This window comes from Falco punctatus, assembly GCF_963210335.1.
Source record: "Falco punctatus genome assembly, chromosome: 9".
NCBI classification, from domain to species: Eukaryota; Metazoa; Chordata; class Aves; order Falconiformes; family Falconidae; genus Falco; species Falco punctatus.
This window is the reverse complement of record NC_137589.1, coordinates 5,407,754-5,541,299: the sequence shown is the minus strand read 5'-3', so window position 1 is coordinate 5,541,299 and position 133,546 is coordinate 5,407,754. Positions and strand designations below refer to the sequence as shown.

General features: G+C 41.6%; 2 protein-coding genes across 8 annotated transcripts; both read left to right on the top strand.

Moving 5' to 3' along the window:
- The first annotated feature begins 16,249 nt into the window (after positions 1-16,249).
- On the top strand, positions 16,250-54,003 carry PLEKHA1 (pleckstrin homology domain containing A1). Of its 7 annotated transcripts, none has more exons than XM_080401502.1 (13): positions 16,250-16,503; positions 31,049-31,209; positions 33,782-33,838; positions 35,299-35,344; positions 37,373-37,470; positions 40,050-40,181; positions 41,747-41,890; positions 42,869-42,937; positions 45,924-45,988; positions 46,838-46,901; positions 48,086-48,203; positions 49,290-49,330; positions 51,458-54,003. In XM_080401502.1, the coding sequence occupies exons 2-13, from the start codon at positions 31,069-31,071 to the stop codon at positions 51,785-51,787; spliced, it is 1,305 nt and encodes a 434-aa protein (XP_080257628.1). In that variant the 5' UTR covers positions 16,250-16,503; positions 31,049-31,068; the 3' UTR covers positions 51,788-54,003. The 7 variants fall into 7 exon arrangements, with proteins under 7 accessions (XP_080257628.1, XP_080257632.1, XP_080257634.1 ...); XM_080401506.1 differs by having other exon boundaries at positions 16,253-16,503; positions 48,086-48,175; positions 49,290-49,360; XM_080401508.1 differs by having other exon boundaries at positions 16,255-16,503; positions 49,290-49,360; positions 51,458-51,681.
- Positions 54,004-61,502: 7,499 nt separating this feature from the next.
- On the top strand, positions 61,503-95,363 carry HTRA1 (HtrA serine peptidase 1). Its single transcript, XM_080401484.1, has 9 exons — positions 61,503-62,016; positions 78,191-78,290; positions 78,623-78,827; positions 88,725-88,919; positions 89,606-89,638; positions 90,898-91,012; positions 91,134-91,191; positions 92,028-92,123; positions 94,642-95,363. Exons 1-9 carry the CDS (start codon positions 61,563-61,565, stop codon positions 94,808-94,810), a joined length of 1,425 nt encoding a protein of 474 aa, XP_080257610.1. The 5' UTR covers positions 61,503-61,562; the 3' UTR covers positions 94,811-95,363.
- Positions 95,364-133,546: the final 38,183 nt, after the last annotated feature.

The window sequence follows — 133,546 nt, the reverse complement described above, 5'->3', positions numbered from 1 at the left end:
CACATGTAACCAGGGGCTACAGTCTCCCAACCTAAATTGCAATTACCAGTTGACACAAACAATATTTAGCAGTTGGTCTTCCCACATGCATTACAGATTTTTGCCTGAATTTTATTCATTGCCTCTTCCGAGAGTCAGACACACAGATGGATACTGATCAGCTCACCCAAAATCTAGCGTGACACAATCCTCTTGCAAACGGCATTTGGAAAACGATGAAATCTACTGCAGCTATTCTTGCTATGTCTAAACACTGATGTGGTATTTGTGGCAAGCAAGTGCTTACTGCATGTAAAAGAGCTTGGACTCTGACATGACACAGAAGAAAAAAAAAAAAAATAAGGCATAGTCTGTAGATTTTAAAACGTGGTGGCAGACACGGAGTACCAGAGAAATGTCAGGCTTGTTGCAACACCTATTGAGTCTGTGACAAAAATGCTGTCTCCAATTATTGCTGTTCAGTTGATGACAAATACAATGCCTTTGCCATTAGTAGGCAAACACAAGGGCCTGTCAGCACCTAAGACTTCGAAACCCTACATTGACATCCAGTAGTTTGTTTAAAGAGCTGATTCAACAGGCTGCTGACGTGTTTTTTTGCTAGACTTACTTCTTCAGCCTTTGCCCATTGATCCTCAAGTCTACATATGACCATTAGCTAATTTGGCCTTTTCTAGAAGCTGCAGGGTGTTTCAAGGGTCATGGTTAGCTAGAGGGTTGACACAGATTCTGCAAATAATATACTTTGTACATCAATACTAGTGCCTTCTGCAAGGGATGCCTGAGCATGTACAGCCTCCACAAGAATCGTTCCACCCAAGGTTCAGTTCTGGAGTGCTTGAGTTCCCTTAATTTTTACTGACATTGGTGTCAAAAGGAGATGCTTAGCACTTCAAAGAAACTGTTGGTGGCACACGGACTCAAGCCTTCATGGAAAATGCTAGTTGGTTATCTCAGGAACGTAACTCACCGAAAGCAAGGTTTTCAGCTTAGAAAAAGGAAAATTACTTCTGTGAAAGGAAAAACATATGCTAAGTAGATATATCTAAAAAACTTCAAAAAGAAGCATACTTCTTTCCTTAATCATACTTCCTAATGCAGATAACACCAAGCCTGTGCACAGAAAGGAAGTCAGAGAAATGACGCTGTTCCACATGAACAAGCAGGTTGCGTGGGTGTAACTGAAATCAGAAATTACACTAATAAATAATGTCTCTCCTCTGACAACCCAAAGTGCTCTGCAAATGTTGTTTCAGTTGAGCAATAGAGATGGGCAAATATTTTATAGTTTTAGAGCTAAAGGTTCAGAGAAATGTAACAATGCGTCTTGCTTGAGGTGAGACAGAAGGCTAACGAAGGGCAGGAACAGCACGCCTGTGTTACGACTTGTAGACCTGTGGTCTAACCACCAGACAAGAAAGGGCTTATTAAAATTAACAGTATTAGAAAAGATTATGCTCCCCAGCAAAATACCAAGTTCCTGTGAAGACCTGTGAATCGCTTGCGTAGCTTTTGCGAAGTTATTTGAGACATCGTCTGTGGTTCCTCTGTGTGCATCTGTGTCAGGACTTTTGAGTAGTTACTCAGAAGTTAAACATGTTTCTTTTCACCTTGTCTGCAAAACTAAGATTTCAGGTATAGATTACATGCTGTCTGCTTCACAGCGGGAAAACAAAGTGCCTAGAGCTACCCCTTCCTCATTTAAAAAGAAACTTGTCTTTTTGCTAGAAGTTCAAAGCAATGAGATTGCAGTTATTTTGCCAAAGCAAACGCTTAGCCAGAAGTCATCTGAGAATTTTAAATTACTAATAAATTGGACCAATTCCTCCAATATGGATCCTGGTTTGGGTTTGGGCGTAGGTGGTGAAGCATGGTTCCAAGCCATGTGACACATACTCATCTTCTTCCACCTCCTTGAGTCAGTCATGCCCCAGTGTTTCCTCACTTGAAGAACGGATTTTAGCACCTGATGGGGGTGGTGAAGCAGGAGTGATCAGTTTAGCCCACTAATCACGTTTGTCACAGAATGAAAATAAGCAACTGCAGCCTTTCCTCCTGTCATACTCATTTGAAGGATAAATTCAATCAACAGCCCATTTCTATTACCCTAGGTTCTTGCTGAAAATGGGTGATTTCCTCTGTATTGAGGCATGGGCTCAGGTGACAAAACCTGGCTCTAGTCTATAGGAAGAGAAAGTTTGGGGCTATTAATGCCTCAGCTTTCCTGCAGTTCTACACATATTTTCTAATATTTTTTTTTTTTTGATTGAACAATATTTTCCAAATGGGCTTTTTACAAAGTGGGCTTTACTTTACAAAAAAATGTGAATGAGCCTAATCTAGATCACTTGTGCAACTGTTTCTGCAAATCCTCATGAGTTTACACGCTACTCTGTGCCCTTTCTGACCCTCTAGCCCATGTCCCTTCCCCCTACCCCACTTCTACACTTTGAATTTTAGTGCACAGCTTTGGCAGCCTCTGGTCCCTGCAGGTCTGCCACATGTGCGACCCTGCTGACCCCAGAGGGGACAAAATACAGCCTGATTCAGAGCAAGGGATCTTGTTTAATGCCATTAGAACCACACCTTGGGTATAAATTGTTCTTTCCAGCATGACTCTATTCCAAAATTTCTGTGTTACAGCTGAAATATTGTGCAACATGGTGATATACGGAGAGGCAGGCTCAGGCCAGAACTGATGCAGCAGTGCCATCCTGTACCCAGGTTATGATTAATTCTGCCTTTCAGCACATGAAACATCAGCTATCAATCTCTTTCCCTTCTTCTTCTGCTTTAATAACAGCAGAAACACTTCCCAAGATATATTATGGTGCCATAAAGGATGCCGATTATTTATTTAGAATAAATGAAATGTGGTTTAACGGAGCATGTGTTGGGCTTGGAGCCAGTGAACCAGGTTCTGGTGTTCTGGGCTTCAGTGCAGATGCTCTATAATCAGGGGTTTCAAATGAAAATCAGTGTTAACTCATGAGCACTTGAAAAGCTTTCCTTGGCTCTACCCCAGCCCCAGTGCTGATTGAATTGCAGCCCTGTGCCTGACTCTCCCATCACTTGAGATGGGAGAAAAATGGGGTCCAGCTCTCGATGAGCTCTTTACACCTTGCTGGACTCCAGACAGAGGGTTCTCAAGATTTCACGTCCAGGCAAGGGAAGCCTTGCCCTTGGGAGCCAGAGCTGCCCTCTGAGCAAGCATTTGGAGCGGGCACCATGGGGGCACGACAGATACATCAGAATAATGTTTGCCCTTGCCTAAACTCTGGGGGGTGCAGCAATCGCCCCCGTGCTGGCCATCGTGCAGATTCCTGGGGTAGGTTTTGCTCAGCACTGGGCATCCCTCCCGTAAATATGGATTGGGATGTCATAAGGGATTTAAGCCGAAACTTCAGTTTCCCATGTCTCTCCGAGTTCTCACTGTGCTCTCCAGCAATCTCACCACCAAGGGGATGGTGCAATGGTCAGAGATGAAAAGCAGCATGTATCAAAATGAAACCATGCCGCTGGGGAATAAAGTCACGTAGCTATGGGAAAAACATGTGTCTGTGAAGACCTCCCTTGACTTTAACACACACATTTTGCTCATTATAAACTGTCTTTTTATATAACTTGGCCTAACAACATCTGCAAAATTCCTGCCTTTTTGAAAGAGCTATGAATAGGTCACTGTTTATTTCTGATTAAGCCTGATTCATTTATCATTCTGGTCAGGCTTTCATTCCTGTAAATACATTTACTCTCAAGATTCTCTGTATTTAAAATACATGTTTCATAGTAATTCTGAGGTCACGAAAATCATCTGCCAAAGACCATGTGCACATTTCTACAGCATGAAGTTTATTTTTTGCTTGCTAAAGAAATGGCAGTGTGCTTGCACTAAATCATGATTTTGAAAGGAAATTTAAGGCAATAATTTCTGTAAAAGCTTTAGCAGTTAACAGTTGGCTGAGTGTTTAAGTGTAAGCTGTTCCTAGAGACAGTTCAATAAACCCCCTGTTCAATTAGTTGTACAATTATAACATTGACATACTGTAGGAAATGTAAGGCATTTAGGGATAGCCGTTGGTAGATGAATTCTATAGGTAGAAAGCTCCCGAGCTCACACACGTCATTTTTCATGTTCTTATACAGAAGCTGATTTTAAAGTAGAATTAAGGCTAAAATACATTTTGTCAAAATTCAGAACCTGCTGGCTAATTAAAATCAAATTTGCAAGAACCTAAGAAATCCTGAAGATAATGCCGTCCTTGCCCATATGATAAAAATTGGCAGGGAGGAGGGAGAAGAGATGTGTGTCGGGATGCTGGTGGAGAGGACACATGGTCCTTGGCTTCAGTCCTGCCCATGGGCAGCTGCCCACAGCCCAAGCCCCCCCCAGAGGATGGCCAGAAGGACATGGGAAGGAGTCAGGAGCCCTGCAGTGGGTGGGAATAAGTGTCAGGCACAAACCCATAACCTTGATTATTTGGCCATGCAGAGAACAACTTGTTTCTTTGCGAAATTTCCACTTGAGGCTTTGACCTTGTGGTTTCCGTGTATTTCCCAAGTTAATTTTGTTTCTTGCAGTGGTACCAGGTAACCCCAAGGGATGCCCAGGAGGTGAGCTGCAGGTTGACCCTGCTGTGGGATGCAAAGGGGGACAAGCTAGGAGCTGCTCCAAGGACTCAAGGGACTTGTTAACACCCAACCCCCAGCCTCAGCTTGTGGCCATTTCACAGGTTTCTGCTCTAGCTGCTATAAAGCCAAGCGACCACATCACTTCTTCAGCTGGTGCTGGACCAATTTTGTCCTGATGATGGAGGTAAAAAAGGGTTGCCTCTTCTCTGCACAGCTGCACTCTGATCTCGTTATGATTTCATCTGTATTTCTAGAAATCTAGACGTTTCCAGAAACATTTGGCTATGTAATCTCTTCGTGGCTCTTCAGCATCCCCACCGGTTCCTACCACTCAACCTGTTTGTTAAATTTAGCAAAACATTACATCAAGTCTAAGACAGTTTCCATCCATTGCGATTTTGTCATTTTGGTGTTAAGTGAGTTCAGCTAAGGGGTTTTTTAATGAACACAAACTAAACTAACCTTCCAAGGAAGGTCCGTGGGCAAGGGTGGGAAGTTGCAAGAAACATGAGGTAGCTGCTAGGAGAATGCAGACAGATGTCAGAGACGTTTCTCTATTTGTAAACAAACAAACAGCCCAACACCCAAATTGGGCCAGTCTTGTGGAAAATATCAAAGTCATGACCTCCTTCAAATGAAAGAAAACAGATTACACAACAGCAGTACCCGCCGTTTTTCATATCTTTGGGTACGTTGTGCTGGTTTTACGAGGCTCTGGATCCAGGGGAGATGAACTGCAGTCACTGCCTTAGGTTCCAGTGAGGTTTTTTCATTTCACCGTCGCCATCTGAAAGGGTACAACCCAGTCTCCATTTGGTTTTGTTTTCTTCCTGGTAACCTCCTCTGGTTTTAGATTTGCTCCATAATTTCCTTTCTTTTTTTATTTTTACTTCTTCCTGTTCTCTTCCCTTCCTCACCTATCTTACCATTTCCATTTACTTTTCCTCTGTTCAGCTCTAACTCCCTTAGAGCTCTACATTTTTACTCCTTAAAATTAAGCCCTTAATCCACCACTGCTATTTGCACACACATTTGTTCAAGCAGTTGAACTTAATACACCACTTCTCATTCACTGAATCATATTCCCCAGCTGCAAACAGGCCCATAGCCTCTTGCAAACATTAAAAAAATAGGTATTTTAAGCTAGCCTTTCATGTGGCTGAATTAACTTGTTAGACATGGTAATGCAATCAGTTGTGATTGCCTAGCCTTATTTGCCTTTCAGTTCTACTGAGGACTAGTCCCATTACACTCCAGCCCCATTTATATCAGCCAGCCATAGACTGTAGGTGCCACATGGGTTTGGCCACAGCACTGAAGAAATAAACACTTACGATAACATACTTCTAATTTTGATTTCATAGAACAGAATCATAGGCTGGTTCCCTTCCAAGTGACGGCATTCAGAGGTGAGCTTCAGGAGTGGGATATTTTTAGGTTTTGCAAAGAGAAGTCCTTTTTGCACAGCTGACCTTTTGTGCATCTGGATTTATCAAGGTGATTTTTTAAAAACAGTTGGTGTATTTGTGAACAAGCGTGCAGCCAAGGCAGCTCTGTTGACCTGTTCTACATGCCTAAAAGTGGTAACTTGGAATCATATTGTAGGTCTGTCGCAGAGTGTCACCATGGTCCCAGACCTTCCTGGGTACCTGCCTGCTCCACCACTGCTCAGACAGTGGTGGAGATGCTCCAGTGGGAAAGCCTTCATTGTCAGCAACTGGGGACATTCAATCCCCTTTCTCCAGCTGCTCCCAGACACCTGCCTCTGGGAAAACACCATCTCAGAGCCTTCCCTGCCAGCACGCCATCCCCTAGCCTCCTTGCAGTGACTCACTGCTGTCCATAGGAAAAAACTGAATCACAATCTCAGCAGCTTCTGCTGACCCCATTTACAGCCTGCAACACAAACACAGGCGGCAGACCAAAGCAGAGGTGGAAAGCCGAGCTTTTCATTAAGCAAGCACGTTGTGGGACCCTGCAAAGGAAGATTCGTTTGCGTGCTGCTCGCTCCAGCATGCCTATGCATGTTTGCGCTGCATTCCCCAGGGAAGCTGGGTTTCTGCGGGGACAGGAGCCGGGACAGGAGCCTCGTGGGAAACCGGCTGCTCTGCTCCTTTCTTTGATAAAGTGGTGGTTGAGTCCACCTATGAGAGAACCACTTTTGAGGTCTTTGTTTTGGCAAAGCTGCTGTTGTAGAAGTAAATGCAGTTCCTTGCCTTGTAATCTGGGATGATTTAAAATCTCTTTCTTCTTTTTGAAGTCAGTCAGAATAATTAAGTTGTGCTGGCAAACTAGGGAGGCGATAAGTAGCAAAAGCCAAATTGCAGGCTACAGGCAATTTGTATGTGCCTGGGATCCGCCTGACAAATAAAGTGAAGCTAAAGGAGCCCAAGCTAGTAGGGTTGCAACAGCTAAGGAAAGGTAAACCCAAATTGTTCCTTTGTAGGAAAAAAAAAAAGAGGTACCACTTTGCCTTTTTGGGCTAGAACCCGTGCAGATAAGGGGGAGGCCCTTCCTCTGCAAAGGGACAGAGCTTCTGACACCCTGCTGCACCTATAGAGATGGTATGGGAGCTATATGCACAGCATGCTCAGCACCCCAAGCTGAGGCTAGCCCGGACAGAGGCACCCCCGTTACAGACACCCTCCAGGGTGGAGGGGAGCTCGGCGGAGGATGCAGCTGCACTCGTCCCTCAAGTTCAGACCTTGCTATGAAGACAAAGCCCTGGGGGAATTCAGAGGGTATTTTTTTGTTGTTTACTTAGCTTGTGGGAGTTTAATGTTTAATCGTGGCAGAGGAGTGAGTGGGTTAGTCATGTAATTGTTAGCCATGATTTCTGCCTTTTTTCCTTTTGTTCTTTGTTCTTCCTTATCACAGCTCTTGCATTTTGTGAACTAAATGGGCTTCCTATCAAAGCCCACTGGTCCTTGGTTTCTCAGTAAACTGCAGATTTATGGCATTCACAGGTGTCTCTTCATCTAAATAAATTAAGGGCACAGGAGTCAGGGGCTGTTGGCACTTAGGTGGCTGCCTAAGCTCAAAGGAGAAGGATGCTTCCCCGGCAGACAGGCACCAGTCCAGGCTGGCGCCCATCACTGTGAGCACCACCACTTCTGCAGCTCAAGGAGCCAGGTCCATACTGTGCTCCCAGCCTTCACCCAGAAGAAGCAGCGCTGAAATTCCCCAGTCTCTGGTGGTGATGGTTGCCTCTTTCTCACATGGAAGAGGTGCAAAAGGAATAAATGACAGTAGAACTCCAAACAAGGGAAGCATTTGCTGTTAAGCAAATAGGACATGGTTTTATCGGCTAGCCTCAAACTGTAAAACAATTTATGGACTCGAAGGTTGGTAGATAAGCATGCCATTAATTGCATGCAACTACATAAGGCAACCCCATGGGGCCATTCCCTAAGGGGCAGCTTTGTGCCCCAGTGCAGCTGAGGCTGCCCCCCAGCACAGGTTCACCTCTTCTCTCTCCCAGCATGTGCCACAACAACCAGCTTCTCTATTTTGCACACCCTTTTTGCCCTTAAAAATGTCAGATCTGGCCATAGTCTGCCACTGCGAACCACGCTGCTACATTCTTAACGGAGAGAGCCAATTTTCTATAATGATTTTGATTACTCTTGCTGGTTAATAATTAATTCAAAACAGGACCATAAGATACTTCTGTTGGGTTCTTATTGCTTTTAACAAAACTGAAAAATGCTTTTAACAAAACTGTAACTCAATTAATCTCTGTAAAGAGAAAGATATGCATCTTAATTGCCATCAAATATTTATTTTCTCTTTTTCCCCTTGCATCAGCTCTACCTTGCTCCTTTCTAATATTAACTCAGCCTTGCATTAGTGGTTCATAAGACATTATTTAACATCTGCAGAGGTGTTTTCATAGTAGTGAAGTCATCCCCAGTCAGCCATGTGGCCCATGACATTACAGTTGCTTTTAAATGTTTCTAAGGTACAATAAGCCTACCAACTGATCCAAAGGATAAGTCATTTCTGTTTTCTTTTCCCCAAGACAAAACAGGACTGACAGAACCAGTCATCTTTTCATCATTAATATCGGAATTGCACTCAATTCTGATATTAGAAATCAGGTATCACCTGGCACTCTGCAGAAAAAAAGAAAAAAAATATTGATGCATTTCATAGCCCAGCTGTCTAGGAATAATAATAAAAAAATCCTAAAATGTCACAGTACACCTTCTGGAAATGTTGCCATTCCAGATATCAGGAGAAATAAAAATACAATCCACTTACCACGGAAAAAAGGTCTCTAAATTTGAAATATAAAGCCACCTGGGAAACTTAGATATATTATGGCTGGACGAGCACAGTAGCTTGATGGCAAAGGTAGTATTCAGCATGAGAACAGCTGTCAACATCTGTCTGCTTTAGGATGATGGATGGCAGGGAGCAGAGACTCCAGTGTTGCCACCGGCTGAGCAGAGGTGCAGATGACCTGGCAATGCTGCTGTTTACATAACCCCTTGAAGCTATTGCCACAACCTGTGGAGCTGGTTTTAGCAAGAGTGGAAAATCTGTGGAGATAAAGGAAATGCTGAAAAGCCAGACAAGCTAGAGTAATATCTGGAGTGGTGCTGGGCGCATTGTCAGTTAAATAATTTTCAGCACCAGTTCAATTTCATCCATGTTCAGCCCAGGGTGTACTTGATGATGGCAACAGGGCTTACAAGAAGGACTCCAGAGAAAAACTGTAATCTCCTAAAGCATCCTTGGGGGCCAAGAAGGAGAGACCAATTGCCTCTGTGCCCTGTGGCATTTGCTGTGCCCCAGGCACAGGGGCTGCTAGCTCGGTGCAACACCCCATTCCCCACCACCCAGCCCCGGGGCTGGGGCTGGCTCTGGCTCCAGGTCTCTCCCCCATCAGCAGTTATCAGTTCAGGGTGACTTCTGGATAGGTACCTCTGGCAACAGGAGATTTTACAGACAATGGCATAACTGCATCCATTACCATAAGAACATACTGGAAAAGCCTTATTCTTGCACTGACTTCAATAAAAGTGTAAATCCTACAGAGGATGGAATAAAGACACAAGTATTGTAAATTGGTAAGACTCAAGTTGGGCAGCTTTTGATGACAAAATATTCAGTTTACATTAGTAACCCAGTGAATAATGTGCACATTGTACAAAGACTTTGGCTTCCTATATTAAAAATTAGAGCAGCTGGGAGTTACAACCACTGAAATTTGGTCGACTTTGGGACAGATTTCTAACTGCAACTGCTTTAACCCCAATAGTCAATTTTAATCCTACAATGTAAATAAAAAGTGACATTACTGAAGGCAGCAGCTTGCAGGATGATATAAAGGGAAGTATAAAAAGCAAATCACGCTTTGATCTGTGTGGAGACACCGGGAGCTCCTCGGATGCAATGAGGTAGGGAAAATGGGGATTGTCCTAGAAGGATGACAGGCATTTCACCCAGGTAAGTTACAGGAGTGATTAGGGCTGAAGTGGGCTCGGTTCCTCTGCTCAGAAATCAATCTAAGACATGACAAAATATTTTTTCTGAAGGACGTGTAAAACAGCACTCAAGGAACAACCTGGGAAGGGGATACCAATGGGCTAAAAACCTGGGATCTGGAAATGTCACCGGAACCTCATGTTTGCACACATTTTCTGAATCTGAACATCCCAAGATTTTTGCATGCCTTCTAGATACTCTGAAATGGTAACCAATGTTTCTTTTCCTTTTTAAGTGTAGGCACAGAGCTGTTATTTTTGTTATCTATTTGAAGATGTGTAACGTAATATGGTAGATTTTATACAGATATCTTTATCTTTTAATAAATATTTAATAATTACTTCTTTCATTTTATTTTATGAGCTGTAAAGTTGCAATGTTAATTGTTAGCCAGGATCCCCACACACTTCAGTTCTTGTGGATTTTTTAATGGTCACTAATATCGGTTGCTTCCCAGCCCTGAAAAATGTTCCCTGCCTATACAGAAAACAAGAAAGCTCTTTGCTTTTACAAAGTTAAATATGTTTTGAGCACATATCCTTAAGGCTTATGAAACTGGCACATCAGCCTAGAACCAGAAAGAGCTGTCCTCCACACGGAAAGCAACACTGGATTTTTTGCTCCCAAAGGAGAATGGCTCCTGCAGTGCCTTAACCTGCCCCAGTGTGAGAAGCCAGAGCAGCCTTTCTCTTGACACTTACTGCTCCCTGAGCAAGGCTAACGTTCATTTGGGTGCATGCAGAGATGACCCACGTGTGCAGCCCAGCCCCAGGGATGTCAAAGGGTGGCTCCTCTCCAGCTGCCCCGAGAGCAGGACCGAGCCCTGCTGGGGAGGTGCTCCTCAGGCTGAGCTCCACGTCTCCCGCCAGCACAGACTGGGTCAGGATTAGGCTGTGTGGGCACACAATCACATGGCAGCCACATGAGCCACGGCGTGTGCTCTGGAGCTCGCGTCAGCTATCGGCTTTGACACGGCCTCCGTGCCAGCTGCAGAGTGCCGGGTGACACCTGATCTGGCACGGCGCCTGCCAGGGCTAGAGTAAGCTGGGAAAAACGCAGACCATATCTGAAATTACCAAATGAGCTTAGGCTGGTGCTCTGCTGTATGTTACAGGGCTGAGGCATTTTTGACCCTGTACTGGGATCCCCTGTAGTTACTCCTCTAACGTTAAACAGTACATTTTTAGATACTGCTGCTTGGAACCCCACCTGCAGAGCTGTTCTTCCTATTAAAAACCTTGGTTGAAGGCTCTGCCACTTATGTGGGCGTTCAAGTGTGGGCTGCTCCGTCCTGGAGGAGCACATCCATAAGTGGGTACCAGCACTGGGACACTCGCTGCCTGGCATGGCCAGATGTTGAAACCCAGAGTGCCATCACCCAGGGATTCCTCAGCATGGGAAATACTAGCCAACGCTGTCAGAAGGGTGTGCCGAGGGCAGGGCATTGCAATGTACTTTGGGATCTTGCTATAACTGAATGAAAACCTTCTTACTTCCACCCATCGTGGACTGCAATTTAAACTGTCACTCTGAGACTCTGAGTGGTTACGGCAAAGTATGTTATGGCTCCAGGTAAAAGTACAAATGAGAGCAGCTTCAAGTATCTGTTCTGCTCCGCACTAGACTATCAAATATAAATGTAAATTTTCTCTGCAATATAGTGCATAGTGAAAAGTTAAATAAATAAAATAGCGTATCTCATTGCCTCTGTCTCTGATTCTGTGTGCTCCGATAGAGTATCACTTTTTCTAGTAATAAATCAAGTTTACATTGTTGTAGACTTTCATATGGAGACCTCAAACCCTTCACTAGAGGAGGTGTACATTGCTGACCAGCATCTGGTGAAGGATATCTGCTGAAGGCACAGCATCATATCTGTGACACTGCCCAGAAGCAAAGTCAGGCGTCCTGACCTTCCATCGTCATCCCAAGACCATTAATTAAAGCATTGCATGCTGGCTTTTCTCTAGGGAATGCCGCTGCTGGGCCCAGCAACAGACAGAAGCAAAGCACAGTCCTGAGCTGGGTAAGTGACTGCAACAACCCTGCAAGTCGAAAGCCCTCCAGGCAGTTTGCATATATTTCAGTGCAGAATAGGCCCCTTTTTAAAGATTTTAAAGAAGATTAAGCTCTCTCAGCTTTGGAATGAAAGAGATAGTCCCCAGCTGAAGAAAACATTTCAAACTTCTTGTTGCAGAGACACTATTAAAGACAATTCACATATTTTTTTTGTGGAATGGCTTCAGGCTAAAGTAGAATAAGAGGGGGGAAAGGGTGTTTTGTTTTCCATTAATAAACTTTATCTCTAAAAATGTCAGAAGAAAAATAAAAATGCACTGTTTGATAGAAAATGCAGAATCTTCATATGCATTTTGGTATAATGCTATGCACATAGGAATGAGGAAAGCAACTGCAGCATGAAGATATTACAGTCCTCGTGCTAACGAACTCATAGTGCTTAAATATGACTTTCTGGGAAATGGAGTATTTAAAAGGCTGAGAAATTACTTTATCACAGTGTATCTGTACTTACACACAGCAGTTACATTGGGGCGCTTTCCTACCTCAGTATCAAATTAATAACAAGATCCAACAACTGGCAGCTAAAGCTGAATGAATTCTGCCTCCATGTGAGATTAAATTTCCAAGCTCTGTCAACATAATTTCATCAGAATAAGTTTTGGCTCTCACTTAGAGCCTTTAAAATGCATATTGTAAGTACGCTTTAAAGAAGCTTTTGAATTAAACTGTCTGCTTATATGTGCAGGGATTTTAATGTTTCTGCTCCTTTGCTCACCCTGGGAGGCATGGAGGGAAGAGGTTTGTCTGCGTTGGTTGCCCCCAAGGTGCCCATCACTCACGCAGTTTTGCTGTAAGGAAATGACTGTAGGGAAACCTCCTTCTTCAGCGCTTCAGCTAATTCCCTGCAGGGATGGAAAGGATGTTTTTTCCTTCACTACCTGTTAGCTAGTGATAGCTTGGGGAACAGTGGTGTTCTCTTCTCAAGCTCCAGAAACTGTCCATAACTGAAGGCAGAGGGAGTACACCTGAGGTGGAGAAGACAACCTTGCTTCTTAGAGTCCATCATGCTCATGTGTTTGAAGTCACAGCAGCCGGCAACCCTGACAGGAACCTTGGAGAATTTTTGTCTATATGTCATGGCAAATAATTTAATTAGGTAATAGATATTACCTACTCAATCCCATGCCACTGCAGAAAACTCAGACATTCATCCTCTGGAATTAAGTTTAATGACTGAAAAGCTTTCCCTGGTTGCCAGCACTGAAGGTGTCAGCAGAGTAATGACCTCGCCTGATCATAGCCTCTAAGAAAAGCAGTCCCATTGAGCTCAGTAATGCCTCTCTTAAAATAGTGCACAGGAGGCATACTGCATGTGGATGGAATTTGCAATGTTGAACCCATAAAAAAAAGAATATAGTGAGAGCATTTTGCTCTACACTTAGTAATTCACTGGCCAGGCTTTTTCCTGTTTTCCACTGTAACATAACTGTTAGTTTTAACAAAACCGTTTTGTCGAAGACAGAATTAATTTCTTTAGAGCAATGAAGCGAGGTTTTGTTCACAGTTCTTTATTTCTGTGTATGTATAAGTTGCTGAACTTTCTCTGCTGGACAAAATTATGCATCATGAAAATACAATTAGAAAAGTTAAGAACTGGGATATTTTGGAATTGTTGAATATTTCTGCTTCATTGCTGAGACATGCAAGATATGTATTTGTATATGCAGGGCATACATGTGATGTGCATGTGTGATATATTTGTATATTTGCATATAGATACGTATAAATAGATACATATTACTCCTTTGGGTATTACTGTTATACACGTACGCTCTACTGACAGCTTCCATAGCTTGTGAAATAAACACTTGTTCTTAAAGGTGCATATTGCCACAGGCCACCCACCAAATGTTATTTATTATCGACCGTGTTTTGAGTAACTGGAATCCCAGCAGGAATTGATGCCCAAACCCTCTTACTCGTTTCAGTGATGAGAATCACAAGCAGCTCCTAAGTAAAGGATCAGTACAGAAGTGGCCTGCCAATATTTTTTGCCAGGCATGAAGACTGTTGTGAGAATACCTGCCAGCTTTTGAAAACTATGAATAGAGACAACTGGAAAGGAAGTAAGTGCCTGTCTCATAATTCTGCTGGAATATACTGGGCTCCAAGCCAATTCCTAAATTGAAGCCAGTGGCACTGCATGGAGCAGAAGCCAGTGCAGACTTTACTCTTGAAAATTTTTAGACATTGCAGGGTATATAAAAAATACATGTTGTCCTTCACGATCTTTGCACACTTACTTTGTATTTCAGAAGAATGGGAAAGTATTTGCATGATCTAATCACTTCAGATCTGAAGTCTACCTGCTTGTGACCACAATTTCTTTCAATTGTTACATTTGCACACTTCACAGAACAGAATACTGAAAATACTGAATCACTTCCAAGTCAGTAAGCTCAGCTGAGCTTTAAGTAGCCTGTGTACTGGCACAGTATCATAACACTAAAACTATGAGCAGCCTCCTGCTGAAAGTAAGTTTTGCTTTAAATCAAGACATTAGAGATTACTACATTTATGTTTCTATACACATAAGGTTGCCTTGGATGTCAAAGATTGATACCTAAATGGTTTAGGGTGAAGATGTACCCTGCTGAGCTCACCTGCACTGTAAGTGCAATTCACAGAGGAAACGCTGCATTGGTGGCATCCATCTCACACTCGTCAGTGGCTGAGCTCTTTGCCTTTTGGTTTCCCACTTGTATATTTAATGAATATACTTTTGTGAATAGTGCAACTTGCAGAATTTGGCAGTTTTAAAAGGTTTGTATCTCAGCTTCAGCAAAGACAGTTCTTCATGTACCTGATTGTCTCCTCACTAAATTGCAAACATGGGAAGAATTAGGCTATCTCAAAAGGAAGGTTGCAGCAGTCCTCCACGATGGAAATGACGGTAAACTACAATACGAGGTTTGCACCTTCATTCCAGTCAAATATATTTCCTCTTTTAAATGTAGTTATCTTTTTTTCCTTTCCTGAGTCCTATTATCACAACGCATGGTTATCCAAACCACGTTTGGGAGGCTGGAGAAAGTAGTTGAAAGTTAAGATCTATCAGACTGCAGACTGCCCTAGTTTTCATTACGGCACCTTCTGCACGTGTCTTATGAAACTGCTTTTGATCACAAGGCCTTCTGGTGGCAAAAAGTGCAAACCGATTGTGCGAAGGGCCCTTCCGCGTGCAGGGCAGTGGCAGGCCGCATCCTGCAGCCACCATAGTCCTGTCAGCACCAGAAACGTCAGCGGGCGAGGGACACGGTGCTGGCTACTGTTAATTGTCTGACATTAACTCCAGTAGAGCACTGTTAAGTGAAAATCCTGAAAGAAAATGTATGAATAATTGTGAATGAAGTCCATATTGGAAAGCTTCTGGCTGGTGCAGCTGCAAGGCGCGTGACCCAGCCAGGGATGGATAGGGAAAAGTTGCCATGGGAATGGCGGGGCATTGTTTGCGGCTGACTTCAGCTTTTATTGTTGTGCCCTGATTACAGCTTTTGTTTCGCTGTGAAGTATGGCTGTTAAATGCCAGCCCGAAACAAAAGATGTATTTACAGGCAATGGCTGAGTTCAAATGATTTCTATTTTTAGAGATATCACTGCGTTAAGCTAGGGGGAAAAAAATACATTATTATTTCAGAAAACACTTAAGTGTTTCAGTATAAATTTAGTATGCGCCCAGAAGAGAGTTAACTGCTTATTAAAACTGGTTAAATACTACTGGAAATCGTTATTTGCCCCCAGGGCCACGGTGACTGACACCAAAAGCTCTGAGGTAGCACCTGAGGTGACAAGCCGCCTGTGAGAAGCCTAGGGGGAAAACCTCCACGGGTCCAAACCCTTAATGCTGCTCCCTCTCCACTGAATTTAATTAATATTAAAATCAAACCAGCGGCACGTTCAGAGGTGCAGGGGCCGGGGGCCGGGGCTGCCCTGCCTGAGGCGCCGCGCTCCGCCCGCCCCCGCCCCCGCCGCAGCCGGGCCGCCCGCCGGGCCCCGCCCGCACTACAACTCCCGTCAGGCCTTGCGCCGCCCCGCCGCACTACATATCCCAGAAGGCTCCGTACCCCGCGCCGCCCAGGAGGTGGGGCTGCGGCGCGTGCGCGGCGGGGGGCTCGGCGGTGTCGCCGCGGTCGGTGGCGGCGGCGGCCGGCGGCGAAGTTTCTTCGGAGGGAGCGGGAGGCGGGAGGAGACAGCGCTGCCCGCCGCGCCGCCTCGGGCCGGGAGCGCGGCAGGAGGTGGCGGGGCCCCGCGCGGCCCGGCTCCCCTCAGGGGGCTCCCGGACTGCCCTGGACTCCAGTAAGTGCCTCGGCCCGGGGCGGGGGCGCTGAGGCGGGGCCGGGGGCTGAGGCGGCGGGGCGGCCCGGCCCGGCCCCATGGGGAAGGCGTCCGGTTGATGCTCTTCCTTCCGCGCTCGCCTGCTGTTCGGCCGGGCAGGGGACTGTCCTGAGCCCTCGGCGCCTCTGCAGTTGTGTAGCTCCTCGGCCCTAACCGCTTCGTGCCTTCCCCTTCCCTCGTCCCGCTCCCGTTTCTCCCCTTCGGTTTTCCCTCGAAGCCGCCGCCTTAGCGGGGGGGTGGGGTGGGGTGGGGGGTGGCTCTCTCCGTGTTTCACCTCGGGGGCAGCGCATAGGAGGCCGTGCCATAATTGCGCTGCTAACGCCGTCAAGGCTCTGTTACATCCCCAGAGGTAAGATGATGATCTCATTACCCGTAATATTTCTGGCCCCCCCCACCTCTCCTTCCAACTTCGGTCCGTGGGCATGCTGGGAAGGAGCGATCTTATCTGGGCCGAGCCTGCAGTGATGGTGCCTGGGCGGGTGTGGGCTCCCCGGCACCCGCCCGCTCGGCCGGGCCCGGGCCTCGCTGCTGCTCGCCTTCGGTGTTGAAATCCCAGGCTACAGCTTCAAGGAGAGCTGAGTGTGCTCGGGACAGCCAGCATTTAGTGGCTACTTTGTTTTCGGCTTCCGAAGGCGCTAGTTCTGAGGAGGGCTGTTTTGGAAAGCTGTTGCCTGTGCTAGTAATGCAAGCCTGCGCCTCCGCGTTGTGTTGTAGCCGAGTTGTAACCTGGGCTGGCTATTTACTGAAGCAGAGTGTCTTTAAATGGGTAACTTGGCTATAAATGAATGTTAAACTGTAACCAATATTGTCATATTGGGCAGTTTTAACACATGTAAAATTCCAGATAGGCATTTGACTTGCTACTGACTTAACACAGACTTAATTACTGTATGTATTGTGCAGTTCCCTTGGCTGTAACTAATGTGTAACCTTCATAAAAGGCATTATATTATTGCTTAAAATGTTTGCAAAGTAACCTCAAGAGGACTGCAGTTACTTTTTGGGGAGCAGGCTCCTGTTTTGGGGCCTTCGGGGGAAAAAAAAGTCTAACTTTTACCAACCAGTGTACTAAGTTAACAAAGAAGGAAAAAGAACAGTTTATCATCAAGTGGGGAAGCGGGAAGTGGTTATTAATTTGTTAAGGCTAAACATTGTGAATTATACTTGAGCAAAATTCTGTTGCTTATCTGAGTAAAGCTGAGAGAAAGAATGACTGGTTTTTTAGATGCTTAAGAGCTAGATCTCTCCATGCTTCACATTCTTACAAAAGCGTAATACTTTTAAAGAGGCTACTAGGCATTCCTGCATATAGTAAGCTGAATGGCATCAGCTTTTTGTTGCCTTCTGACAAATTGCTTACTTTACTAAAAGAGGCCATAATGTCTAAAGGTACATTTTTCTGTTCTCTTCCCGTTCTATAATCCCACACATGACACTGGAAGACAGAGCCATATTTGATCATACAGTTTGGGCCTATAAGGTTCTAGGAATAGCTTCCTACTGTTGAATCCAGCAGAGTTTGTTTTTTGTTGTTTTTTTTTCTTTATTTGTCCACTTCCTTTTTTTTGCTTGGGCTGTGTTCATTATGATGCAGCACAAACACAATCTTTACTGAGATGGAGTTGTGCCTGGCAACTTTGGCAGATTGCACTATGATGAGTTGCTCTGTGTTAATGAATTTACTAAACTGCACTTTTAAGGATGGGGATTTTTAGTACTTCTGATTTGAAAGTAGTTAGGAAGTATGATAGTCTTGTATCAATTTATTTCACAGCTGACTTACAGGTGCAACTTTAAAGCAATTTCAGTAGTCCTTGAGAAGGTCTTATGCATCCAGTTATGTAGATTTCTTTAGTTCTCATGAGGCTCCATGCTGGATAAATTCACAGGACGCTCACTGCATTCTAGTAAGTTTTAACAGGGAGTTTGGAAGAGTCCCTTCAGTCTTGTCTCCAATTTCTGGTTGTTATTTTCACTTGAGTCACACAGGTGACAATACATAAACTTGTCGGGTAGGTAAAGCAGAGAAGTGTAGAAGTGCTGTTTTCCTGTTTGTCACATGAGTAAGTGTTAAAAGTGGGCTGAAATCTCTCATAGTAGAGAATCTTAGCCTGGTTGATATTTGGAGGAGAGCCTTTTAATTTAGGCATAAATAAGCACTGATGTTGGAAAAAGTGATAATTCAAGAGGTAATACATAGGGGTTTTGTATATCACAGATATCACCAAATAACTAGACTGCTGGAGAGAGCTTCACATAAAAAAATAGAACTGTGTGACTCTTCTGTTCTTTTTGCAGTTATTAAAAATGCAATTTTTATTTGGTTAGTGTAGAAAAATTATTTTCTAGTTAGTAAATTGTGAAGATGGAATCTATTTTCTTAAGCTCTTTCTGTGTTTTATATCTATGATTGGCCTTATGTTGCATTGTATAGCTATGCATTTCAAGGGCAGAAATAAAAAGATGCACAGTAGGTCACTGCCAGGCATATTGCAGTGTTTAAGTGTTTTCAGAGGAGCAGATGCTTTCATGTAAATTAGAGAATAGACAAAGAAGAACCAGTGTACAAAGAAAATAGGAAGCATCTTAGTGAGTTTCCTTTTTGTCCTCTCCCCCTGTATTTATTCTTCCTCGGGACTAGTAACTGAGTGACAGAAGACAAGCACGCACCTGGGGAATATGGAAGTTGCGTATGTAAGGAAAAGACATGAATGCAGGAAAAGGCCTTTGTTTTTTTCAGGTAGCTGTGGCTTATTTCAGAAGACAAGGGAGCTATATTGGCAGAAATAATAAAGGCTGACTTGTATGTTAGAGAGTTAGTGTAGAAGAGGGGAAGTGCAAAAGTCAGTTTTTATTGACTGTAACAGATTAGAAAGAACTTGAGGGCATTACTGAAATGTGAACAGATCTCTACTTGTAATACAGTCTCCAGTGTAGTGTTGGACATAGCCCAAACTGCCAGGCCTGCAAAATTCTTATCTATTTTAGTAGATTTAGAATTCCATCCATGTCTTTATTACTAAGTGTTCCTGGTTATTTAAGCTGACAGTTATCGTAGTAAACGTAGTTCCTTCAAAATGCAGCAAACCAGCACCACTGGTGAGTGCATGTTAGGAGAGGTTTCCTCGCATGCTGTGCTGTGCACTTTCTTGTATCCTGCTGTACGTCGGTGTTTGTCTAAACAATGGCTTGTGATACAAGAGCAAGATGGTTCTTGCAAGATGGTTTATTGCTTTTGTTCTTCTTTTCCTGATAATTATGAACAGTAGAAACATTCTTAGAAAATAGTTACTGGGATTTGGAGCCAAATAAACCTTTGTGCAGTGGTATAATTGCATGAAAATACAGGATAGTAAATTCAGTGCCAAACCGTGGGAATTTAGGTAACTGGCTTTAGCCTAAAACACAAAGCGGGGAGAGTTTTGTAGATGTCACCAGGAAACAAATGATCCAAGAAATACAACAGTCAGTACACATATTCCTTTGTTTTTGAGTCTAAATGAAATAAAACATGGCTGGAAGCGTTGCTTTCAATGCTCTATAAAATTATATAAGAAACATAAATATCAAAATTCCAGTGAGCTTATCTGACATGTAGAAATAACGTAGGTGCTTTAAAAAAATTGCCCGCTGAAGAGGTCAGAGTACAAGTATGGTTCAAGTTCAGGTTTTGAAGTTACACTTTAATGCACGGAATGACTGTAATGGATTGGAATGGGAGATACAACTGACCTGTTTCAAAATTTTTTCTGCTCTTACACTCATGTCTCAAATTAGGACTTTGAAAATTTCTGAGTCTAAGGTAATCTTGATACATATTGTAGTCTATCTTTTAGAAACACGTAGATATGTATTCGTATATGGCTCAATTCTATAAATAACACTTTCCTCTTAGTGCTAGGTAAAGTAGCAGGGGCTTGTTGCTGTTGAGGAAGGAAGCTTGGTTCATTGTCTCAGCACTAAGCAGCATTTTCTCCCTCCAGGGACTTGCAGAAGCATCTAGAATGTGTAGGTGTTTCTTTAATCTTGGAGAAGGAACTTATTAAGCTTTCTGGTGCAGAACTCTGAGCCACTTACTTCTAACAGATGTTATCTGCACGAGTAAGGGAGTTGCAGGTCTGGTAGACATTTGTGGCATTCAACAGTTTATAAACAGTTTTCAGGTTTAAACATACGCCTTTGCATTGAAAATCTGAATAGTTTCAGGTATTTTATGTAGAAGAAAGGTGGTTCAATGGTGAGGTTGCTGCTGTGGAACTTGGGAAACTGGTTCAGCTCACTGTGTTGCCAAAAGCTTCCTGTGTGGCCTGGGACAAGCTGCTTCTCTGTCCCTCCGCTCTTCTACTGAAACTGCTCCTGCATCTGGTGGCTCTCTGCATCGCAGAAGTGTTGCAAGGGTATGTCAGTCAGGTTTTGATGTGTTCAGGTGCAGTACTAATGTGCCACATAGAGCTCCATTGTGCTGGGTGGGAGAGGTTGAGGAGACTGCCAAAGTTAAAAGCTGGGGATGAGCTCCAGGCTGAAGGAGTAAAATCAAAAAAATAAGGGGGTGGGGGTGGAAGTTTTCACTGGAGATGTCTTGGACCAGTTAAAAAAAGAAAGCAAGTCCTTAAAACTTTAAGGAGCACTGCATTGCTTCCTTTGTTTAACAAAGCATAAAAAACCAACGCTTAGGATACCTGAATGAACCAGGCAGATCTTTTTCTATTATGATACTGCCACACAGGGAACAGTGGCAAAGCTGTCTCTGTTCTTCTGTCGACTGTTCTTTGGAAAACGCTTTTAATTCTAGGTAACCATTACCTCTCAATGTTTTAGCTGTGAGTTTTGTTAATTCTTTCTGTTGGCATGATATTCAGAATCTCTTAAAATTCACTCTGATTTATTGACTTTTCATGTGAAAGAGGTTTAGAGAAGATAGCTTCTCTACCTTCCCACTTCCCCAATGGGGAAAAGAATTTGCATGCACCTTTAAAGAGCAGGCTCTTTATAACTTTATAGAGCTAAAAGTACTTTGGATCTTTCTGGTGGAAATATGAGATGGTATTGTCACTGCTGTAAACTGAAAACATAGACTAGACAACAATTCTAAAGCTTTGCAAATGTGTTTTTATTGCTAAGCGTCAGCACTCCCAGGAACAGTCTCTGTATACTGACAAGTGATAAATTCATTAGCTTAATATGTAATTGTTTTGATGTGTATGCTCTCCATGGGTGCTTTGGTACCCACCACATTTACATCCCATGTCCAAGAAAATGTGTTTGAACTTGTTCAGACTAGTGATTTAATTAAGTGTTCTTCTGTTAAGCACTAAAACAGTTACATGTCAGGTTTGTTGCAAGAGCAAACAGTCCTCTTAAAACTGCACTTCAAAAGATGTCGTTAAATAAATTGGTTAACTCTTTAGGGAGGCTTATAATAACAAGGGGAAGCTTAGGCTGTACTAATAATTCATCTGGCAAGTTATTTCTGTAGCTAGTAGACTCAGTGCCTGTATGTGCACTAGGGCTGCAAAGTTAGGTAGCAGTGCTTCAAGGATGTTCTGGCTTCAGATACGTTCCTGCTTATTCAGGACTTCAGGCTTGGGTTATTTATTTTCTAATTAACTTTTTTCCTTAATCAAGTTCACTGTAGGTGCTGTCAGTTTTTTATACTGTTTTGCTATTTTATGCTGTTGCCTTGATTTTTTTTTTTGGGTGGAGAAGCAGGATTTCTTAGGGAGGTCCATTTGTTCCCTTGTTGGGGGAAGGCTGTAGTACAATAGGTTGAAAACCAGTCTGTTGCATACTCCGGATAAGTTCAGGATTTCCAGGCATGTTGTTGCACATACACAAGACTTGTGATTTGATTCCCCACCCCCCCCCAGTTTTGCTGTGTATAGGTCAGGCACTAATCTTCCAAAGTGCCATGAGCCTGAAGACTTCCTGGTAGTCCTGGGATTACTCCTGGGTCCTGGATGGAGCATGGTTATTCTCCATATGCATTGTAATTTGTGTTTTGGGAAGCACCAGTGTCAGTGCAGAACAGCTATGCAGTAAACTGGTGTTAGTGGTATTGTTCTGAGCTTACTGTAGACAAAATTATTAAATGTTGTTTCAAACTTGTGTGCAGATGGCCTGTAATATGCTGTGCTACTGGTAGACGTAAGTAATGTGAAATCACAATTCACAGGTATTCAGCTGTTTAGAGCTGGCTTTAGAGTGTCTTAAATATGTACAGTTTAATGGAATTAGTCTGAGTATGATATTCTTGCATTTAAATTTGGAACTTGTCTTTGGATCTATATGTGAAAAGTAATCTTTTACTCCTGCAATACTCTCTGAAGTTGCCCTCTGGCTTCTCCCCAGTGTTTTCAGCACAATGTTTTGGTGCTACTGAGGCAGATAATATTTAAGCAGTAATTTCAAAATTAATTTAACACTCTGGTATGTACATGCTGGTATTTCTTTAACAATGTAACAATACTCTGCGAAAACTGAAGAAGATATTTTCAACTTGTTAATTTCCTAAGCACCTGGCCTTTTGATTTTTGTTTTTGCGTACTTCACAGGAGGAGGGTCTGTGTTTGTGCTGGTGAGTTTGTACCAAGGGTTTACAGTGAAAATCAGCAACACTGGCTCAAAAATGGCAAGCTGTTTTTTTTTTTTTTTTTTTTTTTTTAAATAGCCTCACCTTTTTGTATTGAACTTCATGAGGTCAAATAAGCTTCACCAGAATTTGTGGTTTGATGGGGATAATCTTTGTGCTCCAAAGTCATTGGGATGCTTTTGAGACTCTTGCCCTTTCATATTTGAAGACTAATTTGGGTTGAGTTTGAAACAGCTGGCAGTGTATGGAATTGGAGTTCTTGGAGTGGCTGCCCTAGATGGAACAGTTACTAGGAATTGAAATTAAACAGCTTTTTTAGTAATGAGTAACTAGTAATGATAAGTAATCCTAATAAGTAATGTGCTTATTTCTTAATTTTTAATTTGGTTTAGGTGTCATTAATGGGGAAAAATCTATAGACCAATGCATGTAGGCATTTTCAAGAACAAGAACCTAATATGCCATATTTGGAGTTTTACATAGAGCACTTAAAATTGAGAAGGCCCATAGTAACCTGAAAAATAATTGTAAAAAATCAACTCTGAATCTGCATTATTAAGCATTTTAACTAGTCTAACTGACATAAATAAGCTTTTAAAAAATTGTTTTGAGGATTGTATGAGATAAAATATAGTTATACTAATTCACTTTAACTTGTTTTCCTCTGTTGTACTAGTCTCTGGTTACGTCTCATTTTGAGTAACTTTGTATTACCTAGACTTCATGTGAAGTGATGAAAACTGTACTTCTGACTGTTGTAAAAACTTAGTGTTATTTAACATATTCTTTCACTGTCTTTTAACTTTGTGATTTTGCTATATTTCTTTCTAGGCGAGTCATCACTCATAAGTTATTAATAGGTGAATTTCAAGAGTATCTTGGCCTCATTGCACAGAATGCTTCCTTTTATTTTTATTAGCTCAATGTATTTAGAGGAACAATTCAAATACTTGTTTTAGCTAGGAAAAAATGATTAATGGGTGCAGCTTTTTGTTTTGGCTGTCTTAAGAGATCAGTAACAGAGAGGAATTTTGTATCCTGTACAATGCATTTCCTCATTTCATCATATCCCAAAGCCTTTGGCTGCTATTGTAAATACCTTAAAATGGAGGAAAACACTATATTAAGATCATGAAACATCACTTACAGAAATCCCTGCAAAAGTTTTTGTGGAGGTACCAATCTGTTCCATCATGGAACAGATTGATCGCTATTTGAAGTAGGCAAGCGGATGATGGATTCAGGTAACTTCCAAACATTTTCCTTAGAACTCCAGTCTTCACCCTAAAACATACTGAAATTCTTACCCAGACAAAAGTAACATTACTGCAGTTTAGCCTAGAAGAGCTTATGCGTGGATTGGTGGTGTTGTCCGTGGTGAATGATTGTGCTTTTCTGGTGAGCAGTGTGTCTGGAGTTGGGAGGAAGACCAGAATGGCTGTGGAAAACCTTAATTGCCAGTGTAGCAGGGAAGGAGGCAGGCAGGTGGTGGTCTGTGTTCTTTAATTGCATGCATCTTTTGTGGTTAACTTCATCTCAGTTGTTTCACATGTCAGTTTGTGGAAGAGCAACAGTTTGCTCATACTATTATACCAAGGGTCTTGAGGTGTAGCAGGTTTTGCCTGATTCAGTCTGTACTGAGAGAGGGTGCATGCTTTGCATTTTGGTTGTAAAATGTATATTTTAATAAGTGTTGATTATATATGGATGTTGAAAACACCTGGGATTAATGCTGTAGTACTTTAGTAGATAGTATGGAATAAAATTATAGTCATTTGACTTGCTGAGGTACACTGGAAAGGAAGGGAATAGTCTAGTTACCCTGATTTAACAAGTCTTCCTGGAAAACAGCAGATCAGATGCATTTTGAAGACAGAATGTTGACTGAGTAAGACTTAAATGCAAGATAAGACTGCTGTGTTGTTGGATGATTCATCAATGCAAATGATGATTCTTGTCTATTGTGGCCTGGTTGGAAGTTGGATTAAGTGCTGGGGGAGGGATGTGTTGTTTGAGATGCCTTGTAGCTTGTTCAGGCATAGGAGAGGTCGATGCTACTGCTGCTATTTTCAGATTTTTTTTCATTTCAAAGATTAACTGCTTATGCTTAGGAATTCTCTTCCAGGTGAATAGTGGCCTTTTGGATCTGCTTTTTTCCTTTTGCTTGACTGCTTTAGAGGAGGAATCTAAATTTAGGGAGCAGCATATTCTGGAGACTTCCTGTTCTTATTTGTACATGTAGTTAAAATATTACTAATAGCTTCGTACCCTTCTAGCAAATTGTAGTCGTGTCTTCTCTGTTCAACAGAAGCATGCATGTGCCCTCCAGAACAAAAATGAATTAGTGAAGGTTCTTTGGGAAACAGAAAAGCTCAACATGCAATTTTAAAACAGCCAATCCTAAATTATCTTACTGGTTGTCATCAGAATCATACCCAAGTAATCTGTCTAGCTCCTGGATTAGGGTTTTTCTGTCACGTTTTGGGTACTTAGGAAATTGTGGCTTTTAAGGGGTTTATGAAAGATGAGCAGAGTTTAATCTGCTCGGTTTAAATTATCTATATGGTGTTCTGCCTCTACTGGAAGGTTTTCAAAGTGTTGAAAATAAGGAAGTTTGAACAACTTTCCTAAAAGATTTATGTGACTTATTTTCAGACACTGTTCTGAACTTGTTGTGTCAGAGTAGGGGTTCCCCCCACCCCACCACCTTTGCTTGCTGTCTTGCACGTATGCAAGAAGGAAGGTTTTCATTGCTGGGTCCTCTACGGTATAAGCAGGACAGTCTGAACTCTGAACTCATCCCTTACCCTTGGGAATCAGTAAATGGAGTAAATGGCCAGCAAAAGAGACAACCAACTGGAGAGGAGCTGATTTACAACAGGAAGCTGATAGTAATTGCCTCGGCAAAAGCCAAGAGCACTCAGTAATGAAGTTGTCCCTGGAACTGTGGAAAAGACTGGAGCTCGCTGGGGATGCTGCTTACGCTCCCTTTGTGGCAATGGAGCTAGTGTTATTAGTAGAGCTTAAAAACGGGGGTGGGAAGGAGGTATGGGCATGACTCATAGCATCATTTTATATTTATCAAGTGTAGCTTTATGAATGTTGTTCACTGTTTCATCGAGATGAGTAAGTAGGTAATGTATGTTTCTTAATCTTCTTACTAATAGGAAAAGAACCCCAAAGTAATCTCCTGTGGTAAGTTAAATTCAAGGTTTAAACTGTCCATACACTAATAGAGCAGGAAGTAGAAGTGTTAGTTTAATCTATTATTATTCTTATTTCTTTAATTTATACACAAAACTTGGGGAAAACACATGTAAAATAAAGCTAAAAGGTATTAAGGAGAAGTGCTTATCTTGCTGGATTTCTTAATCAGGCTTTCACATGGACAGTGCAAAGCCTATTGCATAGTCCTTTTATTCATAAGAAATTCTTTCTCTAGTAAGGCGGCAGTCTGTGGTTTATGCCTACTTGTGGAAATCAAACATTCTGTCAAAGGAGAGGTTGGGCTGTAGAGATATAACACCACACATATACATTGCCTTGCATACCACTCTAGTAGTGTTGTATAGACTTTGAACTTGAAGTCATGAAGGCTGCAACCAAACTGTAGAAGAGGTAAACTCAAGAGCAGGTGCTGCTGTGAAACCAAAAATAGAAATTAATGTCGGAGAGTTTAAGCAATCTGTTACAGATGGTGAAAACAAGATGCTTGTGTGCTTCTGCAGGTTCTAGTTGTGCAGTCATGCATTTACAGTTATAGACTGGGAGACTGATCTGTGATTTTTTTGTTGTTGTTGTTATTATTTATAGTGGTGTCCGGGAGGCCAGGCAGCTTTCAGTTTGTGATATAAATGTTGAGGAATGTTGGTATATGGTATACCTCAGAGGAAAAGAGTGGTGAGAGGGGAAATACGAGAGAAGCTGGGCTGATGAGGTATGTACCTACTTAAATTAGTACGCTGCCACTGGAAAGAGGGATGCAAGACTTCAAAAATAAGTGAGACCTCGTTTGGATTGTAACACAGCCCTCCAAGAGGAAATTTTAAGGAGCTGAGAGTTTTCTGAATTCTTACATATGAGTATCAATATTGCCACAAAACAGGTTTTCAAAAATAATTTAGCTTCTGGGGGATTATGGCGAGAACCAAAAGGAAATGGGCCATGGGGGTAAATTTTCCTGAAGTAGCGCTATGTCATTGACCTGTCTCCTCCCTCTCCGGCCCCGCGCCGCCCCCCCCCCTTCCCCGGGGAAGGAAGGCAAAATAAAATGCAGTTGTATGTGATCTGTTACAGGTTTGATGCCTTCAGCTTTTCTCTCTTAAGAGCTTGTAATCTTTTTATAATATTTGATTCTAAAAGTGGGAAGAAAAGTTATTAGATTGTGCTGCAGATTCTGCTGTAGAAAATCACCAAGTCTGCATGTAATAGAGTTATAAAATGTACAGAGTTAGAGATTTTTTATAATAATCTGAAATAATAATGAAAAGTAAATCATATTTCTGTAAGGCAAGATCCATATTCTGAAGACAATTTTAAGTTGAGGTTCTAGTGAATTGTTAGGCTGGTGGCCTTTCAGCCACATCTCCTACATTGTGGAATTGATGTTGGAATTCTGCAGTTCTTTTTATGAATCTTTAGAAGTAATGTGGTAATTCTGTCATGGTTGCTGTTCTGGTCTGTCTGGAGTTACCAGGAAGGGTATCGTGGTGGTGGTTTTGTTATGTGCGTTCAGTTGCTTTAGTAACTGGAAGAAAGGCACAAATTGATATTTTTTTTAATGTGCACTACAAATTGTGGTTCATTAATCAATGATGAATAGAATTGGTATTAATTTATGGTGGGATCTTGCCACGGTGTAATATGGTGGAAGCAGACTTTTAAAACGGGAAAAACCAGTTGGATGATTTTGTTTGATTTCAATTTTATAATAAAGAATTTTTTATCTGTTATTCTAAGAGCATCGCTCTGGTGGAGGTCAGTAAGCCCATGAGAAATTTTGAACTAATGTGAAGAAAACAGTAGTCACACAACGTAAGTTTTAAATTAGTGATAGTTTATCCTGTGTTTTCATCAGAGGACAAAAGAACTGTAAATAATATCATTTTGTAGGCTAGAAATTAACTAGTAGTACTTGGAAATAGAAAATCTGTATGAATTGAGGGATTTTTCTTTTCCTATGAAAGTTGATTTATTGACAAATAAGAGAAAGCTGCTGAGTTTTGTCTTTTGCCCTGGGAGAAAAAAATTAAAAGTATTGGAGTAGTTCAGCTTTAGCTAATTGTATGGTCATAATGGAGCATTATGAGTATTCTCCATTTTTCTTAAAAGGTTTTTTGAAACAGATTCTTCTATAGGGGGAAAAGTGTGTTTTGAGAAGTCAGTTGGTTTTTTTCAAGGATTCTTAATCAATTTGTATCTTGTTTCAAAAACAAGTTTTCCTTGTTTCATTTTCTTCACATCTGCAGAGAACACAGCTTAAGCCTGCTCAGACAGGAAACCAGCCACCAGTATTTGCTTTTTTTAAGGCACAAAGCTTTTCTGGGCTTCATAAACTGTTGATATTAAAATAAAGTGGAGTCCCAGAAGGGCTGTATATTTTATTGAGGGACCACCTGGCACAATTTAAGACAATACTGGTAAATGACAGCTTATATGTTCATTTAAATGAAAACAAGGTGTGGGTGATGCAGAGTTCTGTGAACTTAGAGGTATAATTTAGAGAACAACTACTCTTAAGCTTGCCCCTAGCTGCAGATGTGTTTATAGTGAGATGTTGTTTCAGTGTAAAGTGATCCCAAGAGTCAGCATGTGAACTACTGATGAATGTTTGTTATGATTATGACATTGTCTTAAGAGTACTCAAGTGTTTGGTTTTGCTCTGTAACTTCGTTACAGAACTTGTCTTAGATCTGTGATATTTAAAATTTTGAGGAACATAATAATAAAATTTAGGTTGCCTTAGTAAATTTTGTTACTTTATTGAGGAACAAATGTATGTTTTTGAAGATTTAAACCATTGTTGTATAACTTAAATATGGAGACTTACCTTTGGAGGCAGAAAGAAAACCAAATTGGTCAAGGACTTAATGGAAGGCTTATTTACATTAAAGTCCTTGTAGCTATATAGAAAATATCTTGCACCCCAAACAAAAGTGTGTTAATGTTGTTATACACACAAATGCATTTAACTTTATAACTTACTCTTATATTTAAAAAAAAATAACATTTTAAATAGTCTGTCATCATTACGATATTGCAATCTCTTCATTTTTTTGCAAATGCTGCTGAATTGAGATTGTTAGATCTGGTCTTTCATGCCAGACTTAATGAATCAGACTTAGGTTTGCACCAGAGAATTAGTTTGGCGTTGGGCACAAAAACGGTTAGTTATCTTACAGATTGAGCTAAATGGCTTAAAACTGTTTACTAGAAATTCTTCTAGTATGGTATCAAAATAAGGATAATTTAAAAAAAAAAATGTTTCTCAAAGTGATTGAAACAAAATTTGACTAATATTCTAATCATGTAAAATTACAGCTGTAAATACAAGCTTATATATACATGTTTGAATACGTGACCCCCCAAAATAAATGTAGGCTTACCTGTATATCTGCTTCCCCAAAATAAACACTTTAAAATGTAACCATATATCAGGTTTTACTGTGACTTATCAACAGCTAGCTACAGATGGTTGTCAGGGGTCTGCCTCATTTTGTGTGTGTATATAACTATATTTAAATCAAATAACTTTAAGGAAATAGTAAAGGTAAGCAACTTCAAGAAATATTAAAAAGAAGCTTCCATATTACACAGTGAAAGCTGGAAGATGTTACGGAAAGAGCAAGTATGAAGTGCTTAAACCTTCTATGTCTCATGTTAATATTTCTGGATATGTACTATTTCTGAGTTTTGTAACAAAGCATAAAGAAGACTGAATTGTTTCTTTCCTGCTCTGGAAAGATCAGCATCGACCTGATTTTGTTCATACTTAAAATCATGTTTATTGCCATTTTTAGATGAGCATGCAGATTTGTCTTTGGTCTTACAAGGCTGGCTCTTAAGGTAAAATGAATGTCCCATAAAATAAAGGGAAGCAAAAAAAATAATAATGATGCAATAGCCTGCACTAAGACAGAACCATAAAAGGTGAAGCAGGCAAAGTGGGTATAGGTGGTCAGCAGTACAGTTCTTCATTTATTAAAGCAAAACAAAAGAAGGCAAAAAAAAAAAATATCCCTAAACCCAAGATTTAAAAAAGCCTGCCAGCCTCAAACTTAGTACCACATGGATATTTAGGATTTCAGTTTTGGACTAGCAAGTTTGTTCACATCTCTGCTGCGCATACAACTTCAATTTGGCTATTTAATGTATAAAGATGAAAAGGTGTCTGCTCTTAGATATTGTTGGACATGAAGTGCTTTTTTGTAGGAGAAAAGAAAAATGTGAACAATGTTTCTAAAAGCCTTTTTGTTGAATTTACTTAAGCAAAATGTGAAAAATCACGTTGGACAGTAGAGTTGCTGACAAAGATCCTTTTTTGACCATGAAAGGCAATGTCAAAGAAGGAAGTATAAACCTAGCATTATTTTAACTTTGCGCAAGTTGTGAGGGAGATTCTTTGATTATTCTTTAGTGATCTTGTACAAGCTAGTCTTGGTGCTCATCTACTATTTACCACTTGTATCTTTGCACTTAGGGTATCAGGTATCATAAGTATATGCTTCAAAGTAGTAAGAAAGACCTAGCTAAAAGTTCAGTGGTGGTAGTGGGGGGAAACAGCTATGCCTCAGTCTTCTGTAGAAACTTATTTAAGCTACTGGTTGAAACTGCTCAAAATGTTGTGGGTAGGCACGGAGCAGTCTTAAAATTAGTAACAAGGAACTTTGCTTAACTTCTGTGCTTCTTGTTCTGCAGTGTGATGTTCAGGGTCAGAAATGCCTTATGTGGATCGTCAGAATCGCATTTGTGGTTTCTTAGATATTGAAGAAAATGAGAATAGTGGCAAGTTTCTGCGGCGGTACTTCATTCTGGACACACGAGAAGACAGTCTGGTGTGGTACATGGATAACCCACAGGTGAGATGTTCTTGGCAATAGTTCCCTGGCTCCTGTCAGTTTCCACTTTCAGATGTTTTTTTAACAAATTTACTTAAGAAAAATGGGATTTAGTATTAGTTTATGGACCTGGAAGCTAGGGGAAAAAATTATTTATATAAGTGAGATAACTGTAAATCAGTGTTTCTTCTTTGCTGATATGAGCAGTCTTCTAAAGGAAAAAATAGAGTTCGTATTCTATTTAAAACATTATCCATTGCACTTAATAGTTAAAACATTAAAAGCAACCTGAACGTCAGTGAATTGCCAATATATAGAATCTAAGTATTGAGAGGAGGTTTAGGGATCAGATGGGAATCTGAATTTGATCCCACTTATAAATCGGTCATTAGTTTTTGAATCATGATGTGCTATATTTTCTATTAAGTGTTGTGAGTGTGCATTACAAGTTCTTGCAGGTACTAGGTAGTGCTATATAATATAACCAGGTGAGCCAGATCAAATGCTAGTTTCACTACACAGGTCTTCTAATTCACCTTTAACCTTACATGGAAGGATTTTGTTTCTGTGGCATTGCGTGGGTCAGTAAGCTGTTTCATATTATTTTGCCTCAACAGAATCAGTCACTGAAAAGCAATTTCTAACGATGCTTGCCATTTCAATACAGCATGAGTGGTATAGGAATAAAGAGTGTGCTTTGTATAAAAGCTGCTTTCACATTGTGCACGCATCAGTGTGTTTTCTAGCAAAGGGGAGAACAGATAACTGCTTACGGTTTGGGTACAAAGACAGTGAAAGCATAGGATCTAGGTCAGCTGACAATTGTCTGCCAGAAGAATTTTCATGTACTGCTCTGCTGGGGAGCCCAGAGTTAAAATGCCGTACAAGTCTAGTGTTCAAAGGAACCAATGAAAAAAATTGAACTATGTGCAGCTTGATGAAAGTGACTTGTGACTGAAGCATTTAGCAGTTTTTGAAGAGGAGAAAAAAGACCATTTCTGGAAGTAAGAGAGACTTCAAACGTTTGATCTCGATGAGTGATACAAAGCAATTCTGTTTTTCAGTTTCTCCTGTGATATAACCAGGGCATGTGGGCAAAACTTGAAATGCTGTAGAAATTGCAATTATTCAGAAGTTTTAAGACTAATGACATTTGGAGTGCATATCTCTTAGAGTCTTTAGTTTAGACTTCCTTATTTTTTTCTGATGTTAGCATTCATGCACAAATGAAAGCATGCCTTGCAAGAGGCAAGTTGAAAGTTCTTGATTTTCGTGGTCTGCTGCTTTAGTTTTGAAGAACAACAGGGTTTTTGTAAAGCCACTATGTGGAGACCGTTCTTAATCCTTGAAGTGATGAAACTTCCTATAGGATGAGTCTACAGTATGTACAAAACTTCACTGGGCCCTTTGTTGCTGATAAAGTGCTCTATTTGTATTTGTGAACATCAGTTCATCTGTTCAAAGAAATAGTTTAAGTCCATCATTAACAACACATTATTATCCTAATATAAAGATTATAAAACTGATGTATGCTGGGATCAAAATTGTGCTGATAAAGTAAAATTTATTTATTTGGGCAGGATGGGCAGACTTTAATTTCAGTGTTACCAGTCTCTAGTAAAGCTAACCTATTACCTTTGAAATATGAATGCAATATAAAGCAATTCTTTGCCTGTCTGATCTTGTGGGTAGCATTAGGCTTTTCTTTGTGATGTAGAAGTTCATAAGGCACTATGGTGTAATGGAGAGCGCTTTAGCTGGGGAAAGGATCAGCAAGCAGATGCAGTATGGTCTCCAGGGAGGCCTGTAGTGGGAAGAATGATACTGTAACATAAGGGGTCATTCTGAAAGTAAAAATTGTAATGGAAAAAAGCATATGGGAAACGATGCTCTATTCAAAGGCATAAAATTAGGAAGACTGTTTCATTAGAAACAGTTAATAAAAGTTAACAGTGTTTTATGAGGCTCAGTTCTTTAACTTGTATTTCTAGGCTGCTAATTAATTGTGGACAGTAATATAAATGTTAAGACTAGTATGTTAAGCAAGATATAAAAACAATGGACAGCTCCTTTTTGGACTGTAAATATATTTTAGGGAACTTTGTAATAGAGATTGTAAATTGTCATGGCCTTTCCCTGCAGTAACTTTAATATGAAAAGACTATGATTTTTCCATCCATTTTGGAAATACGTGACATGGCCTTTGAAGTCTCTGACGTAATACATGAATGTCACTTCTTGTTCCTTCAGTCTGCCCTGGTCAAAATACATAAAACACCAACATCTGTTAAGGAAAAAGTATTCTTTCCGGATTTCCTGGATGCAGACCTGCAAAAATCCTTTTTCCTCTAGTATAAACCTCTGAAACAATCACTATTTGTATTGTTTCTAGCAGTCTTTCTGGTTTTAGTTGATTAACAGATGTGTGTATAATAAACAAGTAGTTTAGATCCGGTTTCAAACATACATTGTGTATTGTCTATAAAAACAAGTAGAACTTTCTTGTTGTTTGTGGAATTATTTGCTTTTTATGCATAAACACTGTGATATAAGAATAAACTAGTTTCACTTTGTAACATACAATTTGTTTCAGAATCTTCCTTCTGGATCTCCACCTGTTGGAGTCATTAAACTTACCTATATTTCAAAGGTAAGATAATAATGTAAGACACTTGTTAATTTTTCGGTGGTAACTGCCAAGGGCCTTTTCTGAGGGCCTCAACTTTAGACAGTCTTAAATGCCCACTATGTAGGGCATGGGAATGTGCTGCTTGTGAGTTTTAGAGAAGTGATACGAATGCTTCTATAGTATCAAGTTAAAATAAGAACAGACTAATTATCGTGTTGTCTAGGTTTGTTTTGTGATTTCAAATGGCAGGTCTTCATGCTGCATAGAATTAATATTTCTGAACTGTATCTTTCAGTTCTTTGCAAGTCTTTGAATTCCAAATAGTCTTGAGGAAAAGACACATCATTTATAAAGTGGAAGATAAGTCTCTGGGTGTGCTAGTTTGCAAGTAGTTATGGTTTTAAATAGAATAGAACAATTTCTACAAAACGCCCTGTTTGTTATACTCTATACACTCACTTCCAAATATGTCTGACAGAAAACTGAAGTAAGAAAGTCCTCATGGTTAAATTTGTAGCATATACCACATTAACAAAGAAATGGAGAAAAATAATTGACCTCCCTGTCTTTCTGCTCATTTCTCATCCTTCCTTTGCTTTTCTTGTCATACTGCATCTTCCCACCGTTTTTGGTGTTTTTGGTATTTTTGTATTCTTGTAAAATACACCATTGATGCCAGTTATATCATGAGTACGAAAATGCCTACGGAGACCTGCTTATGTCCTTTCTGGTTTCCTCCTCCTGTGCTTACTTTGCTCCAAACCTCACAGTTGTCACCTTAAGAAATCTGAAATCTTGCATCTGACTTTTAATGGGAACAGGGGTGGTCCCCATTGCCTTTGCACCTGTGTGCACCTTTGAAGGCAGCTCACGTGGGCCTCCTGTGCAGATGTTCTGCCTAACTTTCCATATTTCTAGTTGCGCAGTACCTGTGGGGTTTTTCTGGCCAAAAAAAGGGTTTTAATGCAAGATGTTGCCTGCCTTCTACCCTGCCCTTGATAGAAGTGCTCTATAATGTAAAAATGTCAGCACCTCTCACAACAGAACATCTACTACTTTCCTGCCCCAGCACTGCAACATTTTAGAGACTGCTGAAGAAAAGTGGCTATTACTCTTTTTATGTTAGTGAACAAAATACAACCAATGTCCTTGTCACTACAAAATGAGCTTGAATTTTTAGTTCAGTTGAGATGTAGAACTTCAAAATGCAAGTAGAATTGTTATGCTTTCAGTTTTCAACATCTGTCTGGTAATGAATCCTTAAACTTAAGGAAGAGGAACATACGGCTTAAGCAACCATAGGTTGCACATCTTGAATTGAATTTTATATAGTATTTTTTGTTCTATCTGTATATTTTTATACCTAACAGGCTTTACTATGCTGCTGATCTTTGGATTTAGCTACATGAAAGAAAAAAATGTGATAGCTGATATATATTTTGTATGCACAGTGATATTTACAGTCTTAATTTCCCTACTAGGTTAGCGATGCAACTAAGCTAAGGCCAAAGGCAGAATTCTGTTTTGGTAAGTTCTTGTGTGCAGCATGTGCATAAAGTATATTCTTCAGAAATTTGTAACAAAGATGATGTTCTGCAATTCTGTTACAAAGCTTGTATTACTTTTTTTTAGTATGCTGGTTTCTTCATAAGGATATTTTGTGACTTTTCATATTGCAGCTTAATGAGGAGTAAGTGAGAACAGTTTTTCAGACGTGAAATTTGAGGCATTAGTAAGTTGATGAAAAATGATGGGTGTTTTCAGAAACATGGCATGCCTGTCAGCTATGAAGACAAGTAATTTAACTATTTTAATCTGCATTACTGATAAAAGAATTGATCTAGTTGATCTAAAAATACTGTCAGCCAATGCTCTGATGTTAAATTTCAGCCTCTGTTGCTGTACCAAAGAGAAAGAATTTGCTTGGGATACCTTCTAGGGTTATTGATACTTAAACTTGAATAAACTTTAGGTAATCATAAAAGCCCCTTATGGTCAGTCTCTTTTTATATTTTTCTTGTAAGTAACTTGTCCAGAATTTACCATAATTCCAGATATTTTTTCAAATAATTGGCATACACAAAATGTGTTAGAGACAGGAATCAGCCTCTGCTCTGTTTATGAATAAACATTACTTATGGCTGCATTCATGTAAGAGTTTTAGCTCAGATGAAGGTACTGAAAATGCCTGAAGGTTTTCTGACAGTTAGTTAAGGTGTCCTTTGCCATGTGCAGTGCTGTACAGGCCTGGAGAAGGCAGCTCCAGCAGATTTGTGCAGTTTCTGTGTTGGAGCTTGTGAAACACTTGGTAAATCACCCCTGTGTGTAAGGCCTCAAGGATTCTAGACTAGTGCCTAGTGTGTCAGTTCGGTGCCATCTACAGATTCTTCTGCACATGCATGTGTAGAGGTGTTTGTCTTTACCAGTTGTAAAGTTGCTCTTGACGTTGGGCCAGCTCTAAAAAGCCTTAGATGATAAAAAGATAGATAGATAAAAAGATCAAAGATGCTGGCTGAAAGCTTTTAGTATTTCTGATTTATTTAAAATGGTTTTGATACTTCTTAGAAGAAACATTTACATTTTTGTTTTTTAAATACCAGCAGTTGTTGTTTCAGTCACCCTATTATACAGTTCTGTATTTTGAATTTATATTTGCTTCTAATAGTGTTTGCTTCAAACCATTCACTTTGGGGTGAAAGATTGAAGAGTACAAAGTTATCTGTTTTTAGTATGTGTTTGCTGTTAGCAAGGACCTGAAGAACTGTAATGTTAGAGGTAGAGCAGCAAAATCTGTTCGGACTTTAGCAGCAGTGCTTCGAACTTCTAGGAAGGGTTTAGTCACTGTTCACCTTAAAACTAATTTCAAGATAAATTCTTAGAATTTGAGAAAACTAGCTGTGATTATTTTGACTGTTACATAGAAATAATATTTTTGTCTTTTTTGGGTAAAGGTATGCTAGGTGTTGTGGGGTAGATATATGAACTTACTGAAAATATGCTTTCTCTGCCAAGTCACTGAAGTAAAATAAAGTTTTATGGTCTGGCTATTTTAAAGTTCTTTGGTCCTGAGCATTCTATACTTAGTATACTGATTTTTTTCCACAAATCTGTTTTGCTAAAAAATCATTGATCATAATCATGTTAATGAATTGGTTGCAAAGGATGGCAGATACTGCTCAGAAGATTAAAAGGAGAAATTGTAGAAATCCCCAGGTATAAAACTCTGTTGCTTGGGGAAATTGAGAAAAGGGGAAATTGAGCTGTAGAAAATTCTGATAAAATTCAAGGCTTTATTTTTATGTCATAAAATTCATTTAACAATTTCTGTAAGGTGCTGTTTTAAGTGGAAAGCTTAAAAAAATAAGCTTTTTTAAAGAATTAAATAAGCCTGTCAAGTGTGTGTATGTGTCTTAAGATGATTTTCTAAAAAGAAATGTAGCAGACAGCTTAAATACTTAAACTGGATTTTCCATCTGAAATCAAATCTTTCTATGATGGTGTTAAGTTTGCTCTTAAATGTCAATGTTGTTAACTTTTCATAATGGTTTTTAACAGTTATGAATGCAGGGATGAGAAAATACTTTCTACAAGCCAATGATCAGCAGGACCTAGTTGAATGGGTAAATGTTCTGAACAAAGCTACCAAAATCACAGTAAGTGGTTTAGTTGATACTTAGCAATGCTTTCAAATGGTGACTGTCTCAAGATGCTTAAACTTTGCCTCCAGTTTTTTTACTAGAGTAGTCCTGGTATCTCTACAAACTAGTCTTGGTTTGGCTTTCCAAGACATGGAGAAACCCTACAGAGCTTGCCCTAAACTTGAGTTTATTTTACTTTTTGCTTTGGAAATTGGCCAAAAATGTGATGCTTTCATTAAAGCATATGATTGTTTCTAGTAATTTAAAATTAACCATACGCATTTAATATTAATTGAGATACCAAGAAGACACTTGCAAGCAATGAAGAGATACACATACATTTGGCTGGTGTCAAAAGTTTGTATTTTGTAAAGTATTGCTAAAATAATGAGCAAAGACAACATGCCGTGTTCCAAAGGTGCTCTCCTGATTTTAGGTGACATCCATTGAAAGAGCCATTAATGCATTCTTCTGATGAGTGTTAAATTACTTCTGTGGTTTGTACCAGGACAGCTTTTTATCACATACTGGAAAACCCCACGTATTACCTCAGTCTTTTCAGGAGGCAGAAGTTAAGGGTTTGTTTTCTCTCCAATATTGGGGAAGCGATGATATCAACTGTTTTGAGAGGCATTACCCTTTGGGGTTCTGAGCATGGGTGTGCACATTAATATTTATCGTCGATAACTTTCTCGTTTTTAGGTTATCTAAGGATGCTTTCGTGAGTTGTTTGCGTTGTTTTAATGTAGCCTTTTCTTTGGAGTTATAAAACCATTACAACTACTAATAAATAAAAAAATTCCAGAAATGCAAAGCCTTCTTACTTGGGTTTTTCACAAGGAGGATGCACCACAGCCAGGCTTGAATTGTTTCCAGGTCAAGAAATAGAATGAATAAAAAATTTAATTGCATCAAATTAGAATCTAGTCTGGAAGCTTAGTCACATGTTTAACTTGCATTCTAAATGGCTGGTGAAGTCATTAGTATTTTTTTGTCTTTGAAGGAACAAGGCTTTGAACTGTTAATCTGTTCAGAGGTTATTTAGTATGGCTAATTATTTAATCAATGAAGATAATTCGGTTATTAATTTTCATATAAGCATTACTCACTGTAATGCTCCAAGATTCATTGCATTTTTTTAGTACTGAGTGCTGATAATTTCAAAATAACTCCGAACCTTTGCAGACCAGCACATTGTGTACCTGTTTGAGTACTGTTTGTACATTTGTATCAGGTGGTGGTTGTAGGTTTGGTCTGTAACATTTTAAGTAGGAGTTCTTGGCTCAAGCACTTACCCATAAAGCTTGTAGCGACAGGCCCCTTCTCTTGAAAGTCTGAGGCCCATGATCCGCATGCACTAGGCGAATGTCTTACCCTTCAGTGCCAGGCCTGTCTGTGACGGGGGTCACCTTTCACCTGTGCTAGCAAAGCTGGGCCTTGTGCAAGGCTGAGGGGAGGATGGAAGTGGGAGAATGAGCTTGACGCCGCAGCTGAGCAAGCTGCTGAGTGCCACCTTCGCTGGCCCAGGAGGAATTTGTGCTCTCGGGACTGTTTGCACTACTTTGCAAGCTGGTGTGGTTGTTTGTGTGTTGGTTTTTTTTAAAGTAAGCAGTCCTGGGCATAGGAACTAGGATCACAGCAAACTAGACAAAAACAAAACTACTTTATGGATGAGTTCAATTTCAAGTTTTGAATGTGCCATGGTCTTGGGTGGTAATTCAGTGTGTGAAGACAAATTTGCATGCCCCTTCTTTCTGAAGTAATTTGAATGTCCTATGTAAATATCCGATAGGTTGCTGATTAGGATATTTTTGGTGTGAGACCCTTGATCTCTTCTTGTTGAAGTCACTTCAAATTTACTGTATTAATATTAGAGGTAAAAGGAGATTATAAATGAAAATGTTTTAGGTAGCCAGTTAGTGCTGCTTTTTTTGTTTACTACTTGCACAAACTCAGAAATTTGAGTAAACATTTATTGAGGAAATTAAATTCCTGTGATGTTTTGATTGCTTCAGTTGCACATTTGAGAGAATTATCTAACAGTTAATGATGGTTAGAAATAGGTAGTTAGGGTCATTTTGGACAGAATTTAGCAATGTATGTAGGATTAATGGAGGCAGTAGGGAGTCTTCATGTCAAATATTGGAGTGTAAGTGCAAATTTCTGGTAAGGCATCCTATTTGACAGAAGTCTCAGTGTAGCCCTGTGTTTATGCTCTGCCTGTGCTAGCTCTACAGGTGCTGGGATGTCTCCAGTCTAAAGCGCTTACTACTAAAACTGAATCAAGTGAAAAGTAAAGAACCAGTTCTACACACTAGCAGTGTTTCTTGAAGACAAAGTATAGTGCTTATGGCAAAGCTGGGAATTGGCTTTTAGATTTCAAGACGCCTGGTGAAATGTCTTCATCGGCACCGGTTTTCTTTTGAGAACTGAAGCGTAGCCATTGCAACAAATGTGCGTGTAAGCTATGTCTAGCCTTTTACAATTAGAGATTATTGGTTAAATCCTGCTGAGGACAGAAATTCTGGAGTGATGATTAGGGCTTTTTTGGGGTCTTCATAAAACGTACATTAATTATCATATTCCACTTTCAGGTACCAAAGCAGTCTGATCCTCTCTGTCAAATGGATAATGCAAATCGTCAAGCTGAAAGCCCAGGTGGAAAGAAACAAGTCTCTTACAGGACAGAAATAGTTGGTGGTGTTCCTATCATTACACCTACCCAGGTAATACCCTTAAAACAAGTGGGCTGCTATTTGATAGAGGAAGCTTTGTTGTTTGACAGATGAGAAAACATGTATCACAATATAGCTGTCAGCCTCACGCCTTGCTCAGAGGACTTTACTTTGATATGTGCCTTTTATTAATACTGACTCGGGGTTTTTTTAGGATTTTATTCCCTTTATACAAGATTATAGAGAATTATAGTAGACTAAAGAATTACTTGAGTATCGATTGTTTGCTCACAGATGCTGGTTAGTATGCTGATAACATTTTTGTGTGTGTGTGAAATTGGTGTTAACAAAGCAAAGTTTGTGGTTCTTCAACTGCCTGAAAAACAGCTGTTTATATTTACACTGTGTTACTAGAGGTAGTGGGGGTGATAGCAGATTAAATTATTGCAGAAGGGACTTACGAAATGGTGTGTGTGGACAAATAAAATTCAGAGTGAAATTCGGTGTGTGGTGTAAGGGATTCTGGGAAAAACAATCCTGGTTTTTATAGAAAACACTAGATTGTGAAATAACCACTTCCTTCTGAGTGAGGAGTAAGAGTTACAGTCATACTATGAAAACATCATCTTACTGTTCAGTAACAGTAAAGGAAAAAACCCACAAATATTACGGGTTACTAGAAAAAGAATAAGGAGCAAAACAGAAAACATCTTTGTTGCTGTTTAAATCCTGTCAGACCTGTGTCCAGTTTTGTTCTCATCTTAAAAACTAGGACCAGAAAAGTTCAGAGAAAGGTTTCAGGGATGATTGGTCTATGTGGAATGATCTCCATGTGGGGAACAAAGGAACGCTCTTCCACGTACAAACGTAGTAACTAAAGGGGGATGTAGGGGCTCTACAGAATCACGATCCAGTATGAGACCTATGGGCTTTTAAACAAAGCTAATGGTGTAACTAGGGTGAAACAAAGGGGAAGGAGGAGCTCTTTCAGCGAGTAATAAAACATAAGGTACTTCTTGCCAAAAGATGGTATAGATGCAAGAAACTCCTGAATTTGAAAGACTGAACAAGCTTGTGGAAGAAGTACCTATGTAATGTTAAAGATATACACCTGTATCTGTTTCTGGCAGTTCCTTGAGCTGAAAAGAGTTACAGATTGGGTTAATATCCTGTAAATGTATGTATACAGCTGAACTGCATTTAAAAAGTTGGTGAATTCTAATGTATCTTACCATCCTAGAAATAGCTTTTTCTTTGCAGTAGCCACCTCTAGTGTTTTGCCCTTTAAAGTCACGAGTTGGCACTGAATGCGTGCACGTACCTTGGGTTTAGGTCTGCAGCATTCTTAATTGAGTGTCTGTCAATACTGTTTGAGAATACTCGGCACTTTCTTAGCTCAGTTTATAGACAGAGCTTGCAAGTACTCAACCAGAGCCCTGGGAGAGTCTCATTCTTTTTCTCTAGAAATCAGTTGAAGTATTTTCTCTTTTCAAACAAATTGGAAATGGATTTGTGAGCATGGGATGATACAATTGTTTCCTATTATAACTAGTATAGTTACTCTTTGACCTTTAAAAAAACCTGAGATTATTCTGAACTTTTCTACTTTTTTCTAGAAAGAAGAAATCAGTGAGTGCAGTGAAGGGGGTGACAGGAATTACTTGAAACGGTCACAAAGTCACCTTCCTTATTTTACTGCTAAGCATCCCCCAGATAATGCTATTATCAAAGCTGGCTACTGTGTAAAACAAGGAGCAGTGGTAAGTATTTGAGATCAGTGTGTTTCATAATCGACAACAAAGGTCCTAAGGTGGTAGTTCTACTTATCAAGTAGATGATTAAAAAAAAAAAAGACATAATTACCAGTAAATTTACCACTGCTGACAATATTAAGGCTGGCTAAAGATAAAACTTGTCTGCCAGTAGCATGTAAAATGTCTGTATTATACTACTTTTCATTACTTTCTTCAGTGTTACAGTGTTGGAGGTGTTTTGGAGAAGAAAAGTGTGTGCACAGAGACTTTCACATTATGGTTAGTGGACGCAGCTAGGAATTCTGTTGCACGATTACGTAGAGATACTCATTTTGCTTGCTAGAAGCATCTAAATTAAGACAGAAGTTCATGCATGCTTTTAAAATCACTGAAATGTGTAAAAAAGTTAGTTTTTCAGTTCAGAGGAAGAATGGTACAATTGTCAGACTAACACAAGTGCAACTATTCACATGACACCTTGCTAAAAAAGGAACAGATCTTTCAGATTAAGCAAGATGCACTTTGTGGGTTCTCAGACTCATTTTATCTTGGATTACGAAGGTTTTTTGTAACATTCTTTTTTTTTTTGTTAAAAATAAGCTAGAAACCTTTAATGTTGTGTCTTTTACCATTTCTTGCGGTGTGCTGATGAGTTGTTGCAGTTTCAGTAGAAATTGTTGAGGAAAAAAAATCTTATAATACAAAATAGTAGCTTCCAGAATTTTTAGGTTTTGCAGTTTTCAAAACCATAATTGGGCAGTGTCTTGTAGAATTATTTTGGAGGCGCTATATATATACACAACAGACCTATATATAAATGTATGTAATACATAAAATTTCTAAATATATAAACAAATGAATTATACAATATCACATATTAGAAACTAGACTTAAATATATGAATAATATAACATGTATGAGTACATGTAACAAGTGTTTTTTTAATATAAAATATATAAATACTGATTTCTTTTCCTTCAACAGATGAAGAACTGGAAGAGAAGATACTTTCAGTTAGATGAAAACACAATAGGCTATTTCAAGTCTGAACTGGTAAGTTTCCATTGTGTGTTATTTTCTAGTGCTAATTGCAAGAAAATCTGGAGAAATATGCCTGTATTTGAAAAATGTGCTGTGCTGCTCCTGCAGCTCTCAACTCTGTACTGTAATAACTTTTCATGATTAAGAAGAACAAAAAGATGAGCAGGGTGGCTGTTAACTCGGACTTCAGTCTTCTGTTCGGGAGCCTGTCTGTAGGGCACTGAAGAACAGCAATAGGCTATATTCTGCAATCGCTCTGATTTTTGTATTAGTATCCCACTTTGTACTTGCAAATGATCAGTTGTCTTGAAATAGCTGAACATTATGTGGAGAGACAAAGCTGTAACCTTGCAATTCTAACGTTAAAAATTATGGAGCATTTTATCACACAAATGATGGGTACTTCTTTCAACAGGGCAGCCAAGAGAGGCAAAGAGCTCTGCTGTTCAGAAGCAATGCTTACAGAATTTCGGTTTCATGATGTTTCTTCCTCACTCATCACTTTTCAACATTTTGAGCAAATGTTGAGCGCCTTCAGGCTTCATTTAAAAATGAAGTGGCTGGTACAGGAGACAGTCTGTTTTTCCTGAAAGGGAGTCCCACACTTACTAAACATGAGAAAATCTCTACCTAAGGAATGAAGCCTGTGTGTAGAGCTTTATAAATCATGGAAAATTGAGTTTACAGGCCAACTCTAAGAAGTGAAATGTCAGGAACCTGAATTTCAGGGTGTTTCTGAAGAGTACTTTTAATGAGGGAGTATACAGCATCAGCAGGAGTTTGATCTTGCATAATTATCTTTGTTAAACTGTCAGCATAACACAATTCTGACTCATTGTCTATAATAAGCCCTCTATTTTTATTTTAAAGTCTTGAGTGCAGATTGCTCACAAGTAAATTCTAACTCAGTGAAGAATTGTACTGTGTGAGAGTATACTAGGAAGATGGTAGAAATGCACAGACTTCTAGAGTTTCATCATGCTCCTTTCCAACTATTTTGAGCCTAGAACAGTGTCCTCTGTTCTTTAGGCTAATATCCCCTTGCTGCAGTGTGAGGAAGGTACTGGTTTGACCAGCAGCCAGACAACGGGGAAGTAGATCCTGCTTCACAATTTTTACTGAAATTAGGGGGGTTTTTTTCCGCTATGAGAGTCATCCTTCAGGGAGGTATGAATAGACATCAGGAAGCACTGAATAGACAGAGAATATAGTGTCTTCTCTTTGGACTACAGTGGTTAATCAAAGGATTCTATTGTTAGGAGACCTAATCAAGATAAGAATGTTTCATACAGTTTTTTAAACAATAAGGACCTGCCTTGTCTGAAACATGTTGGAGAGACATTTAATCTATAATGGAAAGAGTGAAGCTTTCATGGAGCGCAGCCCACCAAGAAGAAAACACCTGCAATGACTTAACCATACATCCTACAAACACAGAAAGGGCAGTGCTCTCTTCTGAGGATCTCAGGTGCTGAATTTCTTTCAGCAGCGTGTGTGATCTCAGTTTCCCTGATAATCTGTTCCTAATGAGAGTAATACAAAGACAGGAAAAGTTCAGTAGTGATTGTTTTTCATGCCTTTGTGGTTAAGAAGGCTGTGGGATGGAGGTCGTGTAGCATCAGGCTTCTGCTTCTGGAGCACTTCTTTCAATTGGACTTCAGTTCCCAATAGCTGCAATCTTCAGGCAGCTATGGCTTTTGCTTGAAGCTAGTTTGCCTTGACAGCCAGCCTGCTCACCAGTACTTCAGATGACTTACTGGATATTGAGGTGGAATTGTTTTGCATCTGTAGAAATAGATCTAAGTTCTCTGTTCTCAAAAATGTAAAAAAAAAAAAATGTTCGGGGGTGGTTTTAATTGAAAAAAATGTAGATCCTGGAGATTTTTTTTGTTGTGGTGATTTGGTACCGTGTGTCTTCCCCCCACAGTGATCTCCTTTTCAGTTTGAGGAAGAGCCCGTGTCAGCCTTCAGGTGAAGCATAGTGAAACCGAGGCAATATCAGATTAGGAAAATTACAGTTTCTGAGCTGAGATCTTCCCTGCAGCAGGTGTTACAGGAGGGGCAAAATAACTGAAAACACTGAGTTTTAAACTCCCTATGTTTGATCTCGTATAGAGACAAGTGATCTGATAACCATTCTCAGATGTCAGATTTTATATTTGGGTGGCATGTACTGTTTGTTATAACAACACTTGAGTATATGTATATAGTATATAGAGAGTGTAGGCAAAGTAGTCATTCCACAGCTGACAGTTTTTGTTTTGTCTATAAGCTGAAGCCAACTGAAGTCCATTGTAACATTGCTTAAAGAAAACACATTAGGAAGTAAAATAACTTGTATGTTTGTGTTTTACTGCAACAACCACAGGAAAAAATAGTATCTATGATGCTACATTGTTGGCAAAAGTGAAAGTATTTCTGTATGAATGTTCTCGCTTTTTCCTGTTGTGTAAAATTTTTACAGAATTGACGCTTATTTTGTTACAGTAACAGAATTTTTGTGTGCTTTAGGAATACTTTTTTACAGGTTGTGGTATGATTGATTTCTTTGGATTATTTTTGGTTGTAGTGAGTATAGGGTACAATTTTATTTAAAATCATTTCATGCAATACGATTAACGAGGCATCCTACAGCATTTCATAGCAAATGAATATAATCATAATTTTACTGAAATAAGCTGCTTGAGGCCAGATTCAGTTTTCTGATCAGGTTAGAAGAAGGGGACAAGGGGTGGTTATCTCCATTATGGTAAGATGAGTGAATGTTTTGGGGTGTTGTTCTTCTTGATTTGGCCTCCTTTTCATTGCAAGTTTCATGATTGGTTTAATTACTTACAAAAGCAAATTAAATTCTGGTTGACGCCACCTTTTGCATAAGCAACTGCCTTGAAAGTCTCATTTATGTACATCTGCTGCTGTCAACTGTCCTGACCCCTGACTTTCTGACTGTAATCTAGTTTAGATAGATTCTACTGAAATATTTTTGCCTTTTTTTCAGGAAAAGGAACCTCTCAGGGTTATACCACTTAAGGAGGTCCACAAAGTTCAGGAATGCAAACAAAGGTGAGGAGAGAAGCACTGATGTTGTTACATGGGCTGTAGTACACTGCTTTGTCATGGCTGGACTGCTGGCTGGAAACAGTGGAGAACTTTCTAATAACTCTGGTTTATGTATGTGATGTGATATCCTTTCTTTAAAGGACAGCAGGTAGCTTTGTGTGTAAAACTAGTTTTGAGGGTTCTGTATTGGTGTGTTTCAAACTTGTAACATTCAGTAGAATGTAAATGCATTGGACAAGGGTGGTTCAGGAATATCATGTAATCATGAGTTAGAGATGCATGGGTGCTGGCTGATTTGAGGCAGCGATTTTAGGAGTCTGTATTCTGCTCATACAATCTCTAAACCTTTAGAGAACATTACCTTATGTTACATGTCTGAACGTAGATGAGAATACTCTTCCTCCTGCTGCTTCCCTCCCACCAAATGGCAATCTACTAAGGAAATAATTGCTTTTTTAGTAGTTATGATGGATATTCAATTTCCTTTTTAGCAGGCTACTGTTTAGGACTACTACTTTGCAAAGACCTAACAAAATATAAATGTAAAATTTTACAGAAATTTGACTAGAACAGTTTTTAAACTTAACATATGCTTTAGAATGTTCCAACTAAAAATATATGTAGTAGCACACATACCACAAACTAAAGTGTCTTAGCAATAAAATGAGTAACAGATGCTGATTTTCTTTTCCTACTTTATTGGAGTTTTTTTTGTAAATATAGAGTGATAAAGAAATGCAAAGGTCTTCAGACAACAAATGCTCTGATTCTCTGCACATCCTAGAGTCTTTTTCAAATAGAGTAAGTGGGAAGGTTGTACTTGCTGTTGAAATATTTTTGTTTCATTTACAGTGATATAATGATGAGAGACAATCTCTTTGAAATTGTAACAACTTCTCGAACCTTTTATGTACAGGTAATTTCTCTTTTTAAACTTTGGGCAAAACCAAGAAACTACCATAGGCAAAGCAAAGAAGCACTGCTGGTTTGCTTTTAAAGTTGTATTTAACTATGCCATGATTTTCAGAGGGAATGTGGTCTTTGTATTTCAGAAATGTGCATATAAGAAATATTCCACGCAACAGCAAGTGTGATGTTGGTAGCATATGAAAATAATAAACCCTAATGTGCTTTTTATTGGGATGAACTCAATATAATAAATCTTTCATTTTGAAGTACTGAATTTTTATGTGTATTAATTGAATTCTCGGGTTCAACTTAGTTGCCACATTAAAATACCCACTAACAGCAACATTCAGATTTCGGTACAGATTTGGTAATGTGTATCCACATGCACTTACTCACTGCATCCTTACCATGTCACCTTCTAAATGTTTGGAACTAATAAAAATCAAAGACATGCTTTTCCTAGCTGTGTAGGAATGTGATGCTTATGGTACTGGAAGTAATCTTTGAGTTTCACATGTCAGATCAGAAAGGCCTATATAGTCTAATACAGGCAGTGATGCCAGATGTAGAGTTATGAGCTGTCCTGTAGCTGAACATAATTGACATGTTGGAGGTGTTTCTTGCTGGGTCGAAGTGCTGGCTTAAAGCTGCAACCTAATTAGGAGATGGCTTTAGCTTTTTATCTGTATTTATCCTGGGTATGTACACCCTTGGTATTCACTGTTAATCTTTTGCATCTTTGTTGGATTATTGTTCTAAGTAGATGTACAGCTGACCCCCGACAGTGACTTATTTTTGACTGCAACTCTTCAGTAAATACATCATAGAAGTGCAACAGTGACTGAAAAGTATAGAAGTTGTGTCATTGGCCAGAGTCTGCTAAGAGGGGTCAGCATATCTCCTGTAAGAATTTCTGTGGGTGCTTTAATTTTTTTGCTTGCTGGTAGTAAATATTTGAGTCTAGAGTATTCAAATAGTATAAAAATACTTCTTGCCTACTACTTTAAATAATGTACATGTAATAGTAAATTTGGAGTAAGATATTAAGAAATGCCTGAGTTAAGAAATGGAAGTCTCTGTGGCTTTAAATAACTAAAGCAGGTTAAGGCTCTCGTTTTAATGCAGGTGGTGAGGAGAACAGGAAAGTTGAGAGTTCATTATGTTAAATTTAATGCATATCATTTGATCCAGGCGGACAGTCCAGAAGACATGCACAGTTGGATAAAAGCAATTTCTGGGGCCATTGTAGCACAACGAGGACCTGGAAGATCAGCAGCTTCCGTATGTTATTCTGAACTTCAGAGAAAATGTGATTAGCTGACGTTCACTTGTGCACATGAAGTTCTAGTTGTTTTTTCCTTTTGCCTGTCCTCTATCCTGTCCTGTAGTAATGTGGCATCTTTGCATGAATTTTCATACAGACTGGCATTTTTAATGGAGCACTTGCCTTAGTCTTGCCTGTATGTAACTTTGTGCATTGTATTGTCTTGAACATGTAGATAATGCAAGTGCTAACTTAAAAAAAATTCTTCTAAGTTCAGTGTGATCTTTGTCACTACCACTAGTTTGGAAGTAAAATTGAAACTAATTCCTGTGAGGTGTTCCTGCTAATCGCTGAATGTTGCAATCAAATGGCAATATTCTAATTGGTTTTTAACAACTCACTGCTAAGTTGTCATTCTCCATTGTTCATAGTTTATTGTATATGCAGATAGAGATTCAAATTTAAAGTAACTTGTTTTAAGAGATCTCTGCTCGCATGAATTAGTTTTTGCTGTTGGAATTTTAGTGTGAACACCATCTAGCATTACTGAACTGAGGCACTGTGACAAATCTTAACATTTGTGGGGCCCTGTGGATACCAACATTTCATACATACTTGCATTTAAACTGTACTTGATGTTCAGTACAAAGTACAGTAACTTGTGAAAAGTAGTGAAGATTACTGCAGTGTCACAGTGTCTCCAAGTATGTACCTCCAGATTTAACAATTGGACTACTTCACAGTTCAGATGTTGCAAGCTGTGGTTTTAACTTTCTGGCTGTGGGATGTTTTGTAATAAGCTGAATATATCATTACCCCCATAATCTGAAATAATGTAAATCTGGCTTTTGACTACACGTTTGCATTGATACTGTATTTCTATTAACTCAATTAAGTTCTCAATTATTTTTTGCAGCTGGGAGCTGCTTCATGCTTTTAAATAGAACTTCTGTCATAAATTTTGTTTCTTTTGGGGGGAATGAAAATATACAGATATGCTTTTTTTTGTGTGTGTGGGGCTAATGGAGCGATCTAGCTATTAGTGTCTGCATCACTTCTTTCTTTTTCCCTCTCTTCTCTTCTTTCCCCAAGTATAGGTTACTCTAATCTTAGCTTTGCACTGTGTTCCAGATGCGGCAGGCCAGAAGGCTGTCGAATCCTTGTATACAGAGGTATACATCAAGAACTGGTGAATGCAGCACGTATGTGGGCTCTCATGTAAACTTGCCTTCTTAACAGAGGGCTAGGACTAAAGACTAATTTGCACTATAAAACCCTAAAAATAATGCTACCTGTTGTCATTACTATTACTGAAAACTAACTCATAAATTATGTCATTCACTTACAGGTTTTCACTATTTTTTCTTACTTTTAAAATAATTGGAAATTGGCAAAAACATGTATTTATACTTCAAAGCATAGTATATATTTAAACATAAGTTATGTGATGTAATTTAAATAGGAAAGTATTAAAACTAATTTGCATGAGAGTTCATATTTCCATTTACTTTACATTTTTTTGAAACTGCGCAAAAGCAAAATGAAATTTAAGCTACCCACAAACTAATACAGATGCGTGCACACAAAAAAATGCACGTTGTAACTCTAGTAATTGGAAGGATAATATTGTAGCCTGATTTGCATGGCTTGTAAGTCTCTGCATGAAATTATTAGTTCAAATGTAGAAGCATTGTAATGTATAATCAGTACACTGTTCAAAGCAGTACACCTTAGGAGTAATACAGCAGCATAGTCTCTTAACTGTGAAATTACAGTCAGTGTGGGTAGTAAAACCTGAGCATCCTTCAGTTCAATTTAGCAAAAAGATCTTGTTCTAATATCCCTTGCTTCTGTCCTATTTGTTGAACTAAAATTCTTAATGAGAAGAACAGTAGATAAATCACTGAATCATATGTTCTCCTAAAGCAGATGTTTTTCTTAAAGTGGAGTATCAAGTCAAGTATGAAATAAGCCAATGTAAATAAGGTGAAGTACTTCACTGAAAATGAATGCAAAACTGAATTCTGAAAAAGTTGCACAGCTCCCTCACACAATAATATTTATTGGTAAAAAATACAGTAGTGCGTGGCAGAATCCATTATAATACGCATTTATGAAGTCATGTCGTAGCATTCTAAAAGAAACTTGGAAAACTGCCGTGAAAAAAGTTTTTCATTGAGGTTCTATATTTGCATCTTGGACACACATCTGTGATGGTTTTTTGGCTAACAAACGTGCTTGAAAAGTGACTTGATTTGTGTACACGCACGGGTTTGCAGATTCCTGTAGTCCATGTACTAACCCTGGTGATGGCAGAAGTGGCAGCAGCTGCAGCTCCTAATGCATGCAGAGTGCAGTAGTCACTGCATCATCGCACGTCATTTTGACCATACCATTTAACACTGTATCCAGCGCTGTTACGGGTATCCCTAGGTATTTGAGACATCCTTACAGAACTGATAGCAACAGTCTAGAGCCTGAGGAATTTTTTATTCTGGAGCTATAGCTGTAGGTTAAGCAGAATACCCTAGGACACCTAAAATGGCACTCTGTGCTTATGCTTTAGACATCTAAATCATTCCTAGGTAGTTAGGGAACTTATTTCTATCAGAAAGTAAATACTGGAAGATTATTTTTCACTGTATCGGTCTGATAGTTATGTAAAGGTCAGAAGAATGGCAGTTAATAATAAACACAAAAAAAAGCTTGTCAATTTAAAGGAGCAGCTTGAAGATCAGCTTCTGTTCTAGGTCCATTAACTTTGGAAACTGTTACAGAGACTTGATAGCATAGAATAGTTATTATTTTTTGTTTGATCCCCATAATAAATAGGAGAGATTAGTAGTCTAAGAAAAGGGAACAGTAAAATGTGCATTACTTCAGGTACTCATAGCCTAAATCCTAATGTATATGAACATGTTTGAATACATTTCTCTTGGAAAGATGTCACTTTCAATGGCCTTTAAAGTGTGTATCTTCAAAGGGTTACTTATTAGTAAAATGAGAAGCTTCAATTTTCTGGACTATATTATAAAGTCTAAAGAGCTGCTGAGCTTGATTTGTGAAATTCAGTTTCTTCAAATAAAGAAACTGATGTTGCTGTCACATACTGCTGTAAGCTCACATTTAATAATACACCGCCTTGAGAAAACACCTGCCTTCTGCTGCTGTGGCTGATGCTTCACTTTGTGTATTTTCTGTCTTGATATTTTTTTTTTTCTGGAGAGTGAAATCTGAAACATGAAATCTTTCCAACAAGATGTCAATGACTTCATCTCACACATGCTCTTCTTTTCCAGGAGCATACAGAGTCTTCTTCCGAACCCAACCATGCTGTCCGTTCTGCCATCCCAGCCCCAGCCACCTCACATTCCACAGCCGCTCACGGCAGCCCTCTGGTCCCAAACCCTCACACCAAATACCCTGCCTTGGAGAAGCGAGGATTTCACGAATCTTTTACCAAGGCCAAGCCAGGGAGCTACAAGATCCAGGTTGTCGCTCCAAGAGAATCAGCTTCCAAAGTGACTGAATGGGGCCTCTCAGAACCCCAAAGTAAAAATGGCACTCAGGAACAGGATCCTGGTCTTGTGGATCTGGATGATGCAAGCCTTCCAGTTAGTGATGTGTAGCGATGGAAGTGTTTGGAGAATGATCCATTTGTTCGGTCCTCTAATTTCCTTGCTTGGACTTCTAACCAAAGAAAATTATAGGAAATGAGAACAAAAAACCGGAACACTGATTTTTTTTTTATATATATGTATGTGTGTGTTTCTGTGCACACATGTGTATATATAATGTCTTTGTATATTGCCTTTCAGCTGAGGGTCAGAAATAGGCCTTAGGCATTTTCTCAAAGCCTGATAGTAATTCACTTACTTGGGAAGGGCCAAACTGCACAATTTAAAAGAAAAAACCCCCACAAAAAAAACAAAAGACAAAAGCAAAGAAGTACTTGCTGCAAGTAAGCAAGGTACCAGCAACTTTTCATTCCTAATCTGGCAAATTTACTACTAAATTTACAACTGATGCTATATTGCGGAGAACTTACTGCCAACAGATGCGATTATTTGCAAATGTGATTATTTAATTTCATTTTGAACTACAGTAAGATTTTAGGCATAGCTGAGAATTGTTTCTCTCCATGACTCTCAGATACCAGGAAATGCACAAAATGTTTCTTCTGTTCTTTAGGATCAACAGTGTCAACTGATTTGTTAGCAGAACATGAATTCTGAACTCCCTTGGTATTCTAATTATGGTGCTGTAAAATTTCCACTAAAATAGTCCTTTGAATAGTCAGCCTATTTTTGATGCACTCCTAAAGGTGGGTTATAACTTTTTGCACATTTGGATTTTAATGGACTGCATGTAATGGTGTTTTGGAGGGGGGAGAAGAGAAATTTGGCTTCTGAATTTGGACGCTTTAGATCTTCTGAACTGAGTGTAGAGTTTTTATTGTGTTACATTAGGCTTTGCAGCAATTATTTTTCTTAGATGTCCAAATGTATTGTTAAATTACTGTTTTGAGAATGGTTTCCTTACCAGTGCTTTGTGAACAGTTCTTGTTTCTGTATGAATTAGTGGAAAACCTCCTCATTTTGTCATTATTGGTACTGAACTGTTCATAGTCATGCAGTTGTGGCCTATAACTTTGGTGCACTAATAATCTTAAGTGCCTGTGTTTTTTCTCACATTGTTGAAACACTTCTGGGTTAGTTGTGTACACAAACCATTCTTAATGGTTTTGACCGTTGGCTTGGAGTTGCTCTGAATTAGCATAGTTTGAAACAGCTATGTAAAATAGAAAACTTATGCTAGGGATACCAGTGTTCTGGTAGCGCACCCACTAGCTGTGCAATATATGTGTTTTTTTAAAAAAAAGAGTATTTGTTGTTTGTGTACACTGTTATGGGGCTTCAGTGATGCAAATGAAAAGAACCTGTACATTTCAAGTATTGGATTAGATTGTGTAATTTTCATCATTTTTGAGAAATACTTGCTTTAATCAAACCCCCACAAATATCTCGTGCTGCTGCTTATTGTGATTCAGATTGTCCAGTTTCGTGATACTTTCGTCTACTAGAACCTAAGATACATATCGTAGAAGTCCATCTTCTCTCCAACTTCCAAACTGACTTCCTGCTTGAGAGATACGGATGGCTTTACCACAATAATTTGTTGATCCAAGGATAGAATGATTGGTGTCATGTAAGAGTGAAATACAATTTCAAAACCTTAAATTGTATCAGCACCTTCATGTTTTTTATCCATAAGCTAACTAACCACAGTCTTAAGGCAGTGGTGTCTGTAAATTACTGGTTTTGTTTGACTCTTTAGATATATGTGAAAACTAGCACAGAATTGGAAGTTACTGTAAATGTCTGTACTAGTATTGTAGGTTTTAACTTCTATAAAGATAAAACAATAGCTCTTCAAAGGCTTATTTTTTCACAAGTACATTCTGTGTGGAAGGCACTTCGCATTGAAATATTTTTACTGTAGTCTAACATCTGAAATCACTTGCTCTGGTACAGCTTTCACACTGCATGTTCATTTTATTATATTTTGGTATTGGCAATTTTACACATTGGGTGGAGGTAAAGCAGCTCCATTATGGGACTTGTAAAAAGGCGGGGCGGGGGGGTGGGGGAGGAGAAAAAAGAAAAAAGTAAAGAACTACTGTTGTAGTTCAGTAGCATAGGGAAATATTTGTGGTTGGTAATTGTCAGGGTCTCCTATTTATCAGTACTTTTATAAATCTATGAAAAATGTTAAATTATTTTAGAAACAGTGCTGTAAATATGTCACATTTAAATTGTCAATAAATCAGTTTGGATAACTTAAAGTAACATCTGACTGAGTTTCCTTGCACTGTATTAAATATTTTTTCAGAACAATATGTTCCTTTTTAGCATGTAAGAGCTCAGATTCTTTTATCTAGCTAGAAAATCTTTTTAATTCTTCAAATCTGGTCAGGCTGTGTAGTTAAAGAAATTGAACAGAATGAGATGTTTTTCTTTTGCTGTTCCAAGTTTTTTGTGGAATTTTTACATGTTACGCAAAGGGAATTGATCAGGTTTCTTTTCCATCCATGGAAGGGAAGAAATGATATGTAGTAATGTCAAGTTAACCATTTGGAAACAGTCAGGCACAATCTGAAAGAGGGGAAAAAAAGAACCCCAGGAGAACAAAATGTAACATGCGAGGTTTTTTGGGTTTGTCATTGCATTAAGGATTGCAAAATCAAAAATGCTTTTCTGAAATAACAGCATGTATATGACATCTGGAAGCACCTCGCTGTCTGTACAGTAGACAGTCTGACCCAGTCATACTTGGGCGACTGCATTTCTCAAGTCTGTTTTTCCCTTTTAAGTGCCACACTTCATAGGTCTTGTCTCAACAGCATGCTAGCTTCAGATAAAGAATGGTAATTGAATAAAAGATTTTATCTAGGCTGTATACAGTTACCCAAATTCCAGTTTGACTGTGACATCTTCTGTGACTTAATTGTTTCAGGTATGTACACATCTGCAGTTACACTAGTTGGGGGCAACGGCACACACATTTTGATACATTTTACTCTAACATATGATTTCTAGAGGAGTCACTGCACTGAGCGCCTTGAAGCTTCCATTTTAACCGGTTACGTCACTACCAGAGTTGGCATGAAACGTGTATGTAATTGTACCGCTGGTAGCCCGTCTCAGTTCACAGTAGGCGTTTTCAGCCTTGTCGTAGCATCACGAAGTTCCAAAAGCAGCTTGACTGCAGCAGTATGGAGTTACGCTTCGGTAAGGTCCTTAGTACACCATGTTAGATACTGACCCATGATCAGCTATAGAGTTTATTCTTCCTAGCAATAACTGCCAGAATGAAATGAAATTACTGGTTGCAACTCAAACTCCTTTAAAGGAGCCGACAATACGATTTCTAGTTCACCTGGCTTATCACGTGCATCTCTGCTGTTTAGCTTTCAACTTTTTTATCCTCTTATTTTTGTAAAAAATCTTAGTTATCTTTCACAGCCTGTTGTGACCTGAACCATGGTCACTGAAATGACTTGGCTATCCTTATTACGTGCTGTCTTGCGTGTTTCAGTTTGCTGTGTCCTTGCTGTTGCCCCTTACTGAAGAAGGAACTGATTTTTTTTCTTTATGGTTATAGATGTAAACCCACTGTGTTACAATAAGAAGTTTGCAGAAATGGTAACAGCTAAATCTGCAATCCATGTGCCTGCAGGTAACTGCCAAAGGGTAATGGTCTGACATGCAGCTTATGAACTGGCATATCCTTTAACCTCATGGGATGATGGGCTGTCAGCACCATCTAGAGGTCGCACTCTAACTTTAAAAATTACTCCAATTCAGGCATTTACTTTTAAAGTATATTTGAGTCTTAAGAAATCAATCTTGAAACTCCATTTAAGTCAAGTCACTGGAGTACTCGGAAGTTGGTTGTGTGTTTTGGTTTGTTTTTTAAAAAAACCCTCTTGCTCCGTGTAAGCTTTGAATAGCAATGACAGCAAATTGATGGAAGAGAAAACATCCCTTTCTCCCGGTTGCTTTTGCTTACAATACAGCTTTACTCTCAAGGAAGCTATGATGCTATAGGAAAAGAGTGAATAATTTGTTAACTTGTCCAGTGAATAATGAAAGTGTGAGGTTTCTTGTGATACTGCTGACTGTGGAAAGCAATTACAGGCAATTGGAGGATAGTAAAAAATAGTTGAAACAGAAGAAATTGAAGAACTGGCACTCTGTAGTATGAAAAAGCAGATTCTCCAAAGTAGCAAAACCCAAGCTGCAACACTACTGAAATATATCGATGTTAAAGAACTGTGATAAGCCAACACAAGAGAAACATTGCTAAGAGCTAGGTAGTAATTCAGTCCCCTAAGAGTAGCCTTTTAAAAAAAAACAAAAACACATACATATGTATCGTAGGTGTTTGTATAAAATGTGCAGGCTCAAAACAATTATTGCTTGAATGACATGCATATATCTAGCACCATAAAGCAGTAACTTTCTGTACGAAGAGGTCTTGAGCTGGGCTAGTTGACTGTCAATTACTGCAGTTTAAAATTTCAGGATGGTACCTGGGAAACTGGCTGTCTACAGCAATGCTGCTGGTCAGAAGGGCCTTTAAAATATCTCATCTGAGTACAGTCTCGGCAGCCATGGGACTGGAAAGGAAGCATCTCTGCTGCACCTGGTAGGCAAAGTAATGTGACAAAAGACACAGTTTGGAGGTAGACCAGAGTTAATCACAGCTGCAGACTGAAGGAGGGGACCTAACCAGTTTGCACCTTCATTCTTTAGTAACTGAGCTGCTACTTTAATAACTTTGCTTTTTGACTCCAAGGCTTTGCAATTACATATTCAGAAGTCAAAACACTATACAGAAATGAGTTAAAAGTGCATGTGGCATCATAGAGTATCTCCTATCCTAAAAATGTCTGTATTAGTAGAAAATGTTGATATTCAAAGGCAGACCGTTTAGGCTTTGTAAGAAGTTTATATTTTCAATGGATGGAGAAATTAAGGAGCACACCAAAAAGGTGCACCCTGAAGATGTGGGACAAATATCACTGTTCTTATGAAGACTCCGTGTTAATTTGAGGTGGGAGAGAGGGAAGAAATGAAAGGAGGGGAAATTAGGACAGGGCACTTTTAGTCTAATGGTTAAAATAATTAAAAAAAAAAAAGCCCTCTGTACTATATGTAGTTGTACCTTTTATCAGTTTTATTTAATGTCTTAATGTTGCAGCACAACCCATGTAACTATTTGATGCTCCAAGCCGGTAAGTTGCTAAAGTACTTCTGAGATCTTCCACTGAAGTAATGAAGGCAACTCTATGAAAGTTAAGCATGCGTCCTCTGTAACTGCATCACGTCCACATGTCTGCCTTGGGTTTTCACTTCGGTTTTTCTGTGCAGCCTCTCTGAGAAAAAAGAAACTAATACTCATTTGTAAAGGTACTATGGAATGGTGTACTTGAACATAGCTCTTCAAAGTGGTACCTTTGACACTGTAATTAGGGATTTGCATTTAAAATTACTGTTGGCACTGTGATTTTGCATATCAATATGCATAGTGAATGCATCTCGGAAGAATTTAAACCACTCTGTCACACTGCATTCCTATTGCCCCCATTTTCCTAATGATAACTGAGAGCATCACAACACCTCATAACTCTGTTCCCAGTAGGTGAGTGTCAGCTGCATGTTTGCATAGCAGCACGTTTGTTTTCTGCAAGTTTAACTGGGAAATTCCAACGCTTGTTTTACAGACCCTGCCTGTAGTGTAATACTTGCACTCCTGGTTGTAGGATTGCCCTCTGACATCAAGGAAAAACCAGGTGTACACCAATACATACTTAATTTGTTCAGATTAGCAATTGTTTCTTGGGGTAGGTGGCCTCTTTTCTCGTGAGGCTTTACAAAAGACACCCTGATCGTTTATCTTGTAAATTATGCCAGCAGCTATGCTTGTCAAGCACTGGGGCTGAATTCACATCTGGAAAAAGAGTATGTAGTTTTAAATTCCCTGGCTTTGATTCTCTTTTGAATTATCGGCATTTTTTCCTGTATGTAGCTATGATTCCAGTGTATGTTTTTTAAAAGTTGTTGGGGTTTGTTGGATATTTTTTCTTTAAGTAAATCTTTGTTTAACAAAATAGAGAAGCCCTACAAAGTAGAGAAGTCCTAGGTTTTTGCGGAATGGGGTAGGGATGCTACATCCTGGCTCAAAGTATGCAGGACAAATTTTTTTTCCTACAGAAAATGTGGGAGAAAGCAATTAATGAATGAAACAAAATGATAAACACAGTCATAATAAACCTAGAGCTTTCTGTAAAGTCCAAGCTGTTTAAGTTGGTTCAGAATATAGGTGTTCTGGCCATCTCAAACTTTCCCCATCCTCCTTTCTGGCCAGGATACTTGCAGCCCCAGACTGTCCTGTTAATGCCTTTCTCTCCTGCCAACCCTTTTTTTTTTTTTTTTTTTTTTTTTTTTCATCCTTTACGTGCTCCTTGCTTCCCACCCTTTCCACATGCAGTAGTAATGCAAGAGCCCTGCAGCAAGCGCTGCTGGCTTCTCTCGCTCCCGCCTTTGCCCTGGAAGCAGCTCTTTCCAAAGCGGTGATTCCAAAGGCAGTAAATGATACATCTTGGGTAACACTGCGACATCTTCATGGGCATCTGGGAAAACTCACTTGAAAACTCAGGTGTAACATAGAGCGTGCTGTCAGACTGCAGGGGAGGCCCATCTCCTCCGTCCCGACCCCTCCCGCCACCAGGGCTGAGGCTGAATGTCCGCAAATTCTGGAATCCCCACAGTGGCATCCAAACTTTCCTACCTTTAGAAGAATTTGTAGCATGTGATCTCTGGATGGAGCCTGCTATCATCGAGTTCGTTTGAGGAGGAGATGAATATTTTGCTAGTAAGTCTCTGACGTGTAAGTATTTTTCAGACCACGTTTTTGGCCTCCCTGAGGATAAACGTCTGCTGGCTTGGGTGGCTGTCCCGTGTGAAAAACGTTATGATGGGGGAGAAACAATAATTCCTGGGTTTATGATGCCTTTCAGGTGTAAAGCACTTCTGCACAGATTAACAAATACATTTTTCAGTAAACAAAGCTATTAAATCACTCCCAAAGACTTATCGCAGTTATTCTGGAAAGCGAGATGTTTGTTTTCAGTTGTGTGCAACCTAACAAATTCATATAGTAGAATATTATTTTTAATACTCAATAGAAAATTCCCATTCTTTCCAGGTTTAAGAAACAAAAAACATAACAGGAGAAGGTCTCAATACTAGTCCACTTCTTTGGAAGTGAACTGCTAATTCATGGTCTTCACATAAGACCTTGGGATGTGTTTTATTTCCTTTGCAGGGTTTGACTATCAGCAAATGTACATCCCATTTCTGTGCGATTTATTGAAGAAAAAATACTAGCTGGTGTATTATACGTTCTCAGTAGTCTGTAAAAGAGCTTGAAGCTGATAGTGCTGGCTTAATTGTACAAAAAAAGAATCACACATCATGGAAAAGATAAATATACACAACCGATGTTTCGAAGTTTTTTGTGCGAGAACACTAAACTTGCAGCAGTTCTTGAAGTAGTTAAATATTTAGCTTAAGATTTGCAAACTTTATAAGCTCAAGAGTTAAGCAAACACTAAATTTTCATTAATTACTCCTTTTTTGAGGCAAGGATTCATTCACCTCACTTGGGCTTTGAATGACGGCACTGACTGAATTATAACGGTGGGCTTATAACAAGTATTGTAACTTGTGGGAATTATAACAAGTGGGTTTCTGTCAACAGGGCTTTTGTTCATGGATTTTGAGCCTCCGTTCGTGCCTTGCCTTTTCTCCCTGGAACGACTGATATCAAAGGACACCAAGCTAGGCGACACCCATGGAGAGAGGAAAGACTGAACGAGGAACTTTCCCACCGCATGTGTGTGTTTTCCTACCTACAGAGATAAGGCTCCAGTGGCTTCAGACCCTAAGTTCTCTGATCAAGGCAACGTGATAGAAAAGCAGATAGCCCTTCTGGGTGGCCCGACTGAACCCCACGGTAATTCACTGGTCTCTGAATATTTTGCTCCTGCTTCCAAATCGGAGCTTGCAAGTTCTTTTCTGAACTTGTATATTTTTGTTGGTTTGGGGGTTTTTTGTTTTGTTTACTTACTTAAAACTGCTCATCTTAAAGACTTGTCTTTATTTAAGAGTAAAGGGAAAAAAACCAAACCAAACCCCAAAACACACCCTGAAGCTTATCGGCTACTTTTAATAAGTAATGGATAAACAATAATTTGATAACACTTTACCATGATCTCTATCCTTATTCTTTATATATATAAATGTGTATATATATGCATATATTTAAATGTTTTTAAACTTGTAAACATTTTCAAACTTTTTCCTAGTCTTTTTAATACCATAATGATTTTTTAATACTAAGGACATTTTGCTGTGAATTGTTCCAGATTACTACTTTGGTCACTTCTGAAATCAAGTAGTTCTCCTGAAACCTCTCTTCCTGCACAGCATAGGAGTTACTGGAAAACAACAGATCTAAGGGGTTCATACTGGAGCTTTTATTGGGAACGCTGGAGTCTGCGCGATTTTCCATCTGCAGCTGCTAATCAAGCAGTTCAGTAAGTTTTGCCCATCTGTGGTTCTGTGGTCATGGTTTGATAAGATTTTTATAATGTTCCCTGGAACAATCAGGTTTGAATTCCAGCACTTGGGGATGCTGCTTCCACCTGCTCAGATGGCATATTGTTAAAGCCTATTCCACTTTTTGTAGGAGAAAAGACTTTGTATTCTCTGTATTAATGTGGTTGCTGGCATCCTCGATTTCTCAGTTGCAGCTTGCCTAACAGTTTACAAACCATTAGGCAAGACAAAATGCTGTCAAGTTCATTAGGTCCTTGGTTATCCGATGTCTGATAGATACACTTAAATAATTAAGTGTTGGTAGTCTGTTCAAAAGTTTAATCGGCTGGTAATTAAATATTGGCTGTGCTCAATTTCCAGCTATGAGTTCTCATTATACCTTTCCCTACTAGCTTTGGAAATGATGTCTTTTCCATCGGAAGGTGCTTGGGTGTGATTTAAACTGCCCTTCACACCACCCTGGCCGTGGCACAGAGGCCATACGGGTCCGTGGGTCCGGCAGTCGCACAGCTGCCAGATAAATTGGATCAGCTTGCTCCTGCGGTGGCGGAAGAGGTTGGGGTTTGGGTAGGGTTTTTTTCTTTCTTGTTCTTTCGGTTAACTTAACCTTCTGCTAATTGCAAGTATCCACCTCGCCCTGAGGCCCTCGGGGGCAAGGGCGGGAGATGGGGGCGAGCCTGTCCCGGAGCCGCGCTGCTCCGAGCGCCCGGCTGGAGCCGTTTGCAGGGATCGCTTCTCCCCTTGCTCCTCGGGGACCCGCTGGCGGCCCTGCCCCCCCTTATCTGCCCAGCACGTTACCGACTTCAGACCGCCCTTCCCGTAATCCCCCCGGGGGGAGGGTGCTCAGCACCCACCCACCCCCCCCCCCCCCCCCCGCGCTGGCAGCAGCACGTTGTCAGCCCTCGCGTCCCCCGTCGGGTTTTCGGTGCCGCATCGCGGCCGCGACACCCAGCGCCGAGTGCCGCAGGTCGCGGCAGCGGCGGAGCCTGTGTCCGACCCCGAACGACGGGGCGTTACGGCCCCGGGGGAGGGGGGTGCTGCGGGGAGGGGGGTGTTACGGCCCCGGGGGAGGAGGGGGGGGCTGTGGCCGCTGCCCCGCCCCGCAGCCCTCCCCGCCCCCCCCCCTCCCCCCCCCCCCCCCCGTGCAGCCGCTTAAAGCCGCCCGCCCGGCGGGCCGCGCTCACCGCCCCGCGCCTGCCCTCGCCCCGCCGCCGCGATGCCGCTGTGGGGCTGGAGCCTGCTGCTGGCAGCCCTGCTCCCCGCCGCCGCCGCCGCGCCGCCGCCGCCCGCCTGCCCCGAGCGCTGCGAGCGGTCGCGCTGCCCGCCGCTGCCCGCCTCCTGCCCCGGCGGGCCCGTGCCGGACGCCTGCGGCTGCTGCCGCGTCTGCGGGGCGGAGGAGGGCGAGCCCTGCGGCGGGCCCGGCGGCGGCGGGCCGCCCTGCGGTGAGGGGCTCCAGTGCGTCGTGCCGCCGGGCGGCGGCCTGCCCGCCTCGGGCACCGTGCGCAAGCGGGCGGCCGCCGGGCGCTGCCTGTGCGCCAGCAGCGAGCCCGTCTGCGGCAGCGACGCCGTCACCTACGCCAGCCCCTGCCAGCTGCGGGCCGCCAGCCGCCGCGCCGAGCGCCTCCGCCAGCCGCCCATCATCGCCATCCAGCGCGGAGCCTGCGGGCAGGGTGAGGAGGGGGCGGCAGGGTGAGGGGGCGGCCCCCCGCGGGCAGGGTTCAGGGGATCAGCAGCGCTGAGGGGGCGGCAGGGCTGAGGGAGCAGCCCCCCGCGGGCAGGGTGAGGAGGGGGCGGCAGGGTTCAGGGGATCAGCAGGGTTCAGGGGGGCAGCCCCCCGTGGGCAGGGTGAGGAGCGGGCGGCAGGGTTCAGGGGATCAGCAGGGTTCAGGGGGGCAGCCCCCCGCGGGCAGGGTGAGGAGGGGGCGGCAGGGTTCCGGGGGGCAGCAGGAGCGGTTGCCTCTGCCCGCTCCGCCCGGGTGAGGACCGCGGGCGCTGCTGCTGCAGCCGGGGCAGCCCTGTCAGGGGCGGGGGGCTCTCGGGGGGCTCGGCAGCAGGCAGGCACCCCGTCCCCCGCCGGCGGCAGCGGGCAGGCACCCCGAGGCGCGGAGCAGAGGAAAGGGCTGGCCTTGGCTCACGTTTGGTATTCCAGTTCAGTGAGAAACTAGAGCAAGAATGCAGTGTTTGTCCGCCGAGCGTCGGGGGAGAAAGAACCCGATATCCCGACTTCCCAAAATCTCCTCCCGCCCCCTAGAGAAGTGGTGCCGGGCTCAGAATTGGGGCAAACGGGTTGCAAAACTCCTGAGGCCGATCGTGCGGCTTCGGCAGAGCCCGGCGCGGTGCTGGAGCCCCCGCGCAGCCAGAGCCGCTGCCCTCGGCCCCTTCAGCAGATCCGCTCTGATCTATCAGTAACGGAGTCGCTGGGGAAGGGGGGTGCTCGTAACTCGACGGAGCGTTTAGCTGACCTTAGCCTTTGGTGGTTTGTTTGGTTTTTGGAGGATGGGAGTGGCCGTCGAGAAGCAACACTGCAGCTAGCCGTGTTTTTCCTTCAGCATTGCTGTTACTTAGTTATTTTAGCGGAGTCGGATGTAAGCTGAGCCCTCGGATGGATGGACGGATGCTAATTGTCTGTGAGCCGTGTGCGGGCACGTTGCAGGGTTATGAAACGGGGGCGGGCTGAGCGCCCGGTGCAGCGCTCGGTCCTGCAGGGGCGGGATGTGGCACCGGGGCGGGATGAGCTGGGGATCATCCTTACCAGGTGCCTCCTCTCATACAACCTGCCTTAAACCTCGGAAGCTGAGGCTGCATATTTCTTCCAAGCCGTTCAGCACGGGAATGCGTAATAACTGGCATGAATTAAGCCTGTATTTCCGCAGTGGTAGTCACTTTTTAGTAAGTCAGCGCTGTTTCGCTGAGGATTGATTCTTTTGGTGTAGCTTGTGCCATTTCTGCACATCTTTCTTTAAAAACAAATCTTTTTTGGAGATGTAGCCATCATTTTTCCAGCAGAAGAATATTCTGATGCATAGCGACTGTATGCTTGGCTTGGGCAAAATACCAGTCCCGCTTTGCAGATCAAACTCACAACTCTGGTATCAATACAACTGATTTTTTGTGCCACTGGTTTTCCCCTGGGTTTCAAAGCTGCGTTGTGCTCTGTGGAACATTGCTGGCATTTACTGACACTGGGAGACAATTAAAGCTTTCACGCTACAGTTTCCTGATCTCCAGTATAATATAATGCCTTGTGATTTTTATTCTCAATTAATGAAACCGATATTGTTTTCTCAGTCTCTTCTGCTGAACGTTTGCAGAATTCGGGCTGTGTTTGAGCTGGCGAGTAATACATGCCTCCGGTAGGCTGTACAGAAAATGCATAGGCTGCATATAGACCTTGTATAGGAAAACTCCACTGTAGTAGCTACATCATGTGTACATCCAGACAATCATTTTGCCTTGTTGCACCTCTGGTTGGAGCGATGCTCATTTTCTGTATCACTAGGGACAAAAGGAAGGTGCTAGAGAAGCCAACCAGTAGCACACGTTTATCCCTAAACCAGAGCAAACATTGCTACAAGCAAAGCTTTTTTTCATATGGGAAGAACTGAAAATATAAAGAAATGGAGAGCAGGCTGTAAAGCACTATTCCCTGCAGGCAGGATGAACCACTGTTTTGAAAAGCCATTACCTAATATTTGGCTCCTTAAAGCTCTTAATTTTTAATTTTGAGTTCATTTTCAGGAGTGCATTTGCTACTTAAGAGACGGAGTTATTTTTGGTAAAATATTTTATGCTTTCATAGTAACATAAATAAATCACGTGGTGAATACAGTGCAATGGCCCAGGGAAATAAGGGAATGGGGATGTAGAGAAAGTATTCAGAAAGCACTTTTTTGTTGTTCTTTTTAAGTTTCACATCACTTTAGTAGCTGGTCAAGTAAAATATTGTGTGTGTTGTATAAAATAAAGTAAAACTTTCTTTCTCAATTTTCATCTACTGCAATCCACTCCAGGTGCAGCTTTTTTTGTCCTTCAGTGATTCTCGGTGCATCTATGCAAATAACACACATGTTTACGAGAGAGTGCGGGAGAGGCAGGGGAAGGTTGCTCTGGGTCTCTGCGTGTAAGGGGGAAGTTTCCCTATGCAAAATGGGAATTGTGTGTCTTTAAAAAAAAAACAACAAACAAACAAAACAAAAAACAAACTAACAAAAAAACTCAGGAAAAGTTTTGTAAGCCTTGGAGCTTACTCTGGCCTTGGCCCCAAACACTGCTGAGGGGACAGGTGGTAGCAGGGTGTAGCCGTGTGGCACTGAGGTGCTGAGCAGGTCTCCTGCGCCCTGGTGATGTGCTCTGGGGTGCAGGATCAGCCCACAGCTCGCTTTGTGAGCCAGACATGCAGAAAGGGCAAAACAGGCTCTATCTAGAGAAACCCCAGGAGCAGCGAGGGGAGAGGGGAAAGCCCAGCTGGGGCCTTTAGCCAGGACGTGCATTGGTTAAACTGGTATGGTGAATGCACAGGATGGGAGCAGGGCTGAAGCGCGTTGGGTAAGGCAGGGGCTGAGCAGGGTGACACGCTGTGCGATGGCTGGTGGAGCCCTTTCATCACTGCTGTGTCCCTGTCCTGGGGCGATTCCAGCTCTCCCCTCCTGCAACATGGCCACGGGCAGCGTAACCAGCGGTGAGCAGCCTCTCCAGTGTGCCCTGGGCAGATCTTCCCGCTGCCTCTGGCGGGTGATACAGCCCTGGTTTCATACCGGTACCGCTGGCAGCACCAGCAAGTCGTTTCTGCACCAGCCTGGGCATGACTGCTGGGCTGCAGCTTTTGCAAAAGAAATCTCTGCTTTCCATGAAAGACGTGAGAGAGATGGTGGTGGAGGGCATCAGACCTGCGAAGCATGTGCCGGTGCAGCGTGGTGTGGGTTGGTACCGATGAAAATACAAATGTGTGAAGAAAGAAGGTGAAGGTCCTCTGAGCAGAAAGTATGACTGTGGAAGGACCGTCCCACAGCCGGGAGCAAGGTCAGTGCAACCAGACCTCGGTATTCAGTGTCATGAGGTTCAGCATGCCGGGAGGATGTTTTCTTTTTCTTCTGCAAATACGTTTTAGGTGCTCTTAAATCCCTCAGTTGACCAAGGGAAGGAGGCACGGGATGTTCAACACGCAGTTTAAACCAGTCTTCCTTCCCCTCCTCGCTTCTCCCAGCAAATGCTGGCAGGCGTTTGAACACAGGGTGTCCTTCTCTCCGTGCTGTCTTCACACTGTAAAATACAAACTAACCTGGATTAGCCCTTTCACCTTGAACCAGAGAAAGAATAAGAAAGTTCCTCATGGTTGCTCTCAGTTCCTTACTTTCCTCTGCCTCTTTTTTAAACCAGATTTTTATGTTGTCATTTTTTTTTATGAGGCTTACTGTGTCTAGCGTGGTATCCCAGTAACCTCAGCAGTCTTCAGCGCAGTAGCATCTGTCACAGGCGGTTCACACTTCTGTCACAGGTGTGCTCACACCATGATGGTCAGCAGATCTGGAGGCTGATGTGAGCTCTTCTGGTTTAGATTAAGCAGGTCATTACTGCTTGCTTTGGGGCCAGGCAGAGGTGAGTTGAGGGGTAACTCTCAGTTCTAGAAAGGTGAATATCGGTAACAGACAGAGACTTTGCTATTTATTTTCGTCACGTTATCATTTCATAGTTCCAGGGATGAGGAGGAAATAAAAAAACCTCCATCACTCAAACTCAGCTTCTCGCAAAGCAGGCGACTTTGTATTTTGAAATGCACCGGGTGAAATTGCATCCAAGTGACTGTGTGATTATCTGGCAGAAGGGAAGGACCTCCACGGTCGATAAACCATTTGTCATTAACTGAGTCCTTTAAAACCAATGTGAGAAGGAGATCCATGCAGGGGAGGACAGGAAAGAGCAGTAGATGGACCTGCCCAAATTCCTTTGCCTGCAGCAGGGATAGGGCTGCCGGGCTGGCAGTGCTGAGCCTTGCAGGAATGAATAATCGGGGCAGGAAGAGCGACTCAGCAGAGAAATCTGGGAAGGTTGGGAACTACGCCAGATATTTATCAAGAGGAAAGTTGGTATTGTTGTTATGAACTAGGCTTTCAGCTGTTTCCCGAAAGATAGAGTAACAGGCACACGATAGTGCACTGAAGAAATTCTGGGAGACCTTTGCAGGTTACTTGGCACGTGTCAAGTCTATTAGAAATGACCTGGGAGGACCAGGTGCTACGGAACTGGGTGCACAAGTGAGCGCTCCAGTGCTGTTAGTGATTTTTAGCTGCCTTCATCTCCCTCAGTTGCTGTGTTTGGGTGGTCTGAAAGTCATTATCTTCTGACTTTCCTCAGTCCCTTTTGCAGGAGAAGGGGAGGGAGGGAAGAGGCAGCTGAAGGCGATGGAAATAAATAGCAACATATTTCCAGAAGAGAACCAATTCCCAAGTGTGGGATTAAAAAGCTTTTCCAAAGCCAAGTATTCAGCTCTGAGAGAAGGGAACTGTAAGAAGTGGTTTGTCTGAAGAAGCTCACCTTTTCCCCTCTCCACATCTAGATTTCCTTCCCGGGGAGCCGGCAGTAATTCTGTAGTCTCTAGACTTCAAACAGTCGAGTCACTAAATACAGATTTGGAACAAGGAAAGATTCAGTCCTTTCATCTTCTGGGCTTTGAAATTTAAAGGTACCTGTGGACTGGACAGGAATACTTAAAGCCATGAGTAAGCAGCAGGAGCCTTATTAAGTAGAGTTTGGATGTGATGGAGGCAGCATATCCTGAGCAGTTAAAGGAAAGACTCTGCTGTCCAAGAAATAGGAGAAGCTGGAAAATATTTTTCAAATGTGAATTTACGTGTGCTTGGAGTGAAAGAAAGCAATGTTAGAAATAGAAACTGGGGTACTGTGAAACTTAACTTTTGTTGTAAATAAAGTAATTCCTCACTCCCATAAACTGCTGGGGCCTCCAGGATCCCTGGCTGGACTTGGCAGAAAGTCCCACAGCATTTGTAACCAGGCCCAAGTGAATATCTAGAGTTATTTTAGAGGCTGTGTCCAGGATGTTGGGGGGGTAGGGGGGGGAAAGCAAGACTTTGCCTTCTGGATACGGGTTATTGTGATTCCCGAATTGGTTTGCCTGCCTCAAAGAGAAAAATATAACTAAAAATAAATCTCGACTCCTCTATTTCAAAGGGCTATAAAATAATGGATCGATCTTCTACTAACTGATGATGTTGACCTGTAGGTAACAGGAGATTTATAGTATCTTAAATTTGTAGGACAGGGTACAGGTAGATTAGTTATTTTATTTTAAAGTTTAGTGAATTGAGTAGATCTTGTGTACCGTATTTTAGTGACCAGAGATGAACTGGGCAGCCAGACAGAGTAGCTCTTGAATTTCTGGTTTCACATCAGATAGCCTGGTGCACTGACAAGGCTGGAAGCCAGCTGCGTTGTGCAGTGCGCTGAGAGTGCTCTGCCGGGAGCTTGTTGCGGAGGGATAACAGTGTGCACGCGTATGCACACGCATGCTGCGAAAAAAATACGTACGTGTGCGTAAGGTGTGAGTAGATCCATTAGCCTGTGCTGTTACTGCACATTAGCTCTGCAGGCTGGCGTGTTAATGGCACCACTGGTGCGGCTGTGCCGAGTGGTGTGGCGCAGCTATGCTATAGGCACCCCAGCAAAATTTTCTGTGTCAGTAGTTAATCGAACCTTGTTCTTGTCTGGCATTTTTTATCCCGTGTCAAATTCTGTCAGGGTTTCTCAGTCTTTCCATTTCCCTGCTCTTGTAAAGCCTTCTTTTTGGTGTGGTGGGAGAGAGGGATATGCAGTGAACAGTTCCTATATCCAGTCTTGCAGGCTTGTTGCTGGAAATACCAATGAGACAGCTGTGGTGGTTGGAATTAAAAATGCTTGATGTTTCTGGTAGCAATTGGATTTGCACGTATTTCTATTGACAAAAACCTGATGGATAAAATAATGCATATTAAATCTAGGAACCGTGCATAGCAGCTATCCAGTGGTCTAAAATTTCAAATTCTTTATACAGCAGAGCATTAGGAGAAGCTCACAATATTTTTCCAGAGGCCGATGTCATTACCCATTTTACAGATAGTGAATCTAGGGCAGGGGAAGATAAAGAGCTTTGCTCAAGGTCAGCCAGTAAGCCAGTAGCAGAGCCGCGAGCAAACTGAGCTTTTGTGAGTCCCTGCTCCTTTTTCCGCCCCTTGCCCGCATTGCCTCTCCATTTTCCATGACTTTTCTTTTCCATTACTCTATTTCTTAAACTTGCAGGCTGCAGTTTTGGCTTCGTTCTGCAAATGGCATCGATAATCTGTCAATCTGCAGCTGTAGAAAGTAATTTTGGAGGAGGAAAGAAGTGGGTGGGCTGAGTGCCAGTAAGGAAGAGAAACCCAGATGACTCTTCCCCTCCCATCATCCCACCCTCAGAATAAACACAACCCCCCAGGAGTCTCATACTTCAGCATTGGGGGTGGTAAAGAGATGATTCGTTCCTTTTTCCAGGACACAACGTATGCACCGTTTGGCATCCCTGCCCATTCTGTATCAGAGATCTGTACGTAGACCTCTCTGAAGGTAAAGCTTGGCTGACCCTTGTGTTCTTACGTATTCAGACTGTGAAAGCGGGCAAGCAGAAACTACTTATAATTAAAACATGAAAAATATTCAGATGATCCATAAAATAAAGCAGAATACCCATGTGGATAAAAAAACCACTATGTAAATAGTCAAGGTGGATAGGGGAGCAGTGAATATAATAACTAGAACTCTAAATATCATAAAAATATACACATTTAAGAGTGTGAAACAGAAACCTGTTCTTCTTTTAGCCTTTCAGGGGAAACTACACATGCACTGGGACAGCGGCTGTCTCACCAGTGGCAGTGCCACCTCCTTTCTGTACTTCTCAAAACAGGATGGCAGAAGTACGGCCTGCATTACTCCAGGCTCATTTCCTAAATGCTCATTGATTTCTGATATCTACGTTAAAATAAATATGGATAATCTTGGAGTGATTCCTAAGACAGATGTAGAAAATACTGCCAGAGGCTGAAGGATTTGTTTAGTATGTAGATGCTGTGGCTTTTGTGATACAGTTATGCTGTGGTTATGTATTGTACAGTTACAAAGCCCCGGAGTAGGAGGGGTGTGTACATTTTACTATGGTATTGAAGTTTTTCCTATAGATTTGATCTTTCTGTGTATCACCTCTGTGTCACTGTAAGTCCTGCCACAGCAAAGTGGTGAAATCGGTGCCTTCTCCCGCTGCAGAGAAGCAGCATCTTAGGAGGCTTTTTTTTAGGCTTGTGTCTTAAGAGACTTTTTTTAGGTTTCTCATTAGAGAAAAAAAGGTTGTAAAAGCATGAAAACAAGAACTTGTTTTTATTCCCTGGTGTCTTCATAGCAGGGTTCCTGGAAGTTGAACTAAGTCTCTCTTAAGCAGGGATTTCTTCTAAAGATGCAGTGTGAAAGTTTCTCACATACTTAAAATGCGACCTTAATGGTTTTATAATGTTAAGAGGAATTTTCAAGATCAGGCAGCTGTCAGTTACATGTAGGATATAGGAATTACCACGTCGTTGTTACTTAATAGGTGTTTTGAGGTTGTTTTGCTGGTCTCTGCCTGAGATGAGTGGAGCTGGGAGGTAGAGCAGGGTGACGACCCGAGCTGGAAGGGACATAAACTGAGCAGGGCTGGAAAAAGGAGAGGAGAAATTATTCCTGACTCATCTGTTATATTTTCTGCCTTCTGCAGAGAAGAGAATACCACGTCTGCTTTAACCTGTTGACTGAAATATTCTTTTCATCTGCCTGCAGGAAATCAGGCAGACTCTTTTCCATAACTACCTGACTTATAATTTCTTAATGTTTCCAGTTCAGGCAGGGCTACTGTTAACGATGTTTTCGAGCTCAGCACTCTTTACCCTTGTCCTGAATTGCTCTTTACCTTTATTTTTTTCGTGTCTGAGCATCTGTGTGCGCCCTGCCTTCCCTCCTCACCCCCCGGAGGGGCCGGTGTGCCCGTGTGGGGCACTGCAAGCGTGGGGAGCGCTGCTGGCGCAGCCGCCCAGAGCCGTACATCTTCGTCGGAGGGCTGCTGACTTGCGATTACTTTGTCATCTCCTCCGATGAGCCCAGGCTCAGCATTGTATTAATATGGCAATGGTGCTCCGGGAACAGCGTGTTCCTCCTCGCAGGGCTGCGTTCCTCCGGCCTGGGGCTCCAGGCCTGGTTGTTTATGCAGAAGTTGGGTTTCCTCCCACCTCACCGCTGCTGTTTACAGAAGGAATCGCAGTTTCCTGTTGTGTTAGATGGAGCTGTCGCTCCGCTCTGGATTCCTGCCCTCCCTGCTTAACACTGAATTGCTTTTGAACCTCATCAGCTTGGAAGTCTGTTGCTTTTGCTCACTGCTACTATAATTACGAGATCTTTTTTGCCGGGGCAGCCAGTGCACTTAGTTCATAGAGGAATTTCTGGCATTTCTGAGAGTTTTCATATACACATTTTTCTCCCTGTGAGGTTCTGCGAGGGTTGCTAAAGTCTGAGACTATTCCTGTGAGATAAAATAGGGGTTATGCCCATTTTAAAGATCAATCCAAGACACTGAGGTTTCAAATCACTTTTCACAAGCTGCGTAGAGACTGTGTAACACAGCTTAGACCAGGATGCACACATCCCGGGTGTTCCTTCTTCTGCAGAACGCTCCAGCCATTTGGCACCTAGCTAGCTATGCGGAGTTGCAACAGAAGATACAAAAGGCATCTGATTGGTTTACTGCGTATTCTGCCTTGTAGGCAAGCAGTAGGAAAAGTTCCTGTTTGGCTAAAAATTTACATTTAAATCTGAAGTTATATAGGAACTTGCTACAGGAAAGCTGCCAGCGTGTTGCCCAAGGATGTTTCCCATTGACCGTCATCAGTGCCAAGAAAATCTTGAATTACATTGGGACTGGATGCCAAAGAGGTCTTTTTGATACTAGGAAGGAAGCTGGACCAAAAAGGCTGGACCAAAGTTCTCTGAAGACACTGTGCTTTACAATTTAATTCACTTCAAATACTCATTTTGGTTGTTCTCTTTGTTTTATGAACACAGAACTCTGTATGTGTCGTTGTCTTCATGTAGCCTAGTCATTCCTGTGTTGCCAGTATCTGCTTTTACTTATTCATACGTTTGCATTTTCAGTAAGTTGCCCTCTTAAACTCTCAACAGAGTCTTAAGCATTCATTTTTGGCTGGTAGTGGGGAGTAGGGTGCGGCAGAGATCGAGCTATCCAGTGCATCGCAGAAGCCCCTATACCACCAGCAGGAACACCCTGCTGCTCGGTGGGGTTTGTCTACCTTTCACACCTTTTTCCCTGAAAATCAGCAAGGTCAGCTTTTGTTCTCAAGAACATCAATGTAAACGTGCAGTTGATTCACCTTCTTTTTTGTACTCAAACTTGCAACGTTGTATGGGTGACCGCATGATGGTTTGAAAACTGTTCTGTTACCATTAATTAGAGAGCTGTTTTGTTGTACAAACTTTGTATAGATTTCCTATTTTGTTTAGCTTGGCAGCTTTTTTTTTTAATTATTATTTGGTTAATATCTGTGATTAAAACGAACGGTTTCAGGCTTTTGGATTAGCAGGGAAAATATAAATTTTAAAGCCTGTTGCAAGATTTCTGATGCACGTGACAGAGTCCTTGTTAAAGGTTACCAAGAAATAATTGATCATCTAAATATTATGATGATGGAAATATTTTTCTTCGCAAGTTTGCATTCATGCCAAAAAACGATTTTACTTTAAATCCTCACTTTAATCTTGTAGCGGTTCTTGCTGCAGGAAACCTTTTAAGTGAATACCAGATTTGTGCAGTTCACTATTTGGTAGAATAAAATGCTTGAAATCTCTGTGTTATTTAGCGCTATGAAAATAGTTCTGCTTTTAGGGATGCCATGGTAATACAGATTTTCTTCTCTGAAATCTGTGAAGTGTCTTTAGTTTCTTCTTGGGTTATACAGGGAAAAAATAACTGATGTAATAGTAGCTTTATTACCAGGCACTGCGGTTTAGGCCTCCTCTCAAAATTCCCTCTACTGATCTAAAGGTGGTTTTTTTAGCAAATCATCTATGACACGTGGAATGTTGTTTCTTATTTTCTTAGTGTTTCTTTGTGTAGTATCCTTTTTTTGTGTATTAAGCAATTTATCCTTGAATGGGAAAGGGAGTATTTAGGCTTGCAGTTTTATGTAATTTTTAAAGAAAAAGAGCAGCGTGGCAGCAGATTCCCATACATCACTTTTTCCTTGTGTCTCTCCAGCGGAGTTTGCTGATACCACCATTTGCAGTGTGAGCTAAGCACATTTGCTGGAGTTTTTGTTTCCATAGTAGTGTCAGAGGTTTTAACGTATTCCTATATGACATGAATGGGAATTTGTACAAACATCAGCGGCTGGAGTTCTGTTTGGGAGGGTGGAAGTCCTCCAAGTTAAACTTTACAGTCCTGTGGTTTGCGTTAGTAGTCACAGGTTCTGCCAGCCCAGGGGTTTCGTGAGTACTTAAGCCCTTCTGGCTCTGTTCTGCAGAGAAACCCAAGCTGTCCTTTCAGACCCTAGTGTGTGTATGGACCTGGCGCTGTGTAGCTGAACGTATTTACGTTAAGTAAGCAGTGAGTACAGGAGGGTAGTAATCATCTGTTTTCAGCAGCCTGGGTAGCTTAATACATTTAGTTAGCCCATAAACTTCAGCAGGTGGCAGTCGCTCTGCTCGTACTCTCTGTTGCTGTGCAGAGATTTCAGAGACACACTTCTGAGCGTTATGGAGTTGACAGATTGACCGTAGATCCCTGGATCCAAGCCCCATGTTCTTCTCCTGGTCCTGGCCTGATGCTAGCAGACCATGGGGACTGCACCAGGTGGGACGTTAACGCTAGGTCTGATGAACGGAGTCGGGGTGAAGCAGCCCTCGTGGCTGAGCGTGCTGCTGCTCAGGCGCTAGCATGAAGCAAACCCAAAGGATATTACAGTTTGGGTTCCCTGGAAGGACAGGGGCATTGCACTTTTCCAGTGTGAAGCATCTTTAATGGTGAGCCTGGAGATGATGCTCCATTCTCCCTGCAATTCGCATATAAACATCCTCTTTTAACAGTTATAAAATTGCAAATCCTGGTAGTTGAAGCTGTTTTGCATGATTACTATTTCATAGGAAGCTTGTTTGTTTGTTTGTTTGTTTAATCTCAACGGGGATGGAAGTTTCTTGCTGTTTTTGAAGAAATCGGAGGCTCGCTTCCAGACTGAATCTGAGCTTTTTTGATTTGGGACTTGAGGATATCTGGCGAGGTCGCACCAAGTGAGGGTGGGAGGGAGAGGCTTGCTACGCTTTGCTGGGGAGTGACTTCCCCCCCACACCCCCGGCTATTTAAGATAAGCCCCATTGAATGAGATAATTGTGCTGGTTTGAACTTAAAGACAGCGGAAAGGAGACACAGGAGTGCTGGGGGTGCCTGAGCACGGGCTGGCTGTATTGGGAAGCAGAGGAGAAAGGATGGGCAGCAAGCTGAGCTGGTCCTGATGGATGAGAGCAGGGCACCTTGGCTGAAAGGGGGAAAATACATGGAAACTGGAGGGGAAACAAGAGCCATTTCTGACTAAGATGTGCCTAAAGCTTTGTGTGAAGATCTGCTCTCATGGGAGGTGGACCTAAGGTGAGAGAAGGCCTTCCAGAACTGCAGATACAGTTCTCATAACTGAAGGGGAGAGGTTACTTTAATGAGATTTTTATCTCCAAAGCATCTTTTCAGTTCAGCTCAAAATATTACCAAAGCAGCACGTGCGAGTTGGAGTTGTAAGCATGAAAGCATCAATGCTACTTTGAGTAATGACTTAATCAGAACCTAGATCTCAATATTCTTTTTTGGCTCATCTTTATGAAACCAAATTATTTCAGTTGTTTACACCTGGGTGTGCTTTTTTGTATGGCTTGGTATTCTGTCTTGCCTCCCAGCAGTTTGTTTACTGATATGAGCCCTATTAATGTCAGTTGGCAGAGATTTTTCTCTTCGTTTGAGGGCTGACAGCCAGCATATCTTTGAAGTCCTGGAAGAATTAGTTGCCTTGGGAATTTTTCATGCCATAACCTATTTATGTTTTTTTAAGTCAGTTTTTGATCATTAACTGAATTCACAACAATCATCCTCATGGTGTCATTAATAAAGGTTTCTTAACCATGCTCATGGGCATTTAGGGCATTGTGCAGTAGTTCAATAAAAGCTTTATAAAACGCAATAATCACAGCATATAAATAGAAAGAGGAACAGTCTGCAAAGATCTGAACATCAAAGCCTGAAGGTATTTAGGAACTAGAGCTTTATTCAAGCCCACCTCTCAATGAATTAAAAACCCACAGAAAATCTCCAACCTCAAACACAAAACCAAAAAAATAATGAAAAGACTCTACTAAGAACAAAATTCCACAAAGTTTGGTTTAAAGAAAAAGGCCAGAAAATTGCGAAACTTTATCCTCATGAATTCAACACTGCTGTACCAAAGAAGCAGTTTTCAACTGAAGAAACTGCATGTTGGGGACTTTTGGAAAGTATCTCCTGAGAAGTTTTTTACCAATGTCTTCTACAGTGGCTGGTGATGGCTGCAAACTACCATACGGCGGTCAAGGAGTGAGTATCTGCTAATACTAGGTTTGTGTTATTGGTGGTTTTATGGCACTTCAGGCTTTCACTTGGTAGCCTGTGACTACTGGTGAGTCAAGTCTAAGATAAAAATTTGTGGTGGTGGTTGCTTATAGGAAAGATAAGTGCACCTCTCGGCTCCCACGTGCCTTGCTCAGTAATCCTAAAGAGCAATTAGATACGATGAGCATTAAGTATGTACGTAACGGGCAAACGGTATGCATGCACACATGTCTGTTTTGGTGTCTCTTTCCACTCCCCCAGGATACTTTTTCTCAGTGATAGAAGAAATTTTTGACATATTAATACTTTCGCTGTAGCCTTCAGCTTTTACGTCATCACATGATGGTGAAGACCAGTTGATAAGAATATTTTTTTTGTTAGCATTCATCAGTTTATCTGAGTGGTATTTACTTTTGTTTATTTGCTTTAAAAAGGTATGTTTTGCCTTTAAATGGGCAGTTGTTCAAGAGCTGTTGCAAAACTGTGTTACACAATGCAAGATTCCTAATACATAAGCAACAGGCAGGCGTGGCAAGCTGTTGTAAACTTTTTAGGTCAGTATGCCATGAATCAGTGTTTATTATCTAACTTTTTCAGGGTATGGGATTTTGACCTTTTAACTGTGCAGCTTAGTTTGGGGCTGTGCAAGGAGGTGGATTCTACGCAGAACGCAGTCACTTCTGAGATCCTGGCGTTTGTAGCCTCTGACTCAAAGCGAAGGCAGCTCTCTGAGACGAAGTATTAGTAGTCTCACCATGTACAGCTTAGGCATCCTTTCTCTTCTTGAATAGCTAAGTGCAAGAAAGATTGAAGGCATAAAAAAAGCTCTGTGTTTCCGTGCAGTTCCCTCCTCTGTGGGAGCTCTCTTTTTCAAGGGCAGGGTCAGACCTTTGGATGTCCACATTTGGATGTAGCTGATACGAAACCATTTTATAAGCAATGATCAAAAAACATATTGATGGATACAGCGGTGCCCTGTAGCATTTTATCCCAACATCACGTTACTCCAATCTGATAATCTGTCAAAGCTCCTATTTAATGTGAGTGAATACTTTTAAACTGCAGTGCTCGTTCTCCTAGCAGTTTTCCAAAGCACTCCCGTTATAGTTGTCAGCTTTATAGGGATGGCATGGTTCATCTGATACTGAATATTTCTAATAATGAGAGCATAAATCCTTTGGTAAATTGATGTTTGTCAATCAGCAAGCCCTTAGACCTTTCTGGCATAAAAATCCCAGGGCAATGGTTTATGCGTAGATCAGAGAAAGCACAGAATACTTTTGAGGAAGACAGTAGGTGAGGACACAAAGTTCCCTGATCAACGTTGTTGCTTCATAAAGCAGATTAACGTCGCCGTACTGTGATGTGAAACTGCATAGTGGATTATGTGGTTAGTGCTGTGGCTGCTCTTCATGACTGATTGCATTTAAAAGCCCTTGAAACATTTCACAGGCTATAAATGGGGAAAAAACACATCCCTGAGTGATCAGGTAGTGTTTGGGTTGAGCATCTGCCCCTCTGATGAGGGCAATGTATGCTAGTTGGCATTGGTGAGCCAACCTGTTGTTCATCCCTGAATCAAACCAGTATCTGGTTAGTATTAAAAGCAGCTATGTTTTGTTCCCAAACCTTTCCTCTGAATCTCCTGCTGTGGGTTTTTTGCCTCCAGTATGTACTTAAAAATTTGCATAGTTTTCCAGTCTGGTTTTCAGATAACGAAGGTCATTCAGGTATCAGTATTGGGATGATTTTATGGGATAGTTCTGTCTCTCCTACAATTCTGCAAATAAATCATCCTGTTACACCACCACAGGCACTTACAGCATCCACAATCTGCTTACTGCTTTAATCTCTGGATGGATTTAGAAGCGGAATGGCAAGGATGGATGGGAGCAGCACAGCACATTAATATTCATCTGAAAGTCAATTACAGATTTGGCTTGTGCCTTCATATCATGAGATGGATGTATCAGATAAAACTGGAAAACTAATGAAAGCAAAAGATGTTTCTTGCCCCTAGGGAAATACACAGTATCTTTTTGGGGTGTTCCAATTGCTTGGTTGCTCCCACTTTAAAAAAAAAAAAAAAAAAAGTTTTGCCCTAGAACTATTTGAGAAGGGGAAGCTGTGTCAGAATTGTGAGTTTTTTCCAGAGATTTTTAGGCATCTGATGGTGCAGACAGATTTTCTGTTGGTCACAATGGGAGTTTAGTATCCAGTTGCTTTTGAAAATCCCACTGACCTCTGTTGAATACTCAGTGACCATGAGCTTTTGTGTTACAACACTGCCCAAGAATGCGGAGCTTTGTGGTCCCATTGTTTTCATGTGTGTATCTGTTTTATAGCCTTGAGGGTGGCTCAGTAACTCCAAAGTACATGGGATCCACTCCTCTGTGGAGCTGAGGGACCACAGGTGGTATCAGTGGAAAGGATGCCTTGAGTGTGGTTGTGTAGAGCACAGGTGATGTGCACCCAAGTTTGGGTGCCAGGCAGAGTCTGGTGGTTCGAGCTGTGTGGGGAGACCAGTGGGTACCTGAGTTAAACTTTCACAGCAGCTGCCATCAGGTTACACTGGGGTTAAGACCTCGTTGTCCTCGGCGTTTTGCAAATGTAGCAGCACGAGGCTTCAAAAACCACCAAGGTGGCATATTTTTGCAGAGGAACAGAGCCTGTTCGTTTAATCTGAGAGGACCGTATGAGCTAAATAGACCATCCAGAAAAGAGGTGAGAGCAGAAATGGAGGCTTCTGAGTACAAAATCCCACCCTCCGAGAACGAGCGGGGCAGTGCCGACGCGGACGAAGCCCTGCGCTCCTCCAGCGCCTCATGCCTCGAGCCGCCGGCAGCGGGGCGTGTGGGGCGTGCTGAGCGGGCTCTGCGCTGCCGCCGTGCTGCGAGCGGATCTGCTGCCCCGTGGCCCAGTTACGCACACTTGAAACCAGAAGGTTTCATGGATCCCTTTGTCCTGACGGTAACGCATGCTGCCGCTTCTGTGCAAAAAGGCTGAAGGGAAATCTGGGGGCAAGGGTTATGCTGCAGCTGACTCTTAAGAAGGGGAAAGATATCCCCTTGCAGCTTCTTTTTTAATTCAGGTGTTTTGCAATGACCCTTCTCCTGTCACTTGAAGAACTCATGACATGTTTTCTGTTTCTGTTTCAGGCCAAGAACATCCTAATAGCCTGCGGCACAAATACAACTTTATTGCAGATGTGGTGGAGAAGATAGCTCCTGCTGTGGTTCACATTGAATTGTTTCGCAAGTAAACAAGACACCCAGTTTTGATTTTTGTATTCTTGAAAACAGCTGCCAGTGTGCCAGAAATGTTGATTGATGCTATGTAATAGCAAAGAGGTTTTTGGGTTGATAAATTTGTCGTGCTTAAGAATTAAAGATAATTTAAGAGCCCTGGCAAAAAAAAAAAAAAAAGAAAAAAAAAAGTTATACTAACGCATGTGTGTTATCTTCTTAATGATAGTAACAGCAGATATCCCAAAGCATTAAAAAATGACACACCAGCTGTGTGTTCTTTGGAGTGATTTGTGATCTTTCAGCTTTTTGCAGTGATAAATATTTATTTTCCATGTCTTTTAGACTTCCTTATTCAAAAAGGGAGATTCCTGTTGCCAGTGGTTCAGGGTTCATTGTCTCAGAAGATGGACTGATAGTGACAAACGCCCATGTCGTCACCAATAAAAACCGGGTGAAGGTGGAGCTGAAGAATGGTGAAACATATGAAGCTAAAATTAAAGACGTTGATGAAAAAGCTGACATAGCACTAATTAAAATAGATTCTCAGGTGAGTCGTTAAAGCAGGTTGTGTTTTATTCCTCTTAGCTTAGTATACTCCTTTCTTTCCCAAAGCTATTACTAGTTTTCTTGTCTGAAGGAAAGGCTAGTAGTTTAGTGGTCTGAGTTACAGACTGTATTTGAGCTGGGTGGGTACATGTTTTTAAAGCCAAGTTTGTGGTTGGTAGTGGTTAATTTTATCACCTCTCAGTGTAATGGAAGCAAGTAGGCAGCACTTTTGTATGCATCCTCAAAATAAAAAGCAACATCATAATTTGCTGGCTGGTTTACACACACATTGGCTAATATAACTCTCCCTCTGAGAAGAGGCGAGGGTGTTCCTCTGTGGTTGGTAGAGGCTTCTTGTGTGCCTATACCGAAGTCACAAATTGCTCTCAGAGGATGCGTTTGTCCCTCTGAAGGGCTATACCACACTGATGTAGGTACTAAAATGGAAAAATCTCTTGGGAAGTATCTTGAACGTGCAAATTAAAGGCAGCTTGGAAAGGTGGCCTGAGACTGCAAGCGGTTTTCTGAACAAATGGGAATGCAACTTCCCATCCATAGTCTTCCTCCATATCAAACACACGGCTTCCAGCATTATTCTGCGCTATTTCAGAAGAGCTGTCATGCAGTTCTGCTAATGTCAACAACACAGCGCAAGTGAAATATCATGTCAAATACTGTGTGATGTAGATGCAATTAGATACATGTTCACGGTGTTGCTCCTATTGGTTTCCCTTGTTTGGCCTGTTAGTTAATGACCTCCAAATTTTAACAGGCGAGAATGTTTCATTTGAAACACATGACTCAAAAACATGTAGATCTTGCAGTGCTGTTTGAGTTCAAGCCTATTCCCCAGCGAGGTCAAAAGTGTTTGTGCCAGAGTTCATGACTAAATCAGACGTCTAATGCAGAACTCTTGGATGACCCAAGATATGAAGTGCTCCTGCTGCTCCCTTGCCACCTTTGTCATTTAACAGCTCGTTCTTTTTTTCTTATTTAAAAGCGTCTTAACAGCAACATGGAAGAAAACCTTAACAATACCAAGAATGTTTTTTTGCGGTATTGGGTTTTTTTCTGTTTCCCTGAGGTAACCTATTTACGCATTTACCAATTGCTTATTTTCTCATTTTTATATTAAAATAAGCGAAAGCAGAGCTGCAGTAACAAAGTAAAGGGAAAGATCCCCAAGATAAGAACTGGCAGCATTAGGCTGAGTAGGATATGGCAGGGAGTGAAGGGCAACTGGAAGTTACTTAGAATTGGGTGCACAGCATGGTGGGGAAAGCAGATCAGAAAACAGTGGCAGGAAGGTGAGGACTTCAAGCAATAGGATGGTCAGCTTCGGGGAAGAGAGAAGCTGGTGAGTCAAAGAGGGAAGACATTGATGTCCCAGGTCATTTTGAGGACTTAAGAAGAGAGCAGACATCAAGTTTTATGTTATTTGATACCCTAAAGAAATGGCTCCAGAATTTTGCTAGTAAGCTGCTTGCGGGAAGGGAGAACCTGGAAGACTGGAAGCAGCTTGGAAAAAAGTGTGCAGCCAGATGAGTTGCCTGTAGCGGAAACCACTGCTAAACAGGACTGGGGTTGGCAATTCTAGTTACAACTTGCAAGATGACAGTTAGTCTTCTTTTTTAAAAATTACTGTTGTGTAATTAAATGATAAGTCATCATCTTCTTCCATCAGTTTAATTTTTGAACATAGTTGTGACCCTGCTTTGCAAATGGCATATCAGCATTGCAGCCTAATAGATTTTTATATATTTGCAAATGCTGTGAGGCAGGAAACTTCTTCTGTCTTGGAACTATCTAGAGCCAAATCAGCTACGTTTTTCTTCTGGGGGGTGGAAAGGGGAGGGATTGACCCGTTAATATTCCATTGTGTATGAGAAAAAGGGCTGCTTCTAATGAAGTGTTGGGAAGCGTGTTGGTGTGTGGAGGCTGAGCTCTTGCAGAAGCTGGTGAGCAGGTCCCTGCTGTCTTTCATGTAATGTCAGCATAGCACATCCATCTGGGTAGCAGGAGATGAAATTTCATGTCTCTGCTCTAAATCAGAATATGGTTATAAACTCAGGTCTGACTTGATCTTGTAAGTGTCCTATCAGCTGTACAACCTGTACCTCGTGCATTGTTCCCCTGGCTCCTGCCTGTTGCATCTAAGGATGATTTTGAGAAGAATTGAGGAAACCTTGTATTGCTTATTGGTTGGTGTTGGGGTTTTTTTGTGTTGGTTTTTTTTTTGTTTTTTTTTTTTTTTTATAGGAGACTAGTTTTCCAGCTAGCTTTAGTGACATGGCACTGGGAAGTCTCAATCCAAGGTGAGGCCTGAGACACCTCTGTTCGCAGGACAGGCGATGCTTTGCACTTGGAGAATTAGAAACACAAAAGTTGTAAGTGTTCACAAAAAAGTTAAAACGGACAGTCAGTCAGTTGAGAAGTTGATTTTCAGACTGAGCTTTCATGGGACTTTTTTATATAACCAATCAAGTTCAGTGTTTGACCTTTCATTTTTGTACTGAAATGCCTTGTAATCATGCAGATTCATAAAATGCTTTTTAACATCACAGAGGTAATAATTTGTTGAAGTTGAAATATATCCAATGGCTAAAGAAGTCAATGTGACAGTACAAATAACGCTTTGAAAGTATGGATATGGCATGAAAACCATCCCTAAGGATTTTTCTCAAGTGACAGGTGAAGTTCTTTCTTTTGAATAAATTATTGGAAGGTGACATCAAAGATGCAGTAAATTTTCTTTTTCTTCTCTTTTTGTGTGACATGTTAAGGCAGGATCTGAAGGGTGAAGAATGCCTCTGTGGTTAGGAACAGAGCTGGGCTTGAAGTGTGAGTTTAAGCTGTCAGCTGCTATTCCTCAAACTGTTAAGATTTTGCAGCCGCCTGTACGCTGTTTTTCTTTAAGGTGAACATCTGGCCAAAGACATTACTAGAACTAATTTGGCTTTGCTGAGTGCAATAGGAAATGAAAGAGAGTGGTAAAATCTGAGCACCAGTAAGGATGAACCATTTCCCTGATTAAGTTCTTCTCCGTGGAAAAACATACTGCAGTCAATGAGGAACAGAAATCTTGGAGTTATTCTTCTAATCCTAAAACATGCTTATTTTTACAGTTTATAAAAGAAAGTAACTGTATTTCTTGTGTCCATAGCGGCACACAGCAGTTTGCTGAAGTGCTAAAAGTAGGAAGATTGGAGTCAAGGGTGGTAAATGTGAATGCAGGGTAACTGTCCTGTCCTCCCTAATGCAAACAGCTTTGAGCAGACAGCAATACTAGAAAGAAGCAGCGCAGCTGCAGACGGTTTGGATAGAAACATGCAAAATTTATAAAACTGCCCTAGGAAAATTAGAACTTTGGCAGTATAGGCAGAGGCTGGTGAAATAATCCATCCTCTGTGGCACACGTGATACCGCAGTGAGCATGAAAGCCATCAAAATGTCGTACAACGCTCCAAAGCAAGCAGATGCTTTTCAGCTGGAGAGCTTGATTATGAAATTAATCTCAAGACAAATAACTACCTTGTTAAATGAGAATGTGTGATACAGCTGCTGAAAACTGGAAAAACCAGGAGGAGGGAAGAAAAATGTAGAGTAGTTTAATGGACAGCGTCAGGGTTAATGGAGGGCAGAATGACAAGAGCGCCCTGTGCCCTCACCCAGATCGTTGCTGGAAGCCATGAGTGGTGGAAGGTGGAGGCAGCTTTTGCCTGGAGACCCCTTTCAGCCCTGGAAATTGGACTTTGCCTACAGAAATAATCCTTCATGGCAGGTGCCTGTGGTTTGGCAGGGAGTACGGAAGGGGGGAGCATGGTGAATGGCTTTATTTTGAGGTGTATCTTCTTCCCAGGTGCTTAAAAACCAGCCGTGAGACACTAGCCACCCACTCTGAAATGGCACCTATGTCATGGAAGACATGCCAGGGTCTGAAGGTTTTCATTCCTCAATGTGACCAGTTACTGCCTGCTGTATCCCAGGCAGGATTTGGCATCCACATGGTACAGCAGTGGTGGGTTTGTGACCGATCTCTAATTTGCGGTGGTATTTCAGCCCTTTTCCTTAAGGGTTTTCTTGTATCTTGCAAATAACTGCTTAATTTGACACTTTTAAATCAACAAGACCTTCTTCCCTCATTCCCTCCGTGGTTTTGTGAGGCAATGCAGCGTCTGTATCTTTGTGGTCAGAGGGGATTTGCTTTTTTCCCTTGTGTGTACAAACTGGAGGAAGCAGGAAAGCAAACTTTCCTGTTTATGTATCAATATTTTAATAGCCCGCATTTTGAAAAAACAAACTACTTGAATACCAGATGTAAGTGCCTTTTCTAAAATGCTGTTTTACTTTGAAATCTGTTGCTGGATATTACGTTGCTTCCTCTCGAGAGCCTGAGGAAGCCTACATATTGCTTCCAGAAGTCTTCAGGACCCGTAGAAATGAAATAGCTTGTAAAAACCTTGGATATTAACTCCGCCGTACTCGCAGTTTAGGCAGCAGTGGTTTCCTGCCATCTTCACCTCCTAGCAGCCCTTGCTGCAGGGATGATGTGCTCGTCCAGCACCCCATTTAGGAAAATCCTCACACACCTCTGGGGCAAGTCTGCCAGCACCAGGGTATTTTATTTGATTTTTAAGGGAGAACAGCAATATCTTGGCAGGTAGTTGAAATCCTGGTGACATAGCAAAACAACGCTTCATCTCTTTTTTTTTTTTTTTTTTTTTAATTCCTGCAAGCTTCCCATGCTCCATATTTAGATAAGGAGACGCGGTTTTGTTTTTGTAACTATAGATGAAATACTTTCAGAGGCTTGTAATGCGTTCAGTTTGGTTTTTTAATTTTCCTTGGCATTTTGTCAAGTGGTTTCTAGATTGTAGATGATGCTCTACATTTTTATATGCTTATGGCCTGCGTTTTTATTTTGCCATAACGTATTCTGAAAGTTAGTTTCATTAATGAGAACAGAAATGCAGTTCCCAGAGGAGATACATGTTTTGCCAGTTACTTACAGATGAATTAGTGTACCATACAAGCATCTGTTTCTTTTCCACCTAAAAATAAAAGGCATGAAGGAGATCTGTCGCTGTTTAACGCAAATTGAACTCAGAACATTTGTATCCTCTTTTGACAGTTTATTGAACTGCAAACTGCTTCCTGCAAATTCATGATCTTCCGTCCACAAACGAAGGGGATTACAGAATAGAGAAGGGATTTACTGGCTTTCTGTGCCAACACAGACACAGATTCACTTATGTCATGGATGAAAAAGTTCCAACTGAAACACCTACTGGTTATGGCCGTCTGTCTCTGCCTTTTAATTCTCTGTGGTGCTGGCCGTGCCTGGTGGTGGTTACGTGCTGTCTCTTCTTTTAGTTTCAGAGCTGATTTGCCAAGGCTCCACTTATTTTACCTAACTGGATCTATGTTGCTAACGTACATCAGGTGAACAGCTGGCTCCTGGGTGATGATGCTGTTCTGTACTTGTCCTAGCCTCTTGTGCCGCGATAGCTGCATCTTACTGTTGGATGAAGCAGTTTCTTGTGGTGGTCTGCAGCTGTCCATTTCGTGGGAGTTTTGTTTATCCAGGGTTTGAGTCAAATCCATATATAAAAATGTCTGAAGCCCTTCGGGATGAGAAAGGCTTAAAATATTAACGTTAATTAATGGCTCCTTCTCTGGCTGGCTGTAAACAGTGAGTCATGTGCCACTTATGGTTTTGCATGTTTAGTCCTATTTCTGTATACTTGCAGAATGCCTGCTTGCAGATTTGTTTTATTGAGTAAACACAGATCCCAGCAGAGCCCCGAGGCTTCATCAAATGGAAAACGGAGGGATAGAAAAGACGCTGTGTGTTGCCCAAGGTCGTGCAGTGAGTCACTGGGAAGGCTGGGGTTTTAGGTGCTGGGTGTTTCTGGCTCCCTCTTCATTGTGCTGCAAGGCATGCTTGTTTGCCTGGGATTTCAATTAACTGTTGTGGCAAATCTATAGTTAACCAAAGAGAATCACGAGTTATAACAGTAGTTACGTCATCCCGATGACCATCAGACCTTATGTAAAAATTGAAGAGTGCCCGTTTCTTAAATAGAGTTATGAAGGGCCCTAGACCCAAGCACTTAAACTTAGTGTACAAGGACTGCCTTAACATCCTAGGCAAGAGCTTGCCAGTGGAAGGGTGTGAGGGCACAGGCAGGGTGTCCTGAAATGGTTCTGGTTACAACGCTGCTGTAAGTGCTTCCCTTGCATTTCCAGTGCTCCTCGTACCGACTGCGGCAGGACGTACTTCCCACTCGATCACTTGGTGCCCTGGGATTTTGACTGATTGTATAGTGATTTCACTGAAACCACCTCTACAATTCAAATAAATAGTTGGGGGCAATTCGTAGTAGAAAGTTTAGTTCTGAATGTGGCAATGTGATTTTTAAGGTTATTTAGAGAGAAAACCCCACATTTAAAGCCACTAGAGTACATATATTCATTGTAACCAATGTTTGCTGGCATTTACTTGTAGAGGCACTAATGAGAGTATTTACATGCAGTGCTGTTAGCGTGCTCCGCACCATGCTGCGAAATCATGAGAAATAAAGAACATGTTTCCCAAAGCTATGTTTCATAATGTGTGCAGAACAAGGCAATATTTGCAACGGATTTTTGTTCCTAGCAAAGGAGAGGTTAGCCACTCTTTCCAGAAGGCATGTTGAATCACAGGGCTGCCCCACAGCCAATCCATACAGCATTTGAACTGGAGCCTAGCTCATATAGGCACAGGCTTGAAAACTCAGCACAATCAAAAGTAATTGTATTAGTCAGAGATTGTTCATGTATTTTCTTTCTGCTGCCAAACGCAATTTTGGCTTCGTGGATGTTTTTATAACTCAGAAACATTGTATAAATCTTTAACTTTGTGCACGACCAGTCTTTTTTTCTATTAATGAAGAAGAAAAAGAAAGATGTCCGTTGTTTCATTTGCTGATAAATGTCCTCTTTCTCTTATAAAGTATCCATTCTCCATGTGCTGGGATATCAACAAACCCCACTTTTTGTGTTTTGTCGGGTTTTGTGTTTTCTTTTGGTTTTGTTTGGATTTTTTTTAAATAAGGAAGACCAGTGCCAAAAAGAGATACTGCTCTTGACCAACAACATCTTGAAAACACGTGCTACGTAAGCTTAACAGCATCTGGTGAGAGAAGGCAGGGCCAGGGTTGCGCGCTCTGTCCAAACAATACCCATATGGGGCTGTTTGTGTTGCATATGCTGCGTGCTTCCCAGCACAGCTAATTGTGGCTGCCTGTTTCCCTCTGTGCTGGAGAGGTCCCTTGGAGTGAGGTCTGTGTTCTGCGCTCAGCAGTGCTGCCTTGGGATGTTGCTGCTTGTCTGCCATGCTGCAATCACGATGGGGAAACTGGGTATTAATGCTGGTATTCCCAGAATTAAGCCGCAGACTTGGTTGGCTTTATGGCTGTGGCCCTGATAGGGGCCACGGGTAATTATTATTTAATAGCATTGCTGGTTGTGAAAACTTTCCTCTGAATGATAATTAGAAAGGGAAATGTTTTTGTCCTTACTGTGTTGCCTGTTCTGTTGTTCTTGCAACTGATTCTGTTTAACAAGCAGTTGGTTAATTATTTCTTGCTGTCTGGAGACTGAAAGATAAAGTTTCCATAAAGCATCTTATCCTGTCTGGGATTTCGCAGAGTTTTATCGAAACAATCTGTTCATCTGAATAAGATTTTGCTGGTGGAATTGTAGGAGTTGGATAAAGGATACACAGGACCAGGCTTGTTAAATATTAAAACCATAACTTCTGTATTTGCAGAAGCATACAGTGATGACTGATGCCTTTATTTTTTACTTTCTACTTTGTGTATCCGCTAGGATATTTGAAATAAAACTGTAGGTGAAAAATACCAGGTGATGGGCATTTGGGTTAGTTGACATTAGTGCGTTTTTGTCCCTAAGGGTGACTAACCAATACAGGCTTTCAAACTGCTGGTGATAAAAGACCACTAAAGAGCTAGCTCTTGATTTCCAATTTAAACATGTAATACTTTCCCTTTTTGCCAAAATTCAGTAATGATTCAGCTTCTATTAGTTTCTGAAACAAAATTATCACTAACTCAGGAATCGGTGCAAATAATCAGGGCGTACTGAATACTGCCTTGTTTCTTTGCTGCATGAGCGCCTAGCATATAGCTTTATGGTCTCATCAAGTATAGCACATAAATCTGTGTGCTTTGGAACAGGTGTGGGATGAAAAAGGCACCTTTACAAGTTTTCCATAAGGAATGAATTACAAGAAGGGGTATTAAGCCAGTTTGTATCTCCACTTCAGGTGTGCAGCTCAAGTATACCTTGAAGGTACCCTGGTTTTTAATAAAGAACTGACTATGTTATGCACTCCTTGGAAGTTGGTTTAAGTTAGTCTCTAGGTGGGGCTTCCACTGCGTCTAGAATCACTGGCCTGTTTTGAAAGCTTATACTAATGCCTTTTTCCTTTTGGGACCGGGTTTGTTGAGCAAAGGAAAGAATTCTGAAGTGAGGCAAGCTTGGAGGAAAGCTAGGTTAACGTCAGGTTTGCCAAGCAGATACATCCCTTCAGACTTCTGGTTTGAGTTGGGGTGCAGTAACCTCCTAATCCTCCAGATCCCTAAGTCAGAACCTGAATTTATACATGTCCACGTCCATTGATGCTAACTGACACAGTCTAGTGACATGATTAAATATATATAGTCAAATAGCTGGGGTCATTGTCAGGATCGTTGGGTCAACGGGTTAAACATAAAATGATTAAAAAGCACGTCACATCACTGAGAGGGTAAAGACTGATTTGTAAAAACGTGAAGAAAAGGAGAAATGGCACTCAATGTGTATTTCACAGGCAGGTGATAAATAAAGGCGATGTATTTATTTGAAACATGATCTGTTTCAGAACCCTTCTTGACTACTTGGTGAGCAGGAAGCCTTAAGAACTTCCCAGCTGTTTTCTGATTGCTGCAGGGGGGGCGTTATTGGTCCAGCTTGAATCTTCTGTTATCCAGCCAGTTCAGTCTTGGAGAAACTCTGTTCCCTTGATCCATTGCATTGGGAAGGGTTTACGGATTCAACCTTCCCTCCTCTTTTTTTTTTTAATTGCTGTAAATTGCAGTGATCTCTATTGATGCTGGATTTTAAGAATGTTTTGTGTTTAGTGGGAATGTCTTCAATAACATTGAATATGTTTAGAGATAAGGTCTTGAAAGGGAAGTGTAATGGTATCCCCTACTGTCATAAAAGAAAAATCCCATAAAGTCTTTAAATTCGAAGATCTTCAGAAGAAGACATCAGTGTATGTAGGTGGCAATATAATTATTTCAAAGAGATGCTCTATTGAAGAATTAAAAAAAGAAAGATGAAACATCAGCTGGTGTCTTATGAAAATATAAAATACATGTGCATGTTTGTTACACTTTGTTTTTTTTCATGACTCTTTGGTGTTCACTCTCAATATGTTATTGTTACTTCAGCAGCTCTTGGCCAATTATTTCAAGAAGCTGCTGGAAACAACTCATTCCTAGTATCATCAGATGTTTGCTTTGTACAGCAGAGCATAAATATTCCTTTGGTCTTTTAATTGTTTCTGATTTAATGGGTACCTATTGTGGAAAAAGTACTCCTACAGTCCAAAGAGCCCACTCTTTAGAGCAGAAGCTCATTGAGGTGTTTCTGTAGCAAGCCACATGAAATCTTCAAAGAAAACAGAATGAGCGAAATCGCCAAGGGGACAAAAGCCTCTCGCTTTTCTTCGGCTCTACTAATGTATTCGTGTTTCTGTAGAGTTTGTTCTACTGGTGTAGTAGTGTCCTAACATTTGAATTTTTCTTGTTTCTTCTTTTTCTTAATTTTATTTTGGTTTTTTTCATAGGGTAAATTGCCAGTTCTTCTGCTTGGTCAGTCCGCAGACTTGAGACCAGGAGAATTTGTGGTTGCGATTGGAAGTCCATTTTCCCTTCAAAACACAGTGACAACAGGGATCGTTAGTACCACTCAGCGTGGAGGGAAGGAGCTGGGGCTCCGCAACTCCGATATGGACTATATTCAGACAGATGCCATCATCAATGTACGTCCCGCTCTGAGCCTCGTTCCCTTCAGCTCTGAAATTTCTCGAATAGTTGCTTTGAAAATTTCACGTGATACAGTTCTTAAGAACATTGAGCATAGCTGGCTTTTCTTTCATCCATGTAAATATGGACATCTGTGCCGCAGCAGCACTCGATTGTTATTTAAAAATCCCCCAAGGAACCACACCAAGTACAATATCTGCCTTCACTTCAAAAATCTTACAAATTACAAGGGAGGAGGCAATATTCTCTGGCAAATAAGTATCTTTTCGAAATCCATCATGTTTTCTAAAAAAGCCGCCAAGCTTAGTTTAAGGGTTCAAGTTTGTTTCTGCATTAAGGCAAAACAATAGGTTTTGTACTTCTACTGTTGGCCTTGTAAGAAATCTTCACTAAGAGCTCCCAGAGCTGTCCTAAAAGTCTTCCAAGTTGCTCGTGTGGTAGTATTAAAACAAAAGAAGAACCCTGGCTTTCTTAACTTACTCTGGCAAGAGAAGGACTAAGCATCTACCAAACTCAGCTAAAAGGGGTGATGTTAAGCGTAGTTAATGGGTTTGGATGTTAAGACTGTTCTGTTGCACATACTTAATAGATAATGAAAAGATTACAGATATTTTAAAAATTTGCTTGCCATGAATGAAAAGGTAGATACTAAAACGTGTTCTTGCCTTATGTTTACTTTCAGTATGGAAACTCTGGAGGACCCCTAGTAAATCTGGTAAGAGTTTCTTTAAGTTTGCTTGGTGTCAAGCTTATTACTTTTTGCTTTTTAGTTTAAAAACAAAGCAAAAACCCGCACCCAAACCAATAAACAAACAAAACCCCACACCAGAAATGTGATTCAGAGCTTTCAATATCTGGCTGACTACACAAAATTCACATGGTTCTTACTAATCACTTGTCTCTATTTATGTTGGCAAATGACAAGATATGCTTGGATTTCAATATTTAAGGTGTTTATAGTTTGCATAGTTTTGAGTAAGTGTAATGCCCAATTTTTTTTGCCCGTGCCTTGCAAGAAGTAAAAAGCACATTTTAAAGGTGAGGTGTTTTCCCTCACTATATGCCATGCAGCCAGCAATATCAGCTTAATGGTTCAAAAACATACCTACCCCTTTATTTTGAATCACACTGAGGGGTTTGAAAACCCATGTATTTATCAGGACGTTAGGGTTTATTTGCTGATGGTTTAGAACGTAGTCAGAGCTGACCTTGCAGCAGCTGTGGATAAGCCCGAGAGAGAACAACCAGAGCAGGTTGGAAAACCCAGCTGCTGTGTGAGAGCCCTTGGATGGGCACGTGGGGTCGAACAGAGGAGAGGCAGTGGTCCTCAGTGAGGAGGGACGGCACAAATTTGAAGAAAGAGCTAGTCAGAGTTTCTGCCTTGGAGATTTGGCAGGTTTTTTTCACCCAACTTACAGTACAAGTTTCAGCACCATTTAAAACATTGTGTTTGGATAGTTTTTATCTGGGATACATAGGGAAGGAAGCCGCTGAGATCTCGGAAGCGTTCACATCATCAGGTGACAGCAGAGATGTTTTATCTGAAACTCCCTCTTGTAGTCACATTACTGGGAAAAGCTTTTGCTTGTGGTGAACTGACATTTTTCTTTATATTATTATGCAATATTTGCTTACAACCAGTTGACGCCATGCTTCGCAAGGTGCCTGCTGAAATAAACAGACCAAAATTGGCTGGAGGATATGCTACTTGTCTGCTGCAGGCAGGAGAGCTGCCCAGTTCCGGTTTCTCTTTTGCTAGTGGAAAGATGAATAGCCACATCAGTTTTCCAGAATTGTAGAATAGATTTTTTATCAGTAGACTCAAAAAATTAGACTTAAAGAAACCATTTAGAAAACTGTAAACCAGCTACGGAGCGTGTTGCGTGACTTTGTCTTTGTGATTGCTTGGAAGAAATCATCCATTTCTCTTTGAGACGTTTCAGATTTACTAATAACAGTTTCATATTTCTCCAGGATGGTGAAGTCATTGGAATTAACACATTAAAAGTTACAGCAGGGATCTCATTTGCTATCCCATCAGATAAAATAAAGAAGTTCCTAACTGAATCCCATGACAGACAAGCTAAAGGTACCGTGCTGCACTGCTTTGAAAGAGAAAAACATGAAAATAGTGATAAACAAGACAGTCAACAGCCTTTGAGGCTCTTCTGGTAAAAGCGATTGATCGAGAGCCGTTTTCCTTTTTGCAGGAAAAGCTGTAACCAAAAAGAAATACATTGGCATACGAATGATGTCTCTAACTCCTAGGTAAGTGAAAGTGTTGGTTCCTCCCCTTTCCGAAGTGCGGTCACTGCATGCATTTGGATCAAGCTCAGGATCTGCAGAAACAACCAGGAGGTTTGAACCTCTGTAGGTGCTGGTGACAACTCGCAGCCGACTTCTGCTCCCTTTTTCTCTGCATCTGCTACGTGGTTGAATTCTTCTGTAGACTCTTGCATGAGCTAGTTTTTAAACAACTGCCTGGCTTTTTCTTTTCCGTAATGCTTCAGAAGAGAATAGCTAGCGATTGTTAATTTGTCCTGGGGCTTTGTTACTGTTGTATGCTGTCAAGAATAGCAGCAGCTACGTGCATGTTTCCATTTCTATAAAATTATTTTCATTAAACAACTCACTTATGTAAAATGAAGCTTTTGTGTGGACTTGCTTATTCGTACTCAAACCAGAAGAGACTTGTGAGCAGGTGATACTACGTCGTGTAGAAATAACCAGAAGTTTTCCTTTGTGCAAGATCACAGGTATACCAAAGCATTGAAACCTGAAGGGCATTTTAGGTGTTCAGGATCTGCTAGTTCTAAAGTCGTGACTAGGTTTGGAAGTGTTTTAGTTCTGATCCTCTGTATCTATTGAACTGATTGCCTTTACCAGTAATAGGCATTAAAAAGCTGTATGAGTGCAAAAAGGTGTAATAATTCTTGAAATACTTGTAAGGGTTAAAAGGATTTGTGAAGTGTCACGTAAACATGTGTAAAACACCTCACTCAGTTAGTGAATGTTAAGTGACTTAACTAAGTAAAAATGCGTGATTTATTTTTTTTTCCCCATCTTGTCAAAATATTTTTTGTTGCTGTTTCTTCATTTTCCAGCAAAGCTAGAGAGCTGAAGGATCGCCATAAAGACTTTCCTGATGTTGTCTCTGGGGCCTATGTTATTGAAGTTATTCCAGAAACACCAGCTGAAGCGTAAGTTGAAGCGCTTTTTTCTCAAAACCGCTGCCACTGACTTAAGGGGGTAATGTTAGAAAATGTTCCCTGCTTAACTGGCTATCTTGATTATGCTAAATTAACAAAATTACAACCATCTGATAGCTATTGGGTTGTCTGCTGGAAATTGGTTTGTGGTTTTAGTCTGGTCCCTGATGGGCGATACTGTAAACGCATCAGGGTATTGCAGCCTTCCCAGCTGAAAGGGCAAGGATTCAGTGGGCGTGAAAACTCGGTTTTCATTTTTCTCAACGATTGCTTCCAACACATCTGTTGTACTGATGCCAGTGATTTGCTTGTGCACGCTCCTCACGGCCCTGCTGGTCGTTCCTTAGGAAGGCGAGGGAGAAACTTTGCACTCACCTCATGAAGATGTGTCCGTCTCAGCCCAGTGCTGGGCAAACCCACCAGCTCTCCTGGCATGCCTCCGTCAGGGGTGAAATCCTCTCTTGGCAGGAGACGCTCTTTGATGTGAGAACTTTGTCAGGAGTCACGTTACTGGGAAGAGCTTTTGGGTTTGGATGACTGATCTTTTTCTTCATACTACTCAGTGTTTGCCCAGAAGCTTACCTGCGGGTTGCTACCATGCTTCACAAGATGCCTGGCTGAAGTACAGCATCTGGTCTGTGGTCACCAGCACTGGTCTGGCTGGTTCTTGCTGGAGACGCTTTCAGAGTTTCCTTGATATGAAACTGCTCAGTAATCCAGGGAAACATTTATTCATTTTCTGGAACTACAGATCGTTTAAGAGAAGAGTAAATCTTTGTGCCAACAGAGGTGTATGTAGCACCAAAGGCAAGTAGGCAGAAAGCTGCTTGGAGCCAGGCATATGTTATCTCTCAGGAAGCCCGTGAGGACGGTTGGATTGTGTCTTTTTGTTGCAGTCCGGACGCCACTGTAAGATACGCAGTGTCAGCTGTCTAGTGTGCTCTCTAAATTATTGCCGTGTTTTGTAGGTAATTCTTGCTGGCAGTGCTGTTCGTGCAGGGTGCCGGTGCATGTCTGCCATGTGAAATTACACTGTGGTTAGCGTAGCAATAACGTGGCTGCTGCAGCGTGGGACTGAACTTACTGCCTTGACACACAGGTCCGATCTGAAGGTGCAGAAAAATCATTGTAGGAGTAAGGATAATGGATAGCGAAGCGTGGGAGAAGGACGGTAGAGAGGTAGAAGAGATGTGAGGTAGTGTGACCTCATAACTTGAAGGCAAACTCAGATCCGAATGTTTCACCTGAAAGCTGGCCTGGCAATAATTAAAATGCAGGCCATGTTTGCTCTGCCTCTCCCACTCCTGATCCCCTTGCCGATGGGTTTCCCCGTTCTGCCGATACCCTCTCCAGTGTGCATCATGTAGCCATGCTGGTAGGAGACCAGAGCAGCTCTGCAGCGACCGGCCCTGGCTATCAGTTGCGTGGAGAGGCTGCATGAGCGACCAAGATAATCCGGAATGGTTTCTCCCATGAAAATGTTTTATGCCATGCCTTCGGTAGGCGACCAGGTTTGTTGCAAACGTTGGCCAAGACATCCTGCTTGCAGGAGACACTCATGTAAGACGTTTTCTGCGGGCGGAAGAGGGTGATGACTGCTCTGTGGTTTTGTGAACAAGGATTATGCTGAAGGGTTGAATCATGTCTGATCTGGTTACTTGGTTAGTATTTCCATAACTTGGAGCCAGATCGTTGTGCAAGACCAGGCAAGATGTTGTAGTCAATGGTATCCCTCACCACCCCGGTTCTTGGTCCCGGCAGCAGTCTCAGCCAGCTCGAGGAGAGACCCATGACCCTGGGCAGGGGGGAGCTTTGCGGTGCCGGCTCTCGTTCTGCCCCATCTTGCTTTGAGTCGGGAAGGTTTTGTTTTCAGTTTGCATACGGTGTTGAGGTCAGGAGAAGGGATTCTGGGGGCTGTGGGCAGGCAGGCAGGAGGAAGGACTTGCATGCTTTTTGGTGACTGGGCTGGATTGCTGTGTGAGTTATTCTGCTCGGGTTTAAAACACAAAGGTAAGGTGAAGGCTGCCAGCAAGCTATGTATGGAGAACAGCATGGATCCGGGACTGAAGTTCTTCATGGATTAACACATAGTGCCACTCATGTTGCTTTGCTATGGATACATGAATAAAAGCTTGGAAGATTTCCCCTTTAAGATCAGTGCCATGTCACAATGATTTTAAAAGAAAAAACATGTCTCTATCTCTTCTACCGAGTCAGCATCTAGGATCCTTATTGCAGAATTACGGCACTGGTTGCAACAGTGAATTCCTTTGAAGGCTGTGAAATATGGGATTCATCAAACTTGTGCATCTATCCAGTTTCTGAGGTTTCTGCATTCTATTGTAATCTTCACCGCTTCATAAATTCTGATTGCTTTTTGCATGCCCGCTGTGTCTCAGTGCAACTGCCGTTGGGTGGGAAATAGGACAAACCAGCAATCTCTTTAACCAATATTGTAAAGACACTAAAATGGCAATTATATTAAAACATTGCTGTTTTGTATTTTCAGTGGTGGCCTGAAGGACAACGATGTGATTATAAGCATCAATGGACAGTCGATAAGTTCAGCCAGTGATGTTAGTGACATTATTAAAAAGGACAGTACATTGAACATGGTTGTACGTAGGGGCAACGAAGATGTTATGTTAACAGTAGTTCCTGAAGAAATCGATCCCTAACCAGAAACATGAGCTGGATTTCATGTTTTCTTTTAACAGCATTGGACTGCTTATATTCTCTCTGTGCTGGTACAGGAAACGTTAGACTTCTGACCAACGTTCTGCTTGTTCAGTGGATTAGTATTGGCCAACAGAGTAACTTCTGATAGGTTTAAGGTGCAAAATCAGTGTAATTTCACATACTCCAGACGATAATTTTTTCCTTCTGTATTATGTATGCAATGTATTCTTTACTGGCTATTACATTCCCCGCTTAACAAATCGACATTTGCTTCCCTGTGTTGAATAGATTTACCATTATTTCCGCTAAGATTTAAACAAACCCCACGCACACAATGTGTGTTGTGGTATTCAGGTATTTATAGGTTAGCTGTGTTTTAACTGGAAATACCATTGTAAAGGAGTAGTTGGTTTAAAAGAAAACATAATTGGGAAAAAAAAAGTTTGGTTTATAAACACAGAGGAATCCCAACCAAAATAACCTTTTGAGGATCCCGTGCAGGATTTTAATACTATGATATTTTCCTAGTGTTATTAAAAGAATTCAACAGTACTACTTCTTGTGAGTGATTCATTTTACTTCCCCTTGTGGAGTGTTTTTCTTTGAACAGCACAGCTGCCTGAAAGGATGTCCTGAGTCTCCTTTTTATCATCCTATAACGAAACACTTATTTTTCACTATGTGCTTGCATTTGTGCTCTCGTGCATCTGCTTTTCTTGGCGTGACTGGCTCGAATTTGTCATATTGGCTATCACAGATTGTCTGTCTTCCAGATGTTAATATGTTTTCCTTATTGTTTTAATTACAGCTTCACCAATACCTGAAATCTGTTTGCCCACTGTAGAAATCATGATATTGTGGATCACAGATCCTATACCATTCTAGTTCAGATATTGGGATGTTTGCTAACTGTTGTGGATCTGGCCTTAAGCTCTTTCAAACAGGCTGTTTCATTCACAGTCTTTTGAGTGCTGGTGTGCGTATGATGGACCTGGGTTTGACTGGGATGTTGGACATTCCTCTACCATAGTGACTATTCTTTATACATGTATTTATGAATGCCCTTTGAAGCTTGGGTAGCAAATGGGATTGTCTTACTGTGAAGGAGAACAACGAGTCAATTTATTTACAGTGTAATTACTCATTGGGTAAACGATAGGCTAAGCAGCCTTTCCTTTCTTCTGTTGAAATACGTATCTCAGAGAATAAACCGAAGGGCTATAGACAAATTGTGGTGACTGTCATTCCTAAACATGCCTTTCTTTTGGAAACGGCTTCTTAATAAAACTCTTCAACTGGGTAGCTGGCAGTGTACAATTTTTAAAGAAAGGGCTGCATTCCACACAATTACAGCAAGAAATCCTCTAGACCTGGATCCCTGACAGTGCTGCTCCGCCCTCCATCTGTATTTCAGTTCTGTTTCAGCCAGTTTATCCCAGTTTGGGGAGCCTCTGTACCCCCGAGCGCTAGTGCCTGCCCTTATTCAAACTGTAAGTTTACACAGCATGCAGTGTATTGACACTTGACATAATTGAACACCTCATTACTGATTTACTTGTTCTATCGCTGCGGTAAATTACACGTGTCTGAAAATCTGCCAAGGTACAATGCCAAGTGCTCAAGGTCTGCAATACTTTCTAGCATGAAAAGATCCGAAGTGGAATGGTCTTGCAGAGTTGCTTTGTAGTACAGTTGCACCTCAAGTTCATCTTATTGACGTTGACTAATGTTTCGGCTTCCTGTTGAAGCGATGTTATATTTTGTAGACCATCCGTGCCCTATGTAGTAGTGTGGTGACATACAACTCTTGGCAAAAATTAATTAAAACCTTCTCTGCTGCTGCATCTAACCCAACTAGTAAAAACTAACCTGAAGCCCCAAAGTCAGGAAATTACATTTAAAACAGAAGTTATTTTTCATCTGCCTTTTTATTTCCAGGCAAGTGGTGGTTGCATAATTTACAGAGCTGGTTGATTCTCTTCGTTCCTGCTGTTTGTTGTTGTGGTCTCTTAATATGCAAAAACGTTCATTTTTTTGGCATGGTTTCTAGCTAGCTGCTCTAAGCTTAGCGGGGATGTCCTTGCAATGACAGCTAGCGCAGCACATCCTTACGCCTGTGCTTTACGTAGATACTGTTGTGAGGCAGAAATGCCTCGGGACAATGGCTCGGGTTTTGCGCGTGCATTAGGCAAGGGGCAAACGATTTCTGTAAATGGTGAAATATTTGACCAGATTTCGAGCCCGTAGCTCCATCTAGTGGGATACGACATGGTCTCTTATTGCAGACAGGCATTTTCCTTCATATATTTGAAAGTGGGTTTATGATTTATCTTTTTTGTTTATAATTAATTTCTTTGCATCAGATATCCATAACCACGTGCATATCCTGAAAAATGTTTAGAATTTGCTTTTCTAGTATCCAACCATGTTTGCAGCTACCCAGATGGTTTCTTGCAATCAAAATTGTCTCTAAATGTTTAAGCATTTAAAATAGGATTACTGATAGGCAGAGATACAGAAGCAAAGTTTGTCTTTTACAGAACTAATCGCACATATTTTTGATGTATTTCTGGGTTACAGGTTTGGAATGGGTTTTATTCTTTGTTGCTTCAACGCACAGTTCTTTCCAAAGTGCAGTTGAAAATAGTTTTGCATAGAATAGCTTTGGCCCAGTTTGTATAAATATCAGTTTCCTGGAAATTTTAGCAAGTGTTGGACACAATGTCAGTGAAATTAGACATTCTGGCTTGATTTTCATTATTTTGGAATGTCTGAAATGGAAACTGGAATTGCTGCGTATGTGATGCCGAGTAGACGGCAACATGTGGCTGCACTCAGGGGTACTTTTGAAAAGCTGGTTCACTTATTCCATGAAGGAAATGTCTCGAGCTGTAGAAGAAATGATCATGACTAGCAATTGTCTGGTTTCCGTGGCTTATATGCCAAGCAGTGTAAAGTCCTGTGGTTTCAATACCAGAGGACTTTCACCCCCCACCCCCCCACCCCCCCCCCACCCCCCCCCCCACACACACACCCCACCCCCCGCAACTATTTTGTATTTATGTTCAGGAAGCTGAGGATGTTTTTAAAACTACATCTTTCCAAATTAAAGTGAGAGAGGCATCTAGCAGGGCGTTAGATTGTATACATGTTCTTATTGTCTATTAGAAAAACACTGTAGAGGTGATTAAAACTGCAGTTGCAAATAGCCAGGAGAAATGGTGGTACCAATCCAAGCAGTGAACGGTGAGTGCCACCGAGTATTTATTTGCACGCAATGGTAGGTCACTGCAGGAGTTTTTTATCCTTAGAGTGAGAATAAAGCAATGTTCAGGTGAGGTTCCAGGGATCTCCTTGACTGAGTTATATTTGAGATGATTATTCCTGCTGCTCCTAAATTCCTGTATTATTTCCCACTGTTTTCTCTTCCACCCAGAAAATGTGGATGTGACTTTGGGATCCTTTACTCTGTTTTGCCCCCTTCCTTTGCTGTAGCTCCCTTCCCATTAGTACTGCTGATGACTGTCAGCAGAAGGAAACCAAAACTACATCCTGGGCTGACCTTAAGTCAGACTTTGAAGTTAATGTCAGCAAGCTGGTATGAGGCTTTCTTCACACCGAGAGGCGGGAATGCCCCTAAGAGCCAGGAAGGATGCAGGCAGAGAAGCGATGGTCTGCCTCATCTTGCTGTACCCTCGACTTCAGGATGTGAACCTCAGCTCTGCAACCTCCCATCCAGACCCCAAAACTTGACCAGCATCTGACAAAGTTACCTGGGGGTGAAGGGATTGTTAGCATCGCTCGTACCGTGAAGGCTGTGGTCATTCTTGACTGTATAGAAATGCGTAGCAGAAAGCTGTGCTGGTTTTACATTCTTAATGCGTGTATGCTGTATGTCTGTACTTATGGCACTGTGGGTCCAGCTGTGCTGTACAGATGTCTGACACACACCATCTATTTTGTTTCCCTCAACCCCCAAACCCCATACTCTCCTGCAAGGTGCTGGGAAGTTGGGGCTGGACCCGCTGGGCCCCAGAGTTTCAGCCAGTCTAGTCTCTTTGTACTGTTACTCTGTGAATATGAAATAACTTGTATTATATATTGCACAAAATTACTGGTAGAAGCAATGCATATGTAATTTGACTAAATGGACAGAGAAAGTGAGGAAAGAAGCTACCAGAGCAGCTCATCAATTTAATACATCTGCATTTTCTGGGAAGTTTTCCTCCAACTCTCATGGTTTTGTTTAGTAGTCATGGTACTGCGCTATCTGTCCCCATAAAATCTCTGAGAAAGTGGATAATTAATTAGGAATTGATTAGAGAGAAAATGAGTCAGAGCTGAAGCATGGCAGTCAAATTTACAGAATTTGATAAAAAATTAACTTTGGTAGCTTGGAAATACTGCATAACATGCTGGAGAGGAAAAATATTTTTTCTGTTCATTCCTTTTCTGCTCAGTGTTCATGCAGCGAGCAGTGAGTTTTTCAGTTTGCCATGTAAGTATCTGTGTATTGAGGTTTCTGTGGCTGTTGCTCTAAGCGGTTGCAATTAACTCATCGGAACCTGCTAGAAAACTGTTGCTGGTGTGAGCTATCATCTTACCCATGGGGATGGGGACAAAGTTATCGATGCATCAAGGAGGGACCGTACTGCCTCGGGCTATGGGATTAGAGCACCAGGCAATGGCTACTGCTCGGTTTGATCTGAACTTATTGTTGCTGGACTCTGCGCAGACATGGCTCAAATGCTGGAGCTCTTCCACGCAGCAACATCCCAGAACTGACTGACAAAAAGAAAATTTTTCAGAGCAGGTTAAGATGAAGAGTGGTTATGGAACACCGTGTCAGGTAATTATATTTTTTTTCTTTTAGAAAGGATTTTCTAATCAAAACCTCATGTCTAAACACGTGAAACTACCTCCCTTTCCCAAAGCCCCAAAAGCTGTGAGAGGAGTAGCAGCCCGTGGGGTGACCCCCCCCCAGGAGAAATAGGTGTTTATAACATCTCTGGTCAGGTGTGTAAATCCACAAGGGGGCGAATTGAAGCTACAGACTCGCCACCACCCTCGGTGCTGTGATGATCCAGCACTTTCCGGCGGTGCTGAGTGGGGGTGACCTCTCGCAGGAGGAGGGTGATGCAGGGGGGATAAGCAGATGGCCGTGGAACTCTGAACTTAGAGTCTGTTCAGAAAGAAGAGCTGAAAGTTGTTCTTACAACGGAGTTGATGCTGATTTTCTGAGGGAACTGGGCAGGTCTGGCAAGGAAAGAGTAGATTGTGTCTGCATCTTGGATAAGTTCCCGTGTCTGGTAAGGAAGGAGAGTTGACAGTCTGGATTGGAAAACTAGAACGTTTCAGGATGCTGTGACTGGTTTACAATCCGGTACATCTTTGCTTTTATAGGAAAAAAACACCCACCAACCAAACCAAAAAAAACCTTCACCACGCCAAACCTGCAAGAAATGGGCAAGTAGAGCAGAAAAGAAGCTCTAGCTGTCACCCTCTGGTGCAAACCAAACTTGTAATAAAACACACCTGTAATTAACTGGTGACTAAAAGTAAGCTTCCTCACGTCTGAATGGGGTAGCAGGGGCAGAGACAGTATCTTGCCTGAAGAGGAGGGTACCACCGAGGCAGAGGGAGCCGGAGAGTTGACGTGCAGTTTGCATGGCTGGATGCAGTTGTTGGCAGCACAGTCACAACGTTGTTCTCCTGCTTCTGAGACAGGGCTTGTGGAAGGGCAGCAGCAGGGTTAGTGGTCATCTGTGGCTGAGGTAGTGCGTCTCCTTCGAATTGGAGGTTGGGATCATGAAAGGAAACCTTCCTTCTGAAGGGGAATTGGCAAAAGAATGCTGCGTTTCACCAGCGTGGTTAGTGGGAGACGAATATTTTGCTGATGTAACAGAAAAGGGTTTACAACCGTGTACATGTTACAATTGCATATGCAAACTTACGTAAAAGGTAATAATACAGTAAAGCTATGATATGCATCTTATTTCTTTCTTACAATCTGTTATGCTTTTATTTACCCTCAAGTGGTGGGGTTTTTTTGTTTGGTTTTTGGTTTGGTTTGTTTTACAAAACAGCCCCTGCCAAGAGAAGGCAGGAGCGCTGTGCTGAAGGAAGAGCTCTACTGGGCTCGGTTTCAGCCTGTGCAATGACTTCCTGCAAGCACCGAGGGACACTGCAAACCTTGCCACCACATGCGAGGGTGCCTTATTGCCTGAAGAACAGAGCGGTGGGTTGGTGGGTTGGTTGGGTTTGTTAATTAAAAGCTAGTTTGCCAAAGCTCTTTGCTCAACACTGTTTCTGTCCTGGAGAAAAATCCCCAACCACAGCAAAAAAACAAGAGCAAATCCCAACCCACAGATGTTCGTAGTGTCATTTGATGTGTTACTAAACATGTTAGATACTGCGGCTCCACTCTTGGCACAACCTGAGATAGGAAGCAGGACCAACTTTAACTGACCTTTGCTTTCACTCTCTTTTGGAGCCTCATGTCACCAGCACAGTCCTTACTGTACAGCAGAACAACTTCAGGTGTGTTGCCGGACAAGCTGCTAGGGATATTCCTGCAACCACACGTAGTATCTCCACGGCATATGTGGTTTGGAGGTGACGCATCGCCGGTGTGCAGTCCAGTCATTTGCACTGGAATCAATCCTGTCTGAGGTTTCAGTTAGGGTTTTTCCTAATACTGAAAAATCTTCCAGTTTGTTACTGAAAAGCTTTGCTACTTACCCTATCTGCTGTGAGCGTGACATTGCACGTTGCCTGCTCCAGAATTTATTGTGTATTTGCAGACTGCTATTGTGTCCTCCCTTTGGGTTGTCCTCCTCTGAAGACAGACTACAATTGTCCTCAGCAATTATTTTAATCTTGTTTTATCTCAGGTCACATTTTCTATACCTGTCCTCATTACCGAGCTTTTTTCAGTTGATTCAAATCCTTCTTGAAGTGCCCAGCCTGGCCAAAGGGCATCGCTTGCAGCCGTAGGGATGAAGTAAAGCCACATGCAGTGGTCCAGCTGCACCTTCTAGCAATTCAGTAGAGATTGACAGTTCATTTCTCTGTGGCTAGCAGTGGAGTGATGTTATATAGGGTAATATTTATTCTTTAACTCTGACTTCAGTCTGTGAGGGTTTGAAAATGCAGCCTGGTTTTGGCCCCTGGCTCCCCTGCCCACAGCACTCGTGTACCCTTCCTATCTGTGGCAACACATCCACTGACTATTAGCACTAACTAACTAGATTTATCTTGTTTATGCTAAATATTTAGTGTTTTTTTTAATCTAATGTGGGTATGTAGTAATAAGTTGATGAATGCATAATACAATTTAAAATTGTTTCAATAAATTATTAATCGATTTTCAATCAGATCTATTGCACGCTTTATTTCACGTGTGATTTCACGAGAACAGGGAGGCCTTTGTGTCTCATTTCTCATTGTTCACATCACCGCAGTAGTAAAATGTTATCAAAGCATCTTACGTTTACTGCACAATCCTACATAGCTTCCATATTAAATTACGTACACTATACTAAGCGGTGTGTATATTTATATAGAATTATATTACCTATATTACTGCAAATAACATGTTTTTTTCTGGTGGGATAGTTCTGTTTCTTGGTAGTCTATCTGCTTTTAGGTACTTCTGCAGGCTGACTGTGCTGACTGAACTGGTATTCTGTGGCTCTGACTCACTTTTTCCTCCTCTGTTCCCCTCACAGGTTAGGGCATCACACAAAATCTCCAGTATTAGAAAATTTTTATATGTAACAGGCTTCTTGCTGCAGCTTATACCATGCAGTGGGTGGCCATCAGATAAACCAGACTGAACAAAGCAACATGTGCTTTCTCATCTTTGTCACAGAAGTGCTAAACTTGCTTGAACAAATGAAGTGGTAGAAGCTTTATTCTAAAAGGGAAAGGGTTATTTGTTTTATCTGTCTTGTTCTAGATGTCATGATCCAGATGTTACCATAGGGAAATCTTTATGTAACTTTCATATAACCATCAAGTAACTATAACATGTTATTAACCACTTATTTTATATAATTGTGAATTCTATTATTTAGAATAAACCATTAATTATTATGTTCAAATATGATAATTGCCTGTGCAATTCCCTCTGGTCAAAATTACATCCACGTTATATTATGTTAACTATGCTGCTACTACTAAAATCTGAAATTTGCACTCATGACAGGAAAACAATTCCAGCAACCTACCAAACATTTACACTTAACAAGGCAGTTAACCTTCTGAACAAGAATTAAGTCTTTCGGAAGCAGTTAGCTTCTGGATACGGGATGCCTACCTTTAACGTTTGTTTTATACCAGGTCTTTTCCTGAAGTCTGTTTTCTTTGCCTGCATTTCTCCCAGGCAACAAGAACTCAGAAGAGTTAATACAGTCTTTTAAGATGAGCTGACATCCAAGCCAAGCATGTGTAGGTTCCTCTTTGGAAGTGGGCATTGGTCAGAAAGGCATACAATGTAAAGTCTGGAGCGGGCTCTGCAGGAGTCGGACAGCCTTGTATTTATAAAAATGCATCATATTAGGACTTCCCCCTCTCCCCCTTTTTATCTTGCTTGAGCCATCCTGTTGGAGATCTTGAATGGGAACTTGCTAAACGTGCCTTGTCACAGGTGTCATTGGAAGTGAAGTAGCTCAGCATGATGCTGGCCTGATGGCTGGTGCAAGCAGTGGGGTGGCACTGCCCAGGAGTCCCCTTGGGACTCAAAGTCCCATTTGAAGGGTCGGTAGGGCTGGGTGTTGGTAAGCAACGTGGTTTTCTGGAAGGATTTTGCCTCTTAAGTTTTGCCTGGCGCCTCGTTATTGTGATAGGCTGCCTGTATGTTTTTTATAAAATGGTGTAGCAATCCTTACAGCGGCTGCCCTGCAGGGAATCTGGTTGGGATCTGGTTTAAGGGATTGTCTGTTTCTGAATCACACCCTTGCCAACCCTCAGCCACAGCAGGGAATTTGTGTTTCCAGGAGAGTCTGTTTCAACAAAGAAATATAACCAACTTATTTAAAACAATGGCCACAAAAAATTATTTCCAGACGCTGTGCAGTGGCTCTAGAGAAAAAGGAATATGAAGTGGCACAGAAACCCAAAGTAAAGTGCCTTAATCTGATCCTAAACCTCCTGCAGAAGGCCAGTGCAGGAGTAAGAAGGGCTGGGGCTGTCTTCACTGAGAGCACCGGTGCCAGGCTGGAGCTGTGGCTGGTGGCTGGTCCCTCGGAGCAGGGACCTGCCTTCAGGTATTGCTGGTCATTCATGGCTTTGGTAAGCACTCGGACCTCTCTGAGTGGGAGGCAACCAAGGTACAGCCTTAAACATCTCGATTTCTGGCACTTGTTGTTTGAAGTCGTTTTTGCCCCTGGATATTGCCCTGAGTACTCTCTGGGCTGGAGGACACTTGGCAAGTATTATGCGGTATTTTGGAAAACATGTTAAAATGATGAAGAAAGGCACGACTGCAGAATTCAGTCATGTTTGTGCTGGTCAAACAGTTGTTCCACTCACGCAGTGTATTTTTGTGGTTTCCTTTTTTCTTTTAAATGTCTTCATGGGCACAGTCTCTCTCCTTTTTAATAGAAATGCCCTCAGCTTTGACTTTTTGTCTGGCTGTGGGCTTATTTACTTTGTCAGGATGGCAGAAGTATTTGATGCAGTTACAAGTCATATTGGGAAAAGGAGGCATAACTGTTGAGTTTAGAATTAACAGTGACTAGCCCAGCCCAGCTGAATTCATGAAACTGTTGCCCTAAATTCAAAACTACATGGGACGGATTGTTTAGGAACTTGGCTAAACTGTATAGGCAAAAGTAGGTGTTAATAATGTATAGCATTGCTAGTTTCTCTCCTATTGCGTAAACAACGTGGGAAGATCGTCAATATTTGTTTAAAAGCAGTGTTAAACTTTATTTAATGACAAAACAAAATGTTTTGGCATTTTGGGGGGTGAAGCAATTCATGATGGGTTGTGAACTTTAGCACCAGCTTTGGTTTTGGAGTTCTTGGTTGCAAGAAAATGTAAATTTTCAAACTGGTATCTGTCAAATGCTTCCGGTTACCTGTAAAGTATCAGGGACCTGCAAATTAAGCAGGGACTGCAAATTAAGCAACTGCATTCCAGTACGGGAAATGAAAGGGGTGATTTTGTTATGTGCCAACTAGCGTCTTCATCTCTGACCCAGCGTCTCTGGCGCTTTGCTGTGTTCCAGCCAGCTCTGCAGCAGTCCCACCACAGGGCACAGCCAAACCACGCTGGTGGCATCTCTGGGAAAAGGTATTTAAGAAAGAACAAAATGCCATGCAGGGAACTAGAACTCAGAGGGGAAACTGTGAGGAACAGCCCTGCAAACCAGGTTTAGAGAAGATGGAGGAGAAGGAGGTGCCCCAGGTGCCAGAGCTGAGATTGCTCTGTGTCTGAAGGAGATGTGGCCACGGAGAGCTCATGTTGGAGCAGGTTTATCCTGAAGGACTGCAGCCCGTGGGAAGGAGCCATGCTGGAGCAGAGGAAAAGAGCGAGGAGGGCAGAGCAGCAGTGACTGACTGCTATGGACTGTTGGCAGCACCCCATTCCCCTTATTCCCTCTGCACTGCTCAGGCAGGGGGGAGGTATGGGAGTCAGGAATGAAGGAGTGAAGTTAAGCCTGGGAGAACAGGGAGTGGAGGAGGTGTTGGTTTAATCTGTCTGTATTTCTCACTATCCAAATGTATTTTAATTGGCAATACATTTATTTTTCTTCAAGCTGAGTCTGTTTTCCCTGCGACAAGAAGTGATTTCCCTGTCCTTATCTTGACCCATGACCTTTTCCACCTTATTTTCACCTCCTGCCCTGTTGAGGAGGAGGAATGAGAGAGGGGCTGGGTGGCTGTCTTACAGCTAGCGAAAGTCAGTCCACCACACTTGTTTCCTTTAATCCAGGGACAGAGGAACTGAGATGCTGGGCTCCATGCAGTGAGTGCCAGTCCCGGAGCACGATGGCCATGCAGTGATGCTTGCCAGTGCGACCTGTTAGGGTCTGTGTGGACCAGCCATGCTGAGCTTGCCTCACGTGCGCTCCTTTTGCATTCAAATATTAAAAGGTTTTTGTTGAGTTTTCAATGTTGTTCATCTGGTTTTGCTTTTCTTTCATCTCTCCAGGTATACAACAGCTGCCCATTTACCGAGCCACCTCCCTTACTTTCTTCAGTCCCTCCAAATGACCACTTCTTCCATCTGGCTTGCAAAACCAGGATAAGAGAAAACGACTAGTGTTTTCAGAGTCAACAAACTGTTCAGATGTCTAACAAGTAATTCTTTCTTTTTTCCCCTTTCCACTATGGAGTTTGTGATTCCTTTTTCCTTTTGGTCTTCTTTTGAACCTCCTCTGCTGCGTGAGGTTGAGTTTGGGTGCTGGCTGTCCTGGGCCAGGACAGGTGCATTGCTTGGTTCATGTGTCACAAGAAACACGTTTCTGAGTTCCTGAGAAGTAATATATTTACCCATCAATAATGAATCCAAAGCCACCTACAACTAGCAGCAGGAACAACCAAAATTTTACCTACCAGAAGTTCTTGCACAGTTGTCTGGAAAAAAACCCCCACAGAATTCTGCATTACAGGAACCAATCAGACCTTGAGCCACTTTGTTGAACTTTGAAGATAACCCTGAACTGGGGGTAGGACCAGACGGCCTCCAGAGGGCCCTTCCAGGCTGAATGTACCTGTGATCCTGAAGTTTTATATACTGTTCAAAATTGCCAAATTTAGCAGTGCTGTGCAAATGCAGGTTCTCTGATGGGCACTTGGATCTGCTGAAACCTGACCATGACCTGAGTTAGTTTCTCTTTGTAAAAATCTATCATGGAGTTCCATTGGATCCCTTTATTTATCTGTTGTCTTAAATATCTTGTAAATCCCATTGGGAGGACTGTGTTGAAAAGGAAGTTCTTAAAATCTTCAGAAACAGAGAATTTGGGGTGGATTTTCCCTTATTTTCTATACTTGCCCCTATCCCTGGACTTACACTCCTTGTTGTCTGGGAAGGTTTGAGCAGTTTAACAGTGATCGGTGTATGGCCACAGAATTTTGACTTGAGTTTGTGACAAAAGTCAAATATTACTTTGGTGGTTTCAGATTTGCAGTAGACTACTTGTAGAAGTTCACCATATTGAGTCTTGCTACCCTGGTGACAATATAGCATGTTGAAGGACAAACGGGGAGAACCGAAAAAAAAGAATGTACTCACTTTCTAATGCATATTTTTATGATGCCTATTAGGACAGAAATACTCTTTAAAAAGCAGTCTAGGGGATTTCAAGGCACCTCAGCATCCTGCTTCCAAATGCTTCTACCTCCAGAAAGTTAACTAACGCTTAACTAATATTTGAGAAATACGTGACAGTAGGTTATGTGTGATATTTGACTCAGTCTCTGGAACTCTACCTTCAGAAAAACTTTAAGGCACTGGAGACATGATAGCTGTCTCTGAGTGATGCCCTCCCAACAGCTGGTGGGTATGTCTCCCCAAGGGAGTCCAGGCCAGTCAGAAGGCTTTCTGTAAGCCCTTTGATTGTTTCCCACCTTACACATCTTACACCTTACACATCTGCAGTCACAGAAAGGAAGGCTCTGCTGCACAGGCTTCAAAAGCAGCTTTGGCTCAGACACAACACAAACCCAGTAAGGGGACATGTTACACTAGGGACAGCAACAGAACTTCACAGCTGAAAGAAGAACAGGACAGAATGATACTATCGCAAGCACTTTTGAGCCCTACATTCCCTAAGGAAGATGTCAGATATTGTCGTCTTCTGGAACCAGGAAGCTATAAATGTTGGGTACGTATCAAACATACAGTTATGCAAGTTAGGGAAGTAAGAGCAGTAAAGGAATGTTGTATTGACTTACTGAAGGGACAGATTAGGCTGCTGAGTTACATTAGCATCTCTGCCTATAAATTCTGGTGCCCTCCTGTACCAGGGGCTCCAGGGAGATGGCTTCCACCGCGGTCTTGTCTTGGATGGTAATGATAGGTCTTCAAATTCAGGTGGATGCAGGTAGAGTCTCACTTCTGATCACCTTCATGGCTATATTTCACATCAAGTTAAAGCTGAGATTTAAGGGTAAAAGAGGATTTAGCAGCACGGCTTAGCTCTTTTGAAAACCATGAGTAGGTCAAACCTATGAGCTGAGCAAATCCATCGTTACACCCATTAATGCAAAAGCTTTTATTGAAACTGCTTAATGAATTAAAATTTTTGTTCCCACCAGTTTTTGTTAAAAGGCTAGTAAAGGAAATTCAGATGAATATACTCGAAAGTCAATGATACAATTTTCTGAATCTTTGTATTGGAGTAATGAATTTAAAGACTAATATGTATTTTCTGGATGAAATGCATGTTTACTTTAAAGAGTATGAGATGCTTTTTGAACCACGTGTTTTGTATTTGATTAAGTATATTGTGACTAACACATTGGTGTTTAATAACAGAGTGCCCTAGATAAAACAAGTATGGCACACATCTCTGTTCCTATTATATTTATTGTTAGACTATAATAGAAATCACTAGAATTTGATACGATTCTAATTTCCCATCATTCTTGTTACAAGTGTGATTCAAATTGGTTGCAGAGGCAGTGATCTGCCCAGCCGCTTTCTTCCTTGGGGGAACCATACAAATATCAGTGGGTCTGATGGGAGGGAGGATGCTTCAAACAGGATAAAATACTCATCCAGTGTTCAGAAAACACTTCCCCTTTTTTCAGATGAGTCCTCCCTGGCTCAGCAGAGTGCCAGCATGGTGCTGTGAGAAACAAGGCACTTTTTTTTTTTCTTCTTTTTTTTTTCTTATAAGCAGCTGCTATGACGTTCTTTACACAGGAGCAGGGAACAGAATAAGAACAAAAGTGTTTGCCATAGCTGCTGTCTTTCCATCTCTTCCTCTTTCAGATGTAAACTTCTGAAATGAACGTGGCTTGGACTAATGAAACAAAAGAAAATACCTGATTTCCCTTTCTGTGCTCCCCCTGCCACACGTGTACACAAACGTGTACAAGGGCTGTTTCTGGGCTCACATTTTTAATGCTCTTATTGTTTACTTGCTCCATAAATATTTGAGGTGCAATTAGTGATATTGAAAACTAAGCTGGAATGTTGATATTGAGCTGGAAAATACTGAGCTACTGTTTAATCTTCTCATTAAATTAATTTAGATTTGAAGCCTTGCATGCATGAAGAGCAGTGTGTTGGGATTTGTCAGGAAGTTCCCTATTCACTGAATAAACGACACATCTCCCTGTTAGGATCTTCTACATCCAGAAATCCCTTTAAATACATAAAATGAGTATTTAAGGGCCAATGGTACAAGTCTTGTCATACATGATCTATTAGTCAGTGAAGGCATATTCCCACCTCTCAGGCTGTCCGTGGAGCAGGATTTTTTTTACCAACAGTAGCTGGACTTAATCCACTCCCCTGTAAATCAGCAGGCATCCCTTTGTCAGCGTCACCAGGGGATCCTGCACATGCACACTTTCCATCCACTTTACTTAATTCATGTAATGCTATTTCAACTTTTTTTTTGGGGGGGGGTTGCTTGTGATGACATCAGCAATTTGGACACCAAAAGCTTCTAGAACAGAAATGCTTCTAACAACAGGTAGCTTAGAAGTTATATAAAAATGTATGTTGTTTATAGAGCTGGCATTGCTAAATATCCCCTCCAAGCTGATGCTTGCATTTGAAAACTTATCTAGTCCCATTGTAGTCCGTGTAGCCAACCTACTGGTATAGTCAGGGGTTTAGTGTCCTTCAGACTGGGCTTCTAGATACTGAAAGTACTCACACAGAATCTATATGGTAGCATACGCATGCTTGCAGCATCTAATAATTGAATATGTCACCCCTTTTCAAGAAAGCATGCAAGTCATTCCTGCAGTGAAGAGCTTAAGTGCTTGGGCTAAAACCTTACAACAATAATGCCACGTAAAATACAGAGCCTGTATAAATGCAGCAGTTTCCGAGTATCTGCAAGCCCAGAGAAAAGTTATCCACAGTGTGAACAGACAGATTTTAACCAAATATCGGTATGTCCAGTGACCTATACAGAGACAGAGCAAGGAGCTCACAGCCCCTCTGAAACTCATTTAGATTATAGGACTGATGCTATCACCTGATCCTGTAGCCTAATTTTCCCATGTTGTACCGTGCTCGCTCTCATCTCACCAGACCCATCGGCTCATCTTTTTCAAAACTGCAATTCTTACAAAGTAATATAGTGACACTGTGATCGAGGCAATATAGAAACCAGTTTTGTTTCAGTAACTGCAATCATTAAAGGAAGTCAGACACTGGATCAAATCCATTTATATTTTGAAACTAGTTTGTAAACAGCCAAACTCATCTATTTAAAATCCTTTTAAACATTCCTCTGTTAATTGTAGGGTTTTTTCCTAAAGGTGAGATTTCAGTGTAATATGCAAATTATGCACAAAAGTAGAGAAAGCTACCTTTAATAGGTACCTGTTGAGTTTGTTGGTGTTGTCTTTGTAAGTTTACTCATAGCTATGCTTTTGGAGATGTTAGTTGACTTCACTGGTATGTGTGACCAATGATGTGAATAATAGTCTCCAGCCACTTTCTCTTCAATCATCTGAATTATTAATTAGTATTTAGTTGATAACTGCTTGATTCTTCAAACTTAACAATTCCTATGTTAAGATTAGTAGCATGTACACAGACACTGTTAGTGCTGAGAGAATGGCACTTTGGGAAGGACAGTTTCCCAGCTAAAGCCGTTTTTTCTTAACAATGCAAGCTGTCTGCCAAAGGACACTTACATCCCGAAATACATCATTAAATATTCCAGTACATAAAATGCATATTCACTTTAACAAGGACATGGAATTGCCTGAGTGTAGCTGAGTTTGAATGAGACAATTCTTAAAAAGAATGTTGCATAATCTTCTGAGGATATTTGGAGAGCTGTCAGCCCTGACACAGAAGGGTAATGGTGGTCTACACGCTGTCCTTCTCCCCGGGTTTCAATAACCCACAAAACCCTATCTCAAAACCTAACTCTCTAGGTCAGATGAAAGGAAAAGGTCACACAAACACTGTCTGTCGGTACCACCTGGAGGGCTTACCATCAACTGTCCTGTGCAAGAGCCCGAAACAAAAAACCCTTCTTTGACCCAGAGTTCATACCACCAGCTGTGGTCAGCAGCAAGGTAGGATGAAATCAGTGGTGTTGGAAGGGGAAGGGAATGAGAGTAGCTTGAATGTGGTGGGAATGTGAGCAAAACCTGTCATGGGTAGCTTTTGGAAGACTCTCTCTTGCCTGCAGATGTGCAGAATGAAGGAAGATAATGGGCTGCGTAGCCTCCCTTGCCACTGGCCTTGCTCTGACCATCTCCCCAAATAGTTTTCTGTCATCTTCATTTCTGTTTAGATTTGTGGGGTAGCTTTGTTGTTCTTGAGGTATGGAGAAAGGGAGGAGGAGACAGTTGTTCCCAGCCCCTCCTTCTGCCAGAGGTTCAGGGGAGGTGACGGGTCTGACTACTTCTAGTAGTCATTTGTAAATGTGCATTTTTTCTAATTCAGAATATAATTCAAAAGATTGTGCCCATTTACATAGTTCTCTTTTCTTGGACTAGTTTGGGCTTGAAAGTACCTTGGAAAGTATCCTATAAATCCATTACTTTATTTTACTTCTGAACTTTCTTAGATATTCCTTTGTTACTTGATTAGGTTTCAACCAATCTATATATAAATTTCATATAATTTTTTGACTGTAACATAAGATCGTCATGTTTATGAACTGGATATTTGTCAGCACTCTAATTCAGAAACAAAATAATACTATCTTTTTTTTCCCCCCTTCCGTTTGGTCATTAGCAATTGTAATAAAGGCAAACCAAGCTCAGTTGTGACTTTTTCAAGGAACAGCTGACCTCCAGGGGTCCATCCTCAGTAATTTTGCAGTTCTATGACAAAAACTCATGTCCTGCTAGTGCAGACACCAAAGATCAGCATTATAAAAGCTATTCAGTGTGCTTAGCATATCTTAATCTGCATTCAGATGATGTAGCAATCTAATCTGAATCAGCAGAGCACTGAAGCTGGTAGAAGTTACTGCCTCTAAATTTTAGACTTAAAAATTCTATATAGACATATTCTAAAAGCAACGTTAAATGGTCTATATGTATATTTTTCTTCTCATAGTTTCCTCCGCAGAAGATTAATCTTGTGATGGGTTCCTTTCTTCTCCATCTGGTGTATTACAAAGTCCATTTTACACCAGAAATTACCTGAACAATGCCAACTGTGTCTAGGAAATAGAAGTAAAAAACAATTTTCATGTCGCACTCATGTTTAGAGATGTTCAGTAAGTAAAAATGTATTACTTGGGAAGATGAATGTATGGGATTGACATCTTTGACTCACTAAGCAGGTAGCTGCTTGCCTTCAAGGGTCTATTTCAAAGCTTTTAGTACATCTGAGATGAAGTATTTTTTAATTTTTGTTTATTTAGGCAATAATGTGGGTGGCATCTAATGACACAGAAATTGGATTCTCTGTTTCAAAGATTTGATAGTCAAATCAGTAAAATCTACTAGTCTTTTGCTGTGAACAGTTAATCTGAGTTTAAAAAAAAGTACGATAAATAATAAAATAAAAATTAAACATTTAACTAAGCAGTCATATTTGCTCCCTAGGATGGAAGGTGGCAGATGCATATCTGACTATGTGAAAGTGTATGATGGGCCACTTCATACCTCACCTCTCCTTGGGAAATTTTGTTCTGGTTCTTTTTGTACATACACATCTTCCTCAAACCTGCTGGCTGATTTCACAGTAACTCATGATACACATACAGAAGGTTTCAGGCTGACTATTATTCCACTCCAGCGGATCAGAACAGTAGTAAGTTCACGTTTAAAGCAGAAACCTGCTTCTCAATTATTTGCTAATTCACTGATTGTTAATCTTGTTTTACCACTTCAATGAATCACCCATTTCATGTTATTTTAATTTAAATCTGTAGCATTTCATAGACATGCAATATATATGGCTTGGATGCTGAACTCCTTCTGCAATATCCACTGCTCCTGTTAAAGATATTGTTTAAGTCACAACTTGTAATCTTTTTGGGTCACTTCAATGAGCTTGTGACATTTTCTTTGCCATCTGCTAGTACTGCCGGGTTTGCCAGACTACATAGGTGCAGCTGTGAGCAGAGACTACCTTCAGCCACCAGGCTACTCTGCTTGGAATCTCACCTTGAATGATCCCGATTGCAAACCCAACATTACGTCAGAGTATGTTACATTCGACATACCATACGCTCGCTGCGGCACAGTGAGAGAAGTATGACTTTAAATGTTTCAAAAAAAAAGTGCAAAAATTGTGAGCATGTAAAAATTCAAACCAAAGAATTCACTTTCAAAACCAGCACAAACTGGCCTCTGCGGGGACTGGAAGTGTCCCAGTGGTTATGGACTTCCCCTCCCTCTCTTGAGGGATGAGGTTTATTAGCACTTGCATTTCCTGCATCTGCTGCCAGAATATTCACTTATAGCCTGTTACTGTTCTCCTAAGGAATAAAGTGTGCAAGGAAGCAAATACTTACCATTTTCAAGGTCCCAAGCTGAGTGCTGTGGTTGAAAAGGTCTCAGAGCTTTTACTGAGTATGACCCATCATGTTTTAAGCCAGATTTCAGCTTAAATACTTTGATCCAAACCTTCAGACTCTTAGTGTTCAAAGCATTGTAATTTTATGTCTGCATTTAATGTAAGTAGTTTTCTAGGCCCACATTGTAGGCACTGAGTATTACACGTAGATTATAGATTCTTATCTTGAGAACAGAAATTACTAGGTTCGGTCTTCTCCGTGGAAGAATTTCTGGGAAACAATGCATTTACTGTGCACATTGCCCTAAGGATACAGCAAAGTTTAGAATGCATAATAGGAAATATAACTGTATGAATTAATTTTGCATTTTATTTTGTGTGCCAAACAGGGAAATATCAATACAATAATCTATTCCAACCTTATTAGAGGATCCTCTTCTGGCACTGTAATCACAAGAAATAAAATTCTTCACGTGCATGTCAACTGCAAAATGCTCCAGAACGTGTAAGCACAAATAATGTGTGTTGCGGAAGACAATTTTGAAGTCAATGAAACTCAGTATGGCAGATATGATGGAAACCTCACATTTTATCATTCTGCATCCTTCTCACGGCCAGTGTATGACTTAACATACTATGCTGATATCAAACAGAATTTGTTCCTTGAAGCTTACCTGCACAGCTCTGATCCAAACCTGGTGTTATTTGTGGACACATGCGTGGCATCTCCCACTCCCAGCAATGTTATGACAGTAACCTGTGGTATAATCAGAAATGGGTAAGCTCTTATGCATTACAATTGCAGCTAGAACTGCCTTTGAACTCCTCCATCTTTTTTTTTTTTCTTTTTTTTTTTTTAAATGGAATAGTGTGAATACAGCATAGACTCATGTCAGCTTCTAACAAATTAATGAACGTGGGCATGTGGGGGTTTACTGGGGGAAAGGGAATGGATTGACCCAAAATATGACATACACACACACCCCAGCTTAAAATGACAAATAGACTAAATGGCTATTGCCAGTTCGTTGTGGGTTGTTCTTGTCAAAGAGGTAACAGTGACATATCTGAGGTAAGGATAATTTACCTTCAGAAAAACATACAAATGCTAGGTATCCAGACACATGACAGGCTGAGGGGAGGTAACACGGCTCAATGCTGCCAAAGAAGGGCATCTTGCTTTTCCTAATTGCAGGTTTCTGAACTACTGTCATCATGTTTAAAAATCACTTTTCATTTTATGTGTTATATTGTATGTAAATGACTGATTGCAATCTGCATTCATGAGAGCTTTTTTGTTTCTTTTTAGGTGTATTTGAGATTCTACCTATGCAATGTATAACTCACCCTACAGACACATAGTTCAGTTTAAATTCAATGCCTTCCAGTTTATTCGTTACAATCCACTGGTTTACCTGCAGGGTGAACTAGTGGTGTGTAGGGCCTACGACTATTCTTCCAGATGCTACCAAGGCTGTATTAGTAGGTCCAAGAGAGAAGCGAGCTCTGGCCAAGAAAGTGTCTGTTGTTGCTGACCCAATACAGCTTCAGGAAGCTGATGCTGAGAATAGGAATGCACATGATTTTTAAATAGAACTGCCTCCTTTGACTGGCAGCATCTTTAAATACCAATTTAATTCTGAAAGAAACTATGCTGCTGCTGGATTACCAGCAGCTCTACAACAAATGTTAGGAATGTGCTGGCTGATTTATGCCTGTTAATCCCACTTCACATCATTTGTCTTCATCCCCATACAACGAAAATGCCACTTCAGCAGTTCTGTGGGGAGTTTGGTAAGACAGGGCACAGGCCGCTCTGTGGAACTCAGCTGGTCCCCAACTGCCTGCAACTTTTAGCTACCGCGTCTGAAAGCTTCCCCGACCAACTTGCAGTCTCTAAGCTTTTTGTTTGTTAAATTCTTAATGGTAAAACTGAAATCTTTAAGTTGCAGTTTAAGTTCTATAAACCTGAACTTGGATGTATCAGAGTACAAGAAATTGATTAATCTTTAAATCTCATCTAGAATACCATTTTTTTTTTTTCATTTTTGTATGTTTTGGAGATAACAAGATGAGGGATCAAATGCGAAGAGGTCCTCTCATCTTTCTCAGAGCTGGACTCTTTTGTCATCCAGGAGAACACGAATTCAGCTCCTGCTCCAACAGATATTTCTGATGCATCATTATTGCTGTCAGGACCCAGGCAGTTGCTGTTTTCACGCTTGTTGGGTTTCTTTTGAAACATAAAGCAAAAAACCTAATTCCATATTGGATCTTGTAAGCCTTGGTAAACAACTGCAGCTGATCACATTGGTTGAGCAATTTGATGGGTTGAGTAATTTCCTCACATTGACTAATTTCATTGACAATTCAAGATTAAAATCCAAGTATGAAAGGTTTTTTCAGTGGTGATGGCTCATGTCATGAAAAAAAGGTGGGCTTGACATAACAACTCAGCATTGAAGGAAGCCAGAAGACCAGGGAAAGTTTACAGCCTAAAAACAACCCTCAAAGTAGTTGCCACCTGCAATATTATGCTTTCAGATCTTAACACAGTGCCTGAATCATCAGCTTCCTCCTCTCAAGGCGGCTACCTTGACTCTGCTAGTGAAAAGTACAGCCTGGGTTGTGGGGAACCCAGATGGCCAGCTCTTGCTCCACACCAAACATGAGGGTTTTTCCCACTTTTTCAGTTGTATGTTAAGATGAAGAGTTGTTCCTTCCTGTAGGAAGTTGTGTGTACATCACAAGATGTGTGCTGAGTGATAGCCCACCTGCAAACCTCTGAAAGGTGCTTCAGCAAATCTCAGTGTGATGTAATGTATGTATTTACCCTTCAGGCAAGGCTAGCAGGTTTGAAACTGCCCTGTAAAGTTTTCTGTTTCCATTGCAGTCAGTGCTGGCAAGCAAAATATTGGAATGCAAGTGCTACCATTGTACTCTCATAAGCCTTTTATGAAGTCCTGTTTTCTATCAATCACTTCCAATTTTCTGAGGTGGACATCAAATTTTGCACAAAAATTGCATGAAATAATGAAATGTTTCAAATGGAGAAGGTTTTATGTAGCTAAAAATACCTAGACAACCATGCATGACTGAAAAATTTTTCTTCTGATTACATATGGATCCTCAGTCATAATGTCTGAATATTTTGTGACTTGTTCTTTAGGGAGGTCTCTGTTGAGAAAATTAGCTATTGAGCTATTTTCAACTATGGCTGATTTCCAATATAAATTATGTAATTACAAAACCAGGAAGACGGTATTTCTAGTGTGATATTTCTGTCTTGATTCTTGAAAGTGGCTCTGCATTTGAACTCAAAATTTCCCTGTCTTGAAGAGCATCAACTGTAATTAACTTTTTTTCCAAGCAATATGTTGTCCATATATGGGGTTATTCTGCAAGAACACAGGAATATCACATACTTGAGCTCTGGAAAAATTCAGGAAGATCTTATTTGTGGTCAAGATCTGCTGTGAGATCAGCCCTGCATAATAGTTTGTCTATGACTTGCTGCCTAAGCCAGGCACCTCTGTAAAATTTATACAAATCCTTATTATACTACTACTCTAATGGTATAATTATTGCTATATCATAACCTAGCACTTCACTGTCAGGCAAAAGCATTCTGGAAAACAACTTAAAAGTCCCATGTCTAGTTTTTCTGGCTTTTTTTTGTTTTGTTTTTTGTTAATAAATTAGGTCAAATGATGACAGTATAACTTTTTTAGGTAATATCATAGCTCTACTTCATATCAGGCAAAGATGTCAATTTATCTGCTTACATTTCTGCAGGAAAAAAAAAAACAAACAACCAGCTACCAGCAGCAACAAGTGAACATCACCAGGGGTAATAATGCCTTCCTGGAGTACTGTGTGGCACAAAAATCTTAGTGATTGCAGGATGGCAAAAGGGCTATCACTGCAAGATGCCTGGCTGCAGTGCTTCTGATCCAGGCTGCAAAGGAGCTGCAGACTCCTCAGCGCATGCACAGCTCTGCTGGGTCAGTGCCATAGTTGTTGCAGAGGTGACCTAGCAAGGTTTGTCCCTTCAGGTAACTGTTGCACATAACATCTGGTTATCACTGGCTCTGAAAAGAGCAAACCGCTGTATAAATTGATGCAGCATCAGTCTTGACTATCCGACTGCAGCTTCCAGAAGGCAAAACCCATCACAACCATCAGTCAACTCAACCGCAAGACTTTACCTCCTGTTTTCCAAAACAGTAATAAGTATTGTGGATGGTATATGCTGGGTCGAGATACTGGGAGATCCTCATTTGTCAGGCCATCAACAAGCAGCTTCTAGAAAGAACTCTGATGAAGTTGGTGCCTTGAACAAGTGGTATGTTTCCTTGTCCCCTGCCTGTGGCTGCCTGCATGAGCTGGGTTACTCTCCTGCTGCACCGCTGATGACCATGGTGAAACACAAGGCACAGTAGAGGCAGAGAATGATGCTGTTGGTAACGAAGCCTTCAATGGAGCCCCTTCATCAGAGCCTTCGTTGCTGTCTCTGAAAAGTGCATTTTAATCCTTAGAGCCAGATTGTGTGTGATCAAGGCTAGCCCTGGACTGTGGCCAAGGCAGGTGGAAATGGGCTTCAATGGCTGCTTTCAGGTAAGCACCACCTGAGTCAATAGACCTTTGGTACCTTCATTGCAATATTTATGACCTTCGGAAGAAGGGGCAGGCAACTCAGGATGGCTACAAGGAAGTTGCAGCGTTATGCTGAGAGAAAATTAGAAGGGCCAAAGCCCAACTAGAACTTAATCTACCTACTGCTGTAAAAGGCAGTACCAAATGTTTCTATAAATACACTGGCAACCAAAGGAGGGCTCGGGAGAATCTCCATCCTTTGTTAGATGCAGGCGGAAACATAGTGACAGAGGATGAGAAAAAGGCTGAGGTAATTAGTGTCGCCTTTGCCTCAGTCTTTAAAAGTTAAACCCGGTCATTCTCAGGGTACCCAGCCCCTGAGCTGGAAGACAGGGATGGGAGCAGCGTGAAGCCCCCACAACCCAAGGGGAAATGGTCAGTGACCTGCTCCACCACTGAGACACACACCATCCATGGGGCCGGACGGGATCCACCCGAGGACACGGAGGGAGCTGGCGGCAGCGCTCACCGAGCCGCTCTCCATCATTTATCATTGTCCCGTCCTGGCTGAGCGGGGGGCCCAGCTGGCTGGGAGTTACCAAATGTGACGCCCGTCTACAGGAGGGGCTGGAGGAGGATCGGGGCACTACAGCCCTGCCGGCCTGGCCTCGGTGCCGGGGAAGGTTACGGAGCAGCTCATCCCGAGTGCCGTCACACGGCACGTACGGGAGAACCGGGGGATCAGGCCCAGCCAGCGTGGGTTTGTGAATGGCGGGTCCTGCTCGACTGACCTGATCCCCTCCTGTGACAAGGTGACCTGCTTGGTGGATGAGGGAAAGGCCGTGCATGTTGTCTGCCGAGGCGTGAGCCAAGCCATTGACCATTCCCCATCGCATCTCCTGGAGGAGCTGGCTGCTCCTGGCGGGGGCAGGTGTCCCCCTCACTGGGTACAAGCCTGGTGGGTGGCCAGGCCCAGAGCGTGGTGGTGACAGGAGTCACCCCCCACCGGCGGCCGTCACACGTGGTGCTCCCCCGGGCTGGGCGCTGGGGCCGGCTCTGTTTAATCTCCTGATCGATGACCCGGGTGAGGGGATCGAGTGCCCCCTCAGTCAGGTTCCGGCCCACACGCAGCCGGGGGGAGCGCTGACCTGCCGGGGGGCAGGGGGCTGCAGAGGGACCTGGGCAGGCCGGGCCGAGGGGCCGAGGCCGCCGGTGTGAGGGTCACCCCGGGTCCGTGCCGGGCCCTGCCCGTGGGGCACAGCCGCCCCCGGCAGCCGCGGGCTGGGGCAGGGGCTGGGAGCTGCCCGGCGGGAAAGGGGCTGGGGGGCTGGGCAACAGCGGCTGGGCATGAGCCCCCCGTGTGCCCAGGGGGCCGAGAAGGCCAGCAGCACCCTGGCTGGTAGCCGAAGCAGCGTGGCCAGCAGGGCCAGGGCAGCGCCCGTCCCCCTGCGCTGGGCACTGGCCAGGCCGCCCCTCGAAGCCGGGCTCAGCTCTGGGCCCCTCACTCCCAGACAGACCCTGAGGGGCCGCAGCGTGTCCAGAGCCGGGCAGGGGGCTGGGGTACAGGGCTGGTGGGCAGCGGCTGGGGGAGCTGGGGGGGCTCAGCCTGCAGAAAAGGGGGCTCGGGGGGCCCTGATCGCTCTCAGCTCCCTGGCAGGGGCTGTGGGCAGGAGGGGTCGGTCTCTGCTCCCAGGGAACCAGCCACAGGACAAGAGGGAACGGCCTCGAGTTGCGCCAGGGGAGGGTTAGGTTGGGTGCCAGGGAAAGTTCTTCTTCACCAAAAGGGTGGGCAAGCCCTGGCACAGGCTGTCCAGGGAGCTGGTGGGGTCACCAGCCCTGGAGGTGTCTAAAAGGTGTGTAGATGTGGCAGTTAGGGACACGGGTTAGTGGTGGCCTTGGCAGTGCTGTTTAACAGTTGGACTTGATGATCTTAGAAGTCTTTTCCAACTTAAATGGTTCTATGGTTCTATGATTTAAAAGCTTAGGATACTGGAGAAGGTGACTAACTTTCTTAGGTGTAATGGAGCTGTGACTAAGCAAACTGAGCTACTGTTACAGCTTCCTGGTTTGGAACAAGTTCAAAACTTCCCAAGGTCAAAAACATAGATCAGACTTCAATGCCTTTTGACTTATCACATTACCACTATGATAACACAATTGCATACAGCCAGGGGAAAAGTTTTAGTGGAAGGTATCTGAAGAAGGAAGCTAAAAGATAACATAGCTTGAGGACTGAACTGGGTGAAGGTTTAATGATTAACAAGTACTTGATGTTTAAGACTGAAGTGTGTGCAGTAGCTATACAGCTATATTAGATTTCTGTTATCATGAAACTACGGCGTACATAACTGCAGGAAACCCCCAAATGTCTCTATAATTTCCGCCTCTGTAGAACACTGGTGAATTAATAGAAAAGATACAAGCATTCCTATAGCGATATTTACGCTGTCATGTTTGCACTAAGGTGTGAAGTTTTCTCCACCATTTCTTATGTATGGTGAGTCTCCTCCATCTATATATTAAATCTCAAATTTGAGGTCACTGGAGTGGTCTTAGTAAATACAAATATTGATTGCTAATAACTGACATCTACTTTTACCTTTTCTTTTTTTAATCTTTCTTTCCTTAAGTCCTCTGCTAATTTTTATTTCAAAAGGCCTGTGTTAGTATTTATTTCTCTTTCCAGGCTGCTTGGAAGTTCAGTAAAAGCCTACATTATTACTGTTCTTAGCTCAGGTTCTTGGTTCAAAACTACACCAATTTTCCTACACTGTAGGGTGACAGCTACAAAGGGCACAATAGAATAAGTCAATGGCTATTGTCTTTTTAGGGGATGACACATACATCCTTATGACCAGACAGAGTAGATTCATTGTGTTACTGTATTCACGTGAACCAGGGAACGCCAAAGCCAAAGGCAGTTGCAGCACAGTGAACTCCTCAGGAAAAAAATTTAAGTCATACAAGGGATGAGATGTATGAGATTCCTGTGACAGATAACATGCAAACACAATGCAGAAGCTTTTTACAGTATTTTAAACATTTCTATAAATCTGCACTGTTTGTGGACCATATCTACCGAGCTTACAATCAAAGTAATAAAACCGAATGTTAGTGAAAGCCATAAGAAGACATATCACTTCACTTTAGGGTGTCTCCACCCCTTTTCTCCTCTTTTCCTTTCTGCTTTTTTATTAGATAAATAGACTAAGGCAAAATTCCTCTTATCTAACAAAGTCTGGACTGGCTGGGTTAGGCAGCTAAGCCTTGCTTAATCTTTTCAGCAGGTTGTGAGCACTTGGGCAGTCAGTGTGGCCCATGCCTTATGCTACGGACAACTTCTAGGCTCTCTAAATTTATACTAATTCTTGATTATTTACGTAACGGCAAACACAACCTGGAGCCCACTGGACAGACCTTATCACTTGCTCAGACTACCTGAAACCATTGCTGTGCTTTCTTTTTATGCTAAAGAACAAAACCTACTGCTTGGCATTGGTATGGTCATGCCTTGGTTGTGCCAGGTTCTGGAAAGGCATAGCACAATCTGGTTTGGTTTTGGGAGTTTTCCGATGTGGAGGTTGAGGTATGTTGCCCTCAGTATGCATCCTCATTGTGAAATTTATGGACTCAGTGCATCAGCTGAGCAGTAAGAATTTCAGCAGATATCATCAGAGTGGATTTTGAGAAGTATTGGAGACCTGACCTTGCAGAAGTTAAGACAAATGTTGAACTATCTCAATAATTTTCGAAGATTTTGGGAGACTATTCATAGCAGAAAAGTTATGCACATAGCTTATTTAAATGTTCACAAGGTTTTGTTGTTATTTCAAATATTTAATTTTAATGAGCTATCTTGGCTCCCAGTTAAATGTCAATACATAGTGCAATATCTAATACAGCAATATAAGTGTAAAATTGATTTCATCTAGTGTGACAAAACCCACTCACTTCTTTCCCCTGTCTATGAATTGTTATATAATGCCTAATAATGGAAGGTAGGGGAGGAACAGATGAGGTGTATTTATATTTGTCATTGCCCATCTGTTAAGTAAACACTGTGGTCCTGTTGCCTCAAGCATGCTGGCAGAAATTATGTGCCCAGTTTCATGGGGGAAAAAAAGAAAGCAAATGGAAATGGCACATGCAGTGCTTTGCATTCTATCTTGCTATATTTGTGATTCAGAGAAAATAAAACATGCAGCTCAGAAAACTGGGCCCTGTTGGGTTGTTAGACCAGAGATATGAATTATTTTTTTTTCTAATTGCTAATTTTTCCTTCAGTGCAGATGTTAACTAATAAGACTGCACATTCCAAAGTCAGACTGCTTGAGCCTTTCAGATCTTTGATTAGTGCAAGGAAGAAATGCAATAAAAAGTACTAGAAAGTGTTAAAAATATGATATATACAAACGACAATCTAGTTTTACTTTAGGTGACGAATCAAGGCACAAAACCTTTGTATGACAGGTACAAATGCTTGGGGCTTTGAAAAAATCTAAAATCAATAATCCTGCCTTTTCCATTGTGGCCCTTTGTTTCTTCTGATTATTAACCTGTGAAAAAAAGATAAAATTCCTGAAAGAGACGCAGCACAACATAGACATCTGCTGTCCAGGCTACCAGTTTGGGAATATTTGGGAAGGTCTTGCCTGAGCTGGGCAGAGTGGGGAAATCATGAAAAGCAGCACTGGCTAGCACTGCTGACTTACATCTTTGGGCAACGAGGATGTTAGTTCAATTGGCTTCTTTAAAATTAAAAGCATTAAGTAATTTTAATGTGTTTTTTCTCTCCCTTAGAACCACAGGTGTTTCTCTGCACATACATATACTTGAAACACAAATATGAGACATGGCACTGGAATCCAGCACCACAGTTACCATCACAAAAAGGAATTCTTACTCTATTAGCTTTTGAATTTACTTGAACACCATACATACAAAAAAATTAGCAATGCTTTTATTCAATAACATTCCAAGTAAATGTATTAATTTTTAAGTAGCTTAATTCGGCTTTTTCTTTGCATTTCTATGTTTAACCAGAAGAAAAATTGCTTTAAGAAATTTTTTTGGATGATGACAAGTTGTGGCAGGATAAACAAAAGGTCCTTGACAAAGATACCATATTGTGGCCAGAGAATTAGATTTAAATACAATTTCAAAGTTCAGAGGGTCATTAAAAGGCTTCAGAGATTTGTTATTGTTGTCAAGTTGTGAGAACAAAGGGAAAAATATGGAGGCTAACTAAAACCAGACATGGAAACACGTTCTTGAAAGCAGCTGGAACGGTTAAAAGCATTTAGACAAAATGGTATGTACAGGTCACTTTTAGCTTTCTGTAGGGCTTTGCTGTTTCTTGGTTTGTATGAGCTGTAAAGCAGCATAAAATTGAGCAACACATAAGTGGATTGGTCGTGAGAAGCAATCACTGTGAAACTGCTGACTAACTTCTTTTCTGTCTTATATTAATCTTTCACGCAGCAAGAAATGCATAGTACTTCCCTATATACTTTCTTTGGGTTTATATGTAAATCACATATCACGCACTTGTACAACACTTCTGATGGACTCTCTGTTTTGGGAGCATGTGGCTTTTCATGCATCTAGGTATTTTTGCACATGGTGACTTTCCTTGAGCAATTCCCTTTGGCAACGAGCAGCATCATTTCCTTCCTGCTGGTCCTTCTCCTGGTTTGAAGGCAAGGTCAGGGCATGAAGATGAACAGATGGTAACACTGAAGAGAGCTGGAAGTCTTGGACCCAAGTTGTCTTCTCAGTTCACACCTTCTCTTCCAGTAGCCAGCTGCCTCATGGTCCCCCACATCTGTTATATTTTATCTGAGTAAAGCTTAGAAAGAAAACTGGCATTACTTGAAGACTAAAAATCACTCAACTAAAAATGCTTCAAAGAAATAAGGATGATTTGGATAGAGAAGTATAAAAAGAGGCTGTAAGGCAAAAGCCAGGCTTGAGGATCAGATATAAGCAGCAGGAAAGAATGCAGGTGCAGTGCAGTATAAGACAGGAACAGATACGGCCCATAAGAAGCATTCACCGAGGTTGTACTGAACCTCTTTTCCAAAACCCCTTCAAATGTAGGTTGTTCTGACTGTTGAGGACTTTCATTCATTATGTGACCAAAATGCACGTGTATCACATCATGAGACAAGTGCAGGTCTGTCCATATGATGGTAAAGTGGCTTGCAGGTTGGTTTGCATCCTTGAAGACTACTCGTACATCCCACATTCCAGGCATATCACTGGAAGGCAGCTGTGCTACCTGTTCCCAGATCATCTCTGTTGGACCCTGGCTGTCTAGGGTCTGCAAACATAACGTGTTCCTTGAAACTGGCGGATAGTGCAGGGAAGCTCACAGAAAATGAGAGTCCAAAAATGTATGAATTACATATTAGCAATTAACTATAAGCACTGTGAAATTCTGCTCAACATGGCTAGGTGTTGCCAGCTTTATCCTGCTTTTGCCAGAGGTCTTGCAATCTTACTGGACCCTCCCGGACTCAATGTAGGAGGTGTAAGCTAAGCAGTGCACAGAAATCAGAGATGAACATACTAGAGATCTACAGAAGAATTTAAATCAAATAGGAGAGTGGGCAATGAGAACACAAATGCAGTAAAACTGTAAAAGAGGTAAAAGTAGCGTGAAATAGGTGACTATTAGAATAAGGAGGTAATTGCTAGGGACAGTAAAGGAGGCAAGACTGGACTGTTGGTTTAGGCATGACCAAATCAAGTGGTGTGGTCTGCCACTGGAGTTGGTAATGCATCACTTGAAATCTTTATAGAAAGGGATTTATACTTAGGGATTTAGCAGAATATATGTTAATCTTTTGGTATGCGTACTATTTAATAAGTATAAATAGCTCTACAAAAGGTTTAGGGGCATGTATTCAACTCTACATGCCAGACTGGGGCAGTCAGCAACTTAGCTGAACAGCTGCCATATAGGCATATGCAGAATACTATAGGTGCCTGATATGCCCATCCTCAAGAAAACCATCAAAAGGCTCTATATTTCTGCCTGATTATGCCTGTACAAGGGCAGAAAAATCACTCTGTGCTATCCAATATGGCTGTACTCAGATTCCAAGTGCAAATGTGCTGGCAGCCAGAGGTGATAAATAGCTAAAACTTTGCTATTGACTTTTCTGCTATAGGTAGAAAGAATCAGTTTGAAATTGAGCATTCAAGAAATGAGTTGTTGCCGTAAACTCTTGATTAAAATTTTCTTTAGCTTTTCTGGATTGTTTTGGGGATGTGAGACCCTACCCAACCAAGATGCTATCCAAATGTTAGACTTAAGTACAAGTGGTGTACAGATTTATTTCATCTGTATATAGCTCTTCATAAGATTTCTGATAAATATGTTTTTTTGCCGCTTTCTTAGACTTACAGCTGAACATCTTGTAGGAACAAAGCAAAGCGGACTAAGAATAAAAGTCTGAGGAATACTGGGTACTCTCCTGGTGGGGTATTACCCATCTGTGTATGTACAACATGAAATTAATGGGAACATATCCAAAAACTTAAGTCCTGCCTGGCATTCCTGGGCAGATACAGAGGATCAAGGTGAATATTGATGTGTTCAAGCTCCATCCTGCAAGAAGCACACCACAGAAAACCAGCCATGGATCTAGAACACAGAGTGTTATAGTAAGTAAAATCTTTCATTTTTTTTCTTTCTCAAACTGAAAGGAAATATCAAGAGAGACGGCAGAACTTTCTATAGTCTTTAACAGCTCTAAGTGCCACTAAAAATGACAACTGCATCTGAAAAATTTAATCTTTGGTAGTTTGGACCTGCATGTTTTATTAAAATAGCATAGAAATAATAACATGTGTTTCCTTAACCCAAGTATAACAGTATAATTTAGTGAACACTTGTTCCAGTGAACAGCTGAATTCTGACAGAAGATATCATGGGTTAACTGAGGCTGATTTTCTTAGACAAGCTTCTTTAGGTTTCATGTGCCTGACATCTTTTGTATTACGGTGAGACAAATTCGACCTCATGTATTCTGTGTCAGTGATACATGGTCAAGAGCCAAGGCAACAGTTTCTATTGATTACTGATGTAAGAAGAGCAAGGGATTGCTGATACGCTATCAGGAAGGCAGCCTCGTATATCAGGTTATTTCCAGGTTCTTATGATACTTTATTTTGCAGCAAACTTCTTCCTGCTCTGACGTCTTTATGTGCAATAGAAAGGAGAGGTAATAACTATGGCATGTTTTGTACAGACAACGCCAGCATTTTAGCCAGCTGCACATCAAAGGTGCCTCTTACCTAACTTGGAGACATAGGTCCTCGTACAAGTTAAAGAACATTTACTGGAAATGTTAGAAATGCACCAGTAAGCTGGAATTGGTGAGGCTTGGCAAGAACTCTGACAGCCAAGTTTGTGTCAAAGAGCCATGCCAGCAGATTGCATTGCTGTGGATAAATTTAACCACAGCACATTTATCCATCCTCTGATCTTGAATCTCCTTGACGTCATCCATAAATTTTCTGTTCACTGTGTCATAGACTAGCTAAGGCTGGATGATCTGGAGATCCTCTTAGTCCATCCCCTTGCTCAGAGCAGTGTCAGATAAAGCAGGCTGCTCAGGACTGTGTCCAGTTGGGTTTCAATATCTTGAAGAATGGAGGAATTTATAATCTTGCTGGGCAACCTATTCCACTACTTGACCCTCTTCACAGTGAGGTTCTTTTTTCTTATGTTTAAATGGAATGTATTGTGCTTCAGCTCATGACTGTTGCTTCCTATTCTGTCACCAGGCACCACTGAGAAGATTCTGGCTCTGTTTTTACTCCACCCCATCAGGTATTGGTATATGTTATTGAGATCTCCCTGAGCCTTCTCTTCTCTGGGTCCCTCTTCCTACGAGAGATGCTTCAGTCCCTTAATCATCTTAGTGGCCCTTTGCTAGACTTGCTCCAACATGTCCATGTCTCTCTTGTACTGAGGAGTGCAGAACTGGAACCTGCACTGCAGGGGTGTCTCACCAGTGCTGAGCAGAGTGGGATGATCACCTCCCTTCACCTGCTGGCAGCATTCCTCTGAACGCAGCACCAGGATGCCACTGGCCATCTTTGCTGCAAGGGCACATTGCTGGCTCATGGTCAATTGTACGTCAAGACCCCCAGGTCCTTTTCTGAAAAACTGCTTTCCAGCTGCTTGGACTCTTTGGTCTGTACAAAGGTCTTATTTTTCAAGAATTTAAAGGCAGGATTATGACCCCATAGCCCCTTCCCAATGACAGTGTGTGATCACTCCACTGAGCACATGGTATTGTTTTTGCTTTTGTCAGGAAGACAGGAACAGTAGAGCTGTGAATAGCAATGTTCAGACTTACATTTCTTTATTAACATATGAATACAATCAGTTGTATTTACCATTGTCTTCCAGTTTGTTTGCTCTTCTCAGCGACTGCTTTGACAGCTTCTGATTCTGTTTCTGAACTCTGGCCTTTCATGTTTCTTTCCTCTTGCAGAAAGAGGACTCTTTATCCCCTTTGTCTCTAGACCCAAGCTGTGCTTTTTTCTGCAGGAAGAAGGCTGGAATATACCAGCAGGTGTCATGTCAATTGTTGTGGTTTGGTTGCCATTTGTATCATAGCCAAAATGAACAGATAGGTACAGCCTGGATGAAGTGTAATGAACAGAACATCAAACCAACAACTGGCCTGTTTCTAGCTGGCCTGTTTCTTTCCTCATCAGATGAGGAGAAATGGTAGAAGTGAAATATAAAGACTCCAGCAAACAGATCAGCAGGACAGGATTATTATGGGCTGTTGTGCCCTAAGCGATCTATAACTGCATTAAGATTTCACACAGAACATCCAAGGAAACCTGCTCAGTGGGAATTTGGATTTTACTTCGACCCTTATTTCTTTCCCTTTTTTAAAATATTGTGATTCAAAGGATTGAAGGAAGTCCTGTTGGCAAATTCAGCTAAGGACTATAGCAGAAGATTGAGGGAAGACATCAGTAAAATAGAGCAAGCTCAACAGAGGTCCCCAAGTGAGCTCCACTTAGGGTATGTTGCAAATAACTGGTATTAATTTGCTTTGGATACCCATCATAGTCCCATTTACTGTGTGCTGTTTACGTACAAGCAGCAGGGAAACAAGCCTGTAATTTCAAGTGGAAACCATCAGTAATATGAACATGTATGACACCAGGGCTCTCTGGTGAAGGATTTATCAGAAACCTTGCTATGAATTTGCTGCCTCACCTTGCAATGTATTAGTCTGCTTAGTAAAGTCATTAACTACAGGCAGTAAATAAATAAAATCTGGATGGTGGGGGCAAAGAAACACATAAATTCACCCGTCTGGTTCCAAAGGTAACACTGGGCCTGCACATATAGTTAAGATAATTTATAATAAGGGCACAGGAAATGGAAACTTTACCATTTGCATATAACCATTCTGTAAAGATCAGGTAGTCATAAAAATATTGCATAAGAGATCAGACATTACATGGGCTAGACTGACCTTGGAACCCTCACTCTTTCATAAGTGCAGAGTATAAATTCTGATGTCTTGCTTTATTGGTGTCTCTTGACAAGATGTGTACCACTAAGAACTTGCTGTGGTTATTTCTCTTAAATACAGCACTCCTGGATGCCACCTCAGATAATCCACTTAGGATATTTAAAGAACTTTCTTCAAAAAAAGGTAGGAAAAAGAGGATATCTCACTCCTTTACACTGGTTCCATACACATAACTTACACGCTAGTACAATCAGCTTTGTGTAAAGATTAGAAGTAAGACAGACTGAAATTAGATAGCATCATGTTGTCTTATTAAAAATATTAATTGATTGCTATCATGATTAACTGTTATTCACATTGAAGTACATTTAGTGTAATGAAATTAATATTGCTCTAATTGTTTTGTAGCAGTGTCTTGTAGCATAGTTTAAACCATATTTTACAAAAACCAAAACCTACCATGACAATACTACTGAAAGACTTTGTTCCTATAAATCTGTGGTTTTCAGTATGGAATTAAGAGGCCATAGAGTTTCTTTGGCTGCAATGCATATTTGCTTTAAAAGACTTCAAATTCAACCTTTCAGATGCACATGGAACCACCCAATACTTACTTTACATAATTTAATGGAAGCATAACAGTAAGACACGGTTGCTATCCTGTATGCTATCAGGAAGTTGCAGAGGTAGGCATTTGGCTCACAGTTGGACCCTCAAAACTTTCATGCATGTGGAACATAAACCTATAGGCTGCAGCAATCCAGTCTGCACATTTCCACATGCAAATCAGAACAGTGTTGGGTTTTCTCAGAAAAAAATATTTATCATTGCTGAGGACTGTCTGAATACTGTCGCTATTTTACAGGGATGAAATCTTAGATTTACTACTCGCAGCAAACACCTCTTGAGTTGTATCATGCCTGCTAGCCCCTCACTTTGCCTTGGCAAGGTGATATCCCTGCTCTACTTCAAGCACATGCATTTGTAAGAGCAAGGCAAAAAAAAAAGAAAAAAAAAGCGAAATCCTTACTCTCCTTCCAGAGAAGAGGTTTAAAGTCTTGTGTTCCTGCTCAGAAATTGTTCTGATCAGGACACCTGCCTGTTCTCTGCAGCTATAAATAATACAACATCCGTCATCCCCAGGAATATGAGGGATATAGAGTGTGTTGCTCACTGCTTTCAAAAATACAGTAAAAAAATGTCTAAAAATAGTGGAACAAAAACTAGGCCAAGGAAATCAGGATAAGAGACATGTAGGAAAATAAAATAACAGAATAAAGAAGCCCAAAAATTAACACCAAAAGCAAGGCAGAGTGTGAAATTTTTGTAGGCAGCCTGACTTACATCTACAATGGATTAGAGTATTATTCAGATGAGAGATGACTTGAATAAACTATGTGTTATACAAACATAATGGTGTGACTCAAACCCATGGCTTTATACATAATTTCTTAAAGAAAAGTACTTCATTTGGGGAGGGCTGAAGTGAGCATTGGGGGTTTTTGTTTGTTTCAAATCAAGTTGTGCAGTTTTGTAGAATGCATGGACCATGTCCAAGCCAAAGTTACTCTGGCTTTCCGAAAAGTTTTCCCTGCTACAAGAATATATGTGTTAATCATGAAGCCAAATAGAATTTACATGACCCAGCCTGGAAATGTATGTAGGAATTTATATAGTGATTGCTGTTTGCTGATCATTGTACATTAAAATCTGGTATCTGTCTCATTGTATAAAGTCACGTTTTGAATGTGTGGGAATAACCAAGTTTTTTGTGTGTGCTACTCAAAAAAAGCTTGAGAAATGCACAACACTTCTAAAATGCTGTATCAGACCATGGGCCATGGATAAGTATGTCGCTACTTTATGTGAAAATCATGAATACATTTCTGCTATTACGTATGAAATGAATACCTTACGTAAGTTTTCTTCATACTTGTTTTATATTTTTTTACTACACATTTAAGTTTACAGAAAATAAAACACAATTGCAGATAAACAATGTGTTCCACAACTTAAAATACTGTGGGTATCTCAAATTAGAAGTGCAGATTTAAGGTAGCACCACGAATATTCTACATTACTCCCACCCAGTCATGTCTTTCTGTAAACTTTGACTGTTGCTTTTTATTGTCATGACACTAAGACTGTGCTATGCTTCATTTGTTTAGCTCCTAGCACCTTCTGTCCATTATTGCTAGCAAATACACACTAAGAATTACCCCAGGCAAATCAAATATTAGCCAAAAATCCAAACTGTTCTCCTTAGTCTGACAGAACACTTATCCAAAGCTGTATGTATGAAAAATTGGTTTGCTAGATGGCAGATTTGTCCTCAGTTGTCTCTGCTAACAGTCTTATGAATTGAAAAGATAATTCTGGGAGTCTACCAAGATCTTTGGCACATGGCACCACTAATTGCCTCTTATTTCCCAGAGACCTTGCACCACAGCTTTAGCATACAGCAGTGCACTTTGCTGCAATGCTTGGACGATGCTTTGTAAGCCGGTCTCTCGTGCAGATTGACCTTACAGTGCAGCATTGCCCTCCCTTCTGTCTTTTGAATAGATTAGCCACATTCCATTGAGTTTAACAGAAGTGAGCTACCTTAAATTTTAATTAAATGTTTTAACATTACACTTTCTGCTTCAGGCTACCACAAAGGTTAGGGATTCCCAGTCCTTGGAGTTTATCAATGCTTGCTGTGTAGACACAAAGCCACGGCTGACCTGACCTAATGCTGGAAAGAGTCTTGCATTTATCTGACAAATTGCACAGCAAAGAACAATCTGTATGTCATCAAAGCAGAAAGAAAAAACAATGCAAAGGACAATTTCTGACAGTCAGCTCAACCATCACTTGTTCCTTGCCAATATATATGTATTTATATATATTTTTCAGAGCTAAATGAATCACTGTCACACTTATCCATGCATAAAATACATAGGCTCTGTCCCTGGATTTTTGTAATGTTAAGGGTGGTAAGACAGGAACATATGGCAAATATTACTAGCAAAAATTAGCAAATTAATAAAGCAGTTTTAAAAATTGTCTACTAATGTGTCCTAGAGGAAGGGATGCCTCCATATCTTCAGTGGATGCATATTAGTGGGAAAAATATGCAACGCTCTTTTCTTAAATCTTTTTCAACAAATCTCACCAACAAATCTCCTGTCTTGTCCAAAGCTGTGAGTCAGTATTCCGTTGTACGAGTCAACACGTGGAACAAGTATGTGACCTTAGAAACAAGTTCCACATCATTGTTTTGTTTTTAATTTCTGAAATAGTTCCCACAATTGAAATGTATGGATCTGGGAGAGTAATCTTTATAGCTTTATTGTGATAAAATATTCCTCACTTGCTTCATTCTCCTCTTCCCTTCACAATTACAAATAAGAACCAAAATGTCACCATCCTAACATCTTCAGGTGTGTCTACATTTCTCATGTTTTCTGTCTATGTATTATTTTTGAGCTGTAATAGTTAATACCCAAGCATGGGGGGCCAAAGCGGCATGGTAGCAGGAGATACACATAAGAGCATGGTACTATGAACCACAGGCCGCAGGGCAGGAGATTGTTCTACCAGCCATGTCCTTGGGAGGCTATCAGGCATGCAGCATAAAACCTGGCGAGAGCAAACGTCTGCAGTAGAGGACCCCGCATCAACAAATGTGCATCTATCTAGGGAAAACATACCTCAATTGAATTTCTTTACGACTTTCACTGTCAAACATAGTGATTGAATGAAAAACAGCAATTTACTACAAGAATCACAGAACCAAAGAATTATGGGATGCTTGAGACTGAAACTTCAAAAGTAATTTAGTCCAGCCAAACAGTAATGATTTGAGACATTTTCAGATAGAAGATGGCTCAGAGCAGTGTTCCACCTGACCTTAAAGTTTATAAGGTCAGTGATATCTGCAACCTCTCATTCTGACAAAGAAATTAAGGCTCATTTCCCTGAAAAAAAATGGCTTAAAAATGGCTAACAGAGTGGGATTTCGTCCTCTAACATGCTCTGCATCATCTGTGTCACCGGGTGGTCCCAGTGTCCCCACTCTGGGAGAAAACGTGCCCTTATCCTTCATCCACAAGGTCCTCACTTGCTCCTTTCTCTTCCTCCCCTACAGATGCCACAAGGACGACCGCCCCCAGCTTCACAGTATCCATTCCTCCAGGTGGGTCTCACTTTGTCATGGTTTTGCTGGCCACTGCCTCTGGCAGTACCACTTTGTGGCTCACAGGGTGGGATTTGGTCTTCTCCACGGCACAGCAGAGCCAGGGAATCACACAGAGTAGTTATGCTGAGGGCGGCCGTCCTGGTGGCCTGAAACTCAGAGAGCACTGCCATTGTGGCAGCAAGAGAAGGTGCCCGCGTGATCAGGGGTCTCCCATGTTTTCCATGTCTCCTCCTTCCCAAGGTGTCTCCCTGAGCCTGGTGAACGGCAGGAACCGGTGTGAGGGGCGTGTAGAGATTTACCAGTATGGGAACCGGGGCACCGTCTGTGATGACAGCTGGGACCTGCAGGATGCCAACGTCGTGTGCAGGCAGCTGGGGTGCGGCTATGCTGTATCTGCACCATCAAGTGCCTACTTTGGACAAGGCACCGGCAACATCTACCTGGATGACGTGCACTGCACAGGGAATGAGTTGTCCCTCTTCGAGTGCAGGAACAATGGTTGGGGCATCCACAACTGTGGCCACAGTGAAGATGCTGGTGTGGTGTGCTCAGGTACCCTTGCTTGTCCTTCCTCAATAGCGGGACGCTTTCAAGAAGCAGCCCTTGCTGGCCACTGTTGGCTATGTGTTGGAGAGGTGCTCAAGGGCTTTGTTTTGCCTTGTTCCCACCATGGAAGACCACCCTGGTGAGACCCCCAGGCTCTGCATCATCTGTGTCACCGGATGGTCCCAGCGTCCCCACTCTGGGAGAAAACGTGCCCTTATCCTTCATCCACAAGGTCCTCACTTGCTCCTTTCTCTTCCTC

Bases quoted from the DNA above. Each gene is read 5' to 3' on its own strand.
- HTRA1 (XM_080401484.1), top strand. From the start codon at position 61,563: ATGCCGCTGTGGGGCTGGAGCCTGCTGCTGGCAGCCCTGCTCCCCGCC. The intron at 91,013-91,133 runs GTACCGTGCTGC...TCCTTTTTGCAG, and splicing joins CCATGACAGACAAGCTAAAG to GAAAAGCTGTAACCAAAAAG. The intron at 92,124-94,641 runs GTAAGTTGAAGC...TTGTATTTTCAG, and splicing joins CCAGAAACACCAGCTGAAGC to TGGTGGCCTGAAGGACAACG.
- PLEKHA1 (XM_080401502.1), top strand. From the start codon at position 31,069: ATGCCTTATGTGGATCGTCAGAATCGCATTTGTGGTTTCTTAGATATT. The intron at 31,210-33,781 runs GTGAGATGTTCT...AATTTGTTTCAG, and splicing joins GGTACATGGATAACCCACAG to AATCTTCCTTCTGGATCTCC. The intron at 45,989-46,837 runs GTGAGGAGAGAA...TTTCATTTACAG, and splicing joins GTTCAGGAATGCAAACAAAG to TGATATAATGATGAGAGACA.